Source organism: Dermochelys coriacea, chromosome 2, assembly GCF_009764565.3.
Source record: "Dermochelys coriacea isolate rDerCor1 chromosome 2, rDerCor1.pri.v4, whole genome shotgun sequence".
NCBI lineage: Eukaryota > Metazoa > Chordata > Testudines > Dermochelyidae > Dermochelys > Dermochelys coriacea.
In genome coordinates, this window is record NC_050069.1 from 210,774,064 (window position 1) to 210,918,242 (window position 144,179).

General features: G+C 42.1%; 4 protein-coding genes, 4 long non-coding RNA genes and 1 other non-coding gene across 11 annotated transcripts; 3 read left to right on the plus strand and 6 right to left on the minus strand.

Annotated features, from left to right (window-relative positions):
- Positions 1–1,341: 1,341 nt before the first annotated feature.
- Positions 1,342–9,709, plus strand: LOC122458981 (solute carrier family 40 member 1-like). 2 transcript variants are annotated; one of them, XM_043509194.1, is made up of 6 exons: positions 1,342–2,073; positions 2,685–4,479; positions 4,716–4,875; positions 5,431–5,546; positions 6,415–6,541; positions 7,709–9,709. In XM_043509194.1, the coding sequence occupies exons 2-6, from the start codon at positions 4,255–4,257 to the stop codon at positions 7,969–7,971; spliced, it is 891 nt and encodes a 296-aa protein (XP_043365129.1). In that variant the 5' UTR covers positions 1,342–2,073; positions 2,685–4,254; the 3' UTR covers positions 7,972–9,709. The 2 variants fall into 2 exon arrangements, with proteins under 2 accessions (XP_043365129.1, XP_043365130.1); XM_043509195.1 differs by having other exon boundaries at positions 2,685–2,781; positions 4,412–4,875.
- A 2,867-nt stretch (positions 9,710–12,576) lies between these two features.
- Positions 12,577–14,667, plus strand: LOC119850680 (solute carrier family 40 member 1-like). The gene is made up of 2 exons (XM_043507130.1): positions 12,577–12,592; positions 13,639–14,667. Exons 1-2 carry the CDS (start codon positions 12,577–12,579, stop codon positions 14,478–14,480), a joined length of 858 nt encoding a protein of 285 aa, XP_043363065.1. The 3' UTR covers positions 14,481–14,667.
- Positions 14,668–16,488: 1,821 nt separating this feature from the next.
- On the minus strand, positions 16,489–51,558 carry LOC119851077. 2 transcript variants are annotated; one of them, XR_006279368.1, is made up of 6 exons: positions 51,400–51,558; positions 49,411–49,777; positions 45,581–45,636; positions 38,800–39,999; positions 38,468–38,675; positions 16,489–21,270 (listed from the first exon to the last, which is right to left on the minus strand). It is a non-coding gene; the product is annotated as an uncharacterized LOC119851077 (long non-coding RNA). The 2 variants fall into 2 exon arrangements; XR_006279369.1 differs by lacking the exon at positions 38,800–39,999 and having other exon boundaries at positions 51,400–51,553.
- On the minus strand, positions 22,956–33,109 carry LOC122458982. The gene is made up of 3 exons (XR_006279370.1): positions 32,942–33,109; positions 24,433–24,434; positions 22,956–23,383 (listed from the first exon to the last, which is right to left on the minus strand). It is a non-coding gene; the product is annotated as an uncharacterized LOC122458982 (long non-coding RNA).
- LOC119852354 lies at positions 45,409–45,498 on the minus strand. The gene has a single exon (XR_005291622.1). It is a non-coding gene; the product is annotated as a small nucleolar RNA SNORD93 (small nucleolar RNA).
- A 2,538-nt stretch (positions 51,559–54,096) lies between the features above and the next one.
- TOMM7 (translocase of outer mitochondrial membrane 7) lies at positions 54,097–69,107 on the plus strand. The gene is made up of 3 exons (XM_038390309.2): positions 54,097–54,463; positions 66,565–66,613; positions 68,879–69,107. The coding sequence occupies exons 1-3, from the start codon at positions 54,361–54,363 to the stop codon at positions 68,892–68,894; spliced, it is 168 nt and encodes a 55-aa protein (XP_038246237.1). The 5' UTR covers positions 54,097–54,360; the 3' UTR covers positions 68,895–69,107.
- On the minus strand, positions 57,438–58,748 carry LOC122458983. Its single transcript, XR_006279371.1, has 3 exons — positions 58,739–58,748; positions 58,698–58,706; positions 57,438–57,601 (listed from the first exon to the last, which is right to left on the minus strand). It is a non-coding gene; the product is annotated as an uncharacterized LOC122458983 (long non-coding RNA).
- On the minus strand, positions 67,111–67,929 carry LOC122458984. Its single transcript, XR_006279372.1, has 2 exons — positions 67,855–67,929; positions 67,111–67,738 (listed from the first exon to the last, which is right to left on the minus strand). It is a non-coding gene; the product is annotated as an uncharacterized LOC122458984 (long non-coding RNA).
- Positions 69,108–77,643: 8,536 nt separating the features above from the next.
- On the minus strand, positions 77,644–81,310 carry IL6 (interleukin 6). The gene is made up of 5 exons (XM_043509196.1): positions 81,038–81,310; positions 80,730–80,917; positions 79,903–80,016; positions 79,584–79,730; positions 77,644–77,835 (listed from the first exon to the last, which is right to left on the minus strand). Exons 1-5 carry the CDS (start codon positions 81,165–81,167, stop codon positions 77,644–77,646), a joined length of 771 nt encoding a protein of 256 aa, XP_043365131.1. The 5' UTR covers positions 81,168–81,310.
- Positions 81,311–144,179: the final 62,869 nt, after the last annotated feature.

Genomic DNA, 144,179 nt, shown 5'->3' on the forward strand with positions numbered 1-144,179 from the left:
AGTACTCAGATACTTTGGTGATGGAGGCCCTCAAGTATTACATAGCAGTGATGGAGATTGGCCACAGGCTTTTTACCACTGTCTTCAAGAGCTGGTCTGAGCATTTCTGAAAATGCTTTGTGTATAGGGAGCCTTTGGGATGAAAACGATGTTTTTGTAAAGTTGCTAGTGAAATAATTTTAAGCACACATAGAAGCCACAGGAAGGAATAAGGATATAAGGCTCGCTTTGAATGCTGAACCATGTACCTTTCTGAAATGCAATAGGTCTATCTCAGGTAAGCAAAAGAAAAATGCCCCACTGGTATTCTAATTACAGTTACTCCTAACGAACTATTAAAACATTTTTAAAGACAAGGTTTTACTTCTGATGGGATCGCCAAAGCTGGCACCTCATCTGCAGCCAACTATGGTTTCATTAGGACCTTTATTTTTAAATGAAGGTGGTTGAGTCATTAGAACCCTGGGAGTCAGGACTCCTGGGTTGTATTCCCAACTCTGTAGCTGATTCACTTATCTTGAGAAAATTATATGCTTTAGTCAAACACAAGTTATTGGGCTCCAGGAATAAATGGAAGAAATTCTATAGCCGATTATGCAGGAGGCCAGACTGGATGATCTAATGGTCCTTTCTGGCCTTAAAATCTATGAAACTGTGAAATTGCTTAACCCCTCTGGGCCTCATTCTACCTATCTGTAGAATGGATCTAGTAATGCTTCCGCTTGCATGGAGGTATTGTGAGGCTTAGTTCATGTATTACAGACATATGGATTAGTGTTATGGGATGGGATTGCAAGAAAGCCCAATCTTCTCACTAACTCCTCAGACCAGTGGGAGGGCCAGTAGGCTGCTTGTACCCTACCTTACAGAGCAGCCAGGTAAAGAATGCAAGAGCCTAAAGTACTCTCATTAAGTATGCTTCATTCCTGAGGGCAGATGAGATGGAATGTCTCTTCTGTGTTTGTCAAGAGGTAGGTCTTGTCTTGGCACCTGCCTCTCATCTGTTTTGGCTTTTTTGATATATGTGTGTTTTTATGTCCAAACAGCTACATTATAAGTGGTTCAATACTCTTGTGTTCTACCTAAAAGTTCAACTAAATTGTTTAAGCAGGTTCACACTAACTTGATTTTAACACCTCCTTTAAAGTGATTTTGCGAACATTGTTCTCAGCCCAATGAAGCCAGGGACGTTGTCTCCCTCTTCCAAGCAGAACTACAATGCAATGAATTCTGATGTAAGTACTTAGTCTCTTCTCCTTTGACTGTCACATCACATTCACTTTCCCTGGCGCTTTGGCCAAACCTAATGGAATTCCTTAGCATTACTGGAAGCTCCAAAAGGCACAGAAATCATCAAATCTCTCTGCTTATGTGATCAGATAAAAATTGAAGTCACATGATGCTTTAAATTCAATACATGAAATTGTATACTTAATTATTACTGCAATTAAAACAGTTAAATGATACTCCTCTTACAGCGAAAAGCATCTTCTCTATAAGGACAACACATTGCCAGTATTGCAATGTTTAAAACAGCATGTATTCTCTCCTGAGGCTTCACAGAAGAATACAGCACATGGGGACTAGAGTACATGATCATAGCTCCATTGAAATCAAGCCCTCTAATCTCTGCACTGTTTTGACATGTAAATCAAAATGAAACGCTCGGGGCAAATAAAGCAGTCAGCATCTGTGTTAGCTAGGCTTTGCCTTTCTGCCCTTTTCATGCCAGACATGAGATGCAGTGCACTCCCAGGATTAGCCTTTTCCCAGTGGGCTGATTTACATCGCACCGAATGACCCATAGAAAAGCTTCGTACATTGTAGTAGCTTGTCACATGTGACAGAAACTGCAGGCTTTTCTTTCGACAACAAACATGAAACATTTGCACCTCCAGCATTTTTCATACAATACTATACATGTTAGCAAGTGTACGTGTAAATTTCATAAACTGAGCTCTTCCTTTTTTTTTTAAAATTCATCTTTCCATAGAGTTGTACAGCAAGTGACTGAATAAAACTAAACAATAAAGCTAAAACACATGAAAATTTTGGTCCTGCTGTTCATGCATGGTAAGTAAAAAATAAATGTATAATTGACTAAGGGAGTTGCTGGTTGCAACTGATTTCTACAGCATGTTAGCTGGTGAATAGAAGTGAAAATTCCTAACTTTTTGAATGCCCATGGATTATATAAAGGAAATGATGATTTTCTCTTCATATTTAATTTGCATTAATTATAGTAACTATAATGCTATGGGAGAATGGAAAGATTTTTTTTTTAAATGTATGCTAATGTAGAAATGTTTAACAGTCACCTACTGCAGGGCTGAAGAGAAATCGGGCTCATTTAGTATAAACATAGACTATTTCCTATTTGTGGTAAGTTAGAACAGTTAATTACAGTGTGCATATATTTATTTAGTCATATATAATTTGCACTTAGACAAAGGGTATTTAGGGAATTTATTAGTACATGTCCATTTGTTGATAATCTGGCATAGTTGAAAGCAAAAAGTTCACATATATAATTTAAAGAATGATTTGTTTAAAGGCATAACAGTGTCTTCATTCAGAAATTGGAGGATCTGATTTCTATTGAAATTAGACCTGGTGTCCCACACTTCATGCCAGTGGAGTTGCAATTTGCATATATTTTCAATGTGTGTAACCTTTATTTGCAGTAAGAAAGAATGGCGGAAGAGTCAGAAGACCTAAAAGACTCTGGAAGTCAGAGAATATGGACAGAAACATCCATCAGGAGAGAGAACAGATTTCTTGGTAAATCTCCCAAAGAGATGAAAATGACTGTTGCCAGGTGTAATTCTGCTGAACATTATCAGCTTGTCATATCATTTTATCTAGCCTTGTTCTTGAACTGAAGTAATCTCGCTGCCACTTTAAATTAATCAGAACTCTATGCAATTTTGTCTGTCCATTGAGCACTGCAGAAATGCATAAGGCAGATACTTTTCTCAGATATTTGTTCTTTATTCAGCAATATGAAATGACTGCCTGACTTAAATGCTGCTTAGCAACTGAATCTGTCTTCCAAATGTGCCCTTCTACTGTTTTCATACACATGACTATTCTGCCTCTCATGATACAGTTTCAGGTCGAAGGATGATGTGTGGGGCTACAGCTGTGACAACTAAACACGAAAATGAAGTCAGAGTTCCAGGCATGAGAAGCATAAATGTCACCCCCTCTAACTACAGACACTGAGGGAGAATATGATTTTTAGAGATTGAGCTTTATAGAGAGTGGAGCTGATATGAAAGCTTAAAACACATAAATAGGCCATAGGGAAGATATACTAGACTGAATTGCTAAGGGCCTGATACTCCATTGCCTTGCACCTCATGTGGGCATTTCTACCTGTGGAAATTGGGTCTAAAACACTACCAAATCAGAATGATAACATTATATCCCCATCTAGCACCAATGACTGCACAACAGGTCACACAATGGAGAATCAGGCCAGACTAAAGGTAAGGGATACAATTCCTCAGACTGATCAATTTGTTAGTCAATTAGAATAAAAGTTCCTCAATGATACCTAATATTTCCTTGAAAATAAGTATAAAAGACTTCATTTTTTAAAAATGGCTTCTGAGTTTGGTCCTTTAGTTGATTGTGGGTACAAAATTCCAGACATCGTGAACTGCAGGAGAAAATAAAGAATTTTAAACAACCATCTTCCCATCTGTCCCTGCAAATCAGGTAACTAGAAGAGGTGTCTAAATGCTAGCACTTACTCCCGCATTAATTAAGAGTGCAATTTTGTGGGTGCAAATTAGAGGCCTGGCATAGCCTACTTTTAAATGAGGCCCTTTGATGTTAAAAGTTTGAGAATTACCAATTAATCCCATGGGTTTTACAGCCAAAAGCATCTTCTCTGAAAACACAACACACATAGCCAGTTAATCTCAATAAAGTAAATTACACACTATGTGCAAAAGCCCCTATGGTGAAAAGAAGAACATCATTTTCCATTTTAACTGATTTGGGCCAACAATACCTCATTTAGTCACCTCTCTGCTTTGCTCCATCCCTGGGGAGATCTTTTGTTTATCCCGTTTAATGTTCTGATGTGGTGTTTTGTGCAACAGTGTTCCCACCTGTGAGAAATGAGAAGTGTTATTCTGGTTTCCATCATGGGATATCTTGGATGAAATCCTGGCCACAGTGAAATCAATCAGAGTTTTGCCTTTGACTTCCATGAGGGCAGAATTTCATCCCTTTTGTCTGTGAATGTATATAGTGAGACTGTACTTTCCTTTGGGTGAGGTACACTTTTTAACTTGGCTATACAGCACCAGCCACATCTATCACCACACAGATACACATGCACACGTGTACATACAAAATTTAGTTTCAAGTGTATTTTGTTTCTATGTATGTGTTTCAGATGCAGTGCTGAGCTACCTCATGGGTCCAAGATTTCTGGTTTATACAAGCTGTGCACTTTCTATATGGGTAAGATAAGCTCAGATAAAATTATTGCATTGTAAATGATCAAGAGAAGCCTGATTTGAGAAGCATTTGTATTTCTGGAAGCACTGTAGTATATCTGGAAACAGATATTTAGAAATGGATCAAATTTAAATATTCAGACTGCCCCATTTTCTGTACTTGCATTTATTTAGTTCATTGTATTACTTTATTTTGTGAGGCTAAAATCAAAATAAAGTTTTGCCTCTTTTGTTTGTCAGGGAGATCGAATGTGGCACTTTGCCATGTCTGTATTCCTGATAGAATTGTATGGACATAATCTCCTTCTAACAGCTGTTTTTGGGTTAGTGGTGGCTGGCTCTGTACTGATGTTTGGGGCTTTAATTGGAGATTGGATTGACAGAAAACCAAGAAATAAAGGTAATTGTCTGTGCTGATTTTGATATTTCTAACTAGGAGATGCAAACTCTTGAATATAATTACTATCCATGTGATTCAGTAATACTTTTAAGTGGTATCTTCTTCAGGGTGCTTTAAAAATATTAATAATTTCTTGCACCTTTCCTATGAAGGAGGGAAGCATTATATCATCCTAACTGAACAGAGAAGATAGATTAAGGGTAAAACAGTGCCTAAGTGATATAGAAGCCTAAAGCCAATGCGACTTCCCCAAGGCCAGAGAAGACAAGCTGGGGGTAGGAGTTCCTCTCTAGATCATGCCTCTCAGAATTTGCAAAATGTTAAATAATGTTCCTTATAATTAGCTCTGGTCAGAAAACACAATTTCTGTTCTATAGTGAGAATGAGGTGTCATTCTTTGTCTTTCGTACAAAGCTGAGACATTTCTTATTAGAAAAGTCTGTTCAGGTGGCTGCTAGGGTTTTGTCAGATTGTTTGTATTAAGAGACAGAATTTGTTAGATTCTTTTAAAATTGAGCAGATATATATCAGATCAAGAGCTATTTCATTTTGCAGTTGCTCATGCATCGCTGTTCATTCAGAACTCCTCTGTCACTGCCTGCTGCGTAGTACTGATGTTGGTATTCTCTTACAAAACCGAGATTGAGCAAATGTGGCACGGCTGGTTTACTGTAAGTGTCTAAATGATACTTTGAATATTTCAGTCTTGAGTTCTTTATGTAGGTTAATAATGCTTGTAAAGTATTTGCTTTAATCTTAGAGACTGACTGGGGGCCAGAATATCCTCTGTGCTGTGGCTGTTGTACACAGCACCACCAGCAAAGCAGCCAGAAACCCTGTAGTTGACTATACTGGCTATCCTCACAGAGAGGATCCCATGATAGGGAAGAGCCAATGAAGCAGCTCTTCCTCTCCCTCCATCTCCCCATCCCCCTCCTGCACCCTTGGCTTTGAGTGTAAGGCATGCAGCTGGTGTTTCCTTGTATCCTGGTGAGCCCCAGCTGTTGTATTGGCTTTTTGGAGCTGTTAGCAGCCAGGGCAAGTTAAAGCAGCTCTCAGGAGGACCAGCCTGCCCCAGCAGCTCTCAGGGGGACCCCCATTGCACCTGATCCCACCCTTTAACAAGGCATTTCTTGGCTGGAGCTGAGGATCTGAGCCTTGGTGAATTGAGCATCTTTAACATGTTTCCCTCTAGTGTTCACCTTTGATCTGAGGCAAAATCACCTCTCGATATAATGGTTTAGGGGCAAATTCTGTTTTCATTTACCCCTTAAAATCTAGAGCGACTCCACTGAACACAACAGGTTCACCCTGGCTTTCGGGAGGTTTAACTGAGAACAGAATCTGGCTCATAGCAATCATGGAAAAGAAGCTTTTGCTGCTCAAATTAGCAAAAATGTACTCACTCCTGTGGCAAACTTAACCTGTCCCTGAAAGCTTCCATCCTTATTGAGACTTTGCGTAATGTTCCAGCCAGCAATAGCTGAGTAACCTTGATTCTTGGATTCCAACCTCTGGCTTTTATTCACTTCCAACAAGGTGTTCTGTTATGCAGTGGTAATCATCTTAGCTGATCTGGCAAACCTGGCAAGCACAGCGCTGACAATAACCATTCAGAAAGACTGGATTGTGGTCATCACAGGTGATAACAGAGGCCAACTGGCTGGTGAGCTAGATATGGTTTATGTTCATTTACATAGGAGTCAAAGCTATATTTTATTTAATAGAAGAAGTTACATAGTTACATATTTATTTAGAAACAAATTGCTAATCTCATTCCTTAATAAGAGTCTAAGAAGATTAAATAGAGCTGTGTTCAAAGCAATATCTAATGTTCAGTCCTCTCGGGAGAAATCCTGGTAATGTATAGCTGACAAAAATTTCAGTTTTTCACCAATTTCATAGAATCATAGGATTGGAAGGGACCTCAGGAGATTATCTAGTCCAACCCCCTGCCCAAAGCAGGACCAATTCCAATTTTTGCCCCAAATGCCTAAATGGCCCCTCAAGGATTGAACTCACAACCCTGAGTTTAGCAGGCCAATGCTCAAACCACTACGCTATCCCTCCCCCCTTGGTTTTCTGGTTAATCAGATAAAAAAGAGGACAGTGCTTATTAATAATGAACTTTTATTAACAAAAGTAGCAAAGTTATTTCAGGTGAAGCAACTACTGACACTTGACAACATCTTTTTAGACAGGAGCCTACAGGGCACAATAGGTTAGTTCCACTTGTCTTCTGCTTTGGGAGACCTGATTCAAACCCTGGCACGAATCATAAGTGAAAAGACATATCCAAGTCTCTGTCTGTGTACTTCACACCACACCATGTACTGCAATTAGGCTCTCTTGGAAGTCTCTCTATGGCAGCACCACAGGTCTAGGTTAGGAAGGATTCTTGTAAATCAAGATTAAAGTGCACTGCCAAAGCTGAGCAAGGAAGCATACATGTCTCTCCATCCTCTCCCTGACTCAAACCCCTGTTGTTAGTCCCTGGCTTTCATGAGCACATCTTTATTTGTCCTCCCCACCACGCAATCACTTTATTTTTCATGTGGTCTTATGTAAAATATCTTGCTTCTTTTGAATATCTTAAGTGATAATTTATTATTAATATTACTGGTTGTATCACAGTAGTACTTAGAGGCCCTGAGTGAAATTTGGACTCCATGAGATGCTGTATAAGTATATAGTATGAGACAGTCCCTGCCTGTAGAGCTTTTAGTATTATTAGGCAAACAAAAGGTGGAAGAATTATCACGTCAGTACTGATGCACGCGTGCATCTGTATATATGTAGAGTGAAATGCATTCTGTATTTACACCATGTCTAGGAATGAATGCAGCTATAAGAAGAATGGATCAAGTCATAAATATCTTCGCTCCTCTGTCTGTGGGGCAGGTTATGACCTGGGCCTCTAATGTCATTGGCTGTGGATTTATTCTTGGATGGAACTTGATCTCTCTTCTGGTAGAATTTATATTCCTATCCAGGGTGTATCAACTAGTGCCTCCTTTGGCTGTAAAACCTCAACAGAATGCAGGAGAATATGCTATAGAAAGACAAGTGGAACTTACAGATGTGCCAGGTAAGTAGTGTTCAATAGGAGAACAGCCTCCCACCAACGTTTTAAAAATGTATTACTATTGAAATACAGGCTTGCATCCAAAATGTTGAATTACACATGAAATAATTAGAGTTCTAGAGGGTATCCAATGAGTCAGTCCACAGGAACTGTATGAAGATAATAAAATTACTATAAAAAGAAAAAAGAGAAGCCAAGTAGCAAATATGCGGGGGTCAATTCTCCAAATCCAGGTACTAGGGTGATTTACATACACAACTCACAATGGTGGGTGTGAGAATAACAGAGCCTCCATTGTTTAATACCTTGCCAGGCAGATTTAAAGACAGTTTAATGAATCCATCTGTCTGCATTATGTGCTCGTTGGTATAGAGCACTATCCTGCAGCACATCACTGAACCACTGATACTTATTTAGAATGATGGTTGTCATAGCAATTCAAGACGCTAAAAGAAAAGAAGTCAGTGAAGAATGATTTAATGCATGTAATTCCTAATATTCAGTTTATTTTTGCTACTCTTTCTAAAAGAGTATTGTATCCCCAGTTGTATTGTATCCCCACCATCTTCCTGTTTTAGTGGTTCTCCAAGGGATCAATTCCTGCCTCATTGTACATGGCCATCTCCTACTAATGACAATGGAAATTATGCATTAGTACTGTTGCCCATTTTTGACCTGAACCGCTCATCAAAGTTTGGGGCCCTTCAGATGCACGAGTTGGAGAGAGAAATTGGTGATAGTCAGGTATGCAGTTTTATTTATATACAAAGTCCTGTGTCTCTGAACACAGGAGGAATTGAGTAAATTGAGTAAAAGGATCAGTTTATTACCTTACAGAGTTCAAGTCTCTGTAGCCAACACCAAACCCCAAAGCCTTCTCTCTAGCTTCTTCCAGGGTCACACTGTGCTTACAGGCTCCTGCTTGGCTTTTCTTTCCTTTTTTCCTCTGCCTCTCTCTGTTCTTGTCTGCCATACCAATAATTTGCAGTGTTGTTTCTCACACTCTCATACACACATACCAAAACCAATGCTCATCCCAAAAGCTTCTCAGCAGGTTCACACGCACCTTTTGTTTTCGGTGGGACTCATATTTACAGTGATGTTAACTGAAGAGTGAGTTCACACCCATCAACCTCAGTGGGGTTTTACCCCAACCCATAACGAGGCTTTACCCAGCTCATACCAGGAGACTAGATCACTTATGAGAACAAGATAACTCCTCTGACATCGACCTTACTCACTGGAGCTGAGCCTTACTAATACTAATCATCAGATGCCATATCAATGGGGGGTGAGTCTGTACAGCAGCTAGAGTTGGGACATAATACTTCTTGATGCTTTTAGACATTTTAAGAAAAAAGACAGTAAAATCACAAATTAGGGCATGTCTACACTGCAATCTTAAGTCGACCTGTGTTAGGTCCACACTACCCTCCTTCTGTCGGTGATGTGTGTCCTCCTGGTGACACACTGACTGAAGAGGGGCAGTCTAGGGGGGCTGAGAGCCAGGGATCAGCTCCATGCAGCTCTCCACTAGGAACCCAGCTGCTCTCCAGGCTTCTCACCTCCCTACTCCCAGATGGGAGCAGGGAGAAGCCACCCGGGGTTTCTCACCTCTGGTAGGGAGATCTGTACCTGGTGTCCAGTGGGCTGCATTGTTCCCAATGGGGAGCTGGGACCACAGAGGCAGCAGGGCACCACAGCTGGGCTGTAGCCCAAGCTGGGAGCCTAGGTGACAGCCCAACTTGGAGAAAATCTGTTTTATACTAACCTCCACTCCCCAAGCTCTTGTATGTGATATTCAGGCTAACACGTTGTTCTCACTGAGGAAAAGTCTCCTGTGCAATTGTTCACTCTCTACTATTTCGGACATTCTTTATACATTATTGATGAAGAATTTTTTTTTAAATCCCAAGCAAACCACCTGCAGATGGGCCTCCTGGGCAATTCTGCTACAAATGTGCCTGTTCAGCCCGGTCTACCTGTTAGATCAAGATGGCTACATAGCTCAGGGCTGTGAAAAATTTCATACCCTGACTGCAGAAGTTAGATCGATCTACTAGATGTGGCTAGGTTGATAGAATAATTCTTCCATTGACCTAGCTACCTCCTCCATAGCCACCAAGTTTCTAGCCCAGATCCATCTCCACTCCACCCCTACCTCCCAGGTCCTACCCCTCGCCTCTTCCTGCCCCTGCTCTGCCTCTGCCCCACCTCTTCCTGCCCTATTCCGCCCCCTCCCCTGAATGTTTCTGGCCCTTGCTCCTCCCCCACCTTCCCCCAGTGCTTCCTGCATGCCGCAGAACAGCTGATCATGGTGGGTGGCAGGCGCTGGGGAGATGGGGAGGCGCTGATTGGTGGTGCTGCTGGTGGGTGGGAGGTGCTGACAGAGGGCCTGCCGGTGGGTGCTAAGCACCCGTTTTTTTTCCAGGGATGCTCCCCAAAGTCAGTGCCTATGACCTCCTCTTGGAAAGGTGGATTAACTACCTTGACAGAAAAACCCTTTCTGGCAATATTGGAAGCATCTACACTCAGTGGCACAGCTGCAGTGCCATAGCTGTGCTGCTGTAGCCACTGTAGTGTAGACAAACCCTCTGTTGACTATACTAATGAGAACATACTAGCCATCCACAAGGGTTTTTCCATAAGAAGAGACATCTCTTTGTGTGGGGTGGATGGCAGGAATAGCAGAGGGGGGAGGTGAATGGATGCAGGAGTGGGGGTTGAATAGGAGCAGAGGGGGAGGTGAACAGGAGTCGAGAGATGGGCAGTTAGATAGGAACAGAGGGGGGAGGAGCCAGGGAAGGGGTGGGGAGACTGGATAGGAGTAGAAGGGGAGGGGACAGGAAAGCTGAGGGAGCAGGGTAAGGGGTTGGAGGAGCAGAGGGACACAGATACAGCCTAGGATCACAGTGGTAGAAAGGTCTAACCATTAGAACATGCTCCCCTACAAAACCTGGAATTGAATCCAGGAGTCCCGAGTCTCTACATTATTCTAAGTAGCTGTGAAACCCAATGGCAAAGTGTGTGTCTCATTCTGCACTCTGCCTGTTTCACATAGAGGATAACAGCCTACTATGGCTATTAGTTATTCTATTAGCTCAAGTGGTAGAGGTCCATGCAGTGGGTCTAACGGTTCAAATCATACTGCTGATCCAAGTGGGGGCGGGGGGGGGGGGTTAGTGTGCTTCCACATGATAGAATTTCAGTGTTTTCACTTTTTACTTAGGTTCTGGACATTACATTAAAAAGAAACTATATTAACAGAATGCTAAGGTTGTATAGTTGAGCACAGATTAGGAAATGCCAGAATTAAAATTACCTGGGCAATCTTAATTTGACCGTCTTGTGCGTATGCATTATGATACAGTCTTCAGTGACATGATCACATACTAATTTTTCCTATGGGGATCCCTGCCTCATTTAGTGCACTGGACTGATGGTGCTCTGGGGAAGAATCGGGGCTGTGTATGCAGGAGACTGTTGTCTGTAAGACACCTGTCTTGTTTATTGCAGAAATTGGAAGGTGTGGTAGTGAATGAGGCAGGGATTTTCAGGAGAAGAAAGCATGGTCTTATCTATCTGATTGCCCATCCCCCTGGCATCTGTTCACTGTGCCCTCTGCTCCTATCCACCCCCACACACAGGTTCTGTTCCCACCCTTTCACCCCACCCCGCCTTGGTTAAGACAAGTGAAGAACTTGGAGAACTGGATTCTATCCCTACCTCTGTCCCAGAGTTCCCATGCATGCTGGACAAGTCACCTAAACCAAAATGTTCACAGGTGACCACTAACTGTATGTTCCTAATTTTCTGGATGCCAGCTCCTGAGACCAGGTTTGCAGAAGGGCTCAGCATTCACAGCTGCAACTGGAGATAATTGAGTCTATGCTTTGAATATGTTAAAGTGACAGAAAATGCTAAGTACTCTGAAAAATCATGACCTAGTTGTTTCAAGTGGACACCCAAAAATAGTGGATACTCTAGACAATTTTGGCCTTGATCTCATTGTGTCTGAGTTCCCCATCAGTAAAATGAGGAGGATAATACCTCCTAATCTCACAGGGTTGTTGTGAAGATAAGTGAATTAATGTTTGTGGAGCACTCAGATACTATGGTGAGCGCACTTCAGAAATATCCATGAGAAAATTAATAATGTTGTATCCAGTGCAGCATTTGGATGTGTGTTAAATAAGTCCTTGGACCACACATTGAATGAGGAGGATAAAAAGAAATATTGAATAAACACCCATTTACTGAACAAGGGACTGGATCTTGTGGAAAAAATAGTATGTGATCATGTAATTAAAGACTGTATCATAATGCATATGCACAAGGGGATTGAATTAAGGTTACACTGAAAGCATTAATTCTGGCATTTCTTAACTTTTGAGTGCTTGAGTGCCATCCTTCATATTCTTTTATTGTAGTTATTTTTGTATGACATATGAGATATATATTTATGCACTGAAATATGAGCCCCACAATGACATTTTTACAATCATCTTTCTCACACACAGGGTAATTAGCACTTAGCACTTACATTTTCAAAGTACTCTACAAACATTAATAGTAATTAAACTAACTTACTCTTGATGGATGATATGATCACTTAGATGGAATTAGCTGGAGGTAATTGAAACTGACTATAAATATGAAAATAATTTACATTTTCTGAGAACTGTTATTCTTTCATAGAAAAAAGTATCTCATGCCTTTTAAAAATGAAATACCTTTGATGGGGCAAATAAAACTGCATGTATATTATAGTAGTAGTTGTAGTGCTCTACACGTTCAAAGTTCTTTGTAAGAACTAAATGTCAAATCTTCACGAAAGCCCTAAAAGTTTGAAAATAGTATTATCGCACTTTTATAAATGGGAAATCTGAGAGAAACATAAGTAATTTACCCAGGGACTCAGTATTAGCACCAAAATTATAACTCAAGAGTTTCTGGGTCCTAGTCTTCTCCTCAGCTTATTAGATCATAGTCATCACATTTAGCTCCAGTAACAGAGCTTTAAAACAATCTTAAGAACCAAAATGTGCACAATGAAGTTAACCATGTCTGAGATGTATCTAATTTACATTTAAATCTTTATTTTGTAGTTGTATTGAAACATCATTCTTTTTTTCTAAGCTTGAAATATAGATAAGGATGAACTGGATATTGCATTTCCAGCTAATGTTTCTTTTTTGTGTGTGCAATAAATCCCATAGTGGATCTGGTGCCATTTTGAATGTCTGAACCAAAAGAGTAGTAACAGAGCAAGAAACCTTTGCTTAACAAGTTCCCCTTTAAGTTCATTAGTTCTGATTAAAACTTGATTTCTCTTACCTTACTTTAACTTTATTTTGTGTGTGTGCGTGTGAACGTGTGTGGCAAACAGCCAAACTAGTATGAGATGTTTTGTTCCTCTTTAAAATATTTTGGCTTAACCAATATATAGACAGTGTCAATGGTTTTCTTTCATAATGTAGCTACCGACACAGTAGAGAGACTTGTGATTCAATTTGTCACGCCTCTCTCTGGATAAGATATAAGACTATGCCTGCACCCGAAAAGGTCAAATGAAGTAATTCAGGGCCAATTAATAACAAGTCCACTTTCAACTCCCTTTGTTTTTTGATGCTTTCAAATGCCTTTAATCTTTGCCTTCTAGCAGCTGCTTTGAACAGATCAGTTGGGGTCCACTCTTCCCAAGAAAGCAGGAATTCTTATTACAGCTTACTACACAGTGGAGCAGTTGCCACCAGAATCATTAAAACCTTCTGACTGGTATTTTACAGAGGATCTTCCCATTTGCTCAGCTGTTGTTGAATTCATCAACAAACCTGGGATTCCAGAGGCACCAACAGAGCAGAAATCCAGTCCTGAAATGCAACGCAAGTCAGTCACAAAACTGCCTCTTTGCTTCAGAAAAATGCACAGGATACTGTGTACGTGCAGAGATGGCTGGAAAGCATATTACAGGCAGTCTGTCTTTTTAGCAGGCTTGGGTTTAGCCTTCTTGTACACCACAGTGCTTGGCTTTGACTGTATCACTACAGGGTACGCCTACACGCAAGGGATCAGTGGCTCTCTTCTCAGCATACTCATGGCTCTTTCTGCCTTCTCAGGACTAATGGGCACAATTTTGTTTACTAAGCTAAGGAAGCATTATGGCTTGGCTGTCACAGGAGTTGTATCCAGCCTCCTCCATGTAAGCTGTTTAATGCTGTGTGTGTTTTCAGTCTTTGCCCCCGGCAGTCCTTTTGACTTAGGTATTTTCTCTCTCCTCACAAGTAAGAACTCTTCCTTAAACCACGAGACACTGCAAAAGAAGCAGCTGCATATTTACCCATTCCAAAGAAACATCAACCAACCCATACTGCCAGATCGTTCTTCAATTCATTGGACTAATAATACAATGCTGTTGGACAGCGTGCACGGGGACAATCACCCAGAATCCTATATTTCAATCATTCTCTTGTTCTCAGGAGTGATACTAGCCAGAATTGGTAAGTATACATGCAATTAGCCACCACATGCAGAGTCGCTTCACTGGGTAAATGTTCTGTGAACAAAAACCAGATGTGATGATCTCCTTGTTACATATGGCCCATCATAGTATTGACCATCTCACAGTCTAATATATTTATCCTCACCACACCCCTGTTAGATAGGGAAGTGCTGTTATACCCATTCTAAAGATGGTGTCGGGATTCTGGGTGAAGGTAGGCAGGACTAGTGGCAGGAGCTTAAGAGCCGGGGTCAGAGCCAAGAGTCGAGCTTATAGTCAAAGCCAGAGTCCGAGTCAGGAGACAATATGAGGGTCCGAGCCGGAGGCAGAATCAGGCCGAAGGTCAAGACCAGCTATGAGGGTCAAGACGAGCTATCAAGTTCAGTGTTGGGTTTCTGGTGGGGGGTCAACTGGGAGGCAGAATCCAAGTCAGAGCCAAAGTCAATACCTGGAGACAGTTCAAAAGCAGGGTAGTCATGGCAGCTAGTTAGGGATCCATATTGTTGCCTGGATGCTTCCTAGTGTGCCCCAGGGGCTTATATAAGGTACAGGAGCCAATGTGGGATTGCTAAAACAACTGTCAGTTGGATCACTCGAGGTGGGACTTCCCACGGCATACAGCCTCTGCAAATTGTGGATCACAGGGGTCAGCTAGGTTCCAGCTACTCCCAGGTGGCAGTGTGGGGATGTTGGTTAGCTGGGAGCTCTGCAGGCTCAGGATCAAGTCCTGCTGATCCTTACAGATGGAAAACTGAAACACAAGGACTAGCCCAATGTCACATCAGAAGTCTGTGGCACACCAGGGAATCAAACCATCATCTCCAGCCACCAGGCTAGCACCCTAACCATTGGACAATGCCTTCCTCTTACATGTTAGCAATGCATTAGCTTTTAAATATATATATATATATATATATATATATATATATATATATAGTTGCTACTAATTTACTAATACAGCAACCTTCATAAGTATTAGGGTGTAGTACAAACATATATAACAGGCTTGGAAACAGAAATAACCAGGAACAAAATCTCTCTAATCTAATCTTAAAAACAGAATCATTTGAGCAAATGGATCTTCCATTGGCTTAGAGCCAGTCAAAAAAATCTCTGTACATGAAAGCACAGAAAGTACAACAGCAGTTGTGCCAGATTGCTGTATGCTTAAATATGTAAAAAGCAGAATTAGTAATTAGTACTTAGGTAAGAAAATTCAGATAATTTAATATGAATCTCCTCACAGGTAGCACCATTCCACAAACAAAGGTTTTTAAGGGGTGGGGGCGGGGGCGGGGAGGAGGATGTTGAGGCTTCCAAAGAGATGCCATTTGGAATGAAATCACTTTCTAGTCAATACTTTCAGAAAGATTATCCTGTTTTTCATCAAGTTAATGACTGTATAGGCATAAACATACTTAATTTACTCTAGGGCTGGTGGAAAGCAAGGGCCTCATTAAGGCTGCTTAGCACCTTGGCATAGCAGGCACTAATTTTCAGAGCCTTGTAATTGCATTTCTGTTTCACCATTCGGAACCTTATTTTTAAATATGAATGCAAAGTAGTTGATTGTGTGGTATAGGGATTTTTGTTAAACATAGCAGCCTTATAAACACGATTTTACTACTATGACATCCCAGGGAGCAATCCAGACCAGGGAGAAGTTGTCACCCCTGCCCTGTAACCTACGGTGCCTCACAATGCTTTGCTCCCGTAGCTCCCCACCTGGGCCCCTCACATACAGCCAAACAGCATGCAGGTCACACCCTGAGTGTCTGTGTATAGCTGCATCCTGCCAGTCACACTCTGGTTTCCACCAGCCTTGGTTATCAGTTGCAAGGTGGCCCCAACACACTTGCAGTCCTGAATTTCCCCCGAAAATGTATGTTTTGCACTATCCAGCCTCTCCTGGACAGTTCAGATATTTTAGGTCCATTGCCACTCTAAGGGAATCAATATCCAATATCCAATCAATACTTTAAATGGAGTAACCCACACAGCTCAGTTTAACACAACACTGGATTAATTTTGATTAAGGAATAAAACATATTTATTTAACTACAAGGAGATAAGTTTTAAGTGAGTACAAGTATAAGGCATTCAAGTCAGAAATGATTATAAGAGAAATCAATATAAAACGCTTCCTAGTACTAAAATTTAACAAACTAGACTTGGCTCAAGGTGAAATCCCTTACCACGTTTCCAGTAACATTGCTGATGAAATTCTCAGGCCAGGATCTGCTCCCAAAGTTCAAAGACTATTTCTTTTGTCTTCTTAGGGGTGTGTGTGTTTGTGTGTGTGAGAGAGAGATAACTTGGGGTGTTTTTGTCCCTCACTTTATAGTCCAGTCCCCCTTTCCTGATGTGAGGATGGAATCAGGGAGTGTTGTGGTGAAAGAGGTTCCATGCTGTTGTTTGCTAAAATGTAGATGGATTTGTTACTGCCATCCTTCTTTGCCAAAAAACAGCCACTTGACAGATGATGGCCCATCAATTTTGATGACACATGGCTAGAGGCATCAGCTTGTCATATGTCTTTGAGAAACAGGTTTATCCAGACTAGTCTGGAAAACGTACTTCAGACCTGATTTCAACTTATGTTTATAACTTTACATATAATGTTACTACACAAATTTGATCATGATATTATTGACCAGCAAGTTATTAGTTTTCAAATGATATCACAAGCATATTTTGCACAAAGGTTATTACAATAATGTGTAGGGTGTGAATACAGGGGTGTATTCAGTCACAACTACATTTTGTGTATTCATACTGCATCCATATTGAGATGCCTTTGTATATTCCTTCACTGTCTGTTACCCAGGATTACGTGAACTACTTGTCAATAAAAATGTAATTTTAGTTTCTCTCATGCACATGCCAATTCAGCAAGTTTTTCAACTATTTTATGCAGATAGTACATGTCATTTATGCATTTGAGTCTTCATTAATAGACATCTACCAAAGATTTCTAGTCAGTTTGACTGCCTTTAGCATATCTGTGTTTTAATAAAACAGTTATGTTGCATTCCTAGGATTTCCCCCTGTAATTATTCGTAGGGCTGCTCAGAGGAACAACACTGATCTACATGACAATGACATTTCATGCTACTATTATAGCATTGTTAGCCGACTTAAATTTAGCATTTTCATGGAATCCTAAGTATGCTGCAGGAATAGAAAGGATGGGGGAGAAATAGCATCACAAAGACTATATTTCTCCTATAAATCCTATTTTTACAAGGCGGGGGGGGGAAGAGGAAGTAGGTGACTCAACTGCTCAGCATGCTAGCCTGTCACCACTGGAGGTCTAGCTTCAAATCTTTATTAATTCGTAAGTGAAGAAAGGTAGTCTCATTTCAGGGCCATATTTAGTTTTCATCCACAAAACTATAATTGGTATAAACTGGCAGCCTGTTCAAGAACAGCCCATGATTCAATAGCAAAGCCACTGTAGGTTAGCATTTAGGTATAGCTGTGTGCTGAAGCCTATGGAGATTGTATCATGAAGAATTATCCAGTGAGTCTATTCATGGGGGTTTTTTTCCCACAGTTTAGTGCATTTTTAAATATAAATTCGGTACATCATTACATATTATTTCATATAACAAGTCTTTTTGACTTTGTTTTGATTATGGAAGGATTGGTAACTACTCTACAGTTAAGGTTGAGTTGAGTTTTGAACATAAAGCAAGGATCAACCCTGTATGGTAAACATGCATGTCCTTCTCCCAAATTACAGCACTTGCTCTTTGAGTTCTCTAAAGTTACACATAAATTGGGTAATTAGTTTAGGAATTAAAATTAATTGAAAAAGGGGCTTTTAAGAAATTTAGTGTCAGATCGCTTTTCATTAAAGAAAATGATTTAGTGGTCATTTTTTCCTGTTGTGCATAAATGAAAATTTCTCCTTCATGAGAAGTTGCAGGATACAATAGTTTACTTTAGTTCAGAGACATCCATGAAGAACTACCCTCTTTCAAAATGGCTGACATCTTCTATTGTTCTCAGTAAGACCAAAACTACAGTTGCCCTCAGTTGGTGGCCATTTTGGGAATGGTGTAACTCTCTTGTTCTGCATGGAATTGAGTGTATCGGCCTTCTCGTAGCCTAGGAAGCAATCATCTTCCCTATGGGCAACTGTGCCTTCAGTCCCATTGAGAACATTAGGAGAAGATGGCCATTTTGAAAAAAGGCAATTCTTTCTGACAACTATACTTTAGGATGAGTTACAAGGAAAAATTACCATTAATCAAAAGAAAAAAATCAAGCGCACAAGAACTCAGTGAGTTTTAAGTATATGGAACGTTTGAAGAGTTAATTCGTTTTGGTTGCCCTAATTGTACATTTCTATACTCTATCAAGTTTGGATTTCTTCTACATTTAATCTTCACTGTGAATTTCTTAAGTTTACAGTGCTTGGTTTTGAGATCATTACAACATCTCTTTAATGTAGTTTACCCTAAAGTATTGATATATACTCACAACATTAACTCCATTTTAACATAGATTTTGTCTGGGAATTATACTAAATATGAACACAAAAGTAATAGAAAAGTTACATGAAGGAGGTCTAGAGTTTGACAAAAACAAAGACAGAGCTGAGATGGTCCTTCCATATTTTAACTTGCAGTTTCCCAGTGTAATTCTTTTTATATCACTCATAATGATCTCTACTATCAAGAGAGACTATCATAGAACCTTGCTAATCTGCACTAACAATTAATACCCCCATTACAATTTTTTAGCAAAAAAGGAAATGAGGAAATAATGTATTATGAAATGAACATTTTTATTTTAACAATTGAAATTAATTTCTTACACAAAATGGCAGATTACGTATTATAAGAATTAGTAATGTGAGGCCTCATAAAAGCACCCTCCTATTAATCCTTTCCTAAGAAGGGAGAAGAAACTAGTTTTTGTAGGTACTGTGTAAGGTGTGTGCATTAGAGAAATTCTATGTATTTTTTTTATAATTAAAAAAAAATTATCTTGGGTCCTTCAGATGGGATATAAGAGAACAGAAATATACACGGCTGCTACTCTGAAACCTATAGTTATTCCAGTGATATTACAATGGGTATTTTGAGGTCATTACACTCTTAGCTTTTTCACAATTCTTCCATCATTTAACAGGAGTCACTGGTTTATCATCTGAATACTGGTGGACAGGGCCACAATATGTAGTGTGGCTCAATGGGGTAGCTTGCTGTAGCTCTTCTAATTTGAAATTTAAAGATGGGGGCTGGGAACCCATTAGGGTATTTGGTCCTTTCCCTGCCAATAGTGGACAGCTACTTACAATCCATTTTCTAGTATAATGTTCAATGTAGTTTTAAATGTTTTACATGGATGGGGCTTTCCATTCCCTTAGGAGAATATTATACAATCCAAAGAACAAATTCATGCACAATTTACAGCACTTGAGTTTTACTGTTCTCTTGCAGGTCTTTGGTCATTTGACTTGACTGTGACCCAGCTTCTTCAGGAGAACATTCCAGAATCAGAGCGTGGGATAGTCAATGGTGTGCAGAGCTCTATGAACTACTTGATGGACCTTGTACATTTCATTATGGTTATTCTAGCTCCTCAACCGCAGCAATTTGGGCTGCTGGTGATAATTTCCTTACTGTTTGTGATAACTGGACATGTCATGTATTTTATTGATGCTAAAAAATATAAAATTAAAGAAACTGTGATACCAACAAACTCAGAGAGGAAGCCACAGAATCCCTCTGTCTGAAAATCTCATAATCCTTTATTTTAAAATTATCCTATCGTTCATGGAGTATAGGTTACTTGCATAAAAATGATGACTAAAGTCACCACACTAGCCAAAATGTTCCTCTGTTTCTATTCCCACCCCAAACATACTGCTATATCATAAGAAATAAAGAACAAAATACTAAATGAAAGACTTATTTCAAAACACTTAAAGATTGTGTTTTTTAAAGGACAGTCTCATTTCTGTATCTGCTTAGTTTTACAATCAACTCTTGCAAGGACACACAAAGCTTATTCTCAAGGTTCCAGATGAAAATGACAAGGCAACTATTTTCCCCTTTGTTTTCCATATGTAGAGAACATTAAAACAGAATTCACAATTTGCACATCACAACCTGTCCTTCCTAAGCAAATGATACTGTAGTTATTTTTAACCATCTTTTCCATCACATGAGATGGAGCGACAGGAATGTGTCTTCCTAGATAGTTCGTAGAAACCAATAACTCATTTATAGCCAGCACATTGTGTTAAACTTATCACTAAGAAATACTGTATTTTTTACTTTGGAGTGGCCAAATACTGATCCCTGTATTGCATATAAATATTTTCCCTTTATTTGAAAGGTTCATTGAAGTTGTTATACTAGGTGATTTAGGGTTTTTTGCGGAACCTCTTTCTTTCCTACTTTGATTTTATTTTTGAATGCAAAAAAACTAGCTTAGCATCCAACTGTTCAAAAAAGTTAGTGACTGCATGGGCAATTATTTCTTCACTAAAGCTTTCTTAAATGCAGTTTCTCTTTTTTAAAATAAAGTGATGTTTTCAAAGTTTAAATATGTGGCTGTGTATGTTGGTCTATTGTAATTACTATTGGGGCATAAAATAGAGGATATAAGTATGGTTTCCTATAAAGACTTGTTCATGACATGGAGTTTTCACTCCTTGACAAAGAAGCACAGAGCATCTTATTGGATAGAGCATATGGGAAATGGATGATCTTGGCTGTACTCCTGGCTCTGCCAGTTGCATTCTGGGTAACCGACAAGTCACGTCACCTCTCTGTGCCCATTTCCCCAGCTGTAAAATGGGAAGAATGATATAGACCTGCTTTGTAAAATGCTTTGAGATATATATAATTAATAAGTAAACTATGTGGATTCTCTTTTGTGAATAATATGTGGCTGCTAATACAGTGAGTCACCCACTCCCCCATTAACATCTTTATTTAAACACACACAGCATAACTCTCTCCCTTTGGCAAAGCAGCAGTTGTAAAGTGGGGTTTATCAAGCACCAGAATAATTAGAGTAATAGAGAACTGATGAGGGTACTGTCAGCTATGAACACAAGGGACTAACTGGTACTTTCAGCTACAGTAACTTAAAATAACAAAAATAGCTTCCAGTTCAAGTCTGCCCTCCAGTGGTTTTAAAGGAACACTGCTAATAAATCTTAGTAAAAAGAAAAGGCGTACTTGTGGCACCTTAGAGACTAACAAATTTATTAGAGCATAAGCTTTCGTGAGCTACAGCTCACTTCATCGGATGCATTTGGTGGAAAAAACAGAGGAGAGATTTATATACACACACAGAGAACATGAAACAATGGGTTTATCATACACACTGTAAGGAGAGTGATCACTTAAGATAAGCCATCACCAGCAGCGGGGGGGGGGGGCGGGGGAGGAGGAAAACCTTTCATGGTGACAAGCAAGGTAGGCTAATTCCAGCAGTTAACAAGAATATCAGAGGAACAGTGGGGGGTGGGGTGGGAGGGAGAAATACCATGGGGAAATAGTTTTACTTTGTGTAATGACTCATCCATTCCCAGTCTATTCAAGCCTAAGTTCATTGTATCCAGTTTGCAAATTAATTCCAATTCAGCAGTCTCTCGTTGGAGTCTGTTTTTGAAGCTTTTTGTTGAAGTATAGCCACTCTTAGGTCTGTGATCGAGTGACCAGAGAGATTGAAGTGTTCTCCAACTGGTTTTTGAATGTTATAATTCTTGACGTCTGATTTGTGTCCATTCATTCTTTTACGTAGAGACTGTCCAGTTTGGCCAATATACATGGCAGAGGGGCATTGCTGGCACATGATGGCATACATCACATTGGTAGATGTGCAGGTGAACGAGCCTCTGATAGTGTGGCTGATGATTAGGCCCTATGATGGTATCCCTGAATAGATATGTGGACAGAGTCGGCAACGGGCTTTGTTGCAAGGATAGGTTTGGGTTAGGGTGTGTGTGTGTGTGTGGTTGCTGGTGAGTATTTGCTTCAGATTGGGGGGCTGTCTGTAAGCAAGGACTGGCCTGTCTCCCAAGATCTGTGAGAGTGATGGGTCGTCCTTCAGGATAGGTTGTAGATCCTTGATGATGCGTTGGAGAGGTTTTAGTTGGGGGCTGAAGGTGATGGCTAGTGGCGTTCTGTTATTTTCTTTGTTGGGCCTGTCCTGTAGTAGGTGACTTCTGGGTACTCCTCTGGCTCTGTCAATCTGTTTCTTCACTTCAGCAGGTGGGTATTGTAGTTGTAGGAATGCATGATAGAGATCTTGTAGGTGTTTGTCTCTGTCTGGGGTTGGAGCAAATGCGGTTATATCGTAGCGCTTGGCTGTAGACAATGGATCGAGTGGTATGATCTGGATGAAAGCTAGAGGCATGTAGGTAGGAATAGCAGTCAGTAGGTTTCCGATATAGGGTGGTGTTTATGTGACCATCGCTTATTAGCACCATGTGTCCAGGAAGTGGATCTCTTGTGTGGACTGGTCCAGGCTGAGGTTGATGGTGGGATGGAAATTGTTGAAATCATGGGGAATTCATCAAGAGCTTTTTCCATGGGTCCAGATGATGAAGATGTCATCAATGTAGCGTAAATAAATGTAATAAATCTTAGTGAAGTGTTAGCTTGAGGGTGAGAAGAACTAACTTGAAGTTCACGTGGCTTGTTAATTAGCAAGGTTTATTAGTATTCATTGTTTCACATTTTACTGTGGCAATTTTCTTTCTGAGACTCGCTGCTTTCCCCATAGGTCATGGGTATTCAAGTTTCATATAGCCTCTCTGGCACGTTATGAGCTTCAGTCATAGTAGTGTTTTATTCCTTAACCTAACAAACAGAATTGAAAGTAATTGCTCTATGCGTCTGACTACTCCATCTGAATAGAATGGAGGCAGGGGAAGTGAGGGGAAACTACTTTGCAAGATTTCACAGTAGCAGCCGTGTTAGTCTGTATTCGCAAAAAGAAAAGGAGTACTTGTGGCACCTTAGAGACTAACAAATTTATTTGAGCATAAGCTTTTGTGATCTACAGCTCACTTCATCGGATGCATTTGGTGGAAAAAACAGAGGGGAGATTTATATACACACACAGACAACATGAAACATGGGTTTATCATACACACTGTAAGGAGAGTGATCCCTTAAGATAAGCCATCACCAGCAGCGGGGGGGGGGGGGGGGGGGAGGAGGAAAACCTTTCATGGTGACAAGCAAGGTAGGCTAATTCCAGCAGTTAACAAGAATATCTGAGGAACAGGGGGTGGGGGGGAGAAATAACATGGGGAAATAGTTTTACTTTGTGTAATGACTCATCCATTCCCAGTCTCTATTCAAGCCTAAGTTAATTGTATCCAGTTTGCAAATTAATTCCAATTCAGCAGTCTCTCGTTGGAGTCTGTTTTTGAAGCTTTTTTGTTGAAGGATAACCACTCTTAGGTCTGTATTCGAGTGACCAGAGAGATTGAAGTGTTCTCGAACTGGTTTTTGAATGTTATAATTCTTGACGTCTGATTTGTGTCCATTCATTCTTTTACGTAGAGACTGTGTTTGACCAATGTACATGGCAGAGGGGCATTGCTGGCACATGATGGCATACATCACATTGGTAGATGCGCAGGTGAACGAGCCTCTGATAGAGTGGCTGATGTGATTAGGCCCTATGATGGTGTCCCCTGAATAGATGTGGACAGAGTTGGCAACTGGCTTTGTTACAAGGATAGGTTCCTGGGTTAGTGGTTCTGTTGTGTGGTGTGTGGTTGCTGGTGAGTATTTGCTTCAGATTGGGGGGCTGTCTGTAAGCAAGGAATGGCCTGTCTCCCAAGATCTGTGAGAGTGATGGGTCATCCTTCAGGATGGGTTGTAGATCCTGATGATGCATTGGAGAGGTTTCAGTTGGGGGCTGAAGGTGATGGCTAGTGGCGTTCTGTTGTTTTCTTTGTTGGGCCTGTCCTGCAGTAGGTGACTTCTGGGTACTCTTCTGGCTCTGTCAATCTGTTTCTTCATTTCAGCAGGTGGGTATTGTAGTTGTAGGAATGCATGATAGAGATCTTGTAGGTGTTTGTCTCTGTCTGAGGGGTTGGAGCAAATGTGGTTATATCGTAGAGCTTGGCTGTAGACAATGGATCGTGTGGTGTGATCTGGGTGAAAGCTGGAGGCATGTAGGTAGGAATAGTGGTCAGTAGGTTTCCGATATAGGGTGGTGTTTATGTGACCGTCGCTTATTAGCACCGTAGTGTCCAGGAAGTGGATCTCTTGTGTGGACTGGTCCAGGCTGAGGTTGATGGTGGGATGGAAATTGTTGAAATCCTGGTGGAATTCCTCAAGGGCTTCTTTTCCATGGGTCCAGATGATGAAGATGTCATCAATGTAGTACAAGTAGAGTAGGGGCATTAGGGGACGAGAGCTGAGGAAGCGTTGTTCTAAGTCAGCCATAAAAATGTTGGCATTCTGTGGGGCCATGCGGGTACCCATCGCAGTGCCGCTGATTTGAAGGTATACATTGTCCCCAAATGTGAAATAGTTATGGGTCAGGACAAAGTCACAAAGTTCAGCCACCAGGTTAGCCGTGACATTATCGGGGATACTGTTCCTGACGGCTTGTAGTCCATCTTTGTGTGGAATGTTGGTGTAGAGGGCTTCTACATCCATAGTGGCTAAGATGGTGTTTTTAGGAAGATCACCAATGGACTGTAGTTTGCTCAGGAAGTCAGTGGTGTCTCGAAGATAGCTGGGAGTGCTGGTAACGTAGGGCATGAGGAGAAAGTCTACATAGCCAGACAATCCTGCTGTCAGGGTGCCAATGCCTGAGATGATGGGGCGTCCAGGATTTCCAGGTTTATGGATCTTGGGTAGCAGATAGAATACCAGGTCGGGGTTCTAGGGGTGTGTCTATGCGGATTTGTTCTTGTGCTTTTTCAGGGAGTTTCTTGAGCAAATGCTGTAGTTTCTTTTGGCAACTCTCGTGGGATCAGAGGGTAATGGCTTGTAGAAAGTGGTGTTGGAGAGCTGCCTAGTAGCCTCTTGTTCATACTCGACCTGTTCATGATGACGACAGCACCTCCTTGTCAGCCTTTTGATTATGATGTCAGAGTTGTTTCTGAGGCTGTGGATGGCACTGTGTTCTGCATGGCTGAGGTTATGGGGTAAGCGATGCTTTTCCACAATTTCAGCTCGTGCACGTCGGCGGAAGCACTCTATGTAGAAGTCCAGGCTGCTGTTTCGACCTTCAGGAGGAGTCCACCCAGAATCCTCTTTTTGTAGTGTTGGCAGGAAGGTCTCTGTGGGTTAATATGTTGGTCATAGATGTGTTGGAAATATTCCTTGAGCGGAGACGTCGAAATAGGATTCTAGGTCACCACAGAACTATATCATGTTCGTGGCGGTGGAGGGGCAAAAGGAGAGGCCCCGAGATAGGACAGATTCTTCTGCTGGGCTAAGAGTAGTTGGATAGATTAACAATATTGCTGGGTGGGTTACGGGAACCATTGTTGTGGCCCCTTGTGGCATGTAGTAGTTTAGATAGCTTAGTGTCCTTTTCTTTTGTAGAGAAGCTACAAAACTGAATCTCAAAACTGGATACTCTCATAGAGAACCAACCTTCACACAAACTTCCTCGTGGCTGGACTTTAAAAACTAGACAAGCCATTACAAAACACACTTTGCTTCTCTACAAAAGAAAAAGGACACTAAGCTATCTAAACTACTATATGCCACAAGGGGCCACAACAATGGTTCCCGTAACCCACCCAGCAATATTGTTAATCTATCCAACTATACTCTTAGCGCAGCAGAAGAATCTGTCCTATCTCGGGGCCTCTCCTTTTGCCCCTCCACCCCACGAACATGATACAGTTCTGTGGTGACCTAGAATCCTATTTTCGACGTCTCAGACTCAAGGAATATTTCCAAACACCTCTGCCCAAACATATTAACCCACAGAGACCTTCCTGCCAACACACAAGAAGGATTCTGGGTGGACTCCTGAAGGTCGAAACAGCAGCCTGGATTTCTACATAGACTGCTTCCGCCGACGTGCACGAGCTGAAATTGTGGAAAAGCAGCATCGCTTACCCCATAACCTCAGCCATGCAGAACACGTGCCATCCACAGCCTCAGAAACAACTCTGACATCATAATCAAAAAGGCTGACAAAGGAGGTGCTGTCGTCATCATAATAGGTCGGAGTATGAACAAGAGGCTACTAGGCAGCTCTCCAACAACTTTCTACAAGCCTTACCCTCTGATCCCACTGAGAGTTACCAAAAGAAACTACAGCTTTGCTCAAGAAACTCCCTGAAAAAGCACAAGAACAAATCCGCACAGACACACCCCTGGAGCCCCGACCTGGGATATTCTATCTGCTACCCAAGATCCAAAACTGGAAATCCTGGACCCCATCATCTCAGGCATTGGCACCCTGACAGCAGGATTGTCTGGCTATGTAGACTCCCTCCTCAGGCCCTTCGTTACCAGCACTCCAGCTATCTTCGAGACACCACTGACTTCCTGAGGAAACTACATCCATTGGTGTGTGGGAAATGCTGAGTATCAGATGTTTTAGAAATGTGTGCCAAGTAATGGAAAATAACAGTACAAGAGATAAAGGACAAGGCCAGAAGATTTTGGCTGGACTGAGGACTAAACTTTGGCTGAACTAAGGACTAATGATATCAGCAGCACTGAGAGTCTTTACTACCACAAGATAATGGAACCCAAAGATAAGAATGATGAGAACATTGGGTGATAAACAACAGAAAAGGAAAAACAAGTGCTGTATTATATGCTGTGGGAAGGGAAATAAAGTGCTTTTTACCAGCAACTGTGTCAGTTGTCCTGTAAGCCAGCCTGCTAGCAGCAAAAATGGTGACCCCGACGTGATAGAATTCTGTGAATTTGATACCACGGACAGAGGAAGAAATAGCAGGGACCGCCGCTGCCGGTGTCCTCCGTTCAGGTGAGGAACCGGGACGCCCAAGAGGCGGGGGAGCTCCCACTGAAAGGTGAGCGGCGGGGAATATCTCTCATAATGGGAGCGGCAGCATCAGCAGATGAGCAGGCCGTGTTTAAGGTCTTAAGCAATCTGCTTAATAACCAGGGAGAAAAATTTCCCAGAAGCTCTTCAAAAATTGCTTCGGTGGGGAAAGCGACGGGGTGTCCTGGTTAATGCAAAGAATGTGTTGACTCCTCGGTGTGGAAAACAGTGGGGAAGACCTGTGGGACTTTGTGGGGGTCGGAAATAAAGAAGCTGCTGCCTTGAGCCCTATCTGGGGACTGTTCATCGAGCCGTTACCACCGCAGCGGCTCAGGCAGGGGCGCGTATTGCATTACGCGAGGCATTAGAATCATCAGCGAAAGGGGCCTTCACGGTAGGAGCGAAGGACTTTTTGGTAAAACAACGCCTATGATTCCTTTGGCACCGTTGGACCCCAGTGAGGTACCGTTGCCCTTGAAGGATGACGACTCAGATCGGGGCGAACCGATGGCCGTGGATCAGCCTGTGTCGGGGAATCGTCATCGGGCATCCAGAGAACCCGTTACAAGGGGGGTCAGGATTGCCGCCCACGGTTGTGCCATCAGCCCCTCCCCGACACGTTCGGATTATTGACTTGCCTAAAACTGGAGAGTTTGATAACTTGACGCAGGACCAGATAATTCGGTGGTTATATAAGGAAGGTATTGCAGCTCAACAGATGATGGATGAGCTGGATAGAAAGGAAAACAGACCGCAAGGATCGTCACGATCGCATTTGCTGCAACAGCTTCAAGAGCACGGCATACCTGACCCCTCACGTTTGCCCCATATTTGTAGGTTGTGTGGGTTTATGGTTGTACGGAGCACCTCACTCCCCGAGGGAGAGTTGCAACCGACAGCAGAGGAGAATATCGCAAATTTATGCCCCCGCTACGCAACCGGTTCAACCAAAAGTGAAACCTCCGCCACCTACGTGTTCTTCAATTGGACGAGGGCAAGAAGAACGGGGGACGGGGGTGATTTGGAGGGATGGGGGGGGGAGGAGCAGGATCTCCTGACCCAATTAAGCGCTGGCATGGATTGATAAAGGATGCTATAATTGAAGGGGAATTTTTTGATGCCATGCCGGCTACTTTCCCGGTATCGGTATCAAGGGGGGGTTAATCTTGGGTGCCGTTAGACTGGAAATTGATGAGGGAGGCTCAGAAAGCTATTGTGGCGTATGGCTTGAAAAATCCGTATGTACAAGCGTTATTAGAACAGATATTCTCGGGCAAGCGATGTGCCCCTTTGACCCAGAAATTTGCAGATATGTTGTTAACACCCACACAGAGATTATTATGGAAGGATTCATGGAGAAAGAAGGCTGAGCACGCGGCAGTGCTTAATTTAGATAGACCCCAGGACGACCCTCTCCATGTAGCAAGTATAGACATGTTGTTGGGATAGGGGCGATTTGAAGAGCCTCAGATACAGGCACGATTGGTACCCCAAATATTACAACAGTCTCAGCTTCTAGCATTGGAAGCATTCAAGAGCTCCTGATTTTGGCGCCCCGTCACCTCCCTATTTGAAAGTCACGCAGGGAGTGGGCGAATCTTTTGCCCTCTTTTGGACGCCTAAGGACGGCACTGGATAGGGCCCCTAATTTAACACCAAACTCCAGTCAGCATTGGCGGGTAGATTTAGCCTTCACAATGCTAACCCCACGTGTAAGAAGATTTTGGTGACTACAAAATCGGACTCCCCTAGTCGACAGATTGAAGCCTGCCACTCGTGCTCCTTTGGGTGGAGGAGGAGGATAAGGCAAAGATTACTGCAGCGCCTTGGCGGTAGCCTTGAATACCTCCAAGTCAAATTGGCGTAGAGGAAGGGAGGGAGCGTGTTATTAGTGTGGAAAGATGGGTCATTTAAAACGGGATTGCCCAAGAAAAGAGGTCAGACTAAAGCCCCTTTTCTGTATTGGGACTTCGGATCACTGACTGCACCGTATGCCCCCAGCAGGTAAAAATCTCTCCTCATGTTCGCACACTGTATGATGCACAGAAACTGCTAGGTAAACTGCAATGGCTTCGCCCCTTTGGGCATCACAAATCAGGATATAACTCCTCTTTTTATTAGAAGGGGGGAGGGCGCTGGAGAACAAGATCCCGCGCTTGGAGGGGGAAGCATCAGAGGAGGTTGTGCTTGTGGCCATATCCTGTTATTTCCAGAATGAGGATGTGGGTTATCGATATTGTTATAGTGGTATTGCCCGGGTTACAGGGGGGACTCCTTGTACCCTACGCGTGCGAATGACGTATAACCTATGGGAACGTCTAGCATTGATAGCCAATGTCACACACTTTTGTTGTCTGATTCTGTGGCAGCGGGGAACTACTGGGCACTTGTCTTGTGCCCATAGTCATCATTCCGAAGAAATTGGCAGTCACACCATGCTTGCAGCTTATGCCAATTTGTCTTACAGTATTCAAATATGGCAAATTGGGGCCCCGCCAATTACTCCTTGCCCCCTGGGGTCCTATCTTTACATACCCCATACCCAGCCGGGGCAGATAATGTAAGGTGTGCGCGAGTGGTTAATTGCACACGCGCAAAGTACCCATGGGCTGCCAAACCGTAAGTGCCCCCTTTTTGAATTGTGCTAATGCGGTTAATGTTTCTTTTAATTATGGACATATTATTTTGCCGTCTGGTTGGTTTTTTACCTGCGGCGAACGAACCTTTAGTTATATTCCTGCCAATCTAAGTCATAATACCTTTGTTGTCTTAGCGGAATGACCCTTTTGTTGCCCGGAAAGAATCAGCAGCGAAATCGGCGAAGCATGGCCCTGCAAAATACGTGTTCCGCCGATGTTACCTTATATAGTCACTCAGAATATTTGGCTTTGCTGAATGCTGTTGCAGGCATTCCTGGCTTTGCAACTTTACACAGTGCAAACTTTGTATGCATTAGCTTGTTTTGCTGTTAAAGCGCTTAATGCTATTACAGGCAATTGCTCTTTTAAGTATGGAACAACAGGAATTAAGAGATGCCATTTTAGATAATCGAGCTGCGATTGATTTTCTATTGCTTAAGCATCCCTGGTTGCTATTATGGAAAATGCTTTTAATTTAGAGAAAATAGTGTGTTGGAGTAAAACAGTTTAATCTAATTTTGAAATATTAACTGAGTTATTATCGATGTAGATAGCATTTGCCATGCAGTTTTATTAATAGTGCTGCGAGAGTGAATTTTTATATTAGCACATGGACACGGATGTGAAGATTTGAGGGTATGTGTGTGTTAATTTGTCAGATCATTCTCACTCTGTTCATGAGTTACTTGCAAAATTAGAACAAAATATGAATAACATCATTATAGCACACTCTTTTATAATTGGTATCTGCATTGGTATAATTTGTTTGTGTGGTCCATATATAGTTCAATGTATGCGTTGGGGAATGTAACGGATGATTCAAGCTGCTTTTAACAAAAAGGGGGAGATGTGGAAATGCTGAGTATCAGATGTTTTAGAAATGTATGCCAAGTAATGGAAATAACAGTACAAGAGATAAAGGACAAGGCCAGAAGATTTTGGCTGGATGAGGACTAAACTTTGGCTGAACTAAGGACTAATGATATAAGCAGCACCTGAGAGTCTTTACTACCACAAGATAATGGAACCCAAAGATAAGAATGATGAGAACATTGGGTGATAAACAACAGAAAAGGAATAAACAAGTGCTGTATATATATTGCTGTGGGAAGGGAAATAAAGTGCTTTTTACCAGAAACTGTGTCAGTTGTCCAGTAAGCAGCCTGCTAGCAGCAACATTGGTGATCTTCCTAAAACACCATCCTAGCCACTATGGATGTAGAAGCCCTCTACACCAACTTCCACACAAAGATGGACTACAAGCCGTCAGAACAGTATCCCCGATAATGTCACGGCTAACTGGTGGCTGAACTTTGTGACTTTGTCCTGACCCATAACTATTTCACATTTGGGGACAATGTATACCTTCAAATCAGCGGCACTGCGATGGGTACCCGCATGGCCCCACAGAATGCCAACTTTTATGGCTGACTTAGAACAACGCTTCCTCAGCTCTCGTCCCCTAATGCCCCTACTCTACTTGTACTACATTGATGACATCTTCATCATCTGGACCCATGGAAAAGAAGCCCTTGAGGAAGCCACCAGGATTTCAACAATTTCCATCCCACCATCAACCTCAGCCTGGACCAGTCCACACAAGAGATCCACTTCCTGGACACTACGGTGCTAATAAGCGACGGTCACATAAACACACCCTATATCGGAAACCTACTGACACTATTCCTACCTACATGCCTCCAGCTTTCACCCAGATCACACCACACGATCCATTGTCTACAGCCAAGCTCTACGATATAACCCATTTGCTCCAACCCCTCAGACAGAGACAAACACCTACAGATCTCTATGCATTCCTACAACTACAATACCCACCTGCTGAAATGAAGAACAGATTGACAGAGCCAGAAGAGTACCAGAAGTCACCTATACAGGACAGGCCAACAAGAAAAACAGAACGCCACTAGCCATCACTTCCGCCCCAACTAAAACCTCTCCAAGCATCATCAAGGATCTACAACCTATCTGAAGGACGACCCATCATTCTCACAGATTGGGAGACAGGCCATTCCTTGCTTACAGACAGCCCCCCAATCTGAAGCAAATACTCACCAGCAACCATACACCACACAACAGAACCACTAACCAGGAAATCCTGTAACAAAGCCAGTTGCCAACTCTGTCCACATATCTATTCAGGGGACACCATCATAGGGCCTAATCACATCAGCCACTCTATCAGAGGCTCGTTCACCTGCGCATCTACCAATGTGATGTATGCAATCATGTGCAGCAATGCCCCTCTGCCATGTACATTGGCCAAACTGGACAGTCTCTACGTAAAAGAATGAATGGACACAAATCAAACGTCAAGAATTATAAACATTCAAAAACCAGTTGGAGAACACTTCAATCTCTCTGGTCACTCGATTACAAACCTAAGAGTGGCTATCCTTCAACAAAAAAGCTTCAAAAACAGACTCCAACGAGAGACTGCTGAATGGAATTAATTTGCAAATGGATACAATTAACTTAGGCTTGAATAGAGACTGGGAATGGATGTCATTACACAAAGTAAAACTATTTCCCCATATTATTTCTCCCCCACACCCACTGTTCCTCAGATATTCTTGTTAACTGCTGGAATTAGCCTACCTTGCTTGTCACCATGAAAGGTTTTCCATCCTTTCCCCCCCCCGCTGCTGGTGATGGCTTATCTTAAGTGACACTCTCCTTACAGTGTGTATGATAAACCCATTGTTCATGTTTCTGTGTGTGTATAAATCTCCCCTCTGTTTTTTCCACCAAATGCATCCGATGAAGTGAACTGTAGCTCACAAGCTTATGCTCTAATAAATTTGTTAGTCTCTAAGGTGCCACAAGTACTCCTTTTCTTTTTACTTGCAAGAATGCAGCTATTGTTTCTAAAGTGTGTTGTATACTTTATTCAGCGGTGAGCTGGAGCCAGTTGTTAAATTATGAAGCAGTTTTAGAACACTTCCTGCAGGGGGTGCTGCGGCTTTGATGGGCTCCAGCCAGTAAGTGATGTAATTCCTCCTCCGGCCACTGGGGGCGCTGCGCTGCAGGAGCCATGTGGGCTGCCACCTGGCCCTGAGCACGAACCCTGTTGTGCTGCTGCTCCCCTGGCCCTGGGGCTCCCAATGCTGCCTGGTGGGTCCCCGGATGCTTGCTGGGCCTGGGCTGCATCTGCTGCTCCCCATGAATACCACCACCCTGCCCCCAGCCAGCCCCTGTCTCCAGCCAACCCCGCATCCCCTGCCCCCCGCCCTGCCTGCAGCCAGCCCCTGCCGCACCGCTGCCTGACCAGTCCCTGTCTCCAGCCACCCTGCACTCCCTGCCCTGCCTGCAGCCAGCCCGTCTCCAGCCAGCCCTGCATCCCCTGCCCTGCCTGCGCCAGCCCTACCTCACTCAGCCTCTGCCTGTCTCCAGCCAGCTCCACACCCCTGCCCTGCCCACAGCCAGCCCTGCACCACTGCCTCCAGCTAGCCCTGCCCTACGACTAACTAGTGCCTGCTGTTCCCAGGGCAGTAACTCTGTACACCTGCTTCAATGAGGGGGGGCAGGGAGCAGCTGGGACCCACACATGTGCACACCTAGGGTGACCAGACAGCAAGTGTGAAAAATAGGTAATATATAGCCACATGTATACTTCGGATACTGCCATGTTAAAACAGACAGGTATCAATCTAGTTTAGCATCCATTCCAACAGTGGCCACACCTGATGCATGAATGGACAGTATAAAAACCTTATTATTGTATTTAAATTATTTTAAAGGAAAGAAAATTCTTTCCCAACTCAAACAGTGAATTACCTTTTACCCTAAAGCATGAGGTTCTTTCCTTCCTTCATTTTTTTTTTTAGTTAACCTCTTAATTAATATGCTGTCTAGGCTAGACTTATTGATATATACATATGTCTAGTTCAGAGTAGCAGTGTTAGTCTGTATTCGCAAAAAGAAAAGGAGTACTTGTGGCACCTTAGAGACTAACAAATTTATTAGAGCATAAGCTTTCGTGAGCTACAGCTCACTTCATCGGATGCATTTGGTGGAAAAAACAGAGGAGAGATTTATATACACACACAGAGAACATGAAACAATGGGGTTTATCATACACACTGTAAGGAGAGTGATCACTTAAGATAAGCCATCACCAGCAGCAGGGGGGGGAAGGAGGAAAACCTTCATGGTGACAAGCAAGGTAGGCTAATTCCAGCAGTTAACAAGAATATCAGAGGAACAGTGGGGGGTGGGGTGGGAGGGAGAAATACCATGGGGAAATAGTTTTACTTTGTGTAATGACTCATCCATTCCCAGTCTCTATTCAAGCCTAAGTAATTGTATCCAGTTTGCAAATTAATTCCAATTCAGCAGTCTCTCGTTGGAGTCTGTTTTTGAAGCTTTTGTGAAGTATAGCCACTCTAAGGTCTGTGATCGAGTGACCAGAGAGATTGAAGTGTCTCCAACTGGTTTTTGAATGTTATAATTGACGTCTGATTTGTGTCCATTCATTCTTTACGTAGAGACTGTCCAGTTTGGCCAATGTACATGGCAGAGGGGCATTGCTGGCACATGATGGCATATATCACATTGGTAGATGCGCAAGTGAACGAGCCTCTGATAGTGTGGCTGATGTGATTAGGCCCTATGATGGTATCCCCTGAATAGATATGTGGACAGAGTGGCAACGGGCTTTGTTGCAAGGATAGGTTCCTGGGTTAGTGGTTCTGTTGTGTGGTGTGTGGTTGCTGGTGAGTATTTGCTTCAGATTGGGGGGCTGTCTGTAAGCAAGGACTGGTCTGTCCCAAGATCTGTGAGAGTGATGGCTCGTCCTTCAGGATAGGTTGTAGATCCTTGATGATGCGTTGGAGAGGTTTTAGTTGGGGGCTGAAGGTGATGGCTAGTGGCGTTCTGTTGTTTTCTTTGTTGGGCCTGTCCTGTAGTAGGTGACTTCTGGGTACTCTTCTGGCTCTGTCAATCTGTTTCTTCACTTCAGCAGGTGGGTATTGTAGTTGTAGGAATGCATGATAGAGATCTTGTAGGTGTTTGTCTCTGTGTGAGGGGTTGGAGCAAATGCGGTTATATCGTAGCGCTTGGCTGTAGACAATGGATCGAGTGGTATGATCTGGATGAAAGCTAGAGGCATGTAGGTAGGAATAGCGGTCAGTAGGTTTCCGATATAGGGTGGTGTTTATGTGACCATCGCTTATTAGCACCGTAGTGTCCAGGAAGTGGATCTCTTGTGTGGACTGGTCCAGGCTGAGGTTGATGGTGGGATGGAAATTGTTGAAATCATGGTGGAATTCCTCAAGAGCTTCTTTTCCATGGGTCCAGATGATGAAGATGTCATCAATGTAGCGCAAGTAGAGTAGGGGCATTAGGGGACGAGAGCTGAGGAAGCGTTGTTCTAAGTCAGCCATAAAAATGTTGGCATACTGTGGGGCCATGCGGGTACCCATCGCAGTGCCGCTGATTTGAAGGTATACATTGTCACCAAATGTGAAATAGTTATGGGTCAGGACAAAGTCACAAAGTTCAGCCACCAGGTTAGCCGTGACAGTATCGGGGATACTGTTCCTGATGGCTTGTAGTCCATCTTTGTGTGGAATGTTGGTGTAGAGGGCTTCTACATCCATAGTGGCTAGGATGGTGTTTTTAGGAAGATCACCAATGGACTGTAGTTTCCTCAGGAAATCGGTGGTGTCTCGAAGATAGCTGGGAGTGCTGGTAACGAAGGGCCTGAGGAGGGAGTCTACATAGCCAGACAATCCTGCTGTCAGGGTGCCAATGCCTGAGATGATGGGGCGTCCAGGATTTCCAGGTTTATGGATCTTGGGTAGCAGATAGAATACCCCAGGTCTGGGCTCCAGGGGTGTGTCTGTGCGGATTTGTTCTTGTGCTTTTTCAGGGAGTTTCTTGAGCAAATGCTGTAGTTTCTTTTGGCAACTCTCAGTGGGATCAGAGGGTAATGGCTTGTAGAAAGTGGTGTTGGAGAGCTGCCTAGTAGCCTCTTGTTCATACTCCGACCTATTCATGATGACGACAGCACCTCCTGTCAGCCTTTTTGATTATGATGTCAGAGTTGTTTCTGAGGCTGTGGATGGCACTGTGTTCTGTATGGCTGAGGTTATGGGGTAAGCGATGCTGCTTTTCACAATTCCGCTCGTGCCGTCGGGAAGCAGTCTATGTAGAAATCCAGGCTGCTGTTCGACCTTCAGGAGGAGTCCACCCAGAATCTTCTTTGTGAGTGTTGGCAGGAAGGTTCTGTGGGTAATAGTTGGTCAGACGGTGTGTTGGAAATATTCCTTGAGTCGAAGACGTTTGAAAATAGGATTCTAGGTCCCCACAGAAGTATATGTTCGTGGGGGGGAGGGGCAAAAGGAGAGGCCCCGAGATAGGACAGATTATTCTGCTGGGCTAAGAGTATAGTTGGATAGATTAACAATATTGCTGGGTGGGTTACGGGAACCATTGTTGTGGCCCCTTGTGGCATATAGTAGTTTAGATAGCTTAGTGTCCTTTTTCTTTTGTAGAGAAGCAAAGTGTGTTTTGTAAATGGCTTGTCTAGTTTTTGTAAAGTCCAGCCACGAGGAAGTTTGTGTGGAAGGTTGGTTCTTTATGAGAGTATCCAGTTTTGAGAGCTCATTCTTAATCTTTCCCTGTTTGCTGTAGAGGATGTTGATCAGGTGGTTCCGCAGTTCTTTGAGAGTGTGTGGCACAAGCTGTCAGCATAGTCTGTGTGGTATGTAGATTGTAATGGTTTTTTACCTTCAGTCCTTTCGGTATGATGTCCATCTGTTTGCATTTGGAGAGGAAGATGATGTCTGTCTGTATCTGTGCGAGTTTTTTCATGAAGTTGACAGATTTCCACTCTATACGGCTAAATTCAGTGCCTTGGTGAAGAAACAGATTGACAGAGCCAGAAGAGTACCCAGAAGTCACCTACTACAGGACAGGCCCAACAAGAAAAGAACAGAACGCCACTAGCCATCACCTTCAGCCCCCAACTAAAACCTCTCCAACGCATCATCAAGGATCTACAACCTATCCTGAAGGACGACCCATCACTCTCACAGATCTTGGGAGACAGACCAGTCCTTGCTTACAGACAGCCCCCCAATCTGAAGCAAATACTCACCAGCAACCACACACCACACAACAGAACCACTAACCCAGGAACCTATCCTTGCAACAAAGCCCGTTGCAAGCTCTGTCCACATATCTATTCAGGGGATACCATCATAGGGCCTAATCACATCAGCCACACTATCAGAGGCTCGTTCACCTGCGCATCTACCAATGTGATATATGCCATCATGTGCCAGCAATGCCCCTCTGCCATGTACATTGGCCAAACTGGACAGTCTCTACGTAAAAGAATGAATGGACATAAATCAGACGTCAAGAATTATAACATTCAATAACCAGTTGGAGAATACTTCAATCTCTCTGGTCACTCGATCACAGATCTTAGAGTGGCTATACTTCAACAAAAAAGCTTCAAAAACAGACTCCAACGAGAGACTGCTGAATTGGAATTAATTTGCAAACTGGATACAATTAACTTAGGCTTGAATAGAGACTGGGAATGGATGAGTCATTACACAAAGTAAAACTATTTCCCCATGGTATTTCTCCCTCCCACCCCACCCCCACTGTTCCTCTGATATTCTTGTTAACTGCTGGAATTAGCCTACCTTGCTTGTCACCATGAAAGGTTTTCCTCCTTTCCCCCCCGCTGCTGGTGATGGCTTATCTTAAGTGATCACTCTCCTTACAGTGTGTATGATAAACCCATTGTTTCATGTTCTCTGTGTGTGTGTATATAAATCTCTCCTCTGTTTTTTCCACCAAATGCATCCGATGAAGTGAGCTGTAGCTCACGAAAGCTTATGCTCTAATAAATTTGTTAGTCTCTAAGGTGCCACCGGTACTCCTTTTCTTTATACATATGTCTAGCCACTATTTAAATCCCAGGGTAATATTTGCTTTAGGAATGCAAAGGCTACCCCTGCATGTAGATGCCATCCAGCTGAAAGCTATCTGGTGCATCCATCCCCATCTAATCTCCTTCCTGTAAGCCTTGCATGAACAATAAAACAGAACAGAAGTAAGAAAACAGAGGTTAACACTGGACAAAGCATAAAGTCCCAAGTGGCCTTGTAAATAACATGTAGTTAGATAAAGAAATTGTAAGAAGAGTTAATGTGTGATAAACTTGCAGCTGCAGCTTTGCTTACTAGCATACTTTGTAGCTTGTGGACAGTTCATTATCTGTACAGAGACTGGTACCAAAATTAGTAGACCAATCATAAAGTGACATTAACCAATAGTATTAAGTAAAAGAGTGTATAAAAGCTAACTCATGATTATGTACATTGAAGGTGCGGTATACTCCATACCAACCTGCTACACTTGAGCCTGATCAACTCAAGTGTAGTTTAATTGTATGCCAATAATGAAACCTCAGTGATGAGTCCAGAGTTGAGCTGATTTCTTGGATTCAAGAGAGCTGGATAAAGTGTTATCCCAGAACTGGAGAGGTGTTCTGGCTAAGCCGAATGGAAAAGATCTCTGAGGAAATCCTAACATTGCCACTCTCACTTATTCAGACCTAAAATGAAGATGAAAAATGTGATGGCTTTTAATTTGCACTTAATTATAAATTAGTGTTCATGCTTTTTACCCCTTTGTGATAAAGTAGTAAGGAGAGTGGCTCCTTTTGGCCTTTCAAATACCTGAAGAACTGTATGAGCTGGGGACAGAGCTTCTGCCAGTGTCAATGGAGCTATGACAATTCATCCACGCTGAGGATATGACCCACCTGATCTGTGATATATAAATGAATCATTTTGAATAATTTGCCTTTCCAAGCTTTGTAGTTCTAAGTATTTTTTCCAAAAGGCCATGCAAGCACATGTAATATATAACATTTTCCCAGATTAAGCTCAGTCTCAATATGCTAGTTCATATGGCCATCTCATGCAAAAAGCTTTGCTTTAGGAGTCAACACAGCATTTTATAGGAAGCAGTGGAAAGCACATGTGATCCTAGCTGCTGCTGTCTTTTTACTCAAGCTATTGAAATCAGATTACCAGTGTAGTATTTTTTTACTTTACAAACACCCCCTTTTGTGCTGCCATCTAATGGATTGAAATCAAAATAGCATCTAAAAACAAGTACTGTCCCAGTGACTCTAACTAATGTTTTTTAATCGTTAAACAGATAGAGGATACATTGCTGGATAGTGTCTTATAAGGTAATTGTGCTCATTGCACTGGCAAAACAGGCTATGCCAAGATTAAAGATCTCTAAAATTATTGGCTGTACTCTCTTGAAAGTGCCTGATTTTTTTTTAAATTGTTTACACTAGCTAGCTTACTCATATGTGGATTGTTGGTGGTTGTGTAAAAATGGATGAAGATAGCCTAGATAAGTTTTGTTGCACAGGAAGCAAAAACTCTGACAGCATTTAAAAACAAATTTACCTATTTTTAACTAAATTTTCTATTTTTAATGAAATTGTCAGAATTTCAATAGCTATCAGTTACACTGCATTTAATCCTGATAGTTTATTAAAGGTGACCTGTAATAGGGGAAAATGTCTGCTGTTCTTTGTGATGTATAAAATAGGCCTGAACTGTTTTATTAGCTAGCTTGATTTTATAATACATGGATTACCTTGTCTTGACTGCTGTGTGAACTGAATAACTAGTGGAACAAAGACAGCACAATAAAGTGAAATCTAAGCTGCTGCAAAGGGGAAAAAAAATTAATCAGGCTGTTTAAAACTCTTTGGATATTTTTGTTAACATCTATTTAACTCAGCCCCGACAAACATTTAGGAGAAAAGTATTTTGTGATACTTTGAGGCTTTCAAAACTCTGCCCTTTCTGTTGAAACTTGGAAAAGGTCTCACTCAGATTCTCCAAGAAGATCTGCAGCTAAAAAAAAAAAAAAAGGAGAGGATGGGGAAGGGGGGGAAGAGAGAGCTTGATATTCCTCAAGTTATAAGAACAAACAATGTTTTTCCTGGGAGTAGAGGAGGGGGCAATGAAATCTTCAGATTCTCCTTCAAACATGATAAAGAAGCAAAAGAGGGCACATGCATTTTTTTCTCCTTTGCAGGTCACCTTTGCAGACCATGTTTCATTAGCATGCTGGTAAGGGCCTGATCCAAAGCCTACGAAATCAATGGGATTTGGCTCAGGCTCAAAGAGAACAATTAATTTCAGGTATTAAAGCTCAATGCATGTTAATTCAAATAGTTTGTTCAAGGTTTTAATATGTTAAAAGTTGCTTTAAATTCTATAAATATAACTATCAGATGTGTGCACTTGATAAGATAATCATAGTGAAATTTTTAAAAGATATTGCATTACTTTAACCTTTTCCTATTGCATTCTAGTCGCCTCTGTAAGGAAATCCTATTATCAACATTAAATAAAAATGGATTATTAGATTTTTATTACTGTCCTTGAGTTAGCTCATAAAAGCAAAAGGGATTTCCTGCAATTATTAAAGATGTGTGTTTTTAATTAAAGTGCTATTTATAATTTAAAATTGTGTTTAGATATGTCAGTTGTTCTGTTTAAATAGATTCTATACACTTCAGTCAAGCAAGAATTCTGTTCATTTGAAGAGGAACTTTGCTAGCATACGGGGTACAGATCAGACCTAATATTGGATACTCAGATATCTCAGTGATGGACGTCATATGGGAAACAAGGTAGATTATGAATAAGGCTACGTTTTAGTCACAGGTATTTTTAGTAAAAGTCACGGACAGGTCACTGACAGTAAACAAAAAGTCCATGACTTTTACTATATGCCCTGACTAAAACTTGGGTGGGTGCTGGGGGGTGGCCTAGGACCCCTGTTGGTGCTGGAGGGGGTGGAGCCAGCAAGCTCCCTACCTGGTTCTGTGCTCTCCCCCCCCCCGCCCCCAGCAGCAGCAGCACAGCTTTGGGTGTGGGAGGGGGCAGGGGGTTGGGGCATGGGATGGGGTGAGGTGGGCTCTGGGTGGTGCTTACCTGGGGGATTCCCCAGAAGTGGCAACATCCCCCTCAATTAGCTCCTAGGTAGAGGTGTGGCCAGGCAACTCTACCCTCTGCCTCCGCCTAGAGCGCTGACTTCGCAGCTCCCATTGGCTGGGAACAGTGGCCAATGGGAGCTGCAGGTGCGGTGCCTGCAGGTGGAGGCAGCATGCAGAGCTGCCTGGCCACGCCCCCGCCTAGGAGCTGAGTGAGGGAGATGTCGCTGCTTCCAGGGAGCCATCCATGGAAGCGCTGCCCAGAGCCCACCTCACCCCGTCCCATGCCCCAACCTCCTGCCCCCTCCCACACCCAAACTCAGCTGCTGGGGCGGGGGTTGCAGTGGCCCGAGACAGGGCTCGATTAAGGTTATGAGGGGCCTAAGGCTAATGAGAGGGAAGGGCCTAAGTCTGAATTACATATTGCAAAAAAAATTATGAAGTCATCAAACATTTCTCTACATACATATTATTTATTTATGTAAAATTAACAAGTTTATTCTACTCTTACTACACTCAATTCTTCAAACAGATACTTCTGAGTAAGAGGTAGCCTGAAGGATGCTACACTGTCCTTCTCTTAGGCCTCCTTCCTCCTAGTAATGGAGTGCGCTTCTGCATGAGGGTGAACACTGCACATTCCCCATGCTGCTCAACTCTTTCACCTTGTGCTTCTGCCCTCAACCCTCCCATGTCACAGTGCCAAAGCCAAGCCTGCAGGGTTTTTCCCAAAGCTATGGACTCTGTCTACAGTACACCAACATACCCTATCTCACTCTGACATGCAGCCAGCTTTTATTATGTAAAAGAAAACCACGCAGGTGTAAAATCCATGGAAGTAAAAGTAGTAGTAGTGGGAAAATTACATTGGTGGCAGTGTATTTTAAGCTGTCTTTGCTCTGAAAGCTGCCTCCCAGTGTTGCACTGGCTGAGGACAATGAAATTACTGTTTTACATTGAACCCAAATATTATTGTGGGATGATCCCTAATTGTAAGTTAATCTCCAATTATTCACAACATCAGGCAATTCTGTCACCAAGCTCTTTCACATTAGAATAAAATCATGGACTGGAAGGGACCTCGAGCGGTATCTAGTCCGTTTCCTGCACTCATGGCAGGACTAAGTATTATCTATTCTAGAATGTGTTAAGCATGAGTTCTGTGTGCCCCAGCCCCCTTCACTTTGCGTTTGTTTGTTTTAAGCTTTTTGTAAGAAAAAGATAACAGCTTAGAAATGACACAGATCTTTAAAATGGTTGCCCAGTCATAATATTTAGCACGTCTATCCTATGTTAGCTCTTCAAAATCACTGTACAAACATTGAACCAACAAGCTAAAGCCTTCAGCTTTTGAATGAATAGGAGTTGACAAAACAGAGCTATTCCCTTTGTGTTCTCTGCCCCCCTGAACAAAAAGACTTCAGTGAAAATCTGCATCTTAAAAGAACCATTAAGGATCTTTCAAAAGAACAGTCCAACCAAGGCTGCTGTTGTGACACCCTTGCTTGTTACATCAGGCCTGTTTGTTTGTTTAAGGCTGGTGTAAGAAAGAAGGAGAGCTTCCTGTTTCAATTTGCATATGTAAATCAAGCAGACTTGTTTATTTTTTTCCTTAAAGTGCTCAAAGTTAGGGGAGGAAAGTGAATGAGATTCTGCTTATACCAGATGTGAAAAAGCAGAAGGGACCAAAATCTATTTTTGTGGGCAAAAAATCTGTTCTCCCTGAAGTCAATAAGGCTACACAGGTGTTAGCTGTCGTAGGAATTGGCCTGTGTTCTCAGTCCCTTCTTGAATCACATTCCATGCTATCCAACATTTTCCATTTGGGAAAGAAGTTAGTTTTGAGTTGGGCAGAAAAATGAGAGTAACTTCAGGTTTATTTAGCTTTAAGTTTTGGAATGAAATTCAAAAAAAAAAAAAAGTGAGGTACTTTTATGATGGATTGAACTGCTAGAGAACCAGCAAAATGGATAGAACCTGCCTTTAAGCCTATTCAGCCACTCTTTTCTATCATAGCTTGCTAAGAGTGGATTTAAAATCCTTGAGGGAGAAGGGAGGAAAAAACTACAACACTGTGTATTGAGCGTCCTCCAGTGCTTTTGCAACCCCTTAAAAGTACAAAGATGCATTGGCCTGTGGAACTAGACTGAGCATAAGGAAAGAACTTGGTTGTCTGGGCATCCCAGTACAGAAAAAATACATCCAAGAAAAAAATTGGATTTCTTTGATTTTTAGTACGGTTCAATATAGTATTGAACACAGTGCATCATAAATCTGAAGCCCTTCACTGGAAGGTACTGTAAAAGTTAACGTACTGGTAACCAGAATGGGATGTTTTGTTGTTTTTCCTACAAATGTGTGGGAATTTGTTCCTTATACATGGGAGAGGCAATAGTTCTGGCTGGAGATGGATAGTGTGTGTGCAGGTTCTGTGCAAGCTTCCCACCCTACTGCTCTGGTACTGCCTCTCCGTCCCTTTGCCCCCCAATAGGCACTCGCCAGTTGTCCAGAAACGGGACCAGGCACACGTAGAAGATGACAGGGATGGGCACTGGGACCCAGGAGCTGCCTGCCAGCCTCAGCCAAGGAGAGGGCAGAGGGAGCTTCTTCCCTCCCTGACAGCTAAGCAGAGCTCTGGAGAAATCGGGGGTGGGGAGGAACACAATGGCCTGCTCAGACTACACCCATGGCTGACACGAGTTCCCGTGTCTGGTCACCAGTGGTAACCTGATAGCTGCAGTGTGTTCCTGCAGTGTGGGGGAGAAGCAGATGGGAGGGAGCGGAAGCAACAAGCTGTTGGCTGAGCTCCTTCCAAGCCACAGGCGGCTACTTTGCCTTTCTGGCTGGCAGAAGCACTCCAGCAGGGCTGTGTGAGCAAGCATCCGTCCCTCCCCCATCACCCAGCCCTGACCGAACCCCCTGCCTGACTAGTAGGGCCAAAAAATAGAAGGGCTATAGCCTTATGAGCCCTAATGGTTAATCCGGTCCTGAGCTATCCCCAGGCCAGGCACACCGGCAGGCTGCAGAAGTCCAGAAGTCATGGAAAGTTGCAGAATCTGTGAAGTCTGTGACAAACTCTCACCCTAAATTATGAATAACAAACCTCTTATTTTAACAACATGTTCCCGTCACAGGGGACTCCAGAATATTTGTAGTAACTGTAACTGCCAACTATTTTTTTTTACATTGGCTAGATTTGAAGCTGATAGTGTCCTTTTAAAATATAACCAGTTCAAGCCATAGCAAAAATCATCCAGTAATGCCCATCTCCTGTTGCACTTGAGATGTTGCAAATCTTTGAGGGTATTCTTTCACTCTTTCCTCTCCTCCTCCACACAATACCTTCCCTCCCAAAACTTCTTGTTCCATTTTTTCTAGACTTCTTTTAGAAGTCCCCTCCCTGAACAAACTCAAAAAGCCTTTACCTAAAAACACTTTTAAAACAGTGATGCAACTGGAGGGCAAATACTTTCAGGTAGCAATCAGTTCCCTGACTTGAAAATGCCTTATCACTGTCAGAGTGTTCTCTCTTTAGCATCATCTGGTTTGTTATTCACAGAGGCTAGAGAATGACAATTACAATAAGAGTGTGTTGAAATAAAGAAACTTGATGTGCATTTTTAAATACAATTTTGTGTGTTTCAAGCGCTTCCTAATTCATAATCCTTATTATATCAAGAGGCACATGTAGGCCATAGTTGTGGTAATATTTGTGTTCAATTTTGAAATGTATCAACACAGATAAATTGCATCAATTGCAGGTGCTTATTATACCCAGTTCTTATTTTAAAGTACATTATGGTCATACAGGTTTCAGAGTAGCAGCCGTGTTAGTCCTGTATTCGCAAAAAGAAAAGGAGTACTTGTGGCACCTTAGAGACTAACAAAATTTATTAGAGCATAAGCTTTCGTGAGCTACAGCTCACTTCATCGGATGCATTCACTATACCAAGAGTGGGATTGGTATAAACACTAACTAGGTTAATAGCAAAGTTGTCTTTAGTCCTACAGGGTAGTCAAGGTTTGTCTGCACTTTTCTAGTTCATAGCAAAAACACAGCTGAAAATAAATGTGCTCTACTTAATCCTGTACATCTATATACCGGCTGTTATAGCAATTTATTCTTCAGATCCAGAAGTTCCATTTGCTAGTCCTGTAAGCAAAATAATTTACAACTAGGTATTCTAACAGAAAATCTTTTAAAACACTGTAAAACAACATAATCTGTCATGCTTTCACTAGCAGAAGGGCAAATAATAATAATAAAGGTTTAATTTAAAAACAAAAATACTTAAATATCTTATGGATGTCAGTCTGGCCTCAGGTAAAATCCTTTAACCCATCAGACTTTGCATACCTGTTTACAATGTTATGCCCATCAGATCATGGTTTTCATCCTTGGCCAGAAAGTCCATTCACAATACCATACATTTACAATATTTAATAAGGTGTTGCATTTAAAGGTAAATAATTCTTATGAGATATACCTTCACAGGAAGCAACAGTTGAATATTAAACAACTATTTGATCTTCATGACTGAATCTGGAGGGTGGGGAGAGAGAAAGTTGAGTTTTGCATTAGAACACTTTGTGCAGTAATTTATTCGTTAATAATCAATTAAGACAGCAGCTTTTCTCATAAGATCACTGTGAAATATGCTAAGTACTGGCTTACCTCAGACAGGTGTTTCTCTGACTGGTTTCCAGTGACTGTAAAGAACAGCTTCATTCTCTTAATGCATTTAAATGCAAACCTTGCTTAACTGTCAGCTTCATTTTTTATACCTAGTTAGTTTAATTTGGGCTCTCATATTTTATTAAATAGGCAGCCAAACATTCTGCTTATTTTTCCTCTTCCCTGATCGCGTCAATAACTTTTATTAGGTGTTTCACAGTACCTCTTTTTCAAAAGTATGCAATAGCAAATGTGACTATCAGCATCCAGTGGGCAACCAAACACAACTTCATAAGCAAAAATATTTAACATGGAGTTAAGGTTGTAGTAACTCAGCACTGTCTGTGCTCCTTGTACCCTTTCAGAATGTGATAATTCCCAAAACATCTGAAAAACCAAGAAATGCAGCGCTAAGGTCCTCTTACAAGACATGTAGCATTACATGAGAAAAACAAGAATGCATCATTAAGATGACACTTCCCACACAACACGAGCTCTGCCCATTTTGATCCTACCTAAGAAGTCTCTGGGGAGATCACAGCACCTCATCCATCACTTAGCCATTTTGAGAAGTGTGATCTCTGCAAACCAGCAACACGTATTCCACAGCTCATGGTGCAGCACCGAGCATTGTGGGACTCTACTGGATTGTATGACCTGGGGACTGCATGAATTGGAGTGGGTTAGGCAAAAAGATATGGCAGCTATTGCTTAGAAAGGGTAGTCCTGTTCTTGTCCCGTTCCTATTGCCAAGCCCAAAGGAGCAGAGTATTACAGAAGTTTGTTACGTTTCTATTGCCTCCTCGTGTTTTGTACCTATTACAGTAATTTTGTGATCTAAGCATCAAGTATGAAGTACTTACAATAGATTCCCTTAAATCATGAGTTCAATCTCCATGGGGTCAGCTCAGACATTTATTTTTTCAAAGCAGATGAGTTTCATGCAGTTTTCTTGATAATGGTTTGAAGAGGAAACCTCAAAACCAAAAGTTCTCTAGATACTTTCTGTGTAATAGTAGAAATTACAGTGCCCTGATGAGTTAGTACGGGGCTAAAATTCCTCCTCACTGCAAAAAGGTAGTGCTTTGGACTCATGCCCCAGCACTTTTACAAAGGCTGGGATTTCTTTGTAGAGTTTATCAGAAGGCTCTAGAATTCTTTGGGATGAAGGGCACTATAGACTCAGAACAAATAAAATTATTGGTTCTATCCCTCCTTCCAGATGAGCCATTCTGCAGAATAACCTTTCTTCCTTGAGGCAATGAGTGGGATTCAAGTGATTGTGCAGTAAATCAGAACAAGAAGTAATGGTCTCAATTTGCAGTGGGGAAGTTTAGGTTGGATATTAGGAAAAACTTTTCACTAGGAGGGTGGTGAAGTACTGGAATGGGTTCCCTAGGGAGGTGGTAGAATCTCCTTCCTTAGAGTTTTCAAGGTCAGGCTTGACAAGCCCTGGCTGGGATAATTTAGTTGGGGATTGGTCCTGCTTTGAGCAGGGGGTTAAACTAGATGACCTCCTGAGGTCCTTCCAACCCTGATATTCTATGATTCTATGATTCAGCTATACCTAGACAAACATAAATCCACTCCCTCATCTTTTAGGTGACTCAGAGTCCTGCAGTGAGTTTCTATGAGTGACCTGAATTATTCCCTCACTCTGAAAAATGAGTTGCTTCCAGAACCATTTGCTCTAAACAGAGTTGCTAATGCATTTTTACTTAGCATAATTTCTTGGTCTTGTAGTCTCAGTTAAATCCTTTGATCATCAATACAGAAAATGAACTCTCCACTCAAATACAGCAGTCATCATTGACTGTATGAACTGCAAGTTATTGAAAGAGAATGGAAATTCAAAGTTGTTTTTGAGTAGCAGCCGTGTTAGTCTGTATCCGCAAAAAGAACAGGAGTACTTGTGGCACCTTAGAGACTAACAAATTTATTGGTTGTTTTTGTCACCAAATCTAGTTCTCTGCCTCATCTTCAGGATTTCTCTCTGCCTTCAGCCAGGATCTAGGTTATTGCTTCTGCGTTGCTTCTGCCATCCTTATGGTCAGAAGTCAGTTTTCCTTCTCTAACAGATATTTCCACCAATGATTTAGGAATTCCACCTTGATTTCACAATTTCCATCCCACTATCAACCTCAGCCTGGACCAGTCCACACAAGAGAGCCACTTCCTGGACACAACAGTGCTAATAAGCGATGGTCACATAAACACCACCCTATATCGGAACCTACTGACCGCTATACTTACTTACATGCCTCCAGCTTCATCCAGACCACACAACATGATCCATTGTCTACAGCCAAGCTCTAAGATACAATCACATTTGCTCCACCTGTCAGACAGAGACAACACCTACAAGATCTCTATCAAGCGTTCTTACATCTACAATACCCACCTGCTGAAGTGAAGAAACAGATTGACAGAGCCAGAAGATTACCCAGAATTCACCTACTACAGGACAGGCCCAACAAAGAAAAGAACAGAACGCCACTAGCCATCACCTTCAGCCCCAACTAAAACCTCTCCAACACATCATCAAGGATCTACAACCTATCCTGAAGGACGACCCATCACTCTCACAGATCTTGGGAGACAGCCAGTCCTTGCTTACAGACACCCCCCCAACCTGAGCAATACTCACCAGCAACCACACCCACACAACAGAACCACTGATCCAGGAACCTATCCTTGCAACAAAGCCTTTTGCCAACTGTGTCCCATATATCTATTCAGGGGACATCATCATAGGACCTAATCACAACAGCCTCACTATCAGAGGCTCATTCACCTGCACATCTACCATGTGATATATGCCATCATGTGCCAGCAATGCCCCTCTGCCATGTACATTGGCCAACCAGACAGTCTCTACGTAAAAGAATAAATGGACACAAATCAGACGTCAAGAATTATAACATTCAAAAACCAGTTGGAGAACACTTCAATCTCTCTGGTCACTCGATTACAGACCTAAGAGTGGCTATCCTTCACAAAAAAGCTTCAAAAACAGACTCCAACGAGAGACTGCTGAATTGGAATTAATTTGCAAACTGGATACAATTAACTTAGGCTTGAATAGAGACTGGGAATGGATGAGTCATTACACAAAGTAAAACTATTTTCCCATGCTTATTTTTTCCCCCTTCTGTTACTCACACCCTCTTTCAACTGTTGGAAATGGGCCATCCTGATTATCACTACAAAAGGTGTTTTTTTTGTTTTTTGTTTTTTTCCTCAGGTAATAGGATAATTTCCTGATAATAGCTCACCTTAACTGATCACTCTCGTTAAAGCGGGTATGGCAACACCCATTTTTTCATGTTCTCTGTGTGTGTGTATATATATATATATATATATCTATATCTTCCCACTGTATTTTCCACTGAACGCATCCGATGAAGTGGATTTAGCCCACGAAAGCTTATGCTCAAATAAATTTGTTAGTCTCTAAGGTGCCACAAGTAATCCTCATTCTTTTTGCACCATACTTGTCACTCGTTGCAAAGTCAGTTTGCCTTCATTAAAAACAGAGAGAAAAAATAACCAAATAAAGTTAAGTAAACATAACTACTCCCCAGACTAACGTATCACTAAAAGAGATAGAGCTTTAAGTTAGAAATATGAAATAATACCTACAGCATGGCTGCAAAGTTCTGTCTCTGACCCTCTTCTTTGGGCAAAGCTGCCTCATAATGAATCCTCATGGTATTTGTTTCGCAGGCAGTTGCAGCCACAGTTTCTGGTTAGTCCAGCTCCCTTTCTCCTTAGCATGTGACTGTCTTTTTCTGAATCCACACCTACCACTCTTTCTTATGGGCTAGTTTAGACCAGTTTCTAAAATACATTTGTACCATTATCTCACACCAGTTCAAATCTGTTCGGAAGGTGGCTCATCATTCTCTCTCCTGTCCTCAGGGCTGTTATCTCAATAACAAACTGTGCAGCCGCTTGTCTATCTGGCATGCGAGGTATAACAGTAGCCATATATGGGAAGATGTAACTGCTGGATGAAGTAGATATTTTTACATTAGGCACACCCTGTTTTTTCTAGTTTGCACAACCTTGCCAGCACAAGTTATTCCTACAGAACACTCTTTACAACTCAATTGTCTTACTAGGTCAGTTTCTCATTGTTATCCTAATCAATGAGATAAAAGACAGACACTAAAGGATAAGAAAAAAACACCCCATTGTAAAGCAGTATATTATACAGCTTATAATACAGTATTAGAACTTGAATCTTGATAGAGATGGAAAGCAATTTTTCCCCTTTCCTCTAATTTACAGCTATCTCTTCACCACCCCCATGATCAATTTAAAATATCTGCCTAAATTTAGATGATTAGCTATTCAGACTAGGTCTTCTCTTATTTGTCTGAAAAGTGTGTGTGCCATCAGGGGTGCTGGAACTAGGGATGATGGGGGTGTGGCAGCACCCCCGGGCTTGAAGTTGTTTCCATCATATTCAGGGTTTACAGTTTTGTTCAATGACTTTCAGCGCCCCCCACTACAAAAATTGTTCGAACACCACTGTGTGCTGCAGTATAAATAACAATTCTTTGCCACACACCCCCAGCAAGCTAAATGAGAGGTGTGTATTACACTTCAGCTCAATGCTCCTAGTTTGTGACTTTATAGGCGTTTGACACAAGCCTCACAACAGCTTTTAGTTAGATTATACACAAGCGGAGATGATAAGATACAGTGAGCAAGTCTCTTGGCTGGGAAGCTCATTCTTTGAATTCAAATGGGTGAGTGAAAACAGAGGGAAGCATGCTGTACATGTGGCACTCTCTTGTGCATACCCTCCCCCACAAGCATTAAAACCCACAGTTAAGATATTGTATAAGACTTGCTACAGTGAAAACAAATTCTGTCTCAGAGGGAATAACACCTCTTCCTCCTACTGGATCAACTGCTGGATTGTATTTGCTTTTTTAGATTCCTTATACACTAACATTACAACAGTGTTGAGGACATCCAGTTGAGAATCCAATTTCAATATAGCTGTGTCCCATTTTATCCTGTCATTTTAGCATTGCTAGGATACTGTTTCATTTGCAAGGAGTGAAGCTGAATGCAGATTAAGATGAACAAGTAGAATTTTATTAAACGTTCTAAACTGCTCTGTGGGATTGCATTGCTTCCAGCTTAACTCCCTGCAATCCCTGTTTTTCTGAGGGAAAAATCTCTGACAACCGTGTACTGGGTGCATATGTACCTACAGTGCAATGGACATGTACAATCACTCAAAGAAGAACGTTAACTGATATTGTTGGTGATTTTATATAAGTGATTGAAAATGTTTAGGATAAGGTTTTTATATTGTTTCCCCTCATCCATATGGACTTTGGTACTTTTCAGTATGGAGTCGAATTTCCATTTTGTCCCCAAATTTATGGAAAATTAAGGTGCCAAAGCTGTGGCACGAGGGCTGGTTCAAACCAGTTGGAAGTGACTTGTAACTGCCATCCCCTCAGAACTTTCCCGCCATCACTCCTTATAAGGAACTGTGCCACGTCGTCATGGAGTTGTCCGTCCAGGAAGCAGCCGTGTGTGGTTGGGTTTTTTGCGCGGGTCTTCGGATCAAGAGCTGTGAAGGATCCTGTGACACTATTGACTTACCTGCCATCCAGGGTCCTTTGGTCCACCTGCCAGCAACTTCAGTCCAGCAGCCGAGACCCAGTGTTCCTCCCCAAAGGCCAGCATTTGGCCAAGGGTAGAAGGTCCTGGACCCACCGCCCACTACCATCTGACCTGACCATAGATGACATCTGATTAGCAGTAAGCTATACTGGGGATTTGTTATATTCTTGTTGCCAAGAGGGAGGGGTCTGAGCTTGGGTCTGAGCTTCAAGCTCCTTAGTTGCAGTCCACTGTTTGCTGAGTTTTATGTGTTTATGTATGTTCTCTTTCATGTAACCAATCCTTAATACACTACTTTACCTGTTTCAAAAGTAACTTTTGTCTCTCCTCCTCTTTCCTACACCATACTTGTGAGGGAGAGTGGGACACAGTAGCTGCTTCCTCAGGTGATAGACCCTGATAACAAGACCAAGAACCTGTATCTGTAAAACAGAAACAGAGAGGCATATTGGGGTTCATTTAGTTTTGATTTTCCCTGGTTATAGTTGTGGCGACCGCGACAGGACTTGTTTGGGAGTAGCTAACCACTCAGGTCCTGTTGGGAATTTCTGTTCGTTTGTTTTTAAGTTGCAACAGCGACTGCTTTGATGGTCCATAGACTCGGGGAGGGAAATTCTTCGGATACTGCGGGTGAGCACATATCTTGTGGCTCCACAGGGGACTGGCCTGAAAAGCCAAAGTAGCTCCATGGCGGGTGAGGTGCGTCCGCAGGGGGCTGGAGTTGAGGCTGAAAACCTCAACGAGATCCAGCTACCACCCTTCCCATTCCCTTGGGGCAATCAGGGCCTTTGGGATCTCCGAAAAGGATTTTCTATTACAGGGTGGGAAAACTCCCAGGTCCACTGTACCACCTTCCCTGGCCCACTGGACCTCTTTTAAGAGCTGCCACACAATGGCCTGCGACTCCTCTAATTCTTTCACCTTGATCTCAATCTCTCTTTCGGCAGCTATAAGCTGGGTATTGAGGCTTTTTAGCTGTTCCTCCAACTTTGTGACCTGGTTAGTTTGGCTGGTCACTGAAGCAAGAAAACAAGAAATTTTGGATGTCTACACTACTGTTTATGTCAGCAGAACTTATGTTGCTCAGGGGTGTGAATAAAACAGAGGTGAAAATAAGCCGGTCCAGTCTGGTCTGGTGTACCGGCAAGAGCCGGTGCACCATACTGGACCGGCTTCCCCAGGCAGTGATTTAAAGGGCTTGGGTCTCCCGGCAGCGGCTGGAGTCCCAGGCCCTTTAAGTTGCCACCAGAGTCCCAGTGCTGGAGTCCCCAGGTAGTGGAGGTGGCTGGGAGCCCTGAGGCTCCGTCACTGGGGCCTGGGGCAGTAGCAGCGGCAGGAGCCTCGGGCTCTTTAAATTGCTGCCGGAGCCCCAGGGTAGCAATGGCAGGGCTCCAGTGGTGATTTAAAGGGCCTGGGGCTCCCAGCCGCTGCTACCACAGTGGAGCCCTGGACCCTTTACATCTCCGCCAGAGCCCCGAGGCCTGGGGTAGTGGCGGCAGCCGGGAACCCCTGGGGCTCCTTCGGCAATTTAAAGGGCCCGGGGCTCTGCTGCAGTGGCTGGAAGCCCTGAGCCCTTTAAATCCCCATCGGAGCCCTTTAAATGGCCCCTGAGCCCTGGGGCTCCCAGTGGCCTCCGCAGGTGGTAGCTCCAGCAGTGATTTAAAGGGCTGGGGCTCTAGCTGCCTTTACTGCAGCCAGAGCCCCGGGCCCTTTACATTTTGATTTAAAGGGCCCGAGGCTCTAAAGGCCCTGCCTCTTCTGGTTGAGGCCCCGCCCCTGCTCACGACTCCAGCGTACCGGTAAGTCCTTTAAATTACTTTCATCCCTGGAATAAACTACCCGAAGTGACAGAAGTTACACCAACATAAGCATCAGTATGGATAGCACTATGTCGGCGGAAGAAGCTCTGACGCTCATGGAAGTGGTTTTATTATGCCAATGGGAGAGCTCTTTCTTGTCTGCATAGAAAGCCTCTTCACCAGATGCGTTACACCACTGCATGTGTAGACATGCTCTAAAACATATGTATAAGAAAAGATATCAAAAAAGTATACATAATCCGTGCAACAAAGGGAAGATGAAGCTGTGAATTGTCCAGTATTGGAGGGGACTATGGTGAGATTGTCTTGATGTGCTTCCCACTTGTGACTGATACGGTTTGGTAATATTTTGCCTTAATAGAGATGTTAGACCCATCTGCTGAGTGGTGAATTTCAATCCATCACTGGAGGTTTATGAACACACTGAACAAACATCAGCCAGGTATGGTTGAGGTGTACTTGGCCCTGCCCCAGATGAGGGGGCTGGAATAAATGACCTCCGGAGGTCCTTGCAGCCCTACGTTTCTATGATTGCAGAGGAATGCCTGACAACGTGACCTGATCGCAGCCTAAAGGCTCAGGGCCCAGAAGGCAAATGAAAAGAGCCCCCAGCTTTTACTGTTTACATCACGATTCAGGTGGGCCTCAGATATGGGTTTGGAAGGCCTGTGACTGGTAACGCGGATGACAAGCGCCACTCTGCACCTCCAGGAACCGAGCTGGGCTCAACAAGCAGTGCCCCTAATGGCTCCCAGGGCGCTGGAGCCGAAGTCCAGGCCGGGACTCAAGTCCACGGTTGCAGCGAGGCCCCAGCCTGCGCAGAGGCAGCCCGCGGCTGCGTTTGCTACAGCGCGTTGCGGGGGCGACTGGGACGAGCCTGCGGGGAGTCCAGCCAGACCTCGCTCGGCTACAGGTAAAGGGATAAAAGGCGGGAACGAGACGCTGACAGCGTCTTCTACCCCGCGCCCGTCACGAGCGTAAGCGCGCGACCCCGCCTCCCCCGCGCAGGGTGGGGTGGAGTGGAGATGCCTGAGCAGGCCGCTCCGTCCCGCGGCAGCCGCGCCTGCGCAGTTAACAGCCCGGCGGCCGCGCGAACCCCTCCCTTTCTCGCGCTGCCGGGATGCCGAAGCTGAGCAAAGAGGCCAAGCTGCGGCTGCAGCAGCTCTTCAAGGGCGGCCAGTTCGCCATCCGCTGGGGCTTCATCCCCGTCGTGCTCTATCTAGGTCAGTACCAGGGCCAGGGAACGGAGCCGAGCCGCCTAAGCCACTCGCTTCCCAGGAGCCGCGCTGTCCCCGCTCGGGGAGCCTGCCTGGTCACGAGGCTGGCGTGGAGCCCGGGGAAGGAGCACGGCGCCATCCCCAGCTAACCGGGGCGCGGCCTGGAGAACGCGGGGGATCCCCTCACCGGTCGGGAGGGACGGACAGAGGGAGAGTCTGCGTCGCGGGGGCCAGCCCGGCAGCCCCAGCAGTTATTGCCGGTTGGGCGGAGGGGCCGGTGAGTTCGGGCCTGGGGCCTCGCCTGACTCCTCCCTTCTAGCGGCCGTTGGAAAAAGCGGCTGTGGGGCGCGCGGACCTTTGTTTAGCTTTTAGCCCGCTGGGGCAGAGCAGCCTCCGCACTCCAGCACCGCCCTTTCCAACGGCCGCTGGGTGGGAGGGACAGGCAAGGCCTCGCCGCTCCAGAATAGCCCCTTCCGACGGCTGTTGCTGGGGGCAGAGCGCCCGGGCCCGCCCCTTCCAGTGGCCGCTGGAGGGAGTCAAGCCGCCCCCCCCCATGTGCTCCAGAACTGCTTCTTACAATAGTTGCCGTCTTGATAAGTGGGGCCTTGTCTCGCTCTCTCTCCCCAAGCAGCTGATCGGGTACCCAAATTAGTCTGGTCTGGTGACCCAGAAACCTCTGGAGCAATAGGGTGGAGTTTAACATGTAACAAGTATCAGGGGGTAGCCTAGTTAGTCTGTATCCACAAAACCAACAAGGAGTCCTGTGGCACCTTAAAGACTAACAGATTTATTTGAGCATAAGCTTTTGTGGGTAAAAACCCCACTACTTCAGATGCATGGAGTGAAAATTACAGATGCAGACATAAATATACTGACACATGAAGGGAAGGGAGTTACCTCACAAGTGGAGAACCAGTGCTGACAGGGCCAATTTGATCAGGGTCGATATAGTCCATTCTCAATAATAGATGAGGAGGTGTCAATTCCAGGAGAGGCAAAGCTACTTTTGTAATGAGCCAGCCACTTCCAGGCCCTAGTCAAGCCCAAATTAATGGTGTTAAATTTGCAAATGAATTTTAATTCTGCCATTTCTCTTTGAAGTCTGTTTCTGAAGTTTTTTTGTTCAAGTATAGCTACTTTCAAATCTGTTATCGAATGTCCGGGAAGATTGAAGTGCTCTCCTACTGGCTTTTGTATGTTACCATTCCTGATGTCCGATTTGTGTCCATTTATTCTTTTACATAGGGACTGTTCGGTTTGGCCAATGTGCATGGCAGAGGGGCATTGCTGGCACATGATGGCATATATAACATTAGTAGACGTGCAGGTGAATGAGCCTCTGATGCTGTGGCTGATGTGGTTGGGTCCTCTGATGGTGTCGCTAGAGTAGATATGGGGACTTTCCAGACTACTGTACCCCTTCCTGGAGTTTGATTTGTCTTGCGTACCTCCAACTTTCACCTCACTTAAAAATCTGCTTGCTTACAAAATCAGACTTGAAAATACGATTGTCCCATTACACAATTACTGAAAAATTGCTTACTTTCTCTTTTTGTCTGTATGAAATTTTAGTTTATATTGACTTTGCGAGTGCTTTTTATGTAGCCTGTTGTAAAACTAGGCAAATATCTAGATGAATTGATGACCCTATGGAAGACTTCTGCGTACCCCCAGGATATGTGTACCCCTGGTTGAGAACCACTGCTTTAGGCCATGGCTGTGTTGGGGAGGGGAGTGTAATTTTTATACATGCTAAGTTTTAGTTAGTAAAGCCAAGGCTTTAGGTCAGGGGTGGGCAAACTTTTTGGCCCGGGGGCCACATCAGCGCTGTGAAACTCTATGGAGAGCCGGGTAAGGAAGGCTGTGCCTCCCCAAATGGCCTGGCCCCGACCCCCTCAGAACCTCCAACCCCCTCTGCTCCTTTTCCCCTGACCACCGCCTCCTGAGAACCCCCCGATACTAACTGCCCCCCGGAACCCCATCCCCTATCCAACTCTCCCTGCTGCCTGTCCTCTGACTGCACACCCTTATCCACACCCCTGCCCCCGACAGGCCCCCCTGGGTTCCCAAGTCTATCCAGCCCCCCCCCCGTTCCCCATCCCCTGACTGTCCCCTGGAACCTCCTGCACCTTATTCAACCCTCCCCCCCCGCTGCCCACCCCCTTCCCATGCTGCTCAGAGTGGCAGGAGTGACAGGAGCCAGCCACGCCACCCGTGCTGCCCGGCAGGAAGCTGCGGGGGAGAGGGAACAGCGGGGGAGGGGGCAGGGGCTAGCCTCCCTGGCCGGGAGCTCAGCAGCCAGGCAGGATGGTCCCGCGGGCTGTAGTTTGCCCACATCTGCCTTAGATTCTGGCTTAAGTGACATGCCCAAGATCACATAGGAAGTTTGTGACAGAGCTGGGAACTGAACGCAGGGCTCCCAATTCCCATGGTAGTGCCCAAATCTTTGGACTGTGGTATACATTAAATATGTCAAGAAAGCAGTGAATAAATATGTTGACAAGCAACATGACTTATTTCCATAGCAGCTTTATCTATTTCTTGTCACAATTTATTTGGCAAGTACATTATTGAAACAGATTTATCTCAACTCGTTAATCTAAATTCTGTTTTATAACATACTTATGTTTGAGATAATTGGTAATACATCTATTTTAAAGTGGATCAGAAACCACTTACTTCCTTTTGTGTACACATCAGTGCATTCTGTGTGTTACTCTTCGTTTATTGAATGTACACTGAGAAGTTTTTACATAAGAACAGCCATTCTGGGTCAGACCAAAGATCCATCTAGTCCAGTATCCTGTCTTTCACGAGTGGTGCTTAAGAGGGAATGAACGGAAGAGGTAATAATCAAGTCATCCATCCTTTGTCGCCCATTCCCAGCTTCTGGCAAATAGGATAGGGACACCATCCCTGCCCATCCTGGCTAATAGCCATTGGTGGATCGATCCTCCATGAATTTATTTAGTTCTTTTTGAACCCTGTTATAGTTTTGGCCTTCACAACATCCTCTGGCAAAGTATTCCACAGGTTGAGTGTGCGTTGCGTGAAGAAATACGTCCTTTTGTTTGTTTTAAACCTCTGCCTTTTCATTTCATTTGGTGACCTCTAGTTCTTGTGTTCTGAGAAGATTCTTATTTACTTTCTCCACACCTGATTTAATAGACCTCTATCATATCCTCCCTTTGTTGTCTCTTTTTCAAGCTGATCAATCCCAGTTTTATTAATCCCTTTTCTGAACCTTTCTAATTCCAATATATCTTTTTTGAGATAGGGTGATCACAACTGCACGCATTATTCAAGATGTGGGCATATCATGAATTTATATAGAGGCAATATGATATTTTCTGTTTTAGTATCTATCTCTTTCTTAATGATTCCCAACGTTAGCTGTTAGCTTTTTTTTTTTTTTTTTACTGCCGCTGCACATTGACTGGATGTTTTCAGAGCGCTATCAACAATGACTGCAAGATCTCTTTTTTGAGTGGTAACAGCTACTTTAGACCCCATCATTTTATATGTATAGTTGGGATTATGTTTCAGAGTAGCAGCCGTGTTAGTCTGTATCCGCAAAAAATGCAATTTAAAATACCATAAGGTGCCACAAGTACTCCTTTTCTTTTAGTTGGGATTATGTTTTCCAGTATGCATTACTTTGCATTTATCATCATTGAATTTCATCTGCCGTTTTATTGCCTAGTCACCCAGTTTTGTGAGATCCCTTTGGAACTCTTCGCAGTCTGCTTTGGACTTAACTATCTTGAGTAGTTTTGTATCATCTGCAAATTTTGCCATCTCACTGTTTACTCCTTTTTCCAGAACATTTATGAATATGTTGAATAATATTGGTCCCTAGTACAGACCCCTGGGGGCACCATTATTTACCTCTCTCCATTCTAAAAACTGACCATTTATTCCTACCCTTTGTTACTATATTTTAACAAGTTACTGATCCATGAGAGGACCTTCTCTCTTGTCCCATGTTATGTCTTTTTTTTTTTTTTTAAAAGACTCCAGTTATTTCTTTAGTCCTGCTGCCTAATTTTGAGTCTAAATTTTCAAACTTAATACTTATTGTGCAATTGTTTCTGAATCTCCTCTAAACTTTTGCTGAAAATGTTGAGTTCCACTGAGAAGTATTAGGTGAAGAGTTGGAACTGTTATCCTGTAGTATGCTGGAAAATCAAAAATGCACACAACTCTCTCCATCTTCTGGAATCTTAGCCATCAAAATAACACACTACCTCTCATCTGATGTATCTTTAGCTTCACAATAACTAACTAAAATTGTAATGTGGTAAACAGCATGTATCATATCTGAAAACAGAATATCATTAAAAGCCTACTAATGACAAGTGATTTGATTATTCAGAAACAGAAAACAAATGTATGCTAAATGTATTCGAAAAAATTAAGATTGCATGGCTAAGCACTCAGGAAAAGACACATATAAGGGTGCCCTGATCTCATACTTTAAAAGTTGTGCTTTTTTTTTTTTTTTTCATTGGGAGCTGAGGAACAAAAAGTACAAGTAAAACACAGAGTGCATAGGTAGCATAAAACTTATCTTTGCGCTTTCCTGGTCTTGGGGCACTCAAGGCTGGGTAAGTGAGAGCTGCTCCAGTGGTCTCCGAGGACCAAAGCTAAAGGTGGGAGTTAGTGCAGTTTAGGAGCATCTTGGTCATGTTCCTTTTCTCTGACCATGTTGCCTATTTTGACAGTAGTACTGGGGTTAGCTGTGATAGTTCTGTGGTGTTGGACGATTCCTCTTGCACCAGAAAATGAAGGATTTATGATTGGAATCCATCAGCAGTGCAGTGCAAAATGTCCACACAGCACCTGAGGATCAAACTTTAATATTGTATATTTGTGTTCCAGACAAATAGTGTATGGCAGTTATTTATGCAAAAAACATAGTAAACCATGCTTGCATTATCTTTAGTGTATTTTGTGTACCTGGTTTTTAGCATGTTAAAATATGACTTCTTACTTTTAAGAATTACTCTTATTGGCTGTTGTCTGATGGACACGCATGCTATGTATGTGTAAGTAAAGCTAGTGGGGAAAAAAATAGGATAGTGTATTTTTTGAGAGCTAGAATGTGGTTATGTGATTAAATCAGGGGTAGGCAAACTACGGGCCAGATCCGGCTCATCAGGGCTTTGAATCTGGCCCATGGGATTGCCAGCCCTGTGGCGCAGTGGGGCTAAGGCAGGCTTCCTGCCTGTCTTGGCCCCATGCCGCTCCAGGAAACAGGCAGCCCCATGTCCCTGCAGGGAGGGGACAGAGGGCTATGTGCACTGCCCTCGCCTGCAGGCACCGTCCCCCACAGCTCCCATTGTTTGGGAACGGGGAACCGTGGCCAATGGGAACTTCGGGGGAGGTATCTGCAAGTGAGGGGAGTGCGCGGAGCCCTCTGACCTCCCTCCCCCAGGGGCTGCAGGGATGTGGTGCTGGCTGCTTCCAGGAGTGGCACGGGGCCAGGGCAGGCAGGGAGCCTGCCTTAGCCCTGCTGCATACCGCTGCCACCCAGAGCTGCTCAAGGTAAGCTGTGCCTGGCTGGAGCCTGCACCCCAACCCCCTGCCACACTCTGCACCCCTCTTACACCCCAACCTCCTGTCCTGAGCTCCTGCTGCACCCTGAGCCTCCAACCCCCTGCCCTGAGGCCCCTGCCGCACCCTGCACCCCAGCCCCTTGCCCTGAGTCCCTTCTTGCACACCACACCCCCTCCCACACCCTGCACTCCCTCCTGCACCCTTGCCCCAGCTCTACATTCATGGCCCTGCATGCAATTTCTCCACCCATATGTGGCCCTTGGACCAAAAAGTTTGCCCACCCCTGGATTAAATGATAGTAATGTATACACAAAAAAGGTCACAGTCAAGGTTGCATGTAACTTTGGTTTGTCTTTACTGGGGAGGCCTTAATTGTGTAACCTTATTCTAGTTTCTCTGATAGAACTGCTTAGACTTTTTTAAAAAGAAAGTCCATAATCTGGAATAAGTTATGCACATAATGAAGGAAGTCTCCTGTCTCACTCTTTTCACACTTAAAATGCAGCATGTTTGAGGTGGCAGCGTTCTTCCACACACTGAGTAACTAAACTAGTTCAGTACATTTGCACATAGCCTTCCTTTGCTTAGATAATTGGTGAAAAGTTTTTTTTTTTTTTTTTTTTTTAAAAATCATTCCACAAATACTGTGTATGCATAAAATGCACTTCCCCCTAACTCCTGTGAATCTGTTAATTAAAAAACCATTATCACTGGGATGCTCCCTAGACTAACTCCTTGCACAATTTGAACTTTCTAATAAGGCAAAATCAGTGTTATAAATTTTTTTTTTAACAGTAGTAAACGAATGTTTTGCCCTAAAGCAACTGAACTGTTATGTTAAAACTGCAAAGCAAATCTTTTGTCAGGTAAAGAACCAGACTAGGAAACTTCAACATGAAAAGTGAAAGTTGCAAAGTTGTAAGCAACTGAAAACAGTGTTAGAAAGGAAATGCATATGCGCGTTTAACTACAGGTGTCGTGTTCCTGCTATAATGTGATTGTCCTTTTGTGCTAGAGGTGTGTTTTTTGTTTTAAGAAATTTAATAGACTGGCATTAAGTTTTCTGAAGGAAATATCCTTAATGCTGTTATAAAGTATATTAGTCTTCATTAAGCCCAAACTTACTATAATCTATTATTGTCATTTTGACTTGAATAAAAAACAATATTCAAGCAGTACATGTTTGTCAAAGTTTTAAGAAAATCAAACCACTGAATTGGTGGAAGTTGCTGGCTAAGCAACTGGAACTAGAATTTGTTAAAATATTAAACTAGTTTCTGACAGCAGTAGCCTCTGGCAGGTGTGAAGAGACTACCGATGAAGTGAGTTGTAGCTCACGAAAGCTTATGCTCAAATAAATTTGTTAGTCTCTAAGGTGCCACAAGTACACCTTTTCTATTTTCTTCAATTTATTCAACCCGATTATTCAGAGATGAGAAAGATATTGGAAGTTGAAAAAGCAGGAAAGCTTGTTTTCTTCTTTCAAGCGATGAATAAAAAAAGAGGTGTGAGATGATGATCTATTACTTCTAAAATCTCAAAAGGCATGGTGACTGGAAGGAATCAGTTCAATTCACTAACTACAGCTACTTACTTTTTAATATAAATTACTTAGCTTGATAAAGCGTGCATTTAAAACTATTTTCCCTTATGTATTCAATACGTTTAAGATTTCTTTAGTTGGCTAATTAAAAACAAATTTGAAAATGTAGTTTTGTGCCTTTTTATAATTGAATTCCAGTTTCTATGCAAATGCAGCTTGACACACATCATGAGTAAAAAATTAGTAACCTAGTAAATAAAGCTTCATTCACTATTTTCTGACATAAGAAATATATGAAAATTAAGAATCTGAATAAATGTAAAAGTGTATACATAATAATGTATTTGCCTGGTTAGCAAACAGTAGCAAATTTTGTGTAAAGGCTATATTTAGTGGAAAATCAACATGTTTTAATGTTTACCAACCAGTGAGAATCAACTTTTCTCTAGAGGGAAATAAAAAGGACAAATGTGAAATGAAATTAAAATAATGATTTTGATCAAAGTTTTTTGCTTGCTGACTTAAATCTAGCTTTAGGTCACATGTTGTATAGGAGAATCAGTTCTATGAGTTTTCCCTTAAATAACTGTCAGCAGTCCAAAGTGGAAAATACAGCAATTGACAGTTAATGGGTCAGATTCTTCCTTGCATTCTCAGATGATACTTTGGCTGTTTGTTCAAGGCGTGATATAAAGCCCACTGAAATCAGTGGAGGTCTTCCCATTGACTTCAATGGCCTGTGAATCACGCAGGCCCTTAGTAATTATCTAACAAAGAGGGGAAAGACCTTTCTGTATAGAAATGGTACAGGATGTTGTGTAAAATACGTTTTAGACATTGCATGTGCTTCACTTCTGTTTTCCAAACTTTACTATCAATTTGAAATTTGGTCAATATATTCAGTAGCTTTGGAACAAAAAGCATGCTTTTTTTGTAGCACAAGGTTACTTTAATAAATTAGAATTTTTTTTGAATTCTAGTTGAAAGAGTTAATACCCAATACAAATTGCTTTTTTAAAAATGGTGCATTAGCAGATTGTCAAGTATCTTAAAAAGAAAAGGAGTAGTTGTGGCACCTTAGAGACTAACAAATTTATTTGAGCATAAGCTCTCGTGAGCTACAGCTCACTTCATCGGATGCATGCAGTGGAAAATACAGTGGGGAGAGTTATAACACAGAAAACATGAAACAATGGGTGTTACCATATACTCTGTAACAAGAGTGATCAGGTAAGGTGAACTATTACCAGCTGGAGAGCAGGGGTGGGTGGGGGGAACCTTTTGTAGTGATAATCAAGGTGGGCCATTTCCAGCAGTTGACAAGAACGTGTGAGGAACAGTAGGGGGCGGAAATAAAAATGGGGAAATACTTTTACTTTGTGTAATGACACATCCACTATCAAGCGTTCTTACAACCACAGTACCCACCTGCTGAAGTGAAGAAACAGATTGACCGAGCCAGAAGAGTACCCAGAAGTCACCTACTACAGGACAGACAAAGAAAATAACAGAACACCACTAGCCATCACCTTCAGCCCCCAACTAAAACCTCTCCAACGCATCATCAAGGATCTACAACCTATCCTGAAGGACGACCCATCACTCTCACAGGTCTTGGGAGACAGGCCAGTCCTTGCTTACAGACAGCCCCCCAACCTGAAGCAAATACTCACCAGCAACCACACAACAGAACCACTAACCCAGGAAACTACCCTTGCAACAAAGCCCATTGCCAACTCTGCCCACATATCTATTCAGGGAACACCATCATAGGGCCTAATCACATAAGCCACACTATCAGAGGCTCGTTCACCTGCGCATCTACCAATGTGATATATGCCATCATGTGCCAGCAATGCCCCTCTGCCATGTACATTGGCCAAACTGGACAGTCTCTACGTAAAAGAATGAATGGACACAAATGAGACGTCAAGAATTATAACATTCAAAAACCAGTTGGAGAACACTTCAATCTCTCTGGTCACTCGATTACAGACCTAGAAGTGGCAATTCTTCAACAAAAAAAAGCTTCAAAAACAGACTCCAACGAGAGACTGCTGAATTGGAATTAATTTGCAAACTGGATACAATTAATTTAGGCTTGAATAAAGACTGGGAGTGGATGAGTCATTACACAAAGTAAAACTATTTCCCCATGTTTATTTCCCCTCCTACTGTTCCTCAGAGTTCTTGTCAACTGCTGGAAATGGCCCTCCTTGATTATCACTACAAAAGGTGTGTTCCCTCCCCCTCCCCCCAGCTCTCCTGTTGGTAATAGCTCACCTTACCTGATCGCTCTTGTTACAGCGTGTATGGTAACACCCATTGTTTCATGTTCTCTGTTATAAATCTCCCCACTGTATTTTCCAGTGCATGCATCCGATGAAGTGAGCTGTAGCTCAGGAAAGCTTATGCTCAGATAAATTTGTTAGTCTCTAAGGTGCCACAACTACTCCTTTTCTTTTTGCAGATACAGATTAACATGGCTGCTACTCTGAAACCTGTCAAGTATCTTATTTTCTTTACTAATCACAGTAAATAGCACTAGTAGTAATGTAGGATTTGAAGAGTTTATTTTTAGTGCTGGCACAATCATTTTTAATTGTAAAAAGAAAAAGGAGTACTGGTGGCACCTTAGAGACTAACAAATTTATTAGAGCATAAGCTTTCCTGAGCTACAGCTCACGAAAGCTTATGCTCTAATAAATTTGTTAGTCTCTAAGGTGCCACCAGTACTCCTTTTTCTTTTTGCGAATACAGACTAACACGGCTGCTACTCTGAAACCCATTTTTAATTGTGTTATGAATGATGCTAACAATTTTTAATTCATTTAAATTAGGGCTGGCAAGCGATTAATTTTTTAATCACGATTAATCACTTGATTAAATAATAATACGATAACATTTATTTATGTACCCAAAACTGCATTCAAAAATAAAACAGTGTAAAATTTTAGAGCCTGGAAGTCCACTCAGTCGTCCTATTTGTTCAGCCAATCGCTCAGACAAACAAGTTTGTTTACATTTGCAGGAGATTATGCTACTTGCTTTACAATGTCACTTGAAAGTAAGAACAGGTGTTCTCATGGCACTGTTGTAGCCAGAGGACATGGGTCCATGCTGATGATGGGTTCTGCTTGATAACAATCCAAAGCAGTGCAGACCAACACATGTTCATTTTAATTATCTGAGTCAGATGCCACTAGTAGAAGGTTGATTTTCTTATTTGCTTGTTTGGATTCTGTAGTTTCTGCATTGGAGCGTTGCTCTTTTAAGACTTCTGAAAGCATGCTCCACACCTCATCCCTCTCAGATTTTGGAAAGCACTTCAGATTCTTAAATCTTGGGTCGAGTGTTGTAGCTATCTTTAGAAATCCCACATCTTTGAATTTTGTGAAATCTGCAGTGAAAGGGTTCTTAAATTGAACAACATGTGCTGGGTCATTATCCGAGACTGCGAGAACATGAAATATATGGCAGAATGTGGGTAAACAGAGCCGTGGGCAATTCTCCTCCAAGGAGTTCAGTCACAAATTTAATTAATTCATTATTTTTTTAACAAGTGTCATCAGCATGGAAGCATGTCCTTTGGAATGCGTGGCCGAAACATGAATGAGCATACGAATGTTTAGCATATCTGGCACATAAATACTTTGCAATGTTGGCTACAGAAATGCCATGCTCTCACTTTCTGGTGACATTGTAAATAAGAAGAGGGCAGCTTTATCTCCTGTAAATGTAAACAAACTTGTTTTTCTTAGCGATTGGCTGAACAAGAAGTAGGATTGAGTGGACTTGTAGGCTCTGAAGTTTTGTATTGTTTTGTTTTTGAATGCAGTTATGTAACAAAAAAAGTCTACATTTGTAAATTGGACTTTCACCATTTAAAAAAAAAAGATTGCACTGCAGTACTTGCATGAGGTGAATTGAAAAATACTATTTGTTTATCATTTTTACAGAGCAAATATCTATGAAATCAAAGTGTGTATTTATTTTTTATTAATTACAATAGAGTGCAATATGTATGAAAATGTAGAAAAACATTCACAATATTTAATAAATTTTCAATTGGTATTCTAAAACAATGTGATTAAAAGTGTGATTAATCGTGATTAATTTTTTTCAATTAATTGCATGAGATAACTGCGATTAATTGACAACCCTGATTTATATTCAAATATACTTCAAGTACTATATAAATCCTGCCTCTGATAAACATTGCTTGTTAGAGTACAAAGGTAATGTGTTTAAAAAATATTGTGGAAAAATATATAATGTGATTGGCTATTTGGAGAGTTGTATAACTTGCTAAAACTGAATAAACCCATGCATAACAATTTAAATTTTTGGAAATACTCAGGCAGAGGTGGTGAGAGAGAAAATATAGCCTTGTCTTGTACTTTCCTCTTCTTGACCTACAGTTTCCTGAGTGGTTTTTCTGTTCCCTCCTGTTTGCTTAAAAGAAAAGAAAGGAAAATCTTGTTTCATGACATATTAATGAAAGTTTCAGAGGGACCTTAAATGGGTTTTCCCATTTCTTTCTTGTTTCACTCCATTAACTTTACCCATTGGTTCTATTCCCTGCACAAGTCATGTTATGACTAACAGCAGGGGATGCTAATGCTAGCTAGAAGTAATCTGAATGTCTTCCTCTAAATGTTAGTCTCTAAGGTGCCACAAGTACTCCTTTTCTTTTTTCTAAATGTGATGTTGCTTTCTAAACAAGATAATAAAAGATGTAGCTTTAGCATGGGTGATAGAGGTTAGTCACTACGAAATTTTAGGGAAAAGACACAGTCCGTTAAAATACTGCTAACAAGATGTGCTAATCTTAAAATACTGAGAAGAATGTAAGGTTTCTATACTGGTTAGGGTATGATTTGTGTATATATAATTATTAGGGTTTTTTTGACAGCTTTTTTTAATTTACTGAATTTGAGATGGGGAAAGAACCCCAACTTTGTGTTGGTTAGCTACTGATATATGTATATATTTGTTACTTTAGGTTTTAAGAGAGGTGCAGATCCTGGAATGCCTGAGCCAACTGTTTTGAGGTACGTATACGTCTGTAAATACATGTGCAAAAACAATGCAGAAAGCTAGGAAAGAAAATAAAACTTTAGGCTCAGATGTCCCCTCCATCTAGGCATTAACTGCCAGGAAATCCTGTCTTCTTTGATCATTGTCATCATAGTTTGAGAACTTCCTTCATTATGGGCTGCTTGTCAAAAGTGAATTTTTAATTAGCTTGCTAGTCATTAAGATTGATAGTGAAAGGGAGAACTGGTAAGTCATGAAAGAACTTTAAAATTATTTAAGCACCACCACTGTGCTCCAACAAGTCTGAAATGAAGTTTGTACAGTGAAAAGTCAGGATGTGCTGTAGGAGGGTATTTATCTGATAAGGAGGAAAGGAGCCCCTAATCTTGTCCTCTGCAGCCACAAATGGAGGGAGAGTCTCTCTCTCCATGCATTGCAAATGGTGGGAGAGTGTCTCTCTCCACGCATGCAAAGTTCTCCAACTGATTATTATTATTATTTTTTTTTTTTAAAAGACAGCAGTGATTTGGGACACTTCACATTTCCCCTCTTAAGCCTGGGAGTTTACGGCTCATTTAGAGTTTTCATAGCTCCTCTGTTTATTATGCATTCTTTTTATGCGAGCTCTTCATCCTGCACCTCTGAACAGCTCCACTGCTTTCTACTGTACATTTAAAAAAACAAAACAAAACACATACCCACATTCTAGAGTGGGGATAGTGCCATGTACTGCAAACTGGCCCATACTTCTGAATAGATAGGCCAACTACACAAGCGGCTTTCCAAGTCCTCCATTACAGACCAAGACTAGAAGACTGGATAATTGTATATTATTAAAACTTTAGGAGAGAATCATTTATGTGCAAGTGTCTTAAACTACAAAGAGTGCATTGATATGTATTATTTGCTGCTTTTTGGAATGGGATAAATGAAAGCCATTCTATAATCAGCTGACATAACACTTTCACTACTTCTTTTTAACCCACACAGCTCTAGAACTGATATGACTGGGAGATGGTTGATATAATGTAATATGTTTATAAAGCACACAGGGAATGAGAAAAGGTGCCTGCTTCATTTAATGGATATCTTGTAAGTTATATGAGGCATATATTGTATTTGAGAAACAGTAGATGATACTAAGTGAGCTGTAGCTCACGAAAGCTTATGCTCTAATAAATTTTAGTCTCTAAGGTGCCACAAGTACTCCTTTTCTTTTTGCGAATACAGACTAACACGGCTGCTACTATGAAACCTATAAAAAGATCGTATCAATGTACAAACACAAGGGGAAAGAGTTAACATTGTTTCATTCCTACCTTTGATTAATTTTAATTCAACTGTATGTTCTCCAAATACTGTCTTTGAGGAAATATTAATGCTTCGCATGTAAATATTGGGGGGTTTTTTTGAGGATCTTCAAACAATTTACGAAGAGTAAGCCTTACAACATCTTTGAGATAGGACATTCTATACCTGCTTTATAAATGAGGAAAACAGGTGCAGAGTAGAGAAGTTACGTGATTTGATGATGATTGTTGGACAAATGCTTCACGGTAACTCTTTTGTTTATTAAGACATTCATGGAAGAAGGCCAACACTATTATTTTTTTTAAGTACTGAATAAAATGAAGTGGAAAATATTGACAAATGTCTTTGTTGTGGTGCCAGTAACTTAGTAATACTGTATCGAAACTGATTAATATAAAAGGAGAGTATACTAAGATAATATCGAACCCAGCCGGGGGGCCAGATACCCACAACCCTTCCCCCCCCCACAGAGCCCCCCCTTCTTCCCAGAGCCCACCTGTGGACCCCTCAGCCCAGACACCCACCCCCTCTACCCCTCAGAGCCCAGGGATTCAGAGGGAGAAACAGCCTGATGCTCTACCCCAGGCTTGTGTGGAGTTTCCTGCATGCCGCCATCTCCTTCCCTCAGGGTGTGCTGGGAACTGCAGCTGCCGGGAGCCCTCTAGCTCCCTTCCCCTCCCCCCTGCAGTGTCTTCTATGTGTGAGCTGGCCTCTGCGAAGTCCAGTGTCCCCTAATGGTGGCCAGCAGCACTGCAGCCCATTTCTGGGGGGGAGGCAGGGGGGAAATTCAGCATGAATTTCTGCAAAATTCTTGATTGCATAGTGGCACAGCTTTCCCCCAGGTGTAGTAATGTGCATTGAGCTAGAGTTGTACATCCTGTCTTGTGTTTAGAAAGACCCATGTTACTTCCTTTTTACTTTAAAATATATATATTACAAATCTAACTTTATTTTTCTGTCTATTTTAGTCTACTTTGGGGATGAAAGATTGGCCATACTGTACAGGAACCATTTGATGGACAGAGAAAATGAAGATGTGAACCTTCACAAGGCTAAGGAAGGAGTACACTTTATCACTATTACATTAGCTGGCCTGAACAGCTTCCTGATGGCATAGATGTACATACAACAAAATGGAATTTATATTGACCTAATTTATTTGGTTTACAGTGAAATTAAATAAATACAGTTTGAATCTATGTGTATAGTCTCTAATCCTTTAAGGTTAATTAGTATAATGGGGGAAATCTTGCTTTTTTGAGTTTAAAAAGTAATTATTTTTAAATTGAATGTCAGGCATTTTAGTGCAAGTGTATTGATCCTTTTAATCTACAGTGCTAGTCTTCTTAGACCAGGATGTGTCTTGAAGCTTCAGAATACAAGTTCACTATAAAATAACAGAAACTAATTTGACTAAATTACTATTAGTATGTCTCTAACCTGTGGCTGTCTTCTAAGGCACTTCATCGTTCAACACTTCTACTTAATTCTTGCTTATTGTGACCTTCCAAGCACAGGCTGCTCTATCTTCCATAACTTAAGATTAATCCTTTTGAGTATTATGAAGTTCAAAGCTATAATTACCTTACTCTTGTAATCTAAGGCTATGTCTACACTACCTCAGTAAGTCGACCTATGCTACACAACTCCAGCTATGTGAATAACATAGCTGGAGTCAACCTTAGGTTGAGTTACCGGGTGCGGTCGACTGGAGAAAATCTCCCATAAATTTACCTTACTCTTCTTGTTGGGGATAGAGTACAGGGGTCAGCTGGAGAGTGATCGGCTGTTGATTTGGCAGGCCTTCACTAGACCAGCTAAATTGACCACCGGTGGATTGATTTCAGAGCATCGATCCCAGCTGTAGTGTGGACCTGCCCTATGTGTCAGAATTGTCCTCAGACTTTGAGAGTAGGATGTCAATGAGCCTTAGGTTGATAGTTCTTAGTTTCCTCAAAGCTGTGTTGGCTGGATGTTGTTAAAGCACCTGTAACTGCTGTCTTCTCTAAGGTTTCTTAGAAGACAATACAAGTATATTGGATATATTTGCTAGAATTATAGCAGTAACATAATGTCTGAATTTGAAGTTAGTGAATGCAATGTAGTGAAAATTAAGAAACAGTTTCCACAGTTTAGCTGAACAGTATACATCTGGATTAAAGTCTGAGCTGGAACATAAAAACACTTTCATATCTGCTTTCAGAAAGTAACTTTCTAAAGACTGCTTCTTAATCATACCAACCATAAGGACCTTATTTAATCTACCTTACTTAGTCCATGTGTGTTATTGCCATTACTGTGAATAGATATGCAGAACATTTGGCCCATGAAAGTTTAAAAATACAAAAATAATAATTGCTCTTTTAGAAAAATGAATCTAGGAATTATTTAACAATTTTTGCCAGTCAATCAGATATTCCTTGAATTTCTCCATTATTTGCAAACCCCCAATGAAATTAAAGATATGAAGTGTATTTGCACTTCACTATTAAACAAAGTATGTTTTTTTTTGTCTTCTCCAACTGTCATCAGCAAAAGCCTTACTAGCTTTACAGCCAATAGTGTTAAAATTTAAAATGTTGTAAACTAAAACTGTTTAAAATCCATGTTTAAGTAAAAATTTGGTCACAGCAAGTACAAGCTCGTAGTCTATATTAAAATAAGAAGAGTACCTTTGTGGAAATGTATAACATACAAAATTATATGTCTTGCATGGAGTCTTATATAAAAACAATGGTCTGGGTGAGTGCACAAAACATGTATTTCTAATGTAGTATTGTCGTTAAAACACTATTACACATTCCTTGTGACTAAAAATTCCTAAAATGTAGAATAGGTTATATAAACATGCTTTGAGTAGTTTTTGGAAATACCCTTTTGGAATTAACCCTATGCTGCTATCTACCAAAAAAAGTTGGAAATAATTTTTCTCCCCCTCGCCACAGGATTAAAGACCACATCCTGATAAATTGCATGACTGATTTAATTTTTACCAAGTGACTTCTTTAATACATTTCTAAGAGCCCTTGCCCTCACTTTGTGCTGTGCAATGGCCAGTCCTTAAATTCATAAAGTATGAGCTTGCATACGTTATTTCTAGGTTCTGTGTACATTAATTTAGTATTTTCCATTGGGGAGATGGATATGCAGAGCAAGAGAAGGTCATTGGCTAGAAGAACAGGACATGTACTTCCTTTTGGGCATGAAATTAACTGTTCAAAGGGGCTTTTTTTGAGTTAAAGCTGCATTCAGATACACCAGCCAGCGTCTTCAAATAAAGTCTAGACTCTAGTTCAATTCAAATCCCTGTTCTGAGAGTTGTTTATTAAAGACGATTCCCAAACAGGATCATGCTTAGCCCACTGTACTTGGTTCCAAAAAGATAGGAGGGAGAGAAATACATGCTCTTCCTCCTATGCCATAAGATTCTAAGGCCAGAAGGGACAACTGTGATCATCTAGTCTGACTTCCTGTATAACATAGTCAATGGAACTTCCCTCAAATGATTCCTCATATCTAAGGCTATTTAGTCAGGGTATTTTTAATAAAGTCATGGACAGGTCACGCAGAAAACAAATTCATGGCCCGTGACCTGTCCATGACTTGTACTATATACCCCTTACTAAATCTTGGGGTAGCCTGGGGGGATGCTGGAAGGGGAGCCACAGGTGCTCGGAGGGGTGGTGGTGGTTGGGCGGGGCTGGCAGGCTCCCTCCCTGGCTCCTTGTGGCTCCCCGGAAATGGTGACATGTCCCTTCCTCAACAAACATGCACCTTACTCATATCTTTTAGAAAATCTCCAATCTTGAATTAAATGTTGCCAGTCTAGCTTCAACTTCCAGTCATTGGATCATGTTATACCTTTCTTTGATAGACTGAAGAGTCCATTATCAAATATTTTTCCCCCATAGGTACTTTGAGATCAAGTCACCCCTTAACCTTCTCTTTGTTAAACTAAATAGACTGAGCTCCTTGACTCTGTCACTATAAGGCAGTGGTTTTCAAACTGGAATACACATACCCCTAGGGCTATGTGAGCTCTTGTCAGGGGGTACGCAAGAAAAAATCCTGCAGTGGTGAACAACTTACTTCATTTAGTAAGATTTGGCAATCTAATCAGGTACGTTATGACCCTATCTCAGATTGGAGGATGCAGTAAGACTACATTATTTGGAAAGGGGTACACAGCCTAAAAAGTTTGAAAACCTGTGCTGTAAAGCATCTTTTCAAATTCTTTAATCATTCTCATGGTTCTCTGAACCTTACTCTATTATCAACATCCTTTTTGAATTGTAGACACCAATACTGGACAGTGTTCAGCCACGGTTACACCAGTGCCAAATGCAGAGATTTGAGATTCCTTGTTATACATCCAAGGATTGAATTAGCCCTGCTGGCCCCAGCATTGTACTGGGAGTTCATGTCCAGCTGATTATCCACTATGACACCAAAATCTTGGTCACTGTTTATTAAAATACATATTGTTTATCTGTGCCTAGTTTACCAAGCAATCCAGATCTCTCTGTATGGGTGACCTGTTTTCTTCATTATTTACCAATCCGAATTTTTGTGTCATCTGTAAAGTTTGTAATTGATTTTGTTTTCTTCCAGTTCATTGATAAAAAATGTTAAAATAGTGTAGGGCCAAGAACTAATCCCTAAGAACCCAAGCGAAACACCCTCTCAAAGATGATTTCCCATTTACAATGACATTTTGAGACTTCTCAGTTAATTAACTATTAATTCATTTAATATGTGTTGTTCATTTTATATCATTCTAGCTTTTTAATCAAAATGTCATTCAGTACCAAGTCAAATGTCTTACAAGAAGTCTAAGTATATTATGTCAATGCTATTACCTTTATTGACCACACTTGTAATCTCATAAAAAAAAGTTAGTTTGAGAGGATCTATTTTCCATAAACCCATATTGATTGGCATTAATTATATTGCTCTCCTTTAATTTTTGATTAAGACCCATATCAGCTGCTCTGATATTTTGCCCAGGATTGATGTCAGACTAACAGGCCTAGAATTACCGAACTCATCCCGTTTATACTTTTAAAATATTGGTACAACATTAGCTTTCCTCCAGTCTTCTGGAACTTCTCCACTGTTCCAAGACTTATTGAAAATCAATATTAACAATGTTATTCATTAACATTAATGAATCAATCCATGCTTCTCAGCCAGCTGTTTTAAAACTCTTGGATACAAGTTATCTGAACCTGCTGATTTATAAATGTCTAATTCTGGTAGCTGCTCTTTTAACATCCTTCTGAGATGCTAGTGGAATGGAAAGAACATTTTCATATGATATGACTACATCATATTTTCCCCAATACAAAACAGAAATATTTATTGAACACTTCTATCTTTTCTGCATTATTATTATTGATAATTCTACCATTTGCATCTTGGAATGGACCAGTACTATTGTTAGGATTCTTTGTTCATAATGTAAGTTTAAAAAATTCCTTATTGTCCTTAACTCTGCTGGTGATAGATTTCTCTGTGTGTCCCTTTGCTTCTCTTACCAATTTTATAGAATTCCTAGCTTCAGTTTTATATTAATTACTATTGACTTCCCCTTTCTTCCATTTGTTATATGTTCTTATTTATAGCTGCCTTTACTTCTCCTCTAAACCATGTCAATTTTTTAACTGGCACAGCTTTCTTTCTCAATTGTAGGATAGTGGCTTTCTGGGCATCTAGTAAAGTATTCTGAAACAATTCCCAATCATTCACATTTTTCTGTTTTAAATTCTTCCATCCATCTGATTTGGCTTATAATTGTTTTCAGCTTTGTGAAATTGGTCATTTTAAAGCACCAAGTACATGCATTACTGCTTTGGTCTTTATTCTATTTGCACATTGTAAATATGATCAAGTCATGATCACTTATACTTAATCTACCATTGATTTTTCATTCTTTGATCAGTTCCTCTTTATTTCTCAAGATGAGATCTAAATTAGAATTTCCCTATGTGGGATGCAATGCTTTTCGAGTTAGAAATTCTGAGGATGTTTTAGGACTGGGAGTATGAGACTTCCAGCACTGTTACTCAAATTCAAGTCCCTCATGATCACATAGCTTGTTTTCCTAAACAGTATAGATAGGGGACTAGAGCCCCTTAAGTACCTAGTGTGATTTGGTGGTCTGTAACAGACACTAATATCCCATCTTGTGCTTTCTTTTAGGGCATTGATCTGTAAGCATTCAAGATCATTTTCTTCTGAGTTTTCAGCTACTCAGAAACAGGCAATACCATTTTTTGACATTTTACCCAATTGATCCTATAAAGTTATAAAGATAACTAGGTTATAACTATTGATTTTAATAGTCCAACTATGTGAATCATCCCACCAGGTTGCAGTAAAATCAACTGGATCAAATATGTGCTTATAAAAGGAGTTGGCATTGCTCATTTGATTGTTAACCAGGTTCCCTATCATTGGTGTATAGGCAATTAAAGAATTTCTTCTTTTCTTGTCCTTTGATTAATTTTGTTCTCTTAATATCTCGATTTTGTGCTAAATGAGTGCTCATGTTTTCCCTCTTTTTACTCTTCCCTTTTGTTGTTATCCCTCCTGACTATTTAGCCAGCCGTCCCCTGAGGAGGTTGGTTCTCCTTCAGTGAGATGGATGCCATCCAAACTGTACAGCTCCCTCTCCTCATAAAAGATGGACCAAAGTTACACAAAACCCAAACCCTCCATGTTCTGCCACTTACCTAGCCAGCAGTTCACTTTCAGAAATTTTTGTGTTCCTTTGCTTGTGGAACAGGAAGGATCTCTGAGAAGATTGCTTGGATATTCTTCTTTAGCATGCTTCTGAGTTCCCTGAAGTTCTCTCTTATCTGTGAGATATCCCATGGCAGTGGATCATTAGCACCACTATAAACTCTCTCCCCAATGGATCCTTGCCCATTGACTTCAGAAACCTGTCCAGTCAAGACTGACGTCTCATGTCTTGGCTTCAGAAAGATGGAACACTGTCCTGTTGTCTGCCTGTCTTTGCAGAATGTGCTTTTGATTCTTCTGAGTACTAAATGCTCAACAAGGATCATCCGTCTTCCTGGGTCAGTTGAAGATCTCTTTGTGCCTGCTTGATTTTTTTAGTTTGGGCTGAGCTGACATCCACAGGAGTGAACCAAACATCCCTCCAGTCTCTCAGGCCAGTTGGATTTTGAGAGAGATCTTCCACAGTTTCCATACTGAGGAGCTGGCATTGATTGGAAACGTCTAGCTCTGGAATTCCTCTCAGCCCTCTTTTCTCTGGTGGCCACAGCCCGTCCATCCTTGTCTGTTTCTAGTCATGTAGAATGCTGCTGTGACCTCTTGCCTCTGGTGGTTATACACTGTCAAGCCTCTTCTCTGGCTTCCGGTCTCTCTCTGACTTTTTGGTGGCTGTCCTTGAACCTGGGGTACTGGTGTTTCTCAAACCTGGCTGTCTAGGAACTCCTCAGCTTCTCTGATTCTCCGAAGCGCTTCCACTTGACCTTCCAGTCCAAGAATCTTTTCTTCCAGTACTATCACCACATTGCACTTTATGCACAGGAAGTCCCTTCCGGCTTCAGGCAGGAAAGAAAACATGGGACATCTGTTCCAGGTTCATTGCTGGTCACCTTGAAATTGCATGTAAAGCTGAACCTGGAAGGAAAGCCTCTCACATCCCCTCTCCAAATTACCTGCTTTACACTGGGAAGTACAAATGGCAAATAAAATATTTGTACATCAAATGGATCCCTTTTTTTATATATGGTACAGTATATAGAGCATTTGTTTAAATATTTTTCAGTGGTATAGATCCCTTTAGCAATCAAATGTGGACTTGCTTGAACCCAATGGGAATTTTGGCACTGACTTTAATGGGAGCAGGATTGGGCTCTCTATATGGTATTATCTAGGAACAATCAGGTAGAATTAAGAATATGATAAATCATGTTTCCCTGACTTTTTTTCTCATCTATCATGTCCAAATCATAAAAATAGTCCTATTGATCAACTCATTACAGATGAACACTGTGCATGGAAAAAATCCAGATACTTTCTCCTGTAAAATATTCGGTCTGTTGAAAGGGACTTGGCTGAAGTTCAATAAATTATTTTGAATGACTGCTATAAATCTAATAATCAGCCTGTAGGTTTTAGATTAAGGGTTACTGTGGTATCTGAGCATTTTACACAGAGAAAATTTTTTATATTACTTACAAAATAAATAAAATTATAAGATGCTTTGTGTTAGATAATATAAGAACCTGGGAAGAGGCAGTCCCTTACCTTGAAGACCCAAGAAATTTCCATCTGTCCCTTCTTCCCCTGGCCCTGATAGGTTTTAAGTATAGCTTTGGAAGTGCTCATTAGAATGTTTTATGTAGACTCAGAAAAGAACTTTATCCATCAGATCTGTTACCCTGGACTGTGTTAGTCCTCCATTAGGGCAAGGGTCAAGACTCCTGTTTCCTTTGTATGTGCTGCTGTAGATTGTTTGCTGGCAGTGGGATATATTTTTCTAATATCTGCATGTGAATCATTTGAGGCAAGTTGCCATAGGTGTTTTTGTTGATGGTTTTCAGCTTTAGTCTAAAAATGTGGGATTACAGTAGTGGTTCTCAACCTAATTACCTTTGTGGGCCACATATGCAGCTCTTTATGTGTTATGTTGGCTACATCTACACAATATATACAGGTTTCAGAGTAGCAGCCGTGTTAGTCTGTATTCGCAAAAAGAAAAGGAGTACTTGTGGCACCTTAGAGACTAACAAATTTATTAGAGCATAAGCTTTCGTGAGCTACAGCTCACTTCATTGGATGCATTTATAGTGTGTATGATAAACCCATTGTTTCATGTTCTCTGTGTGTGTATATAAATCTCTCCTCTGTTTTTTCCACCAAATGCATCCAGTGAAGTGAGCTGTATCTCACGAAAGCTTATGCTCTAATAAATTTGTTAGTCTCTAAGGTGCCACAAGTACTCCTTTTCTTTTTACAATATATACACTATCTGTGTGGCCCTGAGGATGTCACATGGGCTATAGGAATGTGCTTATTGGGCCACATGTGGCCTGTGGACCGCAGGTTGAGAACCATTGAATTAGAGTTTACTCCTGTTAGGCTGATTTTTATCATTCTTTTTAATAATTTGACTCTTTATATAGCTGTTTTTAGAAACTTTGATCTAGTTACCCAAAAAATAATCTTCCATAATGGCTGTTGAATGAAGGCAATGTAGAATATAAATAATTCTTGGGGTGAAGTTTGGCTATATCAGAATTCCATACTTTTATTTAAATACATACAAGCTAGTCTGTTTTTTAATCTTTTATTTTTCTTTAAATATAAATAGAAGTTAAATACTTTCTCACACATTTTCAAAGAACAAATTTGTCTGTCTTTTCATTCTACATACAACCGTCTTGAGTTAATTTTTTTTCTTGAATATTAAGTGAAATCAGTTTGTATTGTAAATAGTGGTAATAAATACTGTAGTGGAAGTAAATATTGAAATAAACTAGACTCTGTTTGTTTAAATTATCTCTAAATCCTGGAAAAATAAATAGGCAATATTTTTTAAAAAATAAATATTTTAAAAAACAATAAATACACTTGCAAAAGAAATCTTAATAAAATATAAACTATTCTGATTACTTCTGGTTCTTAAAATAGAACAACACTGTCATCTGCCACATGACAGATTTTGTAATGAAGGAATGTGCCTGAATTAAAACATTCAAACACTGACATTCCTGGTGTTTTTCAGATATCGAACAGCCCTCACAGTTTTCTCCATGAATGAAGTAAAGTCCCGGAGGATGAGATGGGTGCTGATTTTCTCTATCCATTTTTTATTTGACTTCAGTTTTGCAAAAAGTGTGCTCTGGGTAGCTGGGTCTGGCATGATCACTGCATCAGGATTTTTCACCTATGAAAAAGAAAATAAAAATACATTGGTTACAATACTATAAAATGCTCTTGATGGACAGGATCTGCCTTTATGCATGTGAAAAACGTAAAAGATGCTTACAAGAAAGCACATGCTTTTCTTTGCTGTACCATTGGGTCAGCAGATAGTATGATGGGGCTATATAACCTTATTTATCCCCACTGTAATCTATGGCACTTGAGTTTCATTTGTAGCTGGTACTACTTGTGATAGGGAATCTTTTTCAGAATCTGACCTGGCAATGGTTCTATGGATCTACTTGACCACAAACTAACAACAGGTGAGCAATAGGCTATGTCCCAAAGTCATCCCCATACTCAGTAGCAGCTAGGGCAGTTTGGCTGTATGGGTGGTCCAGGCCCAACTTCCTAAATGGGAAGGAAGACTCTATTTCTACTCCCCAGGATCTCTTATCGTTCCCACAGGCACAGGTTTTACTTGTGAGCTTTTTGTTAGGCATTATATTTAGTTCCTGCCAGTTCAATCAGTTTCTCACTTTCATGAAGGCTAACATTTCACTGAGTTCATCCAGTTATAGAGCAACACAAACAATTGCCACAAATCAATTTTTGCAAGATACACAGGTGAAATCAATGGCCCATTATCTTTCCATAACAGGACTATTATTCTAGGTTATCACTGTGTGGAAAAAGTTCAGCTCCCATTCATCTAAAAACGATGAAAATAAATATTATACAACATTTATTTTATATATACAAATGGCTTTTCAAGGCATTGAAAAATAGCTTGTAGAAAATAATGGCCTATAGTTTCCATAATTCTTGATCCTGCAACCCTCACTCACCTAAGTGGTTCTTATTCATCTGGTAGCTCCACTGACTACAAAGAATCTATTCACATGAAGAGCTATTAGTGCAAGTAAGAATTGCAGGAATGGAGTGAATTTTAAAGAGTTACATTTCAAAGTATTGCAAAACATACAAGCACAGCTAATGTGTCCTTTCAAGGTATTGCAAAACATCCAGAACAGCTATTAGAACTGAATAGCATTTAATTTTCTGAGTCCACAAATATTCATGCTTTTGTAAAATGTTACGGCGTTATCAAATGTGATGCAAAAAGCAAGTGTTTCTCTGTAGGTGGCACTTGTTATTCAGCCAAGTCATTAACCTATAGGTTGTATTAATCAGCAATTCTATAACTTGTACATTTGATTTTAAACTGAAAATTTTTAATCATACCATACGATCCTGCATGAAGGCTTGCTTTTATGAGATTTTAAATATTTATATTGTTTATTAAAGGTATTCTCTAGTCTTTCTCTGGTCACTTTAAGAGTATTTGTTTTTTACTTCAGTGGGAGTTTTGGGCGTGAAGAGACGCAGGATTGAGTCCTAATTCTACAACTACTAGGAAAAATTAAGACAGCAGAGTTCTCTTTGTCACCAATCCAGCATCTACTTTTTTGTGTCATTTGCAAATAATGTGGCACATTTACTTGCTAGAGCTGGTGTGCAATTAGAGATAACAATAAGCTGTAGAAAGAACAATCTAATTGTCAGAAAATATTTGTAAAATCTGTAATTTACCATTGATATCCTTTCTGATAAATATTGAGAGCATGGATTTGTGGAGCCAGCCTGCTTCCATTGTAACCAATGGGATCACTATCAGTGTCTACGTATTTTTCAGAGCATAATATTTCTGACTCCTTTTCAAATCAAAGTCAAAACAATTATGTATGGGTAAACATAAAAATAACTCACCATCTGCCTCACACTATTTGCCAGATGCTTTGTACCATAATATATGGATTCCACTTTTTGCTTTTCACTAATAAATGTTTCTCGTACATATTCCAGGTATGTCTGAAATGTAAAAAGTCCACTGGAGATTCCTCTCAAGCATTTTTCCTAAAATAAGAGAAGGGTAAGAAATTATTTATTGCAGAAAAAAATATTTGATGAAAATATTGTTTCTATGTATCCGTTAACTAGCTAATGTTTATACAGTGCTTCAGTGAGCTTCAGATAAGGCCCTATGTGTGGGGTTATTAAATTATTATAAAAGTTATTGATTCCTTGCCTCATTGAATCCAGAGAGTAGACATCCATCTTCCTCTGTGATCTTGGGGAGGTTCAGATTGTTTTGGGCAAGCATCTCCATACTGCTGTCACACACAGTAAATTTCTCACACATCTGGGAATAGACACACAGATTTTATTACACCTTTATCACATTACCATTTCCCAGGCAAAAGGCATTGTATAACTATGTCAGTAGAAAGGCCTTGTGCATTACTGAAATCTCCACAAAAATGTTTTTTAATCAGCTTTTTAAATTATTTAGCAGAATAGTTGAATATATTATCCTAACTAATTAGAAATCACTGTTACATTTTCTATGCTTTTCATAATCTCCCATCAGAAACAATTTGCACTAGTCTGTCTGATACACAGCATTGTTACACTAATGCAGATTGGTATGTTTTCTAAGATGTATGTCTCAAATATTTGCTCCCGTAAAAGGTCAGGAGACTGTATGTCCTATAAATAAAAATGCTCTAGGTGGCTGTGCATTGTGCCTGCCTACACTCACTCCACTTTTGACAAATATCTTCGTGGCCCACGAGCTTTTCAAGACTAAAAGGAATTCACTTCCATGCTCTCTTAGGCCTTGCCCATGGGAAACCAGCATAAGCCACCCTGCAGCCCAATCAGACAGAGAGGTTGCCAATTCCATGGCCAAGCTCAAGAAAAATGACAACAATATCCCAGATAAAACAGCTGGAGGGAAGGGGAGGCATAAAACACCAGATAGTCCCCTTTGCTGTTAAAACCTGCCAAGTGCAGCAAAGAACTGACCAACTCAGGTTGGGATCCCACTCCCAGCTGCCTCCATGTATTACCCACCTCGTCCTTCAGCTTGGCCGCCTTGCTGTGCAGCAGCCAGGCCAGGGATTCACAATCAGGCAGCAAGGGGCTTCTGGCAAGCGAGTCCGAGGGAACATCAACAAGTTCCTCTTCCCCGGAGGAATCTGGGAGGGGGACTGCTTTGGTCCCGAGGAGCAATGTCAGGGCTGCCGCTGCCAAGAGAGAGTCTGAGAAGAGGAAATAGACAAGGGAGTGGAGTGAAATCCTGCCAGTTAAGTTACACACACTGTCAAAAAGACAGTGGGAGAGACTAGCTCACTCTGCTGCTGAGCATCTGTGTTACTTACATCCCCGAAGATAATTCATTTCCTTCTCTTTTTTTCCCCACCTTTGCTCTTTCAAAATAGTTGCTGGCCAGAGGGCTGGAGAGCAGAATGAGATGCAGGAATCCCTGATCTTGGGCATATTTATATTCATTGCTACTGGTCACTGGGAAAATCCAGTATTAGAAAAAAAAAAAAAACTTTTTTGTCTTTTGTTGTAATGAAAACTGATATTGGGTTTCTAATGAAAAGAAAGTGTTGAATACTATTGTGAAACACTTCAGGAAACTGAGCTCATATATTAATGAATTAAGGATGGAAACATAGTAATAAGACAGAAACCCCCCATGCAATGTGTTCTGGAGTACAGTAAATGACTCAAGTAGAAGGCCTTCCATGACTTGCCCAGGATACTCATTTTATCCAGTCTTAGTTGGAATTAAACCAAGGATGCAGCTAACCCAGAAGCAAATACATTCTTGAGAGAAAACAGACATTTAATAATTATTATGTCATATGCAGCAGAAGCAGTCATCGGGGAGACCTTATAAGGGAAAGGAAACATAATTAATTCCCTAAATAATTGGTAGACCATTCAGAAAAAAATACAACTCATAAAATATACAAATAAAAAAGACTGTAATTCTCAAAAGGATGAATTGGATGGTAGATGATGGATAGTAGGGAGTATCAGTTATTGTTAATTATTTTCACAGAATCCAGTAGTGTGGTTGGCATGTCAAAGTACATTTAGACCTGGTATAAATGAGAAAATTTTGCTGGTTTAACTAAATGGCTTGAGAAATTGATTTAAGTTGGTTCAGCTTAGTGTGTGGATACTCTTATTTAGGCTTAAGAGTGCCTTATAATAAAGTGATTTTAGCTACATCAGTTTCTAAAGAGATTTGTTGAAATTGGTACAGTTTTTCATGTGGAGAAGACCATAAAAACACGTTTCCTTCACTAAAGACTTGCATTTAATTCTAGATATGATATGACAAGATGGAGAATAAGGGGAAAAGAGAATGCAGTAAGGAAGGAGCAAGGTGATAGCAGTAAGATCACATGGTTAATGAGTTTGGTTGTCTGCACAGCTTGTGCAGATTATCAGTTTATTATAAGTAAAATATAGGTCTGTCGGTTAATCGCAGTTAATTCATGTGATTAACTCAACAAAATTAATCGAGATTAAAAAATTAATCTTAATTAATCACACTTTTAATTGCACTGTAAAACAGTAGACTACCAATTGAAATTTATTAAATATCTTTGGATGTTTTTCTACATTTTCAGTGTATTGATTTCTATTACAAAATAGAATACCAAGTGTACAGTGCTCACTTTATATTATCATTTTTATTACAAATATTTGCACTATAAAAATTTATAGCCAGTATTACAATGTATTTACATGCCAGATATGCTAAACATTCATATGCCCCTTCATACTTCAGCCACCATTCTAGAGGACATGCTTTCATATGCCCCTTCATACTTCAGCCACCATTCTAGAGGACATGCTTTCATGCTGATGATGCTTGTTAAAAAAGAATGCATTAATTAAATTTGTGACTGAACTCCTTGGGGGAGAATTGCATATCTCCTGCTGTTTTACCTGAATTCTGCCATATATTTCATGTTATAGCAGTCTCGGATGATGACCTTGCACATGTTGTTCATTTTAAGAACACTTTTACTGCATATTTGACAAAACACAAAGAAGATACCACAGTTCACCTCATACAAGTACTGTAGTGCAATCTTTTTATTATGAAAGTGCAATTTACAAGTGTAGATTATTTTTTTACATAACTGCACTCAAAAACAAAACAGTGTTAATCTTTAGAGCCTACAAGTCCACTCAGTCCTAATTCTTGTTCAGCCAATTGTTAAGACAAACAAGTTTGTTTACATTTACGGGAGATAATGCTGCCCGCTTATTATTTACAATGTCACCCAAAAGTGAGAATAGGCATTCGCATGGCACTTTTATAGCCAGTATTACAATGTATTTACATGCCAGATATGCTAAACATTCATATGCCCCTTCATACTTCAGCCACCATTCTAGAGGACATGCTTTCATGCTGATGATGCTTGTTAAAAAAGAATGCATTAATTAAATTTGTGACTGAACTCCTTGGGGGAGAATTGCATATCTCCTGCTGTTTTACCTGAATTCTGCCATATATTTCATGTTATAGCAGTCTCGGATGATGACCTTGCACATGTTGTTCATTTTAAGAACACTTTTACTGCATATTTGACAAAACACAAAGAAGGTACCACTGTGAGATTTCTAAAGCACTCGACCCAAGGCTTAAGAATCTGAAGTGCCTTCCAAAATCTGAGAGGCAGGAGGTGTGGAACATGCTTTCAGAAGAGTTAAAAGAGCAACACTCCAATGCAGAAACTTCAGAACCCAAACAACCAAAAAAGAAAATCAACCTTCTGCTGGTGGCATCTGACTCAGATAATGAAAATGAATGTGCGTCGGTTTGCACTGCTTTGGACCATTATCTAGCAGAACCCATCATCGGCATGGACATGTGTCTTCTGGAATGGTGGTCGAAGCATGGAAGGACATATGAATCTTTAGTGCATCTGGCACATAAATATCTTGTGATACCAGCTACAACACTGCCATGCAAACACCTGTTCTTACTTTCAGGAGACATTGTAAACACGAAGCAGGCAGCATTATCTCCTGGAAACTTGTTTGAGTGATTGGCTGAACAAGAAGTAGAACTGAATGAACTTGTAAGTTCTAAAGTTTTACATTGTTTTATTTTTGAGTGCAGTTATTTTTTTGTACATAATTCTACATTTGTAAGTTCAACTTTCATGTTAAAGATATTGCACTACAGTACTTGTATGAGGTGAATTGAAAAATACTCTCTTTTGTTTCTTACAGTGGAAATATTTGTAATAAAAATGGTAATACAAAGTGAGCACTGTACACTTTGTATTCTGTTTTGTAATTGAAATCAATATATTTGAAAATGTAGAAAATATCTAAAAATATTTAAATGAATGGTATTCTATTATTGTTTAGCAGTGCGATTCATCATGAGATGAATCGCGATTAATTTTTTTAATTGCTTGACAGCCCTAATAAAATATTAATTTACTTTCTATATGTGTCATGGGAGAAGAGAGTGTTAAGGACGGACAATGCTTCCCTTTTCTTCAAAACGCATTCAGCTGTTCTTAGAAAAAGTGCTACAATATTTAATGTCATACTGGCAATTTCTAGGAAAGTGCATTGTAGTAATTGTACATAATTTGCGGCAGTGTGGAAATGTGGTCAACAACCCCCTTGTGGCAAAGTTCAGAGACCACCAAACCCATTTTTACTTGACCATAAATCTGATTGGAGCCATTTGAACTCTGTAGTTGAGAAGCCAGAGCAATGACCTTCTGTGGCACAAAGCCCTCCGATTCCCCCTTAATTCATAGCATTAATTTCATATGATCAATGCATATATATACATGTAACACTGACATCAGATAATCTAATCTTATGTATCAGAACATTAGAATCAGATCAGACCAGTGGCCAGATGGTATTCAGTCTGGTATTCTCTCTCTGAGACTGACCAATTCAGAGGAAAGCATAAAACATACACAGGTGTGGACAGTTATGCCTAATAGGAAAGTTTCTTACTAATCACAGACAGTAAGTGGTTGATCTGAAGCCTGGAAATTGAGATCCCTTATACATATATTTTTGTTCTACCTAGTGAAATTGCAGGTGTTCTTATTATTCATATAAAAATCTAATTTTTTTTAGAATTATTTTAAGCATTTTTCTTCATTACTATCTTATGGCAAGCAGTTTTGCAGATTAATTTTGTGTAACATGATCGTTGTTTGCAGTGGTGTTGTAAGTGTGTCGGTCCAAGGATATTGAAGAGAGACAAGATGGTTGAGGTAGTATCTGTTACTGGACCAATTTCTCTTGGTGAGAGAGACAAGTTTTAGGTCTGGGAAACTTAGGACTTGTCTTCATGTACCATGCTACAGACATGCAGCTGCGCCACTGCAGTGCTTTAGTGAAGATGCTGCTAGGCTGATGGGAGAACTTCTCTGTCAGCATAGTTAATACACCTCCCTGAGAGGCGGAGAGCTTCTCCTATCGACGTAGCTGTTTACATGGGGATTAAGTTGGTATAACTACGTCATTCAGGGGGGTAGTGTAGTGTAGTCTGTAGTGTAGTCGTGGCTCAAAGCGTCACGGCTAAATAAGGGGTGGAAAATATTGTTTAGGGTAAATAGTTAACACATATTTCAAGGGACCGTATCAAGTGAAATGGAGGCCATCTGTTATCTGTACAGTAGAACATAACACCTACATGTTTATATGATAAAAACTCTGTAAGGGTGGGATTTTCACAAGTACTCATTGTTGGCCTTACTCAACTCCGGTGCAATCAATGGGAGTTCTACCATTAATTTAAATAGCTGCAGAGGTAGGCCAATACTAAGAGCTTTTAAAAACCATACCCTAATCCCCCCTGCCATTTTTAACTATTGATGTTCACAAAGGTAACTCTGAATATAAATGTTTTTTTCATAAGAATGAGGGGAAGTGTGGGTTACTCCCAAGGTTGCTACCCTCAGAGGAAATGGTAATACCATGGGAAAATTCTAAAGAATGCTGAGGTGTAGGACTCAGAGCATGTCAGCTGTCAGATGCATGCTTAGAAAAAGCTCAAACAAGGGTGGAGACAGAAAACAATGCTAATGTCAGCAAAAGAAGGGTGTCTGCTAAATGAGTAAAATAAATGGATAAATAACTGGTATTTCTGTATAGAAAATAAGTGATTGAATAAAGATTTGAAAAACTACTGCTAGAGCTGCTATATATTCCACTCTATTTACATTCTGATTTTAAAAAATCTCCAATATTCTACAGTAATGATCCAAACCACTACAGTTTGAGATGTGCTTATTGCAGTATTTGAGTCTATTACTATAGGATACTGTAGTACTTTTAATAAAAGTAGGAATGCTACTAAGCATGTAGTTTTGTGCTTCTATAGAGAAATCTGTTCAGAGTGTGGAAGAGTGCCTCCATCATTCGTAGCCCATTAAAATTGGGATCAGAATAAAGAATGAACAAATGGCATATACATGGCTGATCATCTCTTGAGAGGGAATTGAAGCCAATTTCACTGACAGTTTTGGTTTATATTCTTAGATAGTTTCCCCAGCATTTATACAGGACTCCTGTGAATATTGAATTAGGGGTCCTTGCACCCTCAACAAGACAAACTTCTTTCTATTGAAGAGCCTTTGTGCTTATAGTCCCTGAAGTTGCAGGTCCTGCTTGTGCCCAGAGCTGATTCTCTTTCTCAGTCTTCTGAGGATCCATGGAAACTAAATATGATAACCTCAGCCAGAGACTGCCTCCATAAAAAAAATACCGAGCTTCAAGAACTGGGAGAATTTCTACTCCCAAGTATTTCCAAATAAATCTCCGTTGGCTCTATTGGGTACTATTCAATGAGGCGGCATTAAACCAAGGTGCCTTGTGGCACAGCTGAAGTAAACAGGTCCTTTACTGTCCTGTCTTAGCACAGTTCATAGCCAGAGGGATTTCTTCATTTGAAAATGTACACCAAAGGATTCCTTTTCATTAAGAGAAGTCATTTTGCTGCATTGCAATTTACTTGTTGATTATTTGCTAGCTCTCAGGGGAACTGCAGAGGCATTTGGGATTTTTGCACGAAAAGTGCTGGGGAGTAAACATTTTTCTCCCCTTTTGGCACATTCTCATCATTTTAAAACCACAGGCCGAGTGAAAGACAGTCAGAAATTTCCTCTCTGAGCATTTCAACCAGCCACATATGCAGACTGTTTGGATTCCCTTGCTTGTCTATGTCTGGATGATGGTGTTATGAGAGAAGCCGTTAGTTTGGGAGAGAAGTCCTTGGTCATCTTAAAGTTTGTACAGTGGTTTTCCAGATTTGCCTGCTAACTCAAGAGGAGAAGTTTTGTCATTCATTCTTCTGGACAAGTTCTGTGTTTCCCCTGAGCCAATCCTGTTTTGTAGGCTGCTGTAGATGAAAAAAGGCCATAGAGACAACTACTCTCATGGAAAGTTGGAACACTGGGCAATTTAAAGAGACAGAGCTTTGTAATGGAGTGCCTCTCAAATTAAAGTTGTCACAAAATCAGAGGAGGAGAGTGTGTAAGGGATGATAGATACCCTTTGTAGACTCTCAGACTACAAAGTGCTCTCTAGTGCCAGGCTGATCAAGTGGTAATTGTGTTACAGTAATTTTTGCTCTTGAACCACTTGTCACAGAGGCTAGGTCCACAGTGGGAGCAAGTTTTGGCAGTACAGTTGTATCTACAGTAGAGCTTTGCCCAGCACAGGTCAAGGCTCACATCTCTTCACAACCCCTGTCCAATCTAGCTATGCCAGCAACAATTTTTAAGGTAGACTTGGCCTGATGGTTACAATTAAACATTATACATCTATGAAGAATGCTAGAGAGACCTGAGAAAACTAAGCAACCAGGCAGCATGATGGCAGATGAAATTCAATGGGCAGATCCTTAGCTGATGCAAATAGGCATAGCTCCATTCGTTAGGTAACTGGTTCAAATTCAGTCCAGGTCAGTATTGATAGAAGCTGATAACATCTGTATCAGTAGGCAAAATGAGTTAATGATTGCTGTCTAGTTCTCAGTGATAGGTATCCATGTAGTCAAAGTATAATAACAATTGGTGCCCCTGACAGAGGCTAACATTGGGATGGGCAATGGAGATAATTTAATCTCCTCACCTATGCAGATGGTCATTTCAGGATAATATTGTGCACATTGGCTGAGCAGCATAGCAATCTCCAGGGCTGTCAATCTTTTTCATGATTATGAAATTCACACACTTCTTAAATGCCTGCCTCTAAGATGCAGTGTTGTTATAACTCTTTTACATTTGCTATCTGGGTATCTGCTTTATACCCTATTATTCAGTGTTGACTTTCTGATAATTTTTGGCTTATTCATAACGATTATAAGATTACTCACTGACTCATAAGACTTGTTTGTCAAAAGGCCCCATTTTGTGAAAATTGCGTATGAATAGTGATTTATCTAGTTTCCATAGGAAGTAAGCCCATCATTTTCAAAGAAACAACTCAGTTAAAAATAATCTGACTTCAAGTTTCACTTGTCTTTGAGAAACTTTTCAGTTTCTTCTTGGGATTGCTTTGTAAATATAAAGTGTTAGTTCTGAAAATTTGTGACAAAGAAGTTGGGAGGGCGAATGTTGAGATGAAAGAAAAACAAGGACAATGCAATCAATATAAATGTGGGTGATACAGAAGTTCATCTCAGAACAGTAAGCATTTTTTATTGAGAAGACAATTAGATTTTTTATTATGTATAGTTTACTTTACATTTAAGTGGCATTTTACAAAACGCTAAGCTCTCTTCCCCCAAAGAGCTTACTTTAATCAAAAGGAACATAAAAAGCATAAAAATATGTGCATTCACAGACATTTCTAAGCACTGTGATTTCATTCTTGAGCATTTTCACTGGATCCACTGCATTCAGAGTTGCAGCTTCCCTTTGCTGCCCACACACTGATTCATTTCTATATAAAATGCATTTTTCCTAAATTCCCCAGGTGTTTAGTGCTTTATAAGCTTCAGTTTGTTTGTGACGTCTTGATTCTGAGGCAGTCATACTTCCTTTGGGGCATCCATCTCTTACAAGTGTATGCGTATCAATCAATATTTCTTCTTAAACTCCTTTTCTTTTTTAAAGGACTGCTTACCTAACTTTCCTAATCCTTCTACCTGGCTATAATTCCTATGTCCATTTTACATCCTAATTACACTGTTTGCAACTTTTCCCACTTACAGAATATGCTTGCTGAGTTGCCATCAAATGGCACCTGTACGGTCTGTATCTAGTGATATCACCAGTTTTATTTACATAGAGCTCAATACTCTACCTTTGAAGTCAATGGGAGTTTTGCCACTGACTTCAAAAGTAGAAGAATCATCTCCATAGAACATGATCCAGAGCTCACTGAGGTTAATGGGAGTCTTCCTATTCAATGAACCTTGCATCATCCTGCAGTGCAAGGATTTATTTCCCATTTCCTTCTCTTGTTTGCTTTTATAACTACTGCCAAGACAATGAGATGATGGGTTCATTTAAACATCTTTCTTATTGTTATTTCAGCCCTTTCTGGGAAAGGGAATTATTGTACAAGACATTACAATGAAACAAGATAAGCAGGATACATATGCACATTGCACTGCAAATTCAAGCTACAACAAAGAAAAGTGATTTTTTTAAATTATCCTTGCAATTTTAAACCTATAGCTGAATGGATATATGTATAGCTGGATTATCACCTCGAGTTTCTTATAAGAGAAAAGCCTTCAATTAAACTTCAGCACCTTCCTATAAAAAAACACAAATATGCTTCTTATAATTAACAGACAAAAAGAGGTTGGCCAATGTCCTCATGAGTTACATCAACAGAGACTAACCAGATATGAATAAACTATTAAGAATATTATAATAATTATATTTTGGGCATGCATTCAAGAATTTTTTAATTATTGTCAATTTTTCCATATTTAAAATATCTTTAATTTTATTGAACCATTTGAGTAGTATGGAGCTGGATCATGTAGAATGTGGACACCATTTTATTTTATTCATAAACCCAATAGTTATACAAGTTTTAATAAACTGAATGCATTGGAAAACTGTGGCAGGATAATGTAATCATGTTCAATATATTCCCCTTTTATCCCAAGGAGACATTCCTATTAATTAGAAGTGATTTAAATTTCCACATACTAAAAAGGGAGAAAATTGAAATAATTTTTTGGCTAATTTATTTTCCCATTTTGACCAAATAAAGTTGCATGGAATTATTTGCATTTTGGAATTTGAATGAAATTTTTCATTTCAAAACGTTGAGGCCAAGCGTTTCTGAAAATATTGAAAGAAATGCCCAAGTTTTCAACAAACTTCAATGGTGAGAATTTGACTAACCTGGATAAATCACTTAAGATTTTGTTCAAGTGTTTTCCAGAGTGTTTGTCATTTACTAGCTGATAGTGTTCACAACATCACCCTCCTAACTAACATAAAAATCAACAATGTAATATAATGTGCTTTCATCTCTAAGGCTGATCTAACATATTCTGGGGGCCAAATTGGCCCCAGCTTTAAACCATTTTAGCCCCACTGCCCTGAGCTAGGCATATCTCAGTTGGATGATCTAAGCCTTTGTTTCTAGCTACATTTAACAGATGAGATCCACATCTCTGCTCTGGCTCCTTTATGCCAGATAAAAGGGCCAAAGTGGCATAAGAGAATGCTAAACTCCATGTTCAGCTTGGGAAGGATTTTCCTGGTGCTGGTACTGTGGATGACAGCTATAAGGCTGCTCTGTGAGGACCCTCCTAACAAACTCTACTGTAGGGGGGAATGCTGGCTGAGAGGTTGGGGTGAGAAAGACGTGTCAGTGGCAGTGCCACAGTACTCAATGATGCAGTGATCCCAGGAAGGATGCTCTAACTTCGATAACCTTAAAGCCACTTTATCTCTCCTGCATCCTTATGGGCTGCGTGTTCTGTGTTGTGCCTCTCACCCAGCACATCAGAACTCACTCTTCCTTTGAACCAGTTTAGCTAAAGGTGTGATTAAAACACCAAGGCTATATGAGCATTAATGTTCGCTCTAATTTTTTACATCTGTGTGCGGAATGAATTTTGTTATGTGCACCAGTATGGAGGTGATGTGTTGTGGGGGTGTGGCCGAGGGGTTCAGAGTGTGGGAGGGGACTCAGGGGTGGGGCAGAGGGTTAGAGTGGGGGGGCTGAGGGCTCTGGCTGGGGGGGCGGGCTCTGGGGTGGGGCCGGGGATGTGTGGTTTGGGATGTAGGAGGGGACTCAGGGCTAGGACAGAGGGTTGGGGTGTGGCGGGGGGTGACGGCTCTGGCTGGGGGTCGGGCTCTGGGCTGTGTCAGGGAATGAGGGGTTTGGGGTGTAAGCTGCCTAAGGGCTGCGGCAGGGAGAGAGGACTCACCCCAGCCCTCTCTCACCACAGCAGCCCGGGGCCAGGGGAGAGCGCCTCTCCCGGCCAGGGGAGAGGACTTGCTCCCCACTGCTGCAGCTCTGGGGCCAAGAGAGAGCCACCTCTCTCCCACCGCTGCAGCTCTGGGGCCGGGAGAGAGTTGCCTCTCCCCAGCCACGACAGCTCCAGGGCTGGGGGAGAGGTGCCGCTCCTTGCCTGCATAGCCCTTGATAACTTGCTGCATAGCCACACAGCTCAGAGGTAACATGGATGGGCATTCTTCCTGCAGTGTAAAAGCAGGCTTACTTCACTTTATCTGAAGGCTACGTTTGTACTACAAAAAATTATGTTTCACATTGAGACATCTATCTGAATGTAAAAAGAAAAGGAGTACTTGGCACCTTAGAGACTAACATCTATTTGAGCATAAGCTTTCGTGAGCTACAGCTCACTTCATCGTAGGTCTCTAATCGAGTGACCAAAGAGATTGACAGGTTTCAGAGTAGCAGCTGTGTTAGTCTGTATTCGCAAAAAGAAAAGGAGTACTTGTGGCACCTTAGAGACTAACAAATTTATTAGAGCATAAGCTTTCGTGAGCTACAGCTCACTTCATCGGATGCATTTGGTGGAAAAAACAGGAGAAATTTATATACACACACAGAGAACATGAAACAATGGGTTTATCATACACACTGTAAGGAGAGTGATCACTTAAGATAAGCCATCAACAGCAGCGGGGGGGGGGAAGGAGGAAAACCTTTCATGGTGACAAGCAAGGTAGGCTAATGATCAAAGAGATTGAAGTGTTCTCCGACTGGTTTTTGAATGTTATAATTGTTGACGTCTGATTTGTGTCCATTTATTCCTTTACGTAGAAACTGTCCAGTTTGATCAATGTACATGGCAGAGGGGCATTGCTGGCACATGATGGCATATATCACATTGGTAGCTGTGCAGGTGAACGAGCCTCTGATAGTGTGGCTGATGTGATTAGGCCCTATGATGGTATCCCCTGAATAGATATGTGGACACAGTTGGCAACGGGCTTTGTTGCAAGGATAGGTTCCTGGGTTAGTGGTTCTGTTGTGTGGTGTGTGGTTGCTGGTGAGTATTTGCTTCAGGTTGGGGGGCTGTCTGTAAGCAAGGACTGGCCTGTCTCCCAAGATCTGTGAGAGTGATTGGTCATCCTTCAGGATAGATTCTAGATCTATCTGCGTTGGAGAGGTTTTAGTTGGGGGCTGAAGGTGATGGTTAATGGCGTTCTGTTACTTTCTTTGTTGGGCCTGTCCTGTAGTACGTGATTTCTGGGTACTCTTCTGGCTCTGTCAATCTGTTTCTTCACTTCAGCAGTGGGTGTTGTTGTTGTAAGAATGCTTGATAGAGATCTTGTAGGTGTTTGTCTCTGTCTGAGGGGTTGGAGCAAATGCGGTTGTATCAAAGAGCTTGACTGTAGAAAATGGATCGTGTGGTGTGGTCTGGATGAAAGCTGGAGGCATGTAGGTAGGTATGGCGGTCAGTAGGTTTCTGGTATAGGGTGGTGGTTATGTGCCCATTGCTTATTAGCACCGTAGTGTCCAGGAAGTGGATCTCTTGTGTGGACTGGTCCAGGCTGAGGTTGATGGTGGGATGGAAATTGTTGAAATCCCATGGTGGAATTCCTCAAGGGCTTCTTTTCCATGGGTCCAGATGATGAAGATGTCATCAATGTAGCGTAAGTAGAGTAGGGGCATTAGGTGACGAGAGCTGAGGAAGCATTGTTCTAAGTCAGCCATAAAAATGTTGGCATACTGTGGGGCCCTGCGGGTACCCATCGCAGTGCCGCTGATTTGAAGGTATGCATTGTCCCCAAATAGTGAAATAGTTATGGGTGAGGACAAAGTCACAAAGTTCAGCCACCAGGTTTGCCATGACATTATCGGGGATACTGTTCCTGACGGCTTGTAGTCCGTCTTTGAGTGGAATGTTGGTGTAGAGGGCTTCTACATCCATAGTGGCCAGGATGGTGTTTTCAGGAAGATCACGATGGATTATAGTTTCCTCAGGAAGTCAGTGGTGTCTCGAAGATAGCTGGGAGTGCTGGGAGTGTTGAATGAACGATGAAGTGAGCTGTAGCTCATGAAAGCTTATGCTCAAATAAATTTGTTAGTCTCTAAGATGCCACAAGTACTCCTTTTCTTTTTGCGGATACAGACTAACACGGCTTCTACTCTGAAACCTATCTGAATGTAAAATCCTAGCAGAGAGAAAGCACACGTAGATTTACCTCAGTGTAATTAGTTGAGGTCAGCCGCAGGTGGGGAGGGGATATAGGGCAGACCTCAACTAGCTACACTCAAGTAAAAAATACCTCTGTCTTGTCTCCATGAGGATAGCTATCTCTATATGAAAACACACCTTTTTTTTCTTTCCACTGGCGAGATAGCCAAATCAACTAGGAACAGTTAAGCTAAACTGAAATAAGCCACTCTTAAGAGAAGTAAGTGTCTATTTAGGGGTTTATGGCAGTTTAACTGAATCAGTTTAAAAACTAGTTTAAATTAAACCTGTGCAATTTACAGGGTATATGTCCTCAGTTAACACAGACAATAGCTTTATTCTCAGTCCTTGATACTCTTGGTTTTGTCCCTCTACTATAGTTCCATTATTTTTTTCTCAATAAATCCTCTTGCTCTGTTTACTGTGGTTTAGTTGTACTTTTCGGAAAGTGTTACCATCCTTTATGCTTCCCATTTTATGAATGCTGTATTCACAGTCTCACCTAGATCCATTTTAATTACCGGATATGAACTACTTTATATATATATAATCTTGGTGTCTTTGGTTTTTACCAAATTCCCTTTAATAAATATCTTTTATTAGGTACCATAAGCTCCTTATCAGGTTATTCAGGTCCTTTGCAATTCAGTCTCTCTTTGTCTTTACTAATGACCAGCCTTTATCATTTCATGCCATCTGTAATGCAGTGTTGTTGTAGCCATGTAGGTCTCAGGATGTTACAGTGTCAAGGTGATATCTTTTATTAGATCAATTTCTGTTGGTGAGAGGGACAAGCATTCTGCAATGTCATATATTTTTTAGTCCTCTTCTAGGTCATTGGTGTATCTTGTATTTATTTATTTGGCTTAGTTCTTCTTTTTCTGAATAGTACTGAGAATAGAAGCTAGGATATAATGAGGGCTATTTTTGTCCATCATATTCAAAATGACACAGACTCCCTGTTTCTACACAGAAAATGTTTTGTGGATATGAAAAATGCAGAGTACTACAGAAAGCTCTCTTGTGATGTCATGTCTAACAATGTTGCAGTAATGAAGAAATATCAGACTTTGTTTCTTTATCCTATAGTGCGATGTGGGAAGATGGTTAATATCAAATTATGATGATGAAATTATTATCATAACTTCATATCATATCTCGGTAACTAGCAATGTAGACTGTCAGCTGAAATTTTTTTACATATGATATAAAATGATCATGCTGCTTCTTTTAAGATATAGAGCAGTAATAACCAACAATAATGGATCAAATTCAGTCCTGGTAAAATGGGGTACAACTCCATTGCATCAAGCAGAGGCACTATCTGAGTGAGCTTTAGCTGTTAAAAGCATATTTTGGTAGATAATATTTTGCAGGCTCTGGATATATGTTGAGAATTTGTGTTACAGTATTTTGAGGGAGAAATATTGTTTAAAAACAACTGATATACATAACTGAAAAACAGTTTATTTGCATGATGTTTTTATAGTTGATGATATGAATCCAATGCCATCATGATGGACGTGTTACTGGGGTTCTTGTCATTGCCATTGTACAATTGACCTCTGAATGTTGCTTATGAATCATTAAATTGATTATCACCTCTCTGAGGCTGTGATGCGAGACTTATGGTGATGGTGCCTGGTACAGCCTTGCTATTCCCCCTTGGGAAGTGGCTTCTTGGTTGGTTATCTCTGGCTCCAAGGAAGGTCTCACTGTTGGTGGGGAAATGTCTAGAGTAATATATTCTCCCTATTTTGGTAAATGAGTGAATTTTGAATTGAATTTTGTAAATAGTGCTTAGATTCTATAGTGATGAGAGCTTTATAAATGTGTCCAGTGTAATAACATGGTGATAATAGGCTCTGCGGGAAGTTATGTTGGTAGCTGTCATGCTTCACTCTTGGTTACTGCTGAATCAAGGCCACAACACGGGTTTAGATTACCTTATAGAAGGGTGATCTTGTGAACAGAGCTCTGGTTTTGGAGTTGATATCTAGGTTCAGTTCTGGACTCAAACTCAGGCTTTGTGTATAAACTTGGGCAAGTTGCATAATCTACCTTGTTCTTCAATTCCTCAACTGTAAAATGAGACTAATATTTCCCAGCTTCCCAGGGATGCTGATTCATTAATGATCATGAGGCACTCAGATACCTTGGAAATAACAGCAATATAAATACCTAGATAGACTTAGGCTATGTCTACACTATAGATAGTACAACTGCACAGCCGTAAGGTATCCTGTGTAGCTACTCTATAGTGACAGGAGAGAGCTCTCCTGTCAGCATAATTAAACCACCAACTATGTCGGCAGGAAAGTGTCTCCCGCCAACATAGCGCTATCCACACTGGTGCTTTTGTCAGTGAAACTTATGTTGGTCGGGGTGTGTTTTTTTTTCACACTCCTGACAGACAAAAGTTTTACCTACAAAAGTACTAGTGTAGACATAGTCTATATTTCAGAAGATGCTGTCTCTATAATCAGATTCAAACAGAGCTCCTGACAACTTGCTTTTGGCAAGGATGGGGCATTAACCCTGGGCAAATTCCAACTTGATAATTATGTTCCACCTACTTATCTCTCCTACATATAAAATTCTTTTTCATTTCCTTTCATGTAGCTGGAATGACCCCATTTTCATGGCAAGTGCTGCAATCCTTGTATATCAAATGGTCTCACAGAATGAATCAGAAAGCACTTTGAACTTCTCAAAAAGGTGCTGGAGAAGTCCAGATTATTCTTGTTGTTTTTCATTGCCTGAAAATGATTAGTGTATTACATGATGTTATGTATTTCTGGGCTGAAAAACATTTAAAAATATAAACTTTTCGTTACTTTAGAGAGGTGCAAATGGAAGAACGGTGACAAAATGCAGAGAATGTTTAAACATTTCTGAGCTGGTTTTAAAAGGATATGTTAAACTAGGAGAAAATCCCCGACTACCATATATAGTTATGGCAGGTATGATGTGTAGTGGGAATAGAGCGCTCCTTAATTCGGTATGCAACTCAAAAGCCTCAGGCATCACACCTTGCTGCTGTTACTTAGAAGGTGGTCCTTGTTATTTTATGAGGGCACAAACTTTGGGAATTCCACACTCTAAAGTAGTTTCTCTGCTTGTCAGGACTGGTTAGAAAGAATCATTGTGAGAGGTGATTATTTTTTTAAATGTATTTGGCAGCAAAGCCTGTTTTGTGTATTTCTTTTAAGAGTAATACACGTTGAAAAATATGAAACAAGAGCAAAGGCTCTGTTCATAACTACTTGCACTTCTATGGGAGGCTAAATCATGGTTTTGTTTCTTGCTCCACAAAATGCAAGATCACATGGGAAATTTTTCCGGTGTGAAATTTCACCATAGTTTATAAAATGTAAAATTGCTATTTTCCAAATGCTTTTTAACTATATAATTAAAAAAGAGGATTTCTTCAATAGTTTTTCATAACGTTAATAGCAGGTAATGTGGAGAGCCATTACTATCTCAATTTCCCTTGCTTGTTTGTTGTAGCCTTCTGTTATTTTCTGTTTTATACTAATCTGTAAGCTCTTTAGGGCAGGGTCCATCTTTTTATAATCTATTTGCACAGTGCCCTGATTTGTGTTTGTGGCTCAGAGGGCAATACAAATAATAAGTAAATAAATAAAGTCAGTATTTTGGTGCTCTAAAAGAGACAACTTTTCAGCTGATCTCAAACCAACCTCCAAGTTTTGCTCTTGCAGGAATGCATCTGCAAAATTGCATGTACACTTGAAATTGGGTATGCAAATCGGGTAACTGGTAGCCCATTTGCCATAGTAATAGGCACCTTAACAACAATGGAGATAGAAAAGATAGAATGACTTGATTTGCATGTATAAAAGCCCACTTGTACAGAGAAGGCTTGAGTCTTCATTCTGACAAGTTTTTACATTGGTGCAACTCCACTGACTCCGATGGAATCACTCCTGACTTTACACTGCTGTAAGTGAAAGGAGAATCAAGCTCAGGCACAAAAAATGGTCTGTGCCGGTTTGCAACCTAAACAATTGAGCCCACAACTGAAAATTTGATGCTAATTTGAAAATTTGACATGGCTGCAGGGTCTTCTAAAAAACCTACAACTTTTATAAGAATGAACCATATGGAAATCAGACCTTTAAAAATGGGTTTTAGCACATAGATGGATGATATTGCAAGAACTGTCTCCATTCTCTCACTTGTTGGGATTCATTGTAGGATCCTGAGCCTCTAAGTGTTAAGGGAGAAAAAAAATTGCTTTTTCTGGCATCCTGTGTTATAGCAGCCTTAATAAGAAACAGACCAGATTTTCTGATGCATGTGTGGGAGGGAATCAGTCTTCAGATTCTCTAGAATTGCTACTCTCTTAACCATCCCGTAAAACTGATTTCATACAATTTTTTTTCCTTTATGTGTTTATTGGGCAAATCTGTGGGTGTTTTTAATATGTTTTGTTGGAAATATATAATGAGAATGAATATTCTGTAAACACAAGACTGAAAGACCAGTGGCAGGTGTAGGGGAAGTTGATGTAAAACAGGGACAATGTACTGTAAAATTAATGAGTTGATTCTTCTCCAATTGTAGTCAATGGCAAAACTCCTACTGACTTCAGAATTAACCTCATGTGGTATAGGGAAAGATACAAAGGGAAAAAGTTGAATAACCCCACTCTTCTCCCTCATTCACCACAGTTTATTAAATCTCTACTTAACTTGAGCTATTTATCATCACGCCTATACAAAAATTTCTAAACAAGCAGTAATGCAACAAATCTTAATACATGTTGTCATAACCATACAGCTAAGAGTAGCCTAGAATTCCTCCTTACCTGTAAGGGGTTAAGAAGCTCAAATAACCTGGTTGGCACCTGACCAAAAGGACTAATGGGGAATGAAGAAACTTTCAAATCTTGCGGGGGAGGCTTTGTTGGTGTGTTCTCTGGGGAAAGCAGAGAAGCATCAGGTCAAAAACTCCTTCTCCTATAAACCATCCTGTACAAGTCTCTGATATTACAAAAAGAGTAAGTAAATAAGGCAAGGCGCATTAGATTACCTTGTTTTAAACTTGTGAATTTTTCCTTTGCTAGAGGGAAGTTTATCCCGTTTTTTTTTGTAACTTTAAGGTTTTGCTTAGAGGGGAATCCTATGGGTTTTGAATCTGATTACCCTGTAAAGTATTTACCATCCTGATTTTACAGAGGTGATTCTTTTACTTTTCTTTAAATAAAATTCTTCTTTTTAAGAACCTGATTGATTTTTAATTGTACTTAAGATCCAAGGATTTGGGTATGTGTTCACCTGTACCAATTGGTGATAAAATTATTCTCAAGCCTTCCCCAGGAAAGGGAGTGTAGGGCATGGGGGAATATTTTGGGGGAATAGGACTCCAAGTGGTCCTTCCCTGGTTCTTTGTCTAAATCATGTGGGTGGTGGCAGCATAATGTTCAAGGACAAGGTGGAATTTGTGCCTTGGGAAAGTTTTTAACCTAAGCTGGTAAAAATAAGCTTAGGGGGTCTTTCATGTTGGTCCCCACATCTGTACCCCAGAGTTCAGAGTGGGGAAGGAACCCTGACACATGTAACTATTCATAAACATACTTTTTTGGCTACTGTACAATAAAATGTCCAATTATGTCAGAAAAGGATAAACTAAAGATCTCAAATGGTATAGTAAATCTTGAAGTCCTCTTGCTCACCATTCCCACTGGTCAGCTGAGCTAATGCAAAAGTGCCACTGCCTGATCCTTCATCCCATCTTTGAATTAGTAGAGGTTCATTGATAATTTTGCCCTTAATGTTATTTCTAAACAAGTCATAGTGTTCTTGCAGAGGAATATAAATGATTATGTGGAACTGAAAGATTTAAACACCATGACCACTGCCAGTTCTTATTAATATTAGTCAAACAGATTCAGTTTCCTGTGAACTAAAGTATTTATGCTGTATACTGCAATGCAAGTAGAAAACCAGTAAAAGCTGGCACTACATGTTTCTTTTAGTACTGGTGCTGAGAGCCTAAGACTCCATTCACTTCCCCCATCCACCCATTCTTATACATGAATCTGTATTTTGGAGACACTTTTGTTAAGTGGTGTGTCTTGCCATAAAGCTGCTGGGGTAAAATGGTTCTGATGTATGCAAGTTGGAAGTATAGACAAGTGAACTAGAAAAATAAATATGCCAAAAAGACAGGGACAGCTTCACAACTGGAGGTGGCTTGAACCAATCTGTGGACCTAAACATCCCTGAAACTTGAAAGTTTGGATCCAGATAAGAGACAGCCCTTGCCTAGAAGAGCTCATGATTTAAATTAAGGCATAAGCTTACATAGGTGCTGGAACTAGAGGTGCTGGGGTTGCTGCCACACCCCCTAGCTTGAAGTGGTTTCTATTATATACAGGGTATACAGTTTGGTTCAATGGCTCTCAGCACCCCCACACTATAAAAATTATTCCAGCACTCCTGTAAGTTTAAGCAATGGCTATGATCCAAAGCCCATTGAATTCAATAGAAAGACTCCCCTTAGCTTCAGTGGGCTCTGGGTCAGGTCCATGGGAAAGAAAGAGGGAAGGAGGACAAGGGCAACACTAAAAAGAACATGTGGTTACCATTTAGATATGCTCAGAGCCAATCTACATATCAAGTCAGATAGGGTTTTTTTAACCTATAGGAAACATCTTCAAAAGTGCTTAAGTGTCTTGGGCTCCTAAATCACTTTTTAAAATAGAATTTAGACTCCTAAGCACTAGGTGCTTTTGAAAATTTTACTAATAGGTAGATATCTGACTATCTACCTACCCATGATCACTTTTCACCTTATCACTTTTCTCTCTTGTGGCCCTTCAAGACAATAACTCACTAGAAGGCAAACTCTGTCCCACTAGCAGACATCATGGCCTCCTCCTGCTTCCCAGAGGATTAGCCTGACTTGACATTTCTTTTTTTTTCCAAAGAAGAATGTGCGTATCCAACGTGGGGCTCCAGAAGGAGATAGCTATTAGTTCACCAATGATATTTACACTTTTATCAATGCCCTGGAAAAAAACCATAAAATCATCACTGATATAGTTTGCAGGTGTCATACAAACTTAGGGGGGAGGAGGGAAAGAGGCAGAGGAGAAGCTGGTAAATAATGAAAAGGACCCATCACTGATTCAGAGTAATCTAAATTGCTTGGTAAACTGGGCACAAGCAAACAATATGTGTTTTAATACGGTTAGATGAAAATGTATACAGCTAGGAACAAAGAATTTAGCCCATACTTACAGGATGGCGGTCTCTATCCTGGGAAGCAGTGACTCTGAAAAAGATTTGGGGATCATGGTGGATAATCAGCTGAACATGAGCTCCCTGTGTGATGCTGTGGCCAAAAGAGCTAATGTGATCCAGGGCAATCTCAAGTAGGAGGCTATTTTATCTCTGTATCTAGCACTGGTGCATCTGTTGCTGGAATACTGTGTCCAGTTCTGGTGGCTACAATGCAAGAAAGATGTTGATGAATTGGAGAGCCACCAGAATAATTAAAGGATTAGAAAACATGCCTTATAATGATAGACTCAAGGAGGTCAATCTACTTAGTTTAACTAAGAGAATGTTAAGGGATGACTAGATTATAATCTGTAAACATCTACATGGGGGAACAAATATTTAATAATGGATTTTTCAGTCTAGCAGAGTGTGATGAAGTGGAGAAATTGCCTGCTAGCATGGCAGAAATTAAAGAGAGCCATTGGACCAGTTAGCTGCACCCTGTTACACCTGCAGCTAATGCCAGGCCTGGAGCAGGGAGAAAAGGGAAGAACCTGGCTCAGTTCAGGGCTGACAGGTGAAGAGCAGGAGCTAGCTGCTTTTCTTCCTGAGGGGAAGGATCACTAGCTTGTCAGCCAAGGCAGCCACCAGGGAGTAAGCACTGTCCCTCCGGCCAAGGGAGACTGTTGAGGAGACCTAGGAGCCTCTGGCAACTGAGGTAAGTGGGTGACTGAAAGACACAGGTGCTGACTTTTGTTTTTCCTGGTGGGTGTTCCACCCTCACTCGGCCTCTTCCCTTGAGGCCCTGCCCTTGCTCCACCTCTTCCTGCCCCAGCTGCATCCCCACCCCTGAGGTGCCCCCCGCCCACCCCCTGCTCTCTCCACTCTGCCCCCTCCCATAGGCATAGTTTGACTGCTAAATTTGGGGGGGCAAAGCAGGGGTGTGCCATGAACAGGCACACTGAAGCTGGTTCCCTTGGCTCACTGCCTTTCTCCCCCTGTTGGAGTGGTACCTGGGCTGCTGGTGCTGCGGGGCAGGGGAGATGGGCCAAGTTAATAGGGGACCCCAGCTGCTGCCTGCAGCCATTCTGGCACCGGTTGCGGCAGCGATGTCGCTGCTCTCGTGCTGCTGCGGCTACCTCCCTGCTGAGGCTGCTGTTGCTGTCAAGCAGACACCACAAACTGGGCACCTTCTTCCCCCAGTCCATTCCGGTGTCCCCTTCTCTTTCCGATGTCCTCCCCCTTCCTCTCCCCACAGTCCCTTGCCCCATCCTCTTCTCTGCCCGCTGTCCCCTCCCCTTTCCCTGCCCACTGTCAGTGAAAAGTATCTTTATGTTGTTCCACAGTAAGCCAAGGTCACTGGGCAGTCTTGCAAAAGAGATTTTAATGTTAGTTTTAGGTTATTTATCCTCTCTTCCAAATGGGTCACTCTTTGCTAACTTGGCATGTGTTTTAGTAAAACAGAGGTAGTTAATGTTAAATAGGAAGCCCTGCTGTTCAGCTGGGGAATGATCTAATAATAATAGGAGACTTGCCTGTGTCCTCAAAATAGCTACAGTACAGATGGCAGCTGAAATTGATTCTAGTTGTGCTCATTTTCATCAGAAAGTGAGTTAGAGAATAGAGGTGCCGTAGTGTTTTCTTTGCAACTTGGTGCTGGTGGTTGTAACTTGGTACCTATGAGATGTTGGATATTCAGAAGTCTGCATTGGCCGCATATCTATGATGGCATAACTAACCTTTGCAATAGGATAAAATGCCCTCTGTGTCTCTTGCTTTGTCCTACTGCGAGTGACTTCCTTTCTTTTATTACACTTAGACTATGAGCTCTCTGGGGCAGGAATTGTCTTTGCTACCTGTCTGTGCAGGGCTTAGTACAATAGGGCCCCAATCCTTAATTGGAGTTCCAAGGCATCACATCAAGTCAGATGATAATACTGACAATAATCCTGAACTGCAACTCCTGTCATCTCTAATATTGTCCTCAGTGAAAATGTTGCCCCTTCCGCAACACTCAACAAAAATGGGTGCTTCCAGAAACAACAACACAGTGTCAGTGGACATTCATTGGCTGATTCTGTAACCTCTAATCCCTCTGCTCAGCAGGAGTGAAATCAATTTGACAGCTGGTTAGTTTCATCACCTTCTTCTCCCTCTCTCAAAGTGCTCAGATGAGCCTCTTCGATTAATTGGAGCAGGATGATGGCAACAATTGTTAGCATATATGTAGCATTTTATATATTCAGAGCAACAGGAATTAACCCTCTACCTCCTCTGTGAAGTGGATAATTAATAATACCAACTCATTTTATACGGATTGAAACTGAGATGTAGTGAGGTGCTTAGTATCGTGATTTCTAATCCTGGCTCTGAGACTGATTTATGAGTAGCCTTGGGCAAATCACTTAGTGGACATTTAAGAAAAGAATCTGGCTAATTTTGAGTGACTCAATTTTTGGGTGCCCAACTCAAGACACTGAGGTTTCTTTGTTATTTTTCATTGGATTTCTCCAGCTCCTATCAAAATATAGTGATAAGTTTTAGCTTACGTTAGCCTTGTAGTTCTGCAAATACTTTTGTGTGGACTTAAAGTTAAGTGTGTGAGCTAAGCACTGACGTCCTGGGGACTACTCGTGTGTAAAGATGAAGAACACATGAAAGTGCAGGACTGGAGCTCTGTTACAACTAGGCTTTTTCTGGGAGCTGCATGTCTGAAACCCATACATTTCTCAGCTGTCATTAGCAAAAAGAACCTTCCTGCCATGCACTGAGCAGACAACAGGACTTAGCTACTAATTCCAAGAGGCAGAATTTTGCAGAATATGTCAGGAATACGTTAAATGCTTCCTGAAAGTAATTGCAACATCTCCAAAAGCCTGAACCCAAGAGCATTTCCAGAGAGCATGAGGCAAAGAAGTAACCTCCTTGCGCCACTTGAGACAGTAATACTGTGGAATAAGCAAAAATGCTTAGGCATAAGAAATCATTCGTGATGCACACAAAAATTAGTCTGTCTGATCCTATTACATCTAACCATTACATACGTAATACTTATGGCCTGTGTCCCTTCCTCTCAACTAACTTCTAACTCTCTGTTCCTCTGCCTTTTGTTTGTTGCATCTGACCAATGGTGGGGTTGAATCCCTCTTAAACAATTCATGGTATGTAGGTATCAGTATCTTTTATTGAGTACCATTGAATTCACAATGAATTTTTAAGGCTAGTATATTTTATTCCAGAGCTGGAGTAGAGGGTTAGACTTCTTTTAAAAGGTGGCTTCATGAGAGATTTTGTAGGTGGAAGAAATGTGTGTGGATCCTTTCTGGTGTGTAGATTTTTTTTACTGAATAAATTGTGCATTACCTGGAAGTCTACATCATGTGCTTCTCTGGTAAGCTGCATACAGAAGGGTTAAGAAATGGTTCTTAAGATAAAGTCCTATCCATGTTACAGACCAATTTTGAGTCTACTCATTGCATGTCTGGTTTAATTTGCCAGGCAGAAATTTCAAATTTCCTACTAAGGTAGATAATTATAGTAATTTAGGGTATGTCTTTAACATAAGATATGGGAATTCTATTCAAAATGGTATCTGGAACTTATAAAATGGGACTTATTAAATGTTAATGGAACTAAATCCCTGTACACCAGAGTGAAAATGTATCTGTAAAACTAATATTACAGAGGGACAGACTCACTGACGTCAGTGAGATCTTTGCCATTGATTTCAATAGTATCAGGATTGGGATAATACAGTTCATAATCTCTTAGCCTTTTTCCATAGTTTTAAACTGCTTTAGCTACTGGTTTCATAAAAGCAGTGACAATAAAAATTTGCCTGGAAAATTCATTAAATGGGCTAATGCAACTGGGATTGACAAACATCTCTTAGGAGGGCAAGAGATTTTAAGGGAAATTGAAACCTAGGGTACTGTTGGCCAATCCATCATCTGCGTTCCCACAGTAACTGATTTTTTAAGTACAAGTTCCAAAGATGAAAGTGCAAAGCTATTGCAACATCAAAGAGGGAGTCACTGACTCATTTCTCTTAAATTTTAAGCATATAGTGCTGAATGGCATATTTGTTACTGTCTCATCACATTCCCTTTGCTGTTTTTCTGCCTCCACTCCCTGATGATCAGCAGCTAGTAGATCTGTAAATCCCTAAAGAGTTCATTGCTAATATCTGCCTGACAAAGTTAGAGCTGAACAATAAAGTGAGTTTAGCTCATTTGTAAGTATCTTGATCAAAAACTTGTAAATGTTTTCTAACTGTTTGAATATAGCAAATTGCTTAGGATTTAGGCTTTTTAGGCATGTTCAGTGCAATTGAACAAATATTATGCGGCCTTTGGATTTAATAAAAGGATTTATGGTTAAATTAGTGTCTGTGGTAAAACCCTTCATAAATAATAATAATTCCAATATTCTGGTGACAGCGATAGGAAAAACGCTAATTTCAGTTGTTCTAAACCCCTGGGGTGAAGGGTAGCAATCTATCCTCTGGGGCAGAGCACCAGAGAGGTCCATTGAATGCTACTGAAATTTTAAAGAGTAAGGCCTGTAGATGGCCATGGAGAAAACAGTAATTGTAGCTAAAGAATGAGTGCAAAAAACAAAGGTAAACTCAGAGCTGCCAAAATCAGCTGATAAATGCATCATTGTGGGAGATAACTGATTTAAGGCAAGAGAGTGAGTTAAGAGTTTGGAGGGAATTAAACAGTTCAGGGTGTGGAAATGTTAAAGAGTGAAAGCGTTAAAGAAGAGGTTGCTTGGTTTGATAATAAAACCCAGTTATGGCAGTACAACTCTGTAGTCATGAATCCTTAGTAATAAAACAAATTATGCAAAGTGGAGGTTAGGTGATGACAAGTACCACCAGAGACTATCCATAGGGGGGGCATGTGGAGTCAAGTGCTCCCCCCCTCCCCGATTTCTGCTTGGCCTCCAATGGGGCAGGGAGAGGGGATCTGTCTTCTCCCGCTGCATCTGCCTCTTGGCACGCTCGGCCCTGGTAGGCATCCCGGGCCGGGAGTGGAAGCGGCAGAACCAGCCACTTCTCATGCTGGGAACTGGGTCGCTGCTCTGCGCCTGAAAGAGAGCCTGTCTGGGAAGGCAGCAGCAGGCCACCCCCTGCCCAGGCCCGGCTGCTGGGAAGAGCACCCTAATGTGCTGGGAGGCAGGCGCAGCAGGAGAAGTACAGACCCCCATCCCGCAGGTAACTCTTGGGGGATGGGGAGAGCACAGTGGTCCCGGGCTGGGTGCAGGGCAGGGGAGTCACATGGGGCAGTCACGTGTCCTCCCTTTTAGATTGTGCCCCTCCAGTATGGGGAGGCACGAGTCGTTTATGGGTGCCACCACTATGTGTTTGTCCCCAGAAGCTTTTACAGCAACTCTGAAGGAAAAAGGGGCCATTTCCCAAAGGAATGGTCTCTAAACAATCAGCTGTAAATAATTTCTGCAGGTAGAAAGACAAAGGTCCCAGTTAATGCAGTGGTTTTTGTGATGTGGACATTTTTCCACTGAACATTAGATACACACTACAAAATTCATTTATCAGGGGCTAAATTCTCTGCTGATGTAACTCCATGGAAGTAAAAGGGATTTTACCTTTAAAACAATAAATATAACTTCAGGGGGCAGATCTACATCTGGTGTAAATTGTCAGAGCTCTATCAAAGTCAATGGAGCTCTGACAATTCTTACCAGCTGAAGATCTGCTCCCCGTTATATTAATATGATGCTGTGGATGCTGCAAATTAAGGACCTGATTTTGTCAGACTTGTACGTGCTGGGTGTTTACTGTACTATACAAGATATATCTCAGTGATTTCAGTGTGATTACTTGCATTGTAAGGTATGACCCGATGGCCCGACATCAGGAAACCACTTAACCATGTGCTTAAGTCCATTGCTGATCTGGACAGTAGTTAAGCATATTCTTAAGTTTAAGCGTGTTGTTAAGTCCCGTTGAAATTAGAGACATTCTTTAAATGTTGTTGTGAATAGGAATGCTTTCCTGAATTGGGGCCATAAAGTCATAGAGTATATGCTTAATTCATTAACCATCTCTTTTATTTCTCTGGTCCATACTAAATTAGAATCATACTTTAGTAATTTAGGGCCCCAGTTTTAAACTTGGGTACCTAAAGTTATCTATATATTTAGGTGCCTAAAGTTAGGCACCTAACTTGAAATTTGGGCTTTATGCTGCCTTCCATATAGTTAAAGATCAACATGAAACATTAAGACATAGAAGATCCTTTTACCCTCCAGCTGGTCTACATTTTTGTAAAAGCAGTAATCTACGTCAAAGCGAGCTAAGCAGAGCAGTCAGCATCGTAAATTAAAATTTCCCATTCTTTGATATAGATTACCGCTTTTATAAAAATGCAGAACAGCTGTAGGCTAAATAAAGTACCTAACATTTAATTCTTCATGTTGTTCTTTATGTATATAAAATTCAATGGAAGTATTGCAATATGACCCTCGTTTGGCAATCAAGTGGTTATATACTAGTAAATTGTGTTTATTTATCTGTTTACAGTTCATTTTAAATGACACTTTGGAATAGAGACTGCATAAACATTAACTGGTAGCTGCTTCTGGGAATGTAAGTTTGGTTTAAATCTACAGTGAAAAGAAAACTATAATTTTAGTCCTTGATCTTACAAACATTTACTTAAGATTTTACACATGTAAGTGTGCAGGATTGGGGCCTTATTTTGGAATTTTATTATACCTTTTTTTAAATTTACAAATATGTACATTTACAATATTTTCTGAATAATAATTAAATATAATATTTTGAAGTACTAAAGGAATGGCCTCATTTTGGCTTGGCTGCTGACATATTTTAGGATAATAATAAGTTCTTTTCATCAGATGAAGGCATGAGAGACTAGAAATTTTCACAGCTTTTTAAAAATTAATTATAATTTTCTAAATTTAACCTTGGTTTCTGATGAATTTAATGGAGCTATTTTCTATATCTTCTTAGAGTCATTAAAGGTAAAAAAGGAAGCAAATATACACGACTCCTCCACATACCTCATCCTACAATCATTACCTAGGCAAAAATTTTCATTGCCTTTGTTTGGATTCAGTAACAAAAAATGTACAGAAACGTCTGTATCTCGACAAGGCAGGACAGTTCAAGTAGATTAGTGGAATGTTCTCCTTACTACTGCTCCAAAATGGATTGGCATGTACTCCCTACCCCTTCTCCCCAAGGTGGCAGTGAGTACAAGGGCCTGGGGGCCTTACCGTGAAGTCAAAGCAGGCTACTTCATCCTCTTGAGATTGTAGAGCACAGTTTAGAGCTCAAGGGGGATAATTTTCACCCTCCTCTATCCTCCTCTGTTCTCAGTTTCTTCTTGTTTCGGGTCTGGTCTTATTCAGGGACATTGACACACTGGAGGAAGAAACTACCTCGAGGACACAGGTTTGTTCCCGTTTCCTCTACAAGCCAGGACACTCATTCCCCAGTACCAATAACTCTGTCAGTTGAACAGGATCCTTGTTGTTAAAATTGTGTTAAGCATCTGGTTGCAATTTATCTTTTTAGTAAAGACTGATGCAAAACAGGCATTACACACTTCAGCCTTCTGGATATCATCTGTAATTAAGTCGTCTTTGTAGCTAAGTAGTGGACTTACACTTGCCTTCATCTTTTTCTTGCTCATAATGTATTTATAAGACCTCTTCTTATTGCCTTTTACGTCCCTTGCTAGGTGTAACTCATTTTTGTGCCTTAACCTTTCTGATTTTGTCCCTACATGTTGGTGCTATTATTTTGTACTTCTTAGCAATCTGTCCATGTTTCCACTTTTTGTAGGATTCCTTTTTGATTTTCAGGTCATTAAAAAGCTCCTGGTGGCACCATATTGGCCTCTTCCTATCTTTCCTTTGTGTTGGAATAATTGCCTTTAACCTTCACATTTTCAAGAATTCCTCCCTGTTAGTTAGAATCAAGTCTAAAATGGCTGCCGCCTCCACCCCACTCCCCCGCCACCCCAGTTACTTCCTCTACGTTCTGAAACAAGAAGCTGTCTCCAAATTCCAAGAATTTATTGGACATTTTGCCATACTTTTCCAACAGATGTCTGGGTAGTTAAAGTCCCCCCTTACTACCAGGTCTTGTGTTTTGGATATTTTGGTTATTTGTTCTAGAAATCCCTCATTCACCTCCTCCTGCTGATTTGATGGTCTATAGTAGATGCCTACCATGTGTCAACACTATTTTTCCCCTTTTATCTTCACCCAGAGACTTTCAACTGGTCTGCCTCTCACCTCCTTATGGATGTCAGGACAAGTGTATATATTCTTGGTGTATAAAGTAACACCTCCTCCCTTTTTTCCCTTCCTGAACAAGCTATACTCCTCTATACCAATATTTCGGTCAGGATGAGCAGGGTTGGTGTCCTTAGCCTCTGTTTGCCAGAAGCTGGAAATGAGTGATATAGGATGGATCACTTGATGATTACCTGTTCTGTTCATTCCCTCTGAAGCATCTGGCATTGGCCACTGTCAGAAGACAGGATACTGGCTAGATGAACCTTTGGTTTGACCCAGTATGGCCGTTCTTATGTTCAGAGTTCCACATGAGCAGTGATCCAGCAGAGGGACTTTCTTGGATTCAGGTGAGAGGGGAGGAAGTGATGACCCAGGAACCCAAGGCTCTATTCTCTTCTCTGGACATGCTTATCAGCTACTTTTGGCTGGCAGGAGAGCACCTTTCATCCCCCATCATGCCTAAAAGTGGAGGGGAGGATATGACCAAAGCACCTATAAAAATAAAATCCCCATTTACAGTAAATTAGAATGTGCTCACATATTTCAGCAGCTCTATTAGTTTTGTATTTGGGAGATTGAAAGGGAAATACCACTTGGCATTTTCTTTTAAATGCTACTCACTGAATGTGCTCATTAAACTCTGGTTACAGAAGCTGGCACTGAGCATGCCACATGGATTTTGAAATTCAAATTGAATAGAGCTTTACACAGAGATGTTCAAGATTTTATTATGCCTCCTTCGAATTTTTTCTTGCCCATAGTTTAAATAATGTTATGTGGGACTCTGCCGGGGGAGATTTTCAGGTGAGAGTGAAGTAGTGGCAAATGGAATTTGTGTCTGAGACAAAACACATGAATAGTACAGCATTTGCATGAATGAGTCAATCTATAGTCCTGTAGCTTGGTTCAGTTATTCATGATGCTGCTTGACTAAATAAAGCTTAAGACCATTATTGCAAATGCAGCTGGAAGATGAGATAAAATGTTTTGCTTTGGTGCTTCCTCTTGCCCTGTGTTTTCTGCATCTGATTCATGCTTTGGCAGGTACCCAGAGAACCAAGTGTATACTTTGGCATTTCGATGCAGGAAGCATTTGTCAGCAGAAATTTTGAAAAAGCCAGTGTTGCTCATATTAATCGCCTTTCAAGAGATGCTATGATGCTGAGTAATGAGCAGTGGTGGTGGTAGGCATAAGCAGATGAAACAAGTGCTTAGGGCCCCACAATACTGTTCATCTTATTTAACATGGACTTCAATAAGTGTATTAATATGGGTCTGTGATGCTGGTAAAGCAGGTGCCAGCTCTTGCCAAGTCTGTAGCCATTAGCTGAACACTCTCAAATTCATAGCTGGAAACAAGACCAGGTCACTTATATGTTAATATTGTTCATTGATGAACTTGTAAGAATGCGTTTTAGTGTTTAGACTCTATGAAATGCTTGTAAGTTGCTGCGTGCATTGAACTTGTATGTAATGTCTGTATCCCATGCATTAAAGTAATATGTAAATTTTGCTTTATAATTGTACAAATGTCTGATCTGAACTTGTGAACCCAAGAAGGAAAAGAGGTTCCCCCACCCATCCAGAAGAATTATCAAGATTAAGCGGGCCATTGTGGAACATCACAACACAAAGATTGGTTTAATGGCCCTTACACCAATTAGTGCTATGTGAGAGAAAGCTCATCCCATCAGTTTGAATTACGGAAAAGGAAAATAAAGATAGCTGACATGATGATTTGTTCTCTCTTTGCTGTTTGGACTCTCGTAAGGGCAGGAGCTAAGAAATAAAGGGCAGATATTCCCAGGGTCAACTTGGGTTAGCCCTAAAAACACATTCAGCACTGACAGATTACAACATCTGTCACTTTTTGGAACAATAGACTAACTCATTTGTGTATATATGTTGCCTGCTTTAACCTGTAAATAACTTTCTAATTTCTGTGGCAAATTGCCGGTACGATTATGATGGGTCCCGCACTTCCTCTTCTTGGTGGGGGTTCAGGGCACATTTTCCTGCCCCTGAACTAGGGTATCTATTGTCCCACTAGTAACCCAGAGAAGGGTAGTGGAGAGGGAGGGACCAGGGCCAGCCCTCTACCCTGGATCCCAGCCCAGGGGCCCTAGGGATAGTGGTAAACCACTTGAACTAGTGCTTCCTTCCCCTGCGTACTTCCCTCTCCTGCTCTTCTGCTTGTGAGGCTTCCTGCCATCTCTCTCTCTGCACAAGTAGGGTGTCTCTTTACCAAGGATCTTGGTGTTCTAGCCAGCCACAGCACTTCTCCAAACTCTCCTCTATTTCAGCTCCTCCAAACTGCTCTCTGCTCCAACTCCTCCAAACTGCTCTCTGCTCCAACTCCTCCCGGTCTGATTGAAGCAGGGGGTTTTTATCATGCGATTGTCTTCAGGTTCTTTAGTCTATAGCAAACTTTCTTCCCTCTACAGGGAATAAGGCTCCCTTCTAGTACTCTCCTGCTGCCCTCCTGTATCAGATTTCTTTTTCCTAGTTAATTAACCCTTAATTAGTTTCCTATAGGTTTGACTACAAGCATTGTCTTTGGGACAAGATCTGAGATACAAACTGATCTGGGGTAAGTGACTGGTCTATTGGGACAGGAACAACCTGAATATTTTGTGATTTTGGGTGTAAGTGACCATTTATCATTAAGACCAGCTTGCCTGGATGGCAAGATAGATGCAGAACTCAAGGGGACTGTCTGTGATTCTGTAGTAAGACTGTTACAGTGATCCAGGAGTTCACATTTGTTACTGGGTTGAGGAAATCTAATTACAGAACATACAACCAGTTTGGGGGTGTCCGCCCTGCTTTTTGACAGTCTGCCCTGAGGTTGGCACTCATGGTGGTGAGCCATTCCAGACAGCGGGACAGTGTTGTATTGTTTTTTTGTTTTGTTTAGTTTGCAGAAATAACGCGATTAGTGTTTAAGAGGGGTATGATGGGCAAGGGAGCCCCCAAAATATTCCAGTTTAGGATCCCCAATGGACTTCTGGTAATAAGACTCAAAAGCCCCAGAGTGAAATTGTGTAATGGAAAAAAAGACTGTTAATGATGTTAATTAAAATATGTATGAATCTAAAAAAAACTCCTTCACTCTTGGTTTTACACATCGCACAATATAGAAATTCATAAAGCCATTGTATTATTCTCCTTTAAATCCCCCTGTGCTGTGCTGTTTTCAAATCATCACCATCCAGCAAGAACTAATGACATTGAGTGACTACTAACTCATGCAACCATACTGTCACAGTGGTCACTGCTGTTCCCTTGTCCTCCCACGCCCTCTCCCTTTGCTTGTCTGTTTAACTGCCTGTTCCATATTGTCTAAATCCTAGACTGTGAGATCTCTGGGGCAGGGACTCCCTTCATGTTGTTTGTACAGTGCCTGCTACCGTGGGTCCCTAATCAGTGATTAGGGTCCCCAGCCTGTATTGTAACAGAAAATAAGAAATAAAAATGGTTCCCTATGGAACCATCTACAGGGGTTAGGGAAATTTACGGTTTACTCCAGTGGGAGCAGGATGATGCCCTTAATATTCTGACAGTGTAGCATATCTGCACAAGTATAACTGCCAAGCTAATTGTAAACCATGTGTCATCATAGCTTATCAAGAGGCACAGTCATAGTGTTTAAGTATTCAGTGTGAAAGGAAAGGAGTACTTGTGGCACCTTAGACTAACAAATTTATTTGAGCATAAGCTTTTGTGAGCTACAGCTCACTTCATCGGATGCATTTGGTGGAAAATACAGTGGGGAGATTTATATACACACACAGAACATGAAACAATGGGTTTTATCATACACACTGTAAGGAGAGTGATCACTTAAGATGAGCCATCACCAGCGGGGGGGGGGGGGGGAGGAGGAAAACCTTTCATGGTGGGCCATTTCCAGCAGTTAACAAGAACGTCTAGGAACAGTGGGGGGCGGGGTGGGTGGGGAGAAATAACATGGGGGAATGAGCTCTCAAAACTGGATACTCTCATAAAGAACCAATCTTCCACACAAACTTCCTCGTGACTGGACTTTACAAAAACTAGACAAGCCATTTACAACACACACTTTGCTTCTCTACAAAAGAAAAAGGACACTAAATTATCTAAACTACTACATGCCACATGGGGCCACAACAGTGGTTCCTGTAAACAGCCCAGCAATATTGTTAATCTATCCAACTATACTCTTAACCCAGCAGAAGAATCTGTCCTATCTCGGGGCCTCTCCTTTTGCCCCTCTACCCGCACAAACATGATACAGTTCTGTGGTGACCTAGAATCCTATTTTCGACGTCTTCGACTCAAGGAATATTTCCAACACACCTCTGACCAACATATTAACTCAGAGACCTTCCTACCAACACTACAAAAAGAAGGATTCTGGGTGGACTCCTCCTGAAGGTTGAAACACCAGACTGGACTTCTATATAGAGTGCTTTCGCCGATGTGCACAGGCTGAAATTATGGAAAAACAGCATCACTTGCCCCATAACTTCAGCCATGCAGAACACAATGCCATCCACAGCCTCAGAAACAACTCTGACATCATAATCAAAAAGGCTGACAAAGGAGGTGCTGTCGTCATCATGAATAGGTCGGAGTATGAACAAGAGGCTACTAGGCAGCTCTCCAACACCACTTTCTACAAGCCATTACCCTCTGATCCCACTGAGGGTTACCAAAAGAAACTACAGCATTTGCTCAAGAAACTCCCTGAAAAAGCACAAGAACAAATCCGCACAGACACACCCCTGGAACCCCGACCTGGGGTATTCGATCTGCTACCCAAGATCCATAAACCTGGAAATCCTGGACGCCCCATCATCTCAGGCATTGGCACCCTGACAGCAGTATTGTCTGGCTATGTAGACTCCCTCCTCAGGCCCTACGTTACCAGCACTCCCAGCTATCTTCGAGACACCACTGACTTCCTGAGGAAACAACAATCCATTGGTGATCTTCCTAAAAACACCATCCTAGCCACTATGGATGTAGAAGCCCTCTACACCAACATTCCACACAAAGATGGACTATAAGCCATCAGGAACAGTATCACCGATACTGTCACGGCTAACCTGGTGGCTGAACTTGGACTTTGTCCTGACCCATAACTATTTCACATTTGGGGACAATGTATACCTTCAAATCAGCGGCACTGCGATGGGTACCCGCATGGCCCCACAGTATGCCAACATTTTTATGGCTGACTTAGAACAACACTTCCTCAGCTCTCGTCCCCTAATGCCCCTACTCTACTTGCACTAGATTGATGACATCTTCATCATCTGGACCCATGAAAAAGAAGCCCTTGAGGAATTCCACCATGATTTCAACAATTTCCATCCCACCATCAACCTCAGCCTAGACCAGTCCACACAAGAGATCCACTTCCTGGACACTACGGTGCTAATAAGCAATGGTCACATAAACACCACCCTATATCAGAAACCTACTGACCGCTATTCCTACCTACATGCCTCTAGCTTTCATCCAGATCACACCACACGATCCATTGTCTACAGCCAAGCTCTTTGATATAACCGCTTTTGCTCCAACCCCTCAGACAGAGACAAACACCTATAAGATCTCTATCATGCATTCTTACAACTACAATACCCACCTGCTGAAGTGAAGAAACAGATTGACAGAGCCAGAAGAGTACCCAGAAGTCACCTACTACAGGACAGGCCCAACAAAGAAAGTAACAGAACGCCACTAGCCATCACCTTCAGCCCCCAACTAAAACCTCTCCAATTCATCATCAAGGATCTACAACCTATCCTGAAGGACGACCCATCACTCTCTCAGATCTTGGGAGACAGGCCAGTTCTTGCTTACAGACAGCCTCCCAACCTGAAGCAAATACTCATCAGCAACCACACACCACACAACAGAACCACTAACCCAGGAACCTATCCTTGCAACAAAGCCCGTTGCCAACTCTGTCCACATATCTATTCAGGGGACACCATCATAGGGCCTAATCACATCAGCCACACTATCAGAGGCTCGTTCACCTGTGCATCTACCAATGTGATATGCCATCATGTGCCAGCAATGCCCCTCTGCCATGTACATTGGTCAAACTGGACAGTCTCTACATAAAAGAATAAATGGACACAAATCAGACGTCAAGAATTATAACATTCAAAAACCAGTTGGAGAACACTTCAGTCTCTCTGGGCACTTGATTATAGACCTGAGAGTGGCTATCCTTCAACAAAAAAATTTCAAAAACAGACTCCAGCGAGAGACTGCTGAATTGGAATTAATTTGCAAACTGGATACAATTAACTTAGGCTTGAATAGAGACTGGGAGAGGATGTGTCATTACACAAAGTAAAACTATTTCCCCATTTATTTCTCCCCCCCACCCCGCCCCCCACTGTTCCTAGACGTTCTTGTTAACTGCTGGAAATGGCCCACCTTGCTTGTCACCATGAAAGGTTTTCCTCCTTCCCCCCTCCCCGCCGCTGGTGATGGCTCATCTTTAGTGATCGCTCTCCTTATAGTGTGTATGATAAAACCCATTGTTTCATGTTCTCTGAAATATAAATCTCATAAATCTTCCCACTGTATTTTCCACCGAATGCATCCGATGAAGTGAGCTGTAGCTCACAAAAGCTTATGCTCTAATAAATTTGTTAGTCTCTAAGGTGCCACAAGTACTCCTTTTCTTTTTGCGAATACAGACTAACACGGCTGCTACTCTGAAACCTGTCAGTGTGAAAGGAGTCTAGCTTCTTCTTGTGCACCATGTTTTGGCTTACTCTTGTCGCATTAAGGCCTAGATCCCCAGCCAGGGGCCCTTTACTGTAGATGCAAATCAGTAGTTAGCAATGCAATTGCTAAATATAGCAGATGCAATTTTGGTGGCACCTGCAAAAAGGAAGTCAGGCCCTTGAGAATCTGGACCTAAAAACAAAACAGGGTAATTGTGTTCCCAGGTTAACAATCAGCAGTTGCACTGCTTTGCATCAATATCTCTAGGTCTGTGTACAAACATAACATAAAGGAATGCAGAGGTTCTCTCCAAGCATCTTGTTTAAACTCCCTCTCTAAGGGGCTATAGTGCAAAGAAAATGAGAAATAATACATTTGGAAGCCCTTTATGAGCATAGAAATATCTAGAAAGTAATCCTAATGAAACCTTAAATGCTGAGGGTATGTCTACACGACAGTAAAAGACCCACGGCATGGCCATGGTTGGCCTGAGCCCGCTGACTTGGACTTGCAGGACACAGGCTGTGGGGCTATAAAATTGCAGCGTAAATGTTTGGGCCTGGGCTGGAGCCTGGGCTCTGAGCCCTTTTATGGGGAAGGGTCCCAGAGCTGGGCTCCAGTCCGAACCTCAGTGTCTATACTGCAACTTTATAGCCCTTCAGCCCTGAGCCCTGCGAGCCCCAGTCAGGTGAACCCAGGCTCTGATACTTGGTGCCATGTTTTTTTTAAATCTCAATGTAGACATACCCAAGAGACCAGCCCATGTTGCTTCATTGCCTTTAATGAGTGAGAAAGGAGAGAATTAGTTAGAGCAGACTTCCTAGATCCACATATGGAGGGATTATTTTCATATGAATCCTTTCCACCACATGGATGGGGACTCTGCCACCTTCATGGTTATCATCCCTCTCCTCTCTGGGCCATAAAGAGACCTCTCCCCGAGATGAGGGGAGAAGTAGTTGGGGTGGGCACATTGGGGAAACATATCAATGACCTACTATTCTTGTGGGGATTCCTGGAAATGGTGAAGAAACCTGGGGACATTTCTTCTGTAGAGCATCCCCCTAAAATACCAGGGACCACTGTAGCCAGGGGGAATTCTGATAGCACAGAGCCAATGGAACTGTGCTGTCTGGGAGCTGGGGGGACTGGGAGCCAGAACTTGAGGTGCAGGCACAGTGTCTCAGTGCAGATGGCCATGATCTCCCAAGTTTGGGAATGATTTATGACCTGTTCACTGGTGGGGTAAATCCCATCCCCCTTGAGTTCCCTTCTGTTACCTCCCCACAGTTCGCTTCTGTGGGATCTAATATAGGAAGGGGTATCTGGGCCATTATGATGATTATTTATTTCAATTGCTGTAGTGCCCAGAAGCCTTTGTCTGCTCAGGATCCCTTGGCCTAGGAACTGTACAAACATATAGAAATACAAGGTCCCTGCCCTGAGGAACTTAGAATAGTTAGAAAATCTATGATTAAATGTACTTGACAAAACATGAAAAATATAACCATTGTTTCCATTGCTACTGGGTCCTCTTACCTCATACTGACTACTGAGATCAATACTATCATTGCTTTCTATTTATGCTTTTGAATTGTTTCCTCTTATCACTGTGTGCTCAAAAATGTAAAATAAATTAAAGGCCAGAAGAAAAACAGGCATGAGAGAAAGTCCATATGTTAAATTCCAGTCTTCTCTGACTCTGCTTCTGCATCCCAGTCATGTTCTCCAGGTACATTAGCTTGTCAAACAATTTTTCTGCAGATTCATAATCCTCAAAACACAGACTTTCCCATTCATCTTCGACCCAGAATTTAATTAGGAAAAAAGTAGCAAAGCTGCCTCTAAACTCTTTTTTGAAAGGAAAAGTGTGCGTCTCCTGGCCTGGATAAAGTAGGCCATGTCTGGGAAAATATAGATTCTGCTCCCTCTATTTTACGTCTCCGCCTTCTTCTTGGCTGCTATTAAAATCCTATTATATTGGATCAGGCCACTTGTCCAACTACCTTGTAACAGAGGACAGAGCCAGATGCTTTCTGTCTAGGTTTTCTCTAGCACCCTTTGCTATAATATCCAAATATTCCTGTTGTTGCATTTACTGCTCCTACTGTAGATTACACCATTGCATTGCCTATAAGCAATTTCCACATAATATGTCACCCTTTACATTAATGACAAAAGATGACAAAATATGCTGCATGTGTTTGTGTGTGCACACAAACATGCACACCAGAGTCACACTCCTTCACAACTGGGCTAAAAGTTTTGAGAATGGAAGTCTTTGAGATGGAAGGCTTTGTCGATTTCGTTTGCGTTTTATCTTTGGGACTGAGCTGCAGTGTATTCTAAGGAGTAAGGGACTTATTGCAGCCAGCCACTGACTAAAAATAAAAAAGAAGAAGCAGCAGTAAAAACTTGAAACATCATTCAAAAATACACGGGGTTAAAAAAATGGAAATCCCTGACAATTCACCCAACTGAACATGGAATCGAGTCATGTCATGACCCTCAGTTTCCTTAATATGTACAAAGAAACTCTGTTGCAAGATCCTACCACTTCCTATTTGTTTTATTTGTCTGCTTTGTTTGAAACCTTCCAGTCCTTAAAGAGTGATATGAAAAACAGCTGTCACATTTCCACAGACCGAATTTTTAACATGGGAAGCTGGAAGGGAGTATACCCAAGAGTATAAGAGCTAATGTTTGGCTGCAGGAGGAGAAGGGGGAAAAATTCATGATAGAAATTTAGTAATTGTCATTGTGAAATTATGAAATAGCCAAAATGTAGACGGCATCAGTAATGTCTTTCAAATCTTCAATGTTGCTCACATGCCACAGTCACTGGACATAAGAGGCAACAAAATCAAAGCAATGTATAATGTAAGATGTCATTGGGAATGAATGTTGGGATGACCAGAAGCTCGCTGGTCAGTATAGCAATTGCAATAGGATAAATTCTACATTATTGTGACGTTCCAGAATGCCAGATAAATGTCTGAAGAGAATACATGCGCTATTCCACTCCAGTAAGCCCCTACACACAATCTGGGGAAGCTTCTCTGCTTATGTTTTCATTCTTACTTCTTTGCAGCTGCCTAACTTCCCTAAAAAGTACACTGAATAGAAAAAGTGCAGTCACACAAGAAACTGGATGTGCTCTGTTGAAAAGACCCAGGTCTGTCTGAACCAACACAAACAAGCACCAGAACCCACAGTCTGTTGAAACACTATGCACTCAACTTATTTCCAGAGGGGAGGCAGTGAGGAGACAGGAGGGCTTCAGTCAACTCAGTCGCCCTCCCTCCTGTTCTGTTTCTGAGGTTCCTACTGCTACACTGTCTGGCCTTGGGTAATTGAGCCAGCTCTTCAGTATAGTTGAGCCTGCACCCTTAGTTATCGAAAGGCTTCAAGAGAGCTCTGAATAACCAAGATAGCAATATATGTAAAAGGCAGTTGAATAGAGCACACCATCAGGAAGTGATTGCAAAACCCTGACCCAGGGTTCTGTCTTGGTTCAATAACTCCTAGGTTTTGCGGGACCTCTTCAGTGTCCTGTCCTTGTGAAATCTGCTCGCGGTACACTATATGACTAGTGAATCTGGTGAGTGTATAGAAGATCCTTGGTAGGGTGACCAGATAGCAAGTGTGAAAAATCGGGACGGGGGGTGGGGGGTAATAGGAGCCCATATTAAAAAAAAAGCCCCAAATATCTGGACTGTCCCTATATCCCTAATCCCTGGATGATTTAGCAACCACTAACTGTAGTAATATTACAACGTATGTGAATTTGTGAGCTGTTTATAAGATCAGTAACAGTCATTAGATTTCAGAGTAGCAGCCGTGTTAGTCTGTATTCGCAAAAAGAAAAGGAGTACTTGTGGCACCTTAGAGACTAACAAATTTATTAGAGCATAAGCTTTCGTGAGCTACAGGCATCCGATGAAGTGAGCTGTAGCTCACGAAAGCTTATGCTCTAATAAATTTGTTAGTCTCTAAGGTGCCAGTCATTAGATTCTGTTCTATAGCTCATTACTTTACAGTTTCAGAACTATATACAAACATTAATCCTCATAGTCCTTTCTCAGTTAGGTACTATACTATGCTCATTTTATATGAGGGGAACCTGAGGCACAGAGACATTAAGTGTCTTGTCCAAAGCCACATAATGAGTTAGTGCCAGGGCCAGGTTTAGAATTTGCAATAAACTACACTGCTTCTCAAGGCCAATGCTAATTTCAAATGCCTGCATGCATAGCTACACATCTACAAAATCCTTTTACTTCTCCTTTGTAAGGAGACACATAGCTGCTGATTTTTCAAACTATATGACTATATACACATTAGAATTAGGGTGGGACAGCTCAGTGAGGCCTTATGGTTAATGACTAAATGCAATGAATCTGAACCCAATCTTGAATGCCCACCTGTGCTCCACAGATGATGCTTCAGTGGAAAGGGTTTCCTAATGTGATAGCTGCATCCTGATGCTACTTGCACTGAATGTGAATGCATACATTTGGGTTAGGTGGTATAGGCTAGAAAACAGCCCTAGCAGAAAGGTTCAGATAGAAATGCTAGACTTTCCTCAGCCTTAATCAGAACCAAGACAGAGCACATTGCTGTAAAGAAATTGTTGCATCACCCAAAGCCGTTAATTAGACTCATAACAAACCTTTTCTTAGTATTCACAGCACTAAATTATAAGTGACTGACTGGCATCTGGACTCTTATTACATATTCATTAGGGTTGGATGAGCTTTCTGTTGTGGAACTGACAATTATACACAACTGTCTTGATTTTAGGTATTGTTACAAACCTGAAAGTCTACTCATGGCAATTAAAAGGTAGGCTGAGCTTTATGAATCTTTTGAATGACTTTGGACCAAGTTTCAAGAAATCTTCCACCCTCACCATAGCTTTAAGGGAAGGATAAAATTAAAACCATACATGATGGGAAAGACACCATTCCCCTGCTTTTCAGAAGGTCTTGTTAGTTTCTGCAGAATGAATTTAAGTTTTAATTTTTAAAAACATTAAGTTTCTAGCCCTTATGTGTTAAAAATCTGAATGAATGGGTGCTGTCTTACAGATGTCAAAAGAGATACAGCAGGGAGGAATCTGACCCATTGGTTTAAATATGAGCTGCTTCCATTCACCTCAAGGGGTGTTTGCTCTGAAGACTAACATTATATAGTTAGATGTCAACATTGTCAATGATTTGCAAGGTTAGCAGAAACATTCAGGTTACAAGGAGAGCTTGGGGTTATGGGAGGAGATTGCATAAAGTCTGGGAAAAGATTTATGGGTTCTTCGAGTGCTTGTTCATGTGGATTCCAATCAAGTGTGCGCGCACCACATGCACAGTCGTCAAAGTTTTTCCCTTAGCAGCTCCCATCAGGTCGGCTTGGGAGCCCCCTGGAGTGGCGCCTTCATGACACTCAATATATGACCCTGCCGATCAGACCACCTTTCAGTTCCTTCTTACTCTTGGAACTGCAACTCACTTGCTTTGCAAGTGCTCCCTTAGAATAGTTACCTAGTCTAGTTGTTCTTGTTTTGGAGTTGTTAGTACAGTTATAGTTAGTATAGGTGTTTGTGAGCCAGATCTTCCCTATCCCCTCACCCCCTTTTGGCTCCGGGACATGCTGCAAGCCCAAGGTTTTAAGTCTTGCAGTGCATGCCATAAGCCCATGCCAAATAGTGACACCCTCCACGACTCTTGCCTGAGGTGTCTGGGGGAGGCGCATCAGACCGAGCACTGCAAAAATCTGCAGGGCTTTTAAACCTAGGATGAAAAAGGAGCAGGATTTCCATTTGAAGCAGCTGCTCATGGAATCCACACTTTGTCCATCGGCTTCAGACAGCCAAGGCTCGGGCCTGAGCACTTCAGTGCGGCATCGGTTCACGACTCAGGGCTGAGGAAGGACTATAGTGCGAAAGACCCTCGGCACTGGTGACCCCAACTCTTCAACAGGGAGCAGCAGCCTGGCACTGCTCTGCTTCCCCAGTGCCCCACAAGCGGCATAAAAAGACAGAGAGGGCACTCTTCTCAGAGAGCTGCAGGACTGCCGGTGAGGAAGGACCCAGCTCCCAGACAGTAAGAGGCTTCTTACCCTCTTTCTCCTTGGGCAGGGTCTCTCTTCCCCTGGTACTCTGATCCTCTGGTTAACAACAGCACTTTCCCCCCAAACTACAGTCAGCTCTCCATCCCTTCTCCTGTCTAAGTGAAGCAGGGGTTTTTATTAGGTCTTGGGTGGAGCCTTAATTGGCTCCAGGTGCTCTAATTAACCTGTAGTAACTTCTCCTTAATCCACAGGAAATAAGGCTCTGATCATCCTGAGGTTTATATGCCTCCCATGGATCACTCTCCTGCTGCCCTCTGGCTCTGCCATATCACAGTGCAAAGTATCATTTAACATAGCCCTGATCCCAAACATTCTGTTTAATGGCATTTAAATTATCTGTGTAGCAGGCAATGCATTTATTTGTTATTTATTTTTTTCATAAAAGGCCTATTAATCCAGTATAAATGTCATCATATTATTAGCCTGTTGCTAACTTGGCACATATGTTAAGGGACATCCTTTATATTGATTGTGGTCTAGTAGCGTTCACAGTAAGCATTTCCCGCAAAATGAAACTACTGTGTAACTGTTAACAGTCATAAGGGAATTGTAAGAGGGTTGGAAAATGAGCTGATTTTACACTAGGCAGCAATATGTAAAACCTGCTTCATTCAAAAGAGATGAAACGTGAGACCATATTTACAAAGCTCTACAGACCTATTCTACTTATTCTTTATAAGTCCGGATCGTCCTCACTTTAATGCCACTGCAATCATGGGCGCCAGGTTTGTATAATATTTGGTGGTGCTCAGAACGGGTCCAAGTCCCGCCTCCTCCCCTCCCTCCCCCCCCCCCCGCCTTGTAAGCCAATACATATTTTTAAAAATAATGTAAAAATGGACTGGAAACAGTAAGCATTTAACAGTTTCCCTATACTGCACAATGTGGGGGATATGGCTGGATGAGGGCTCGGAGTGGGGGTGAGGGCTCTGGGGTGGGGCTGGGGATGACCGGTTCAGGGTTCAGGAGAGGGCTCTGGGCTGGAGCAGAGGATTGGGGTGCCAGGGGGTGAGGGCTCTGGCTGGGGCTCATCTGTAAAAAGATGTTTACAGATGTACTGTTTACTGTACTATACAAGATATATCTCAGTGATTTCAGTGTGATTACTTGCATTGTAAGGTATGACCCGATGGCCCGACATCAGGAAACCACTTAACCATGTGCTTAAGTCCATTGCTGATCTGGACAGTAGTTAAGCGTGTTCTTAAGTTTAAGCATGTTGTTAAGTCCCGTTGAAATTAGAGACATTCTTTAAATGTTGTTGTGAATAGGAATGCTTTCCTGAATTGGGGCCATAAAGCCATAGAGTATATGTTTAATTCATTAACCATCTCTTTTATTTCTCTGGTCCATACTAAATTAGAATCATACTTTAGTAATTTAGGGCCCCAGTTTTAAACTTGGGTACCTAAAGTTATCTATATATTTAGGTGCCTAAAGTTAGGCACCTAACTTGAAATTTGGGCTTTATGCTGCCTTCCATATAGTTAAAGATCAACATGAAACATTAAGACATAGAAGATCCTTTTACCCTCCAGCTGGTCTACATTTTTGTAAAAGCAGTAATCTACGTCAAAGCGAGCTAAGCAGAGCAGTCAGCATCGTAAATTAAAATTTCCCATTCTTTGATATAGATTACCACTTTTACAAAAATGCAGAACAGCTGTAGGCTAAATAAAGTACCTAACATTTAATTCTTCATGTTGTTCTTTATGTATATAAAATTCAATGGAAGTATTGCAATATGACCCTCGTTTGGCAATCAAGTGGTTATATACTAGTAAATTGTGTTTATTTATCTGTTTACAGTTCATTTTAAATGACACTTTGGAATAGAGACTGCATAAACATTAACTGGTAGCTGCTTCTGGGAATGTAAGTTTGGTTTAAATCTACAGTGAAAAGAAAACTATAATTTTAGTCCTTGATCTTACAAACATTTACTTAAGATTTTACACATGTAAGTGTGCAGGATTGGGGCCTTATTTTGGAATTTTATTATACCTTTTTTTAAATTTACAAATACGTACATTTACAATATTTTCTGAATAATAATTAAATATAATATTTTGAAGTACTAAAGGAATGGCCTCATGTTGGCTTGGCTGCTGACACATTTTAGGATAATAATAAGTTCTTTTCATCAGATGAAGGCATGAGAGACTAGAAATTTTCACAGCTTTTTAAAAATTAATTATAATTTTCTAAATTTAACCTTGGTTTCTGATGAATTTAATGGAGCTATTTTCTATATCTTCTTAGAGTCATTAAAGGTAAAAAAGGAAGCAAATATACACGACTCCTCCACATACCTCATCCTACAATCATTACCTAGGCAAAAATTTTCATTGCCTTTGTTTGGATACAGTAACAAAAAATGTACAGAAACGACTGTATCTCGACAAGGCAGGACAGTTCAAGTAGATTAGTGGAATGTTCTCCTTACTACTGCTCCAAAATGGATTGGCATGTACTCCCTACCCCTTCTCCCCAAGGTGGCAGTGAGTACAAGGGCCTGGGGGCCTTACCGTGAAGTCAAAGCGGGCTACTTCATCCTCTTGAGATTGTAGAGCACAGTTTAGAGCTCAAGGGGGATAATTTTCACCCTCCTCTATCCTCCTCTGTTCTCAGTTTCTTCTTGTTTCGGGTCTGGCCTTATTCAGGGACATTGACACACTGGAGGAAGAAACTACCTCGAGGACACAGGTTTGTTCCCCTGTTTCCTCTACAAGCCAGGACACTCATTCCCCAGTACCAATAACTCTGTCAGTTGAACAGGATCCTTGTTGTTAAAATTAATTGTGTTAAGCATCTGGTCGCAATTTATCTTTTCGCCCCCCCCCGCCGGCACTGGGCAGTGCACACAGCGCCATGGGGGGCCAGCAGAGAGGGGCCCTAGGAGCACATGCAGTGTGGTGCGGGGTGAGTGTGCTGTCAGCAGCAGGCCCACTGACAGTAATTCTGGGCCCCAGGGCAGATCAATCAATGGGTCCGTTGCCCCCCTTCCTCAGCTGCAGCCCGATTCCCCCACCTGCCTAGAGGAGCCCCAGGGAAGCTGCACCGCCCCAACCTGCTCTGGGGAAAAGCCACAGCGTCTATTTATTCAAAGACGCTTTTGATGTGCCCCGTGCAGGTTCCGGGATGGCTGAGGCAGCGGTATTTGCTACTCTGCTGCCTCAGCTGACTCGGAACCTGCACAGGGCATATCAAACGTGTCTTTGAATCAAGAGATGCTTTTCCCCAGAGCAGGCAGAGCTGCAGCGGCCCGGGGCACCGGGCCTTTTTAAATCGTCCGAGCCCCTGGGTAATTGCCCCCTTTACCTCCCCACCCCGTCGGCGGGCCTGGCTGGCGGGGAGAGGGGGGCCTCTCCCCAGAGCTCACTGCTGTTGGTGGGGAGAGGGCTGGGGGAAGTCGTCCTCTAGCCCCAGCCCCGGAGCAGCCTGCCTGCACCCCAAACTCCTCATCCCCGGCCCCACTCCAGTGCACGCACCCCCAGCCAGAGCCCTCACCCCCTGGCACCCCAATCCTCTGTTCCAGCCCAGAGCCCTCTCCTGAACCCTGAACCGGTCATCCCCAGCCCCACCCCAGAGCCCTCACCCCCACTCCGAGCCCTCATCCAGCCATATCCCCCACATTGTGCAGTATAGGGAAACTGTTAAATGCTTACTGTTTCCAGTCCATTTTTACATTATTTTTAAAAATATGTATTGGCTTACAAGGCGGGGGGGGGGGAGGGAGGGGAGGAGGCGGGACTTGGACCCGTTCTGAGCACCACCAAATATTATACAAACCTGGCGCCCATGATTGCAGTGGCATTAAAGTGAGGACGATCCGGACTTATAAAGAATAAGTAGAATAGGTCTGTAGAGCTTTGTAAATATGGTCTCACGTTTCATCTCTTTTGAATGAAGCAGGTTTTACATATTGCTGCCTAGTGTAAAATCAGCTCATTTTCCAACCCTCTTACAATTCCCTTATGACTGTTAACAGTTACACAGTAGTTTCATTTTGCGGGAAATGCTTACTGTGAACGCTACTAGACCACAATCAATATAAAGGATGTCCCTTAACATATGTGCCAAGTTAGCAACAGGCTAATAATATGATGACATTTATACTGGATTAATAGGCCTTTTATGAAAAAAATAAATAACAAATAAATGCATTGCCTGCTACACAGATAATTTAAATGCCATTAAACAGAATGTTTGGGATCAGGGCTATGTTAAATGATACTTTGCACTGTGATACGGCAGAGCCAGAGGGCAGCAGGAGAGTGATCCATGGGAGGCATATAAACCTCAGGATGATCAGAGCCTTATTTCCTGTGGATTAAGGAGAAGTTACTACAGATTAATTAGAGCACCTGGAGCCAATTAAGGCTCCACCCAAGACCTAATAAAAACCCCTGCTTCACTTATACAGGAGAAGGGATGGAGAGCTGACTGTAGTTTGGGGCGGGGGGGGGGGAGTGCTGTTGTTAACCAGAGGATCAGAGTACCAGGGGAAGAGAGACCCTGCCCAAGGACAAAGAGAGTAAGAAGCCTGCAAAGCTGAAGGGGCTGGGACTGGAGTAGGGAGCAGACCTGGGTCCCTTCCCCACTCCCCTTCTCTCCCCCTCCAGGGTACTAGCGGAGCCCAAAAATAGGGGCAGGGCTGGCGCTCTGATCCACCTCACTAAGGAAAAGCTCAAGACCCACCACAATAGCATTGGTCATTTGTCACACGTGGTGTCAGGAGTGGGATTACTGTGCCGTGGATTTAATCCAGCGTGAGCTAATGCTGCCCCCTCCATGCCACCCCTCCAAGATGGACGACATGGTCAAGGCATCAGTGCAAGCCACAGCAGTCCAACAGGAGGCTACCTGGGTCCAGGCAGCAACCTAAAAGGAGGCAGTACGGCTGCAGCAGGAGACCAATCACCTGCTCATGAGCCAGGCTGCCCAGGACCACGCCATGCGAAAGGAAGTGGTGAACCAGGTGAAGGCCTTCATGGAGCTGTGCCGCAGCTACGACAGGACGTGGACCATGCAGACCAGCAACTGCCTACAGAAAATGACGCAGGAGGATGATGTGAAGGCATATCTCCTGGCCTTCAAGAGGGCAGCCCTGCGGGAGGCCTGGCCCCGAGATCAGTGGTCTGGCATCCTCACCCCGTTCCTATATGGGGAGGCCCAATAGGCCTACTACTATATGACTGTGGAGGCTGCAGCAGACTACCCCCAGCTGAAAGCAGAGATTCTTGCCAGATTTGAGGTAACAATGGCATTGCGAGCCCAGAGATTCCATGAGTAGCAGTATAGTGAGGACATGGCCCCCTGGTCGCAACTGTTTGACCTAATCCACCTGACCCGGAAGTGGCTACTCCCCGAGTCCCTCAGCTTGGAGAAAATGAGGGAGCTCCTGGTACTGGACTGGTATACGAGGGGGCTACCCTTCGGTCTCCAAGCCTGGGTTGGCCAGAATGACCCTTCCACCTATGATGAGTTGGTAACCCTCATAGAGAGACAGCTGGCAGCCTGTGAACTGTTCCAGACCCCAGGAGAGGAGTCAGGGCAGACCAGGAAGCCAGTCCTGAACCCAAGGCCCCGGATTATCAAGAACTCCAGGAGAGCCGTAACTGGAGGAAGGGCACTGAGGAACAGCTTGAGGTCCTGAAGGGACCTGGGGGTTTGAGGGGAGAGGGCTGGGGCAGGCCAAATAGCCCAAGGCAGAAAGTGACAACTGGGGTAAGGTATTGGTGTTACGAGTGTGGGGAATTAGGGCACATAGCAGCCCAGTGCCCCAACAGGGAGAAGCACATGCAGTGCAATCTAGGGGATCATGGGGAGCCATGTAGCCTAATTGGCTTGGTGGGGGTCGCAATGATCCCACATGGGTACATCAGGCAGTAAAAATGAATGGCATCGAGACCACAGCTTTAGTGGATTCTGGGAATGCTATCATGCTGGTCTCGGGGAAGTTAGTAGGGCAAGACCCACTGACCCGGGCCAAAAACAGAGGAGTAATGTGTTTCCATGGCACCATAAATTTCTACCCCACAATTCCAGTATGGGTTGAGATCCAGGGATATACTACCAGGGTGACCACAGGCGTGGTTCCCAGACTTCCCTGCCCAGGCTTAATTGGTAGGGACTTCTCAGGATTCAAGAACCTACTCCCCTCAGTAGAGCTGGGGAGGGTAGCTACCCCCGGACTGAGGTCAAGGCACCCACGGATAGTCCTGTCCCAATTTTTGCTGGACTTGCCTCAGAATTATTTTCACCCCCAGGAAATCTAGATGGGAAAGAAGGGCAGATAAAAGGTTAAGAACCAGGATTTTGGCAGGGAACCAGAAAGCCGCCTTGTTGGTAGGCAAACTTGTCTGGGAAGCCAGGAGACAGCTTGGACCAGTGAGGACCAGAGGTGGTCCCCAGCACCAATAGGAGCAACTCAAGGGGTGGAGTTGAAACCAGCCCCATAAAATTAGGCCATATTGGCCCTGCACGTGAAAATTTCAGGTAGGACCAAGCCTGTGACCCGCCCTATGGAAACGTGAGGGAGGGGATAGTGGAGGTAAACGGCGTGCCTGTCGAGGGGAAAACCAAAGGCCCAGGGCCATACTAAGTGGTCAAATGTGATCTATTGTACCGAGTAGCGCAAATATGGGGGGAGGAAGTAGAGTACCACGTAAACACACAAGAGCAGTGTTAGACCTAGTTCACAGCCATTTATTTGGGGGACATCTAAGAGTAGATAAAACCCTGAATAGAGTCCTAAGGAGGTTTTACTGGCTGGGAGTACGGACAGAAGTCTAGCTCTATTGCGCCTCTTGCCCGGAATGCGAGTTGCACAGCCCCTACCTCACTTATGGGTCCCATTGGTGCCTTTGCCTGTTATTTAAGTCCCTTTTGAAAGAAAAGCCGTGGACCTAGTGGGCCTGCTAGAAAGGTCGGCCTGGAGCCACTGAAGCTTACTCGTCATCCTTGACTATGCCACACGGTATCCAGAAGCCATTCGCCTAAGAAGTCCCACGTCCAAGGCAATAGCAAAAGAACCGCTCCAGATTTTTGATAGTGTGATCATCCCTAAAGAAATCCTGACTGACCAAGGAACTCCCTGTATGTCAAAATTAACAAGGAACTTATGTACCCTGTTCCTCATCCAGACCTCGCGGACCTCAGTCTGCCTCAAACGGATGGCCTGATCAAGCGATTTAATCATACCCTCAAAAGCATGATCCGGAAGATGGTGGCCCAGGACGGAAAAGACTGGGATACCCTTCTACCATACCTGATGTTTGCGATATGGGAGGTCCCTCAGGCATCGATGGGATTCTTGCCCTTCAAACTACTATATGGATGCCACCCACACTGCATATTAGATATCGCCATGAAGGATTGGGAAGAACAGCCCAACTCAGGGAATAATGTCATTGAGCATGTGGCACAGATTTGAGATCAAATAGCCCAGGTGACCCCCATAGTATGAGAGCATTTGGAAAAAGCACAAGAGGTCCAGCAGATTTACTACAACTGCCAGGCAAAAACATGGAGATGTCAGCCAGGAGAATGGGTGCTGGTGCTGGTACTGACAGAAGAAAGCAAGTTTCTGGCCAGCTGGCATGGGCCATATAAGATAGCGGACGCCATGGGGAATTGGACTACAAGATAAAGCAACCAGACTGCTGAAGGCCAGAGCAGATCTACCATGTTAACTTACTGAAGCCCTGGCGCGACCGGGGTGCCTGGTCACCCAGGGAGCTCCACCTCAGACACAGGTCCCACAAGCACAGGTGAGGATATCCCCTGTATTAACCCTGACACAATGAACAGAGGTCATTGATATGATCCAGTGGAACCAAGATGTGTTCTCCGCGCAGCCAGGCCATACGATGGTCCAACACCATATCGTCACTTGTCCTGGAGTAAGGGTAACGATAAAACCATACTGAATACCAGAGGCCAAAAGGGAAGAAAATAGGACGGAGGTGAGGAGGATGCTGAGGGAGGGGTTATTGAAGAATCCCACAGCCAGTGGTCCAGCCCCATCTCCTAGTCCTCAAGCCTGATGGCACCCTGAGGTTTTGTAACAACTTCTGGAAGTTGAACGAAATCGCAATTCGATGCCTACTCAATACCACACATTGAGCTAGTTGATCAGTTAGGCAAGGCCCGATACTTGACCACCTTGGACTTGACCAAAGGCTATTGGCAAATCCCCCTGGCCGAGGATGCCAAGGAGAAGACCACCACCTCCCTATGGCCTCTTCCAATACACCATTTTCCCTTTGGGACTCCAAGGGGCCCCCACAGCATTCCAAAGACTAATGGACAAATTACTGTGGTCCCATGCCAAGTATGCTGCCACTTATTTAGACGACAGTCATCCATAACCCTGACTGGGAGACGCACCTAGGAAAAGTAGAAGCGATACTAGACACCCTTAGACAGGCCAGCCTCACCACCAACCCTCCCAAGTGTACGGTAAGGCTGGCTGAGGCCAGATACTTCGGGTATGTAATAGGAAGGGTCTTGGTGAAACCCCAGTGGAACAAAGTAGAGGCAATACAGGGTTGGCCCTGACCAGTCCACAAAAAGCAAGTCAGCATTTTTAGGGATAGTGGGGTACTTTCGCAGGTTCATCTCGCACTTCGCCATGAGGGCATGGCTGCTAATGGACGTGATAAAATCTTGGGGTCAAAAAATAGTAAAGTGGACCAATGTGGCAGAAGAAGCATTCACAGATTTAAGGACGGCCCTTTGCAGTCATCCAGTGCTCATAGCCCCAAACTTTGAGAAGGAATTCATCCTACAGATGGATGCCTCAGAGGTAGGGCTAGGGGCTGTCCTCTTACAGATGTTGGGGGAGGAGGAGCACCCGATTCTGTACCTTAGCCAGAAACTCCTCCCCAGGGAGCAGCAGTACGCCGTCATCGAAAAGGAATGTCTGACTACGGAGACTCTGTGATCCTACTTATTGGGGTGGCAGTTCACCCTCGTGACAGACCACACTCTGCTCCAGAGGATGCACAGAAACAAGGAGAACGCAAGAGTGACTAGATGGTTCCTATCCCTGCAACCCTTTCAATTCCAGGTACAGCATAGGGCTGGAAGCCAGCATGGCTACACTGATGGCCTGTCTCAACAGCACTGCCTCTCGTCCCAAGTAGCCCAACCCCATGGTGTTGAGTGGGTCGGCGGGGTGCGGGGGGGAATGTGTGATACAGCAGGGCCAGGGTGGACCTGGGTCCCTTCCCCACTCCCCTTCTCTTCCCCCTCCCTCCCCCTCCAGGGCACTAGTGGAGCCCAAGAATAACCACCACACCAAAAGCGCGAGACCAACCACATTAGCACTGGTTACATAGCACTTTCCAACAGTTTTTTCAAACATTACTCAATTAAGCCTTTCAACATCCCTGTCACAGAGCTATAATCATCCACATATTGCTGATGGGGAGACTAAGGCAGAGCTGGGAATAGAATGCATGTCTCCAAAATACCTGATATATGCCTTAGTCACGAAGCTGTCCTTCCTTCCAAATGCTTTGCTCCAGTCAAATGCTATGTTAGATTGTTGTGTAATTTAACATTGTACAGAATCATAGAATCATAGGACCGGAAGGGACCTCAAGAGGTCATCTAGTCCAGTCCCCTGCGCTCATGGCAGGAGTAGGTATTATCTAGATCATTCCTGACAGGTGTTTGTCTAACCTGCTCTTAAATATCTCCAATGATGGAGATTCCACAACCTCCCCAGGCAATTTATTCCACTGCTCAGCCATCCTGACATGAAGTTTTTCCTAATGTCCAACCTAAACCTCCCTTCCTGCAATTTAAGCCCATTGCTTCTTGTCCTATCCTCAGAAGTTAAGAAGAACAATTTTTCTCCCTCCTCCTTGAAACAGCCTTTTATGTACTTGAAAACTGTTATCATGTCCCCAGAGTATGTGTCAATTAGTGAACATATGGTTTTTTGAGTATTTAACAGCTTCTAACAGTTTCTTACAAAATAGATTTTTAGATGATTCCTCCCCACCATATAATCTTCCCTTGTGTCGTCCTGCTAAATGCTCACCCATTTTAGCCCATTTCAGCTTTCCTTTGTACTGTATGTATACAATCACAGTCTCAAGGATTGCTTTGGGTACCTCTGAATTTTTTGAACACACAGGTTTTTCCATACTTTTCATCCTGGACACAGTCATCTTTCCTGGGTTTTCTCACCCAACCAGGAATGCCGCTGTCTGACATGATTTCATAGAAGTGATGATCTTTTCTGCTGTGATATCAGCAGAGTAAATGTTGCAGTGTTATTCCTTTGGGGAGTCTTTAGATAAGGAAAACTATGAAAGATTATAAGCCAGAGGAGCACATATCCTTAGTTGATATGTAAGCTTTTCAATGGTGAAAGGGGACAGTACTATATGGGTCTTCATCTGTACTGGAATTAATTCTTCTGACTTGTGTATATAATTCAGTTCTAATTTGTAATTTCACTGTACATCACTCGTCTGGGCATGTGATGCAGTGTTGGCAAATTTTAAGCAATAGAAGTGTTTACTATCCAAAAAGCACATAGATTTTATATTAGATTCATAGTATTAAAGAAAATAACCATAACGCACTCAAGTCTAGCTTTGAAAATTTCACAGTGTCTTCTACCCAGATTCAGCTCTCAGAAACTACTTCCTCTAATTATTGCCTGATCACCAGTGAACTTCCAGTATGGATTCAGCCTTTTATAGATGCTTCCCAGCATGCAGTTTTGGCAGCCAGCTAAATTCCCGGTAAGCTGCATGGCCAGGCTATCAAGGGCTGCACAGGTGGGGAGAGGAACCCCGCTTCTGCCCAGCCCAACCTCGCCAGAGTTGCAGGGTAAAGGAGCCTCTCCCCCAGCCCGGCCCAGGTCTGCCGGAGCTTCCGGGAAGAGGAGCCCCTCCCCTGTCCCAACCCTGCCAGAGCAGCTGCAGCTGAGGAGAAGCACTTCTCACCTGGCCCTGAGCTGCTGTGGTGAGAGATGGCTGGGGGGAAACCTCTCTCTCCCTGCTGCAGCCCCGGGGCAGCCTGCACCCCAAACCCTTCATCCCAGGCCCCACCCCAGAGCCCGCTCCCCCAGCCAGAGCCCTCATCCCCCCATAGCTCAACCCTCTGCCCCATCCCACTCTCCAAATCCCTCAGCCCCAGCCCCAGCCCCACCACACATCTCCTCTGTATTGGGGCACATAACAAAATTCATTCTGCAGATGGACATAAAAAATTAGAGGGAACACTGTCAGCCAGTCCTTTAAATTTGGGAGAGGCAGTTCCTGCATCTCACTTTTGTGGGCCCAGTGCCAAATATATTTGTGGGCCCCCATGGGGGCAATGGGGTATGGCCAGGGGAGATTGGAGGGGTTAGTCCCCAGAGCAAGAGGTCAGTCCCTGGAGTGAGGGTCTGGCCAGGGGCAATTGGGCATGTTGCGGTGGGGGTGGCCCCAATCCACCCAGTCCAGCATGGGGACATTGTTTACAAAGCAGCAGCGGCCAGAATCACACTGGCCTGCCTGGCCTTGTGCTGCCAGTGCACCCCTTCCCCTCGGTGGGCCCATGCTGTGTGCCACCACCCCTCCCCAGCATGCTCCTGACTTCCTAGTCCAGTGCCTCCCAGCCCAGAGTCCCTCCCACAGACTCTTATGCCCAACACCCCCCAGACCTGCTATTCCCAGTGCCCCCTCACCCACAGACCCCCCCCCACTGCCCAGCACCCCTCATAGCTCCACTGCCACAACTGCACATTGCCCCACACAGACCTCCCCCAGTGCCCCAACACATACAAACTTCCCCCATCTCCCATTGTTCAGTGCCCCCCACAGACTCCCCTATGCCCAGCACCCTAAAATACGCAAACCTCCCCATTGCCCAGTGCCCCCTGCCCCCTCACTGCACAGTACTCCCCACAGGCCCCTCAGTTACCCACTGTCCCACACCCTGCCCAAGCTCACCACCCCTGGTGGGAGGTGACCATGTCCACAGGGCTGAGCCGGCAGCAGGGCAGGGCCAGTGCCAGTCAGGGATCACTCCAACCCCTCGGGAGTGGCAAAATCAGCCAGACAGAGCGGGAGCAGTGCCTGCCCAGGCCCAGCTCCCTCAGGACCCACTTTCCTGGGGGGAGGGGCTGGCTGAGCCCTCTGCACTACTCACCCCCCATCTACCACTGGCCAAATCTGGCTTGGCCTCTGCAGCCATCCCAGGTAGTTTGGCCCTGGGGAGATTGGTAGGGCCCCGCAGGGGGCGGGCAGCGGAGACCTGTTGGAGAGTGGGGCAGACCTCTGGGACACAACCTCCGAGAGCCTGCCCGGCTCGACTGCACCCATTGGGCCAGCAGCCCTGCCCAGCCCACATGGCAGAGCCTAGCTGCTAGGTGGCAAGACTCCTACAAGTGAGTGGGACCTGCTGACTGGGAGCCACTCACATAGCAAGGCCTGGGCTCTGGACTGCCCCAGGCGAGGAGCCAGACCCGGCTGTGTGGATGGTTAGATAGGTCCATAATGGGCTTCTTCCCAGTGTGGGCCTGGTACTGCTGACTGTTAGAGGATGTTCTGCTCTCCTTTCCAACTGGTAAGTATTTTCAGCTCCTGTTATGTTTTCCACTTCTCTTATTCCATCCTCAAAATATTTAGAGTTAGAATCATAGACGATTAGGGTTGGAAGAGACCTCAGGAGGTCATTTAGTCTAACCTCCTGCTCAAAGCAGGACCAACCCCAACTAAATCATCCCCGCCAGGGCTTTGTCAAGCTGGGCTTTAAAAACCTCAAAGGCTGGAGATTCCACCACCTCCCTAGGTAACCCATTCCAGTGCATCACCACCCTCCTAGTGAAATAATGTTTCCTAATATCCAACCTAGACCTCCCCCACTACAATGTGAGACCATTGCCCCTTGTTCTGTCATCTGCCATCACTGAGAACAGCCGAGCTCCATCCTCTTTGGAACCCTCCTTCAGGTAGTTAAAGGCTGCTATCAAGTCCCCCCTCACTCTTCTCTTCTGCAGACTAAACCCCTGTTCCCTCATCCTCTCTCATAAGTCATGTGCCCCGGCCCCCTGATCATTTTCATTTCCCTCCACTGGACTCTCTCCGGTTTGTCCACATCCTTTCTGTAGTGGGGGGGGCCCAAAATAATACTTCAGATGTGGCCTCACCAGTACCGAATAGAGGGAAAAAATCACTTCCGTCAATCTGCTGGCAATGCTCCTACTAATGCAGCCCATTAGCCTTCTTGGCAACAAGGGTACACTGCTGACTCATATCAGCTTCTCATCCACTGTAATCCCTAGGTATTTTTCTGCAGAACTGCTGCTTAGCCAGTTGGTCCCCACCCTGTAGTGGTTCATGGGATTCTTCCGTCCTAAGTGCAGCACTTGTCCTTGTTGAACCTCATCAGATTTCTTTTGGCCCAATCCTCCAATTTGTCTAGATCACTCTGGACCCTATCCCTACCCTCCAGCTTATCTACTCTCCCCCCAGCTTGGTGTTATTTGCGAACTTGCTGAGGGTGCAATCTATCCCATCATCCAGGTCATTAATAAAGATGTTGAACAAAACTGGCCCCAGGACCAACCCCTGGGGCACTCCGCTTGACGGTATCAGAAGCTTTGCTAAAGTCAAAATATATCACATCCACTGCTTTCCCCATATCTACAGAGCCAGGTATCTCATCATAGAAGGCAATCAGGTTGACTTGCTCTTGGTGAATTCATGTTGACTGTTCCTGATCACCTTCCAGGTGCTTCAAAATGGTTTCCTTGAGGTCCTGCTCCATGATTTTCCCAGGCACTGAGGTGCGGCTGACCTGTCTGTAGTTCCCCCGGTTTCTCCTTATTTTTTAAAGATGGGCACTATATTTGTCTTTTTCCAATCATCCGGGACCTCCCCTGATTGCCACAAGTTTTCAAAGATAATGGCCAGTGGTGCTGCAATCACATCAGCCAATTCCCTCAGTACCCTTGGCTGCATTAGCTCTGGACCAATGGACTTGTGTATGTCCAGCTTTTCTGAATAGTCCTTAACCTGTTCTTTCACCACTGAGGGCTGCTCACCTTCTCCCCATGCTGTGTTGCCCAGGACAGCAGTATGGGAGCTGACCTTGTCTGTGAAGATGGAGGCAAAAAAAGCATTGAGTACTTCAGCTTTTCCTACATCATCTGTCACTAGGTTGCCTTCCCCATTCAGTAAGTGTCCCACATTTTCCCTGACCTTTTTCTTGTTGCTAACATCCCTATAGAAACCTTCTTGTTACCCTTCATATTCCTTGCTAGCTGCAACTTCAGTTGTGTTTTAGCCTTCCTGATTACACCCCTGCATGCTCAAGCAATATTTTTATACTCCTCCCTAGTCATCTGTCCAAGTTTTCACTTGTAAGCTTCCTTTTTGTGTTTAAGCTCACCAAAGATTTCACTGTTAAGCCAAGCTGGTCGCCTTTCATATGTGCTATTCTTTCTGCACATCGGGATGGTTGATCAAGTTATGCTATGGTATTTTGGATCAGTTTAGCAATTATTAAAACTAGTGGCTCACTTTGGAGGACCTACAGCAGGAGAATATTATGTAGTGTCTAGGAATTGGGTAGTATCCCTTTTAATAGTTTGAGCCCTCTAGTGGCCCTCACCATCTTATTTTAAAGCTACCAGCCAGAGCTGCAGTGTAGGTATGTAGTTAGTCCTTACATGGTGCATATAGTTAGTGATAGAATTATTGGGACTCCTCTCTGCCCATGTGACTCCTTGATAGTAGTTTTGTGTAAAGAGTAAAATACACTATTACTGAGACCATGGAGGATAAAGCAAATGTACTAACTGGTGTTCTGCTGAACTGCGATAAACCTGACCCATTTTGACATTGACCTTGTTGTACTGTTTGTTGGGTTCCACAATCAATCTGTAACAATCTGGGACTCTTTTTGATTATTGAGGGCTTAAATGGTACCAGCTACTCCCATCCACCTTTCTGGTTTAATTGGGTTTCTTGGTAGTGGTGCAGAGATGATTTTTAAATAATACAGCTCATCCTACTGTGTATTTCTCGCTTTTACTACCATTGAACACTGCTGTAACCAAGACATAATTTAGAAGTGTATTCAGCTACCTTTTGCTGTTTCATGGTTCATGTGCAAGTGTCTGTTCTGATCTGTACAGTTTTGGCTGTGTCAGCCTCTGAAGTCAGAAGTGAGCCATTTCCCAGGAATAGCCTAATGTACACTGTAAAAGTTCTGCACATACTCTCTGCTTGCTAGCCCAACTCATGAATCACTCTTGAAAAGCAAAATGTTAATCATAAATAGTTGTGGCGGACACATGCACACACAAAAACTCTCTGGAACAAATCATTGTATTGATTAATACATGGTATGATTGCCAGACTTGCCGTAAGAGGTGGAAGTGAACAAGAATTTTTCTTGGACCTGATATAGAAGAAGTAATAGTAGTGGAATGAAGTATTTTTACAGAAGCAAAAAATATCAGTCTAAAACCAATGTAATGTAGGCTGCTGTAGGTAGGAATTTGTCCTGCTAATTTCGCTGCACAGAGTGGTAGAATGCAATGAATTCAGCCCCCAATTTGCAGGTAGGCTATGAGCCTATAAGTGAACCCTCTGTACCAACTGTTCAGCCTAAAACCTGCATTGGGAGCTCCCTCTATCTTCTCTGCAGAGTTTTGGGGTCACTGGATTAATGTAAATTACTTCTAATTGATGCTATGTAGATTTACCACATCTCTATATATTTAAACATATTAATATTACAATTCCACTTAAAAGTCCCAGTCAGGATGAGGTCCTTATTGTGTTATACAAACACACAAGATGTGATCCCTCCCTATTAAGAGCTAGGGGCTGATTCTCTGGTGCTCTGCGTTGTTTGTGTGTTTAAAAAAAAAAATTGATGCCAGTGCAAAGTGAGTGAAAAGGACATGTACAATGCTACTAAATCAGAATGGTAGCATTGTACACCTGCTTCTCACTGGTGCAAATAATCACATGCTATGCAGCACAATGGAGAATCAGTCCCATGATATTTATTGGACCTCACAGTAAAATTTGAGGTCTACCAATGTTTTGCATTGCCTCTTGTACTTAGTTATGGTGTTGCAAGGAAATTAAAGGGTTGTAGAAGATGCTGAAAATGACATTTGATGTGGTAGACAGTCAGGACAGAAAGAATGACAAAAACATATGTCTAACAGACTGTTCTCTGTGCAGTGAGCAAGCAAACTTAATCAGTAAAATCAACACTATCCTATAAAAATGAGACTGCCTTAGTTAGGATGGAGGAAGGCACAGACCAATTGCCAATGTTAACTTATAGCCATTGTGGGTTAGTGAAGATACACCAGGAATGAATTTGGCCCTCTGTTACTAGAATTGTAAAAAGAGCTACATGATCATGCGAATACATCATTTCCCCAAATGAGTTTATTTGGATTCCACCGTTTGTTTGTTTGGGGTTTTTTTTGGCAGTGCAAAGATGCTCTGGAGAAAATCTATTCCAAAAACATTTGCTTCTCAGACATTCAAAAGTGTTTCTGGTTCTTAGGAATGGCTTGCTTTTCAAACCAACATAGCTGACCAGGGTGTGAAAAGATAGGAACTTGGACGTACTACTTTTGTAACTGTAAAGCATTGTATTCATGCCAAGAGAAGCTTTACTTATCTATCTGTAAGGGACCAGGCATAGGTGGTCTTGTCTAGTGGTCACAGCTGGGCTGAGGTCTGCCCACCATGATGGTAGTCACCAGGCAGGAGATGGAGGAATCGTGACAGCCAGGTCCTGTAAATAAGAGTTGGGGTTAGAGTCAGGCCAGGATTGGAGACCAGAGATCAGAGGTAGTACCAGGCTGGAATTAGGAGGCAAGAAGCAGGATCAGAGTCAGGCAGGAGTCAGAAGCCAGAGATCAGAGGCAGTACCAGGTAAGAATCAAGACAGGAATCAGGGTCAGAGTCTATCTGGGAGACCGGCGATCAGGAGATCAACCAAAGTCTGGCATTGGAGCAGGCCAAAGTCTGTCTGGTTGCCCAGACAACTTCCTGGGGCAACCCATGGGATTAAATAGGGCTCTTAGCCAGTCGGCGGGTACTGTTGTACTGGGTACTGCAGCGGGTACTGCAGGGTACTGTTACTCTGGGTCTTTTGGGCAGTACTTCCTATTGCCCCTCCTCTTTAGCTGTGCCTCTCTGTATGGCCTCCCGGTGGTACTGTCCCAGACTCTGTAGCTCTGGGTTCCAAATGCCTTGGTCCTTATGATAACATACATAAGAAGCAATTGGATAATCTATTGATGATTTCTATCAAAAGCCACAAAACAGCTAATTTTATTTATGCTTTTTAAGTAAAATGTGTTTACTCTAAATAAGGGACTCATGTTTAGTTAAGAATTTCAAAACATTTTCATTTACTCTTGGGCATTTCTAATCTATGAGATTTGTACTTTATATAATATTTTTATTATTCTTTTTAGTTGCATGAGTTGTATTTATTAAGAAAAGTCTTCCAAAAGTATCAGAATTCCTTTGTACTCTTTTAGCTTTGCTGAATAGGCTGAATACACCTGCCACTTATTAATCTTCTTCATCCAAATTATTGCCTGTATATTCATACTCTACAAAAAAAATTTAATTCAGTGTTTTGTAGAACCTTCATTTTCTCTTGTATTGAAACACCCACAAAAATCTAATGATTACACTAGAATGCAACAGCCATGATCTTGAGGAATACAACGCATTGTGAATATAGAAGAGAGGAGGGATAATTTATGTAAGTATTGTTTCATAAGGCCACTTTTCAACCTTTGATCTGAAAAAGGTCGGTCTGTGCTTATTAGGGTTGGTTTAAAAGCCTCTTAAAAAGACATTTGGGGAATATATAATCCTTGGTCCAATCCTTTTTAGAGTGAGTCATGCTTTCTGCTTAGTAACTCCAGATAATGCTAAAACTCCACTATGTGTGGGTTAATGTACGTTTTTACAACCTGGTCATTTAATCAGCATGAATGCTTCTGGGAAGTGTTCTGGGTGAAATTCACATTGTCATATTCCCAGTGTTTTGGCAAAGAAAGCACAAATGTCCATTGACTAAAGAAATGTAGCTGAGTTTCAGAAATTGACACACAGTAGACAGTTGCTTCCTATTTTTAGCTGGTTTCCTGGGGGGAGTGAGAGGAAGGAGGGCTGGGGGATAGGAGTGATAGCATTGAAGCTTTTCAGCTTGTAAATTGAGGCATTTTTTTATTTATCCTTTCACATTAGTGTAAACTTTGTTGCACTGACTCATCAGAATATGGAACTGACACACTGCCTTTAATTTATTCTTTTTTTAAATGTTCTCCCTTGAAGTCCTGATTAAATCCTATTCCAGTAAATCAGCAGCAAAGTATCAAGCTCCAAACAATGTTGTTTTAGCCCTTACAAACTGAAAGTACAAGTTGGAAATAACTTCTATTGCATAGTTGGCAGCCAGTCACGTAAAATCCCACACATACATGTACGTCTGCCAAATGAAAGGAAATGAAAATTAAAATGAGTGAGGGAGAGCGATTATCATACCTTACAATGTGTTATTAGGAGGTGAGCCAGCAGAATAACTCTCACCTGATTTGGTCAGTACGAGACTGCAGGGAGTCATGTACCATTACCTAGGTTCGTTTCTCATTAGGCCTTTGGCCATTGCTGGAAATGAATTGTGAAAGAAAGTAGAAGATTAAGAATGAGATCTAAGAGGAACAGTGTTTGATAACCTGCCCCGAGACTTCCAGTTTAATCGCCTTCACTGAAGCCAAGTATTCTGGGATAGTAAGAACATAAGAACAGCCATACTGGGTCAGACCAATGGTCTGTCTAGCCCAGGAGCCTGTCTTATGACAGTGGCCAATATCAGAGCAACAGGGGGAATGCACAGAACAGGGTGATTGGAGTGATCCACCCCTGCCTTCTTGTCCTGGCATCTGGCAGTCAGAGTTTAGGGTTGCCCCAAGCATGGTGTTGCATTCCTGACCATCTTTACTAATAGCCATTTATGGACCTATCCTCCACTAACTTGTATACTTCTTTTTTGACCCCAGATTTACTTTTGACCATTGCAATATCCCATAGCAATGAGTTTCACAGCTTAATTACGCATTGTGTGAAAAAGTACTTCCCCTTATTTGTATTAAACCAGCTGCCTATTAGGTGGGTGCTGCCTATTCATTGGGTGACCCCTGGTTTTTGTATTATGGAAAAGGGAAAATGAAAGTTTTCTATTCACTTTTTCCACAGAGAAAAAATGGAGCCCTTTAGAGGCAAAAAGACATCCTTTAATATTTGTAAGTCAACTCCTAGTGAGAATAAGGGGATTAGTGTCCTTTAAAAGAAAACTGTGTAAGGGTGAGATATTTTATTTTCTGTTACTATTTAGTTTAGCCCTGGAAGTGTTTTAAAAGTGTGGCTTCATTGAGGTATTTTATAATCAAAAATGTAAAAATTGTACAACATATGTACATTACCTCACAGGTTGCTCTTACCACTACATTAAAAACAAATGAAGGAAATGTGTTTACTGAAATTACAGATGCAGATTAATTCCTGAATCAGGGCAGCTTTGTGCTGCTTTAGGGCTAGTTTAGCTGGTCACAGGACAATGTCTCCAGTGCAAAGGGATTCTTCTGTGGTATAGAGCACCGGAAGCGGCTCTGAGCATGTGCACTGCAAACTCTCACACCTTAATTGAAAGGTATGGGGTGTTGACTCATTTAACAAAGTCATCCTTCTAAAAAATGGTCATGAAGTTAAATAGGTGTTTAAAAACAACAACAAAAAACCTATAAAGCTTTAACCAACCTAACTAAAATCTTCTTAGTTGATCAACTTTCACTCTTTACTCACACACATTATCATCTAACTAGTTCTCTAATCATCATGGAGTTTCCTTGGAAAGACAAGACCTGAAATTCCAATGTAAAAATCTCCAAAAATTAAAACCCCAAACTTCCTTTTAAAAATAGTTATACATCGTGAAGAAGCATAACGGAAGAAGAAGCCTCTACTTGTTTTTCCTTGCAAGTCACTTTAAGATAAGACACAGTTCAAGTCAGATTGAGATCTTCACTATACAGCATATGGTATGTAGCAGAGGATTCCCCACATGTGCACAGCAAGTACTTTTATGGTGGCATGTGTATCCAAGAGCAGAGACTTGGGAAAATGTGGCAGCCCACTAGCCAGAAACAGTATTATATCACTGATAAAAGAAATGTTAAAATACAACATCATTTGGAGCCAATTTTTAGTTGGTTTTCTGAAACTAAAATTTAAGTAATCAAAGTAATGGGAAGTAGGAAGTAATGGGAACATATTGGTCAATATTGTAGATCACCAAAAAATCCCTCTTTCCTGCCCTGACACCCTGCCTCCAAATCTGTAATAAGAAAATGAAGTTGGCAGATTAATTTCTGTTCAGAGCAAGTTATCTTCCTGTAGACTTGCAGGAGTGACCAAAACTAAAATATGTGAATCAGAAGCATTGCAAAAGGTAGGACAGAAATTCTGAAAGATTTATATCCTGTTTTGTTTGGGGAGAGGTGAGGGATTTGCTTAGTTAAAAGAAATGGAAATTCAGGTTATTCTGTGGTTAATTCTGTGACTGTAGAAAGTTGCAACAGTGAAATGAAACCATGATGGTGGCTTGCTAGGCAATAAGGGGATTTCTGCCTGATATTCACTGAGCCAACTTTCTCTTTATTGAAGCACACTTTTTTGTTATTTTTTACAGAATTTTTAAAATATTAACTGTACCATATCTTGTCATCTGATTATCAGATTAATAATTTTACAGCCTTCTGTAGCAATCTCCTAACACACTCCCATTGAAAGTTGATTCCTGGATCAACCACTCCTGCCATCCTAATCTTTAACAAGTTTTTAACTTAATGCAGAATAAAGTAACATTGTTGTAATATTAATATAATGGTTTGGAATATTGCTTTTAAAAATAAAAACCATTTTTCCTCAGTGTTTGAATGATTGCATAATCAGTGGCAGCAAGTTGATTGCACAGTAACACTCCTTTTTTCTGACCTGGGAAAAATAAGACCTTCAGCTGCCACCTTTAGAAATGATTGTGAAGGATCATCATAGATCAGGCCAAAATTCTCAGTCTGTGACAGTAATGAGTTTTTTTCAGAAACTCCCCCTGTGGCTGCAGCACAAGTACAGCTCTGCTGGTGCTGGCACACGGCACAAATACTCATGCTGAATAGCCCATAACATTTTTAACTTTCTGTTTCTTGGCCATGTTCTGATCAGGTGTAGGCTACATGATGGTAAAAATACCTGCAGCTGGTCTACACTACCACTATCAACTGTAAAGCTGCACTTGTGTTTGACCAACAGTGGGTAGAACTAGACTAGGAAAAAAGACTGTATATGTTTTCAAACACTAATGTAGTCAGGTTTATCACCTTTAAAATATGTTAGCTTCTTGTGGCCAGTCTGAAGCTCCACATAGGGTTGACCACAACCAGTTAACACATGTTAAGAGGTGTAAAATTCCGTCTACATTAGTGTGAAAAAACTTGTTAGCCAACATGTTTTCAAATATCTATTTTCCTAGTCTAGACATGACCAGTGGGAGAGCTTCTAAAGTGTCTTAGTATAAATGAGGTGTCAGACATAATATCTTTAGTGCAGAGAAATGCAGAAAACACAACTGAGTATGCAACAGAAAGAACTTGTCATTAACACTTAGACATACCAGAAATCTTCCTGTTGGATGGCACACTGTGTCCCAAATTGGTCAGTGGGTTTGTCTCCTGGCAAATGTACAGCTCTGTTTTTGTATTTTTTTAAATTATTTACAATTTGTATAAAAAACATAAAGGAGGCCATTCTAGTGTCCAGGTGCCTTTGTATAATTTTGTTTATTACTGACAGCACAAAACAATGGATGGCTCTCCCGCTGTATAATAATTATAAAAAACAGCTACAATAACCCCCACCAAACAAAAGTCCTCTCCAGCCCTCAACTCATCCTTTCCCCCATGATCTGACCCTGTGCCCATTGAAGTCAATGGGAGCTTTGCCATTGATTTCAATGGGTGCAGGATCAGTCATCAAGTTGGGAAGAAATGTCCCCAAATGCTTAGAAGCAAAGAGGACCCTTGCAATGACCCCTGTTGGCATAGGCAGTGGGCGACCAGGGCCAAGGCTCAGACCCTGAAATCTGTCTCTGCATTGTCATTTTCTGAGCCACCCTACTGGCCACATGCATGCCCAGCTTGGCCACATCCTGCGGTGCCATGGCCAGAAAAGGGACAGGGCAGGGCGGGGTATCATAGCGGGAGGGCCTCAACTGCATGCCAGATTCCTGGCAGGTGGAGGTAGATTCTTCACTCCCAGTGGAGGGTGCTGGCTCTTGAGTGGCACTTCCTGGGAAGATTGAATTTTGCAATGCATA

Excerpts from the sequence above, each read along its gene's own strand:
- LOC122458981 (XM_043509194.1), top strand. The coding sequence starts at position 4,255 with ATGTATATAGTGAGACTGTACTTTCCTTTGGGTGAGGTACACTTTTTA. Across the intron at positions 4,480-4,715 it reads GCTGTGCACTTTCTATATGG|GGAGATCGAATGTGGCACTT; the intron begins GTAAGATAAGCT and ends TTTGTTTGTCAG. Across the intron at positions 5,547-6,414 it reads TGTGGCACGGCTGGTTTACT|GTGTTCTGTTATGCAGTGGT; the intron begins GTAAGTGTCTAA and ends ACTTCCAACAAG.
- TOMM7 (XM_038390309.2), top strand. The coding sequence starts at position 54,361 with ATGCCGAAGCTGAGCAAAGAGGCCAAGCTGCGGCTGCAGCAGCTCTTC. Across the intron at positions 54,464-66,564 it reads CCCCGTCGTGCTCTATCTAG|GTTTTAAGAGAGGTGCAGAT; the intron begins GTCAGTACCAGG and ends TTGTTACTTTAG.
- IL6 (XM_043509196.1), bottom strand. The coding sequence starts at position 81,167 with ATGAATATAAATATGCCCAAGATCAGGGATTCCTGCATCTCATTCTGC. Across the intron at positions 79,731-79,902 it reads TACTCTCTGGATTCAATGAG|GAAAAATGCTTGAGAGGAAT; the intron begins GCAAGGAATCAA and ends CTCTTATTTTAG. Across the intron at positions 77,836-79,583 it reads CAAATAGTGTGAGGCAGATG|GTGAAAAATCCTGATGCAGT; the intron begins GTGAGTTATTTT and ends TCTTTTTCATAG.